This window comes from Suncus etruscus, chromosome 19 (assembly GCF_024139225.1).
Source record: "Suncus etruscus isolate mSunEtr1 chromosome 19, mSunEtr1.pri.cur, whole genome shotgun sequence".
NCBI lineage: Eukaryota > Metazoa > Chordata > Mammalia > Eulipotyphla > Soricidae > Suncus > Suncus etruscus.
Genome location: NC_064866.1, coordinates 27,376,489 through 27,491,816, shown reverse-complemented (window position 1 = coordinate 27,491,816; position 115,328 = coordinate 27,376,489). Strand labels below are relative to the sequence as shown.

The 115,328-nt window shown below is 41.1% G+C and overlaps 2 protein-coding genes and 1 pseudogene across 3 annotated transcripts; 1 reads left to right on the top strand and 2 right to left on the bottom strand.

Annotated features, from left to right (window-relative positions):
* Positions 1 to 6,485: 6,485 nt before the first annotated feature.
* On the top strand, positions 6,486 to 30,688 carry CLCC1 (chloride channel CLIC like 1). The gene is made up of 11 exons (XM_049765714.1): positions 6,486 to 6,579; positions 16,607 to 16,748; positions 17,233 to 17,334; positions 19,821 to 19,928; positions 21,022 to 21,243; positions 21,779 to 21,919; positions 23,254 to 23,347; positions 24,320 to 24,417; positions 24,752 to 24,898; positions 27,923 to 28,270; positions 29,702 to 30,688. Exons 2-11 carry the CDS (start codon positions 16,608 to 16,610, stop codon positions 29,954 to 29,956), a joined length of 1,656 nt encoding a protein of 551 aa, XP_049621671.1. The 5' UTR covers positions 6,486 to 6,579; position 16,607; the 3' UTR covers positions 29,957 to 30,688.
* A 2,124-nt stretch (positions 30,689 to 32,812) lies between these two features.
* Positions 32,813 to 84,416, bottom strand: GPSM2 (G protein signaling modulator 2). 2 transcript variants are annotated; one of them, XM_049765696.1, is made up of 14 exons: positions 84,376 to 84,416; positions 59,964 to 60,185; positions 58,303 to 58,438; positions 57,884 to 58,026; positions 56,488 to 56,611; positions 56,269 to 56,384; positions 54,174 to 54,329; positions 52,362 to 52,470; positions 50,684 to 50,813; positions 42,093 to 42,163; positions 37,787 to 37,963; positions 36,279 to 36,438; positions 35,646 to 35,857; positions 32,813 to 33,750 (listed from the first exon to the last, which is right to left on the bottom strand). In XM_049765696.1, the coding sequence occupies exons 2-14, from the start codon at positions 60,182 to 60,184 to the stop codon at positions 33,523 to 33,525; spliced, it is 1,983 nt and encodes a 660-aa protein (XP_049621653.1). In that variant the 5' UTR covers position 60,185; positions 84,376 to 84,416; the 3' UTR covers positions 32,813 to 33,522. The 2 variants fall into 2 exon arrangements, with proteins under 2 accessions (XP_049621653.1, XP_049621652.1); XM_049765695.1 differs by lacking the exon at positions 84,376 to 84,416 and adding an exon at positions 68,480 to 68,747.
* An 8,310-nt stretch (positions 84,417 to 92,726) lies between these two features.
* LOC125997341 (40S ribosomal protein SA-like) lies at positions 92,727 to 93,732 on the bottom strand (annotated as a pseudogene).
* Positions 93,733 to 115,328: the final 21,596 nt, after the last annotated feature.

Sequence of the window (115,328 nt, the reverse complement as noted above, 5' to 3'; positions counted from 1 at the left end):
AACATGTTTGCTTCAGAAACTTGTTGATTTCAAATTTTTGAATGCAACAAGGTACCTTCCTTTAAACTACTGTGGAGACAGCAACAACCTCATTAAGTGATGCACCACTCGATGGTAGAGTACCTTTACTGGCCCAGCATTGTTTCTTCGTGAAAACGAAAAGCTTTGCAAGACTATAGCATGGTTTGAGAATGCTATGTCTGCATGATCATTAAAAATGGGAAAACCTAAAGTTTGCACTCCAAAAGCTTACATGCGTTTTTTTCTTGCACTGTTTATGTAATACAGAATGATTTATTTCTACAGCACTGGTAGATCCTAACTTTATGTAGTCCTTATTTTCATATTGTATAGTAACTTTACTTTAAATTATAAATAGGGCTATTTAATTTATTTACAATGCAGTTGAGTTGGATCTAATATTGAACTGTCTGTGCACTGTATGTGGCAAGCATTTTAAATATATTGTATAGAATGGAAAGGGTAATTACAAGTGTAGCTGTGCAATTATTTCAATAAAGACCTCTTGACACCTAAAACTTCCTCTGTGACTTTCATTTAGTGGAGTTTTTTTAACCCCCCATTTTTTGTAGTCCAATGATAAAACACACCATGAGATTTGCTTCTTTCAAAGTCTTTCGCTAGTGCTAAATTGTCCAAATTTTTTTTTTTCAGAAAGAAAAAAAAAAGTGCACTACACTTCTTTAGATCTTTCACCCTTTATCCTACACACCTCTAGTAGCCTTCCAAGTAATTTTTGTTCTGTTGTCCATGTTATCACTTTTTTTTTTTTTTTGTTTTTGGGCCACACCGGTAACGCTCAGAGGTTACTCCTGGCTATGTGTCAGAAGTTGCTCCTGGCTTGGGGGACCATATGGGACACCGGGGGATCGAACCGCGGTCCGTCCAAGGCTAGCGCAGGCAAGGCAGGCACCTTACCTTTAGCGCCACCGCCCGGCCCCCCATGTTATCACTTTTGTTCATCAGTTTTATTTCCATTTATATCACATCCATGAGCTCATATAATACTCTCCTTCCTCAGTGAGATCATATAATGACTACCTTCTTCCCTCCTTCCCTTCTTCCCTCTCTCCCTCCCTCCTTCCTTTTCTCCTTCTTCCTTCCTCCCTCCTTCTTCCTCCCTCCCTCTCTTTCATCTCTCCCTCTCCCTCCTTTCTTCTCTCCTTCCTCCCCTCCCTCCCTCCCTCCCTCCCTCCCTCCCTCCCCCCGTCCCTTCCTTCCTTCCTTCCTTCCTTCCTTCCTTCCTTCCTTCCTTCCTTCCCTCCTTCCTTTCTTCCTTCCTCCCTCCCTCCTTCCTTCCCTCCCTCCCTCTCATCCCTCCCCCCCCTCTCTCTTTCCCTCATCCTAGGGTTACTTCTGGCTCTGCACTTAAGAATTACTCTTGCCAGTGCACAGGACAATATGTGATGCCAAGGATGGAACCCAGATTTGTCTTTTTCTTTGATTTGCAGGTTCTCTTTCCATCAACTTGATTTTTTGTTTTTTTTTTTTTTGGTAGTTTTTTGGGTGCACAACCCAGGCAGTGCTCAGGGGTTACTCCTGGCTTCATGGCTCAGAAATTGCTCCTGGCAGGCACGGGGGACCATATGGGACGCTGGGATTCGAACCGAAGACCTCCTGCATGAAAGGCAAACGCCTTACCTCCATGCTATCTCTCCAGCCCCCAGATTTTTTGGTTTTTTGATGCTTGCCTGGCCACATCCTGTGATCTCAGGGGCTATTCCTGACTCTGTATTCAGAAGTGCCCCCTGGTGGTTCTTAGGGTACCATGTGAGGCCTTCCTCCCTCTGCTCTTTTAGCTTTAATTTAGTTTTTACCTCTTTGCAACTGCATACTTTTGTCTGCCACCTCTTTTAAGATAACTTTCTATACTGAAAATACTGTCAAAATTGACTATAAAGCCCCACAAGTCTAACTTCTAATTTAGAGCGTTAAATTGAAAGCCTTAGTAAAATTGTGAGGGGGCTGAAGCGGAAGCACAAGCAAATAGGGTGTCTGCCTTGAACGTGGCTAACCTAGGATGGACCATGGGTCAATCCCCTAGCTTCCCATATGGTCCTCCCAAGCCAGGAGCGTTTCTGAGTGCATAGCCATGAGTAACCCCTGAACATCACTGGGTGTGGCCCAAAAATAAAAAAAAATAATAATGTGAATATTCAGGTAGTTTTCCTAATCTGATTCATGCATGTGGGAATTTTGCTAATGTAATTTATAGACTACTTAATTTGTTCTCATGTTTAATTAACTTCACACATCTCAGTCATTATAGGTGATTAGAATCAACTTTGAAACTAGGAAAAAGGACTACTTTGTGACATAGACTAGCTTAAACTTAGGGGTTGAAAAATGTTCCAGGCGGCTGGAATGATAGTACAACAGATAGAACGACTGCCTTGCACATGGCCTACCCTGGTTTGAAATTCGGTATCCCATATGGTCTTCTGAGCCTGCCAGGAGTGATTTCCTGAGTGGTGAGACTGGAATAACTCCTGAATACTGCTGGGTATGATACAAAAACAAAAGTTATGAGGTGCTGGAGAAAGAACGCTTGCCTTGTAGACCACTGACCCAGATTCTTTTACTGGAATTGTATATGAGCCCCCCTCACTACTAGTTGTGATGCCTGAAGAGCCATGAGTCTTGACATGTAGCTCCCAAACAAAACGTTACAAAACTTGTATTTTTTTTCACCGATACTTTTTGTGTTTTTTTGGGTCACACCCGGCAGTGCTCAGGGGTTACTCCTGGCTCCATGCTCAGAAACTGCTCCTGGCAGGCACGGGGGACCATATGGGACGCCGGGATTCGAACTGATGACCTCCTGCATGAAAGGCAAACACCTTACCTCCATGCTATCTCTCCGGCCCCATCACCGATACTTTTGAATATGGAGCATGAATTAATTTTGTAGTATATTAGATAAAAAGCTTATGAATTCTTATTATTTTGTTTTGTTTTGTTTTGGGCCACACCCGGTGGTGCTCAGGGGTTACTCCTGGCTGTCTGCTCAGAAATAGCTCCTGGCAGGCATGGGGGACCATATGGGACACTGGGATTCAAACCAACCACCTTTGGTCCTGGATCGGCTGCTTGCAAGGCAAACGCCACTGTGTTATCTCTCAGGGCCCTTATTTTAATATTTGTTTATATTTTGTTCGTCCCGTGTTTCCATACTATCCTTTAAAAACATTTTTTTGGGGGGCATATCTAAGTGGTGCTTAAGGTCTGTTCTCAGTAGTGATTTCTGGTGGTGCTTGGGGGACAATATATAGTGCCAGGTATACCCAGGTCTACATGCAAAGCACGTGCTCACAGAGATATCTCTCCTGCCCTGTCATCTATTTTATTATTATTATTATTATTATTACTACTACTTGTTTTTCGGGCCACACCCGTTTGCTCAGGGGTTATTCCTGGCTACGCGCTCAGAAATTGCCCCTGGCTTGGGGGGGACCATATGGGATGCTGGGGAATCGAACCGTGGTCCTTTCCTTGGCTAGCGATTGCAAGGCAGACACCTTACTCTAGCGCCACCTCGCCGGCCCCATGTCATCTATTTTAAATGTTGGGACCGATAGGGTAGTAGCAGGTAAGATGCTTCCCTTGTAGGTATTTGACCTAAACTGGTTACTCACCATTCCATATGGTTCACTGAGTGTAGAGCCCAGGAGTAAGCTCTGAGCACATAGGCTGGTGTGGACCAAAAGACAAAAGTTGTAATAATACCGGCCGGAGAGATAGTATGGAGGTAGGGCATTTGCCTTGCAGGCAGAAGAACGGTAGTTTGAATCCCAGCATCCCATATGGTTCCTCAAGTCTGCCAGGAGCTACTTCTGAGCATAGAGCCAGGAATAACCCCTGAGCACTGCCGGGTGTGACCCAAAAACCAAAAAATAAATAAAAAGTTGTAATAAGTTTTGTGAAATGTCAACACTTGAAACCTGGTCTTAGCATTTTGGAGTGGGATCTTAGCCCCATTTAGTTGTCCCCAGGTAGTTCCGGCTGGTTATCACAGTACTGAGCTCTCTTGGTTAGATTTTGGGCCACAAGACTGGTGCTCAGCTTACTTCTGGTTTGGTGCTGGTAAGACTTGAACTAAATGTGGTGCAAAACTTCAAAATGAACTAGCCACCTGCAATGCCACACACATTTGGGGTGCGAAGGTGGAGTGACAGGAATCAAATGTGGGGCTTGCAAAGCATTGGATTTAGTCCTTTATCTTCAGACCCAAAGAGGTTTTCTCGTTTTTTTTTTTTTTTTTTTGTGTCACAGGAATGCTAGGTAGGTATGGGAAAGCAAGGTTCCATCCTGTTGATGCTCCAGCCTCAAATTTTGAGTACTTCTTCACTAACTGCCAATAATTTTCTTTTATAACCTAGTGTATAAAACATGTCACTTTATTTTTTCTGGCCCCCTTGTCACTTCTTTGCATTTTTCTGAGTTTGTAAGACCAATAGCTAGTAATAAAAAAAAACAAAACTTCAAAAATTTCTGTGTACTCCAAAGGGAGAAAATTACATACTGCAATCTAGTACTATAGGTGTCACTCATGAATACTTATCTTGTTTTTTTTTGTGCCAATCCTGGTGGTGCTCAGGGGTTACACTGGCTCAGAAATCACTCCTGGCAGGCTTGGGACCATATGGGATGTTGGGGATTGAACCTGGGGTAAGCTGGGTACAAGGCAAATGCCTACCTGCAATGCTATTGCTCCAGATCCCAATACGCATTTATTTTTAAAAGTGCAGTTTTACTTATAATCATATGCAGAAACAAAGAACTTAAATCTTTTACACTGAAGTTTTGCAAGGCATTACTGAAAAAAAAAAAAAAAGACACTTTGTGAATAAGAACCACCAATGCTAGCATGGGTGTGGGGAGAAAGGAATTCTCATTCATTACTGGTGGGAATGCAGACTAGTCCAGCCCTTTTGGAAAACAATATGGATATTACTCAAAGAAGAAATTGAGTTACCGTATGATCCAGCAATACCACTCCAAGGGATATCCCCTAGGAACTCAACAACAGAATACAGAAAAGCCCTCTGCACTCCTATGTTCATCGCAGCATTATTTACAACCCCAGTGCCCAAGAACAGATGAGTAGCTAAAGAAACTGGCATCTCTCCACCATGGAATACTATGCAACTGTTAGGAAAAATGAAGTCATGAAATTTGCTTATACATAGTTGGATATGGAGAGTATTATACTGAGTGAGATGAGTCAGAGAGAAGATAGACATAGAATGAGCTCACTCTTTTGTGAGAGATTAGGGGGAAAAAGAGTATGGCAATAATATCGAGAGAGAGAGAGACAGAGAGAGAGACAGAGAGAGAGAGAGAGGACAGGATGGGAGGGAGAGAGGAGGAGGAAGTAGTAGTAAAAATAGTAGTAGTAGTAGTAGTTGGTAGTTACTTTTTTGTTGTTGTTGGGGCTTTTTTGTTTGTTTTTTGTTTTTGGGTCCCACCCCGCAGCGCTCAGGGGTTGCTCCTGACTCTGCTGAGAAATCGCTCCTGGCAGGCTCGGGAGACCATATGGGATGCTGGGATTCGAACGACCATCCTTCTGCATGCAAGGCCAACACCCTACCTCTATGCTATTTCTCTGGCCCCTGTTGTTGGTTATTCTTTTTACTGTTGTTTGTTGTTTTTTGTTGTTATGGTTTTTTTGGTCTTCTTCCAGCAGAACCACACAACTTTAATCATCTTGTTCTGCCTCATGAATTGAGGGGGGAAATAAAAATGAACGGTACTAGGACCAAATAGCCACATGAACATTGAGTGGAAATAAAAAATGATCAGACTTAAACACCAAACCCTAATCAAAGACAACAGAATCGACACCCAACCTACAACAAGCTATATATACCCAGAGGGGGACAGTGACAGTAGCACTCTGTGGGGGCAAAGGAGAGAGATATGGGACACGTGCTGGGAAAAGGGGGTGGAGAGAGGACAACCCTGGTGGTGGTGGGAATCCTACTGAATCAATGTCTCTATGGACCTAAAATATTACTGTGAAAGATTTGTTATTCACTTTTGGTCACAATAAAAATCATTAAAAATATAAAAATAAATATAAATGAATAAAAATATAAATAAAAACGAAAAATCAGTCAATCGATATAGTTTTAAAAAAGTTAAAGAAAAAGAAAACAAGAAATCGGACTCAGCTTCCTTCAGGTTTCCCATATTTGCTTTCCAGTTAAGACTCCAACCGCCCAGGTTCAAAGATGTTGATGACTATTGAAAAAAAAAACAGTTGACAGGTGCTCATCCCGCCCCCTTTGAACGGGCCACTCTGATTGGTCCAGTCGCGGACCAATCAGTGGCGCACCGGGCAGGACCGACCAATCAGCGCGCTTCCGGGGCGCGCCGGGCAGGACCGACCAATCAGCGCGCTTCCGGGGCGGAGGCCGCAGAGTCGCTGGCCGAGCGGGTCGATGAGAAGGCGGGAGGGGATCGGAGCTCGCAGCATCGGCTTCCATCTTCCTCGCCATCTCCTGGCGGCTCCGACTGGTGGTGGACACCGGCAGAGGCCGACTGGCGACCGCCAAGGTGAGTCGGCTCGGCCATGGCGTTTGCGTACGAGCGCGTGTGATGGCAGCGGGTTTGACCCTGAGGCGCCGCTGGCCGCGCTCGGGCCTCAGGGTTCCGGGATCCCGGTAACTTCCGGTCTGTTCGGTTGGTTAGCCCCGCCTCTTCCGGTGGCGAGCCCACCCCTCCTCCATCTGCCATCAAGTCTCTAGTAGCTGCGCAGGTACTGCAGGGGTTTTTGTTTGCTTGCTTTTTTTTTTTTTTTTTTTTTTTTTTAAGTTTTATTGTGGCCGAAGTGAATTGCAAATGTTCCACAGTAATATTTAAGGTACATAGTGACAATGAATCAGGGGCATTCCCACCACCAGTGATGTCTTCCCTCCACCCCTGTTCCCAGCATGCATCCCATATCTCCCTCCTTTACCCCCCAGAATATTAGTGGAACTGGTCCCCACTTGTACAGCTTGCTGTGGATTAGGTATAGATTCTGTTGTCGTTGACTTTGAGGCTTGATGTTCAGTTCTGATCATTTTTTATTTCCACTAAATGTTCATGTGAGTGTCTGGACCTGGTACCATTCATTTATGAGGCTGAACAAGATGATTCAATCTATGTGGTTTCGTTGGAGATATAGAAAAAGGAAATGGAAAAGAAGAAAGAAAGAAAAAAGAAAACTAGAAGAGGTTCTTCTAGGTGTTATAGATATCAGTTTAGGAGAGGGAAGGAACAAAAGAAGAAAAAGGTAACAAGACCCCCCCAAAAAATAACAAACAAAAAACAATGAAGCAATAATAAGAAAAATACAAAAAACACAAACAAAAAACAAACCAACCAAACAAAACCAGAGCCAGCAACAACGAAAAAGACCAATTTAAAAAAAAATTAACTTACGGGGCCGGAGAGATAGCATGGAGGTAAGGCATTTGCCTTTCACGCAGAAGAACGGTGGTTCAAATCCCGGCATCCCATATGGTCCCCCGTGCCTGCCAGGGGCGATTTCTGAGCATAGAGCCAGGAAGAACCCCTGAGCAGTACTAGGTGTGACCCAAAAACCAAAAAAAGAAAATTAATTAATTTTTTTTTAATTTTTTTAATTTTGAATTATGAGAACAAAGATGCAAAGAAAGAGGACAAGGTAAAGTTACAGTGGAAGGACAATCACCCATGACATAATTCTCAGAAGAAGTCTCCTTGCTGATATCTTTTTTTGGGGGGGGGGGCCCACACCCGGCGCTGCTCAGGCGTTACTCTGGCGTTACTCCTGGCTGTCTGCTCAGAAATAGCTCCTGGCAGGCACAGTGTCCCATACACCGGGATTCGAACCAACCACCTTTGGTCCTGGATCGGCTGCTTGCAAGGCAAATGCTGCTGTGCTATCTCTCCGGGCCCCTTGCTGATATCTTAACTTTGAACTTTCAGTCAAAGAACATTAAGATAAATAAAACAGAATCCATGTACAATTACTTTGTCCCTCAAGTCCCCAGATTGTAACACATTATAATATTTTTTAACAGCACACAAGGCAATCTAAAGCCATAAAACTTATGTAACTCCTTGGGCCCGGAGAGATAGCACAGTGGCGTTTGCCTTGCAAGCAGCCGATCCAGGACCTAAGGTGGTTGGTTCGAATCCCGGTGTCCCATATGGTCCCCCGTGCCTGCCAGGAGCTATTTCTGAGCAGACAGCCAGGAGTAACCCCTGAGCACCGCCGGGTGTGGCCCAAAAACCAAAAACAAATAAAAAAAAAAAAAAAAAAAAAAGAAAAAAAAAAACTTATGTAACTCCTTAAACATTAGAGGCATAGTATTTTTTACATTTCCATGTATATGCATATTAGCTTAAGTTAACCTCAAATTTTAAGTGGGTTTTTTAAAAAATTAATTTATTCTTTTAATGAAATCTTTAAGCACCATGATGACAAGTGTGATTGTTTTGTTGGGTTTCAGTCATACCTAGAACACCTCCCCCTTTCACCATCATGCCCCCCTGTCTTACTCCCCATCCCTGTGTGTATTTTTTTTTTACAGTTGCTCTATTAGAGGTGAGCATGCGTAAGTATATCCCATATTTTTATACATACAGATAGACATGAATTCATACAAGTTATGAGAATAATTAGAGCATGAACATGAGATCTATTTGGGATCAAATCTAGGTATTGATATATATATATATATATATATATATATATATATATATATAGTCGTCTACTCTACAAATTGAACCACATCCTTAGCTTTCTCCTCCTCCTCTTTTCATGTCTTCCAACTTTCTGTCTTAGCTGGGCAAGCACCTTTGGCTAGATAGCTCGATTTTGTCCAGAAGATAGGTTTAGAGCTGTCATAGCTCGATGTGTTGATAGTGGGGTGGGGACCAACAGCTTTTTCTTTTGGAAACGGGTCTCCAAACAGTCTCCAGACTGCCTGCATTCCTGTCCTTTGGGACATCATAGATTAGCACTGATCTCATCAGAGAAAATTAGTTTTCAAAAGCAGTAATTCTGCCTGATAAACTCCATGTCTAATGAACCGAAAGAAAAAATTATGGGACACTGTGATAGTTTACTCGATAGTGTGCTTTTCTTAGTTCAACACTGGCAATGTTGAATAACTAAGAGCAAATTAATACACTAACATTGAAAAATGTATATTTTAATAAGTATAAAGTATATAGACAGCTAGATAAGCTTGTGGAGAAGCTGACCAAGATACATAAATTAGGAGATACCGGCGTCCTTTGAATTTTATATATATATATTTTTTGTTGTTGTTGTTGTTGTTGTTGTTGTTGTTTTGTTTTGGTTTTTGGGCCACACTCGGTGATGCTCAGGGGTTACTCCTGGCTATGCACTCAGAAATCGCTCCTGGCCTGGGGGACTATATGGGACACCAGGTGATCAAACCAAGGTCCATCCTAGGCTAGTGCATGCAAGGCAGACGCCTTACCGCTTGCACCACTGCTCCTTCCCCTAAAGATTACTCTTTGTCTGATGACAAACAATAACATATTTTGATTATTCTGGGAAACAAGATTCCTTCTGTATTTCTGAGGAACTTCTAATGTTTTGATCATTTCAGCAGTATCTGGTGGGCCCTGATGCATCAACGAGTCAGGCGCTTTACTTCCCTTAAAATGCTGTGAAATTGAGGAAGAGTGAGAGGGTAGCTCTAATGATCCTAAAGCTTTCGACACATTGAGTTTAGGATGGTCTTTTCTGCCAGGAAATCTTATGAATGGAGTATGGAGTATATGACTTGACTACCTGAGCGACCGCTGGCAGATGCCATCCTGCTGCCCATCATAATCCCCGAGAAGGGTTAGCTTCCAGGGCACAGGTATACCACGCTTTATTTTATTTTATTTTTTATTTGTTTTGCCCCCCCCCTTATTATTTTTTTATTTTTATTTTTTATTTTTTTTATTTTTTTTTTGTTTTTGGGCTACACCTGGCAGTGCTTAGGGGTTACTCCTGGCTATCTGCTCAGAAATAGCTCCTGGCAGGCACAGGGGACCATATGGGATGCCGGGATTCGAACCAACCACCCTTGGTCCTGAATTGGCTGCTTGCAAGGCAAACGCCACTGTGCTATCTCTCCACCTCCCCCCCTTATTTTTTTAAAATTTTTCTTATTAAATATATTTTTATTTAAGTAACATGATCATAGGTGGGTTACAGTCATAACCAGAACACCCCCCTTCACCAGTGTAACATTACCCCCTCCCCCCTCCCCATCCCCTGCCTGTATTCCAGACAGGCATTCTACTACAGTAATTTGTTTTTAAGTTCAGTTAGTTGTATTTTTTTTTCCTTAAAAGATAAGAGTAAAAAAATATAGTAAAGGTGTGATAGTGGCAATTGCCAATGTTTGCATAGGTCCAGAAAAATGGAGAAAATGGAAAAAAAAATCCTTGACCTGATTACAAAAAGGCCTCACCCCAGAAGTTTATTGGCATAAGACAGACTCTGGGTTCCAGGCATACCAGTTTATCCAACTCCAGTCATTCTCAAGGTCCAGGTGAAACTTTTGCACACTTTAGCTATAGTTGGTATCAGACTTTTATATTTAAAGACTCTGGATTCTGTGCATTTCTTTCGTCGATGTCAGGCTGATGTGGAGCATCCTCTAGTTTCAGCATATCATTAAATGCAGAGCGATCTGCCCTGTATGCAGACTGTTGCTGAGTCGCCTGGGTGTTGGGAGTACTCTTTGGAGTAAGTCAATGCCAAAGCAGTGGTAGGTCTTCTCTGGTAGAGGCTTGGATCCTGGGAATGTTAAAGACAATTGTGGTTGTTTCCATAGTTCAGGTGTGTGTGGATGATGCCCATTCTTCTGAGGCCTGAGCCAAATCATTATGCCAATGTTCACCCCCCTTATTTTTTTAAATTTTTTATTTTATTGAAAAATTCTGATCTACAAAGTCCTTCATAGGACTACATAGTTAAATTTCAGATATACAATGAGTCAGGGCCCTTCCCACTACTAAAGTATTTTATAATTTTTGGGGAGTGGGTTTGGAGGGGGGGTGGGCCACACCTGGTGATGCTCAGGAGTTACTCCTGGCTATGCGCTCAGAAATCATTCCTGACTAGGGGGACCATATGGGACGCTGGGGGATCAAACCATGGTCCAGTCCCTCCTAGGTCAGCACATGCAAAGAAAATACCCTGCTGCTTGTGCCACTGCTCTGGCCCCTGTATTTTATAATTTTAATTAAATTTTTTTAACATACATTTATTTATTTTTAGGGTTTTGGTCCACAACCATCAGGGCTCAGGGATTCTCCTGACTCTGTGCTCAGAAATCGCTCCTGGCAGGCTCTGGGGACCATGTGGGTGGGATGCCAGGAATCAAATCCAGGTCAGTCCTGGATCTGCAACATGCAAGGCAAATGCCCCACCACTGTGCTATCACTCTGGCCCAAATTTAATATGATTTTAACATAAATATGAAAGCCTGGAGCCATTGAGAAAAAAGTATTTAATAATTAGAACTTTAAGGTAGAGACTGTTACTAACAGAATTACAGGTGCTGCCATTTGTGTTTGTTGTTGTTTTGTTCTTTGGGCCACACCCGATGATGCTCAGAAGTTACTCCTGGCTATGCACTCAGAAATCGCTCCTGGCTTAAAGGACCATATGGGATACTGGGGGATCGAGCCTCAGTCTGTCCTAGGCTAGCGTGGGCAAGGCAGACAGACGCCTTAGCCCTTATGCCTCCGCTGCAGCTCCCTTTTGTTGTTTTGTTTTTGGGGAGCCACACCCTGTGTTGCTCAGGGTTTATTCCTAGCTCTGTGCTCAGAAATGACTCCTGGCAGGCTCGGGGGACTATATCAGATGCCAGGGATCGAATCCTGGTCAACCGTGTGCAAAGCAAATGCCTATCCAAGGGTTCCGCCTTTTTGATGTTATTTTCGTTTTGCTTTTTGGGCAACACCCAAGAGGTGCTCAGGGGTTACTTTTATAAGGTGCGAGGAGGACCATAATGCAGTACCTTTTTTTTTTTTTTTTTTTTTTTTTTTAGTTTTGGGCCATACCTGGTGGCACTCAGAGCTTACTCTTGGCTCTGTGCTCAGAAATCACTCCTTGCAGTGCTCGGGGCACCTTATGGGATGCCTGGGATTGAACCCAGGTCGGCTGTGTGCAAGGCCAACGCTCTGCCCACTGTGCTTTCACTCCAGCTCCCATAATGCAGTGCTTGGGATTAAACATTGGTTGACAGAGTGAGTGTAAGGCAAGTTCCCTAACTCCCTTACCAACTCTCCTATCCCATGGTGCCTCATTTTTTAAATCTATGTTATCATTGCCAGTTTCCAGTAACACTGCTTGTCTGTGTGGTCTGTGGGCCAGCACTCTCTGCTTGCTGGGAATTGGAGATCTCAGGCTACTCCAGCCATAATTACCATGTTTTTGTGTTTGAGCCATGGCCAGGGGGTCCTGGGGGCTACTCCCACCTCCATACCCTGTAACATGTGATGCTGAGGATAGAACAAAAGCCTCCTGCATGTTCATGCTCTCAACCTACTGACTACTCTGATGCCCCATAATTATTAACTTACTAATCTTTCACCAGATTCTCAGCAGGTGTGGATGCATTTTTTCACCTATTTGTGATGATGCAAGTAGATAGTGGCTTCGAGATCATGAGTCCTCCATCTGTCAGCCTGCCACCTAGTTGCCAATAAATCCTTTCTGGTCTGGGCACTTGGCACAGGTGTGGTGTTTGCTGGGCATGAGAACGACCCATATTTGATCCAGGAGCAGTTTCCCCCATCAAAACAAAGGGCTAGAACTCCCAGCCAGTTTGACTTCCTTGAGGGGAGATGGCCAATACCAAAACCAGTATTGGTTCTTGGTAGAGCTTGTAAATTTGCATCCTGGTTTGATGTCTTTCTTTCCTTTGTGCATTTAGTTGAAAGCTCTATTGAATAAATCTTCAAAATGTGTGTTTTCTATTTCCCTTGTTACTGTACCTTCAGACCAACATTCTCTTTCTACATCAGCATTCTTCTCTGGTCTCTGAATGCAGTTTTTTTTTTTTCTTTTTATTATTTTGCTTTTTGGGCCACACCTGGTGACACTTAGGGGTTATTCCTGCTATGCGCTCAGAAGTCGCTCTTGGCTTGGGGGACCATATGGGAATCCGTGGATCTAACCGTGGTCTGTCCTAGGCTAGTGCACACAAGGTCATACCACTTTATGCCACCACTCCAGCCCCTGAAAGGCACGTTATTGTGCCTGGTTTTCTACTTTTACTCCTATTGGAACCACCTGAGGAACTTTAACTCAGGGTCTGGGTGATTCCGATGTCATTGGTCTGGGATGAGACCGGCTCTTGCTGTTTTTAGAAGTTTCCTAGATGATTCCCCAAGTTTCCAGCCACTGTGCTAATGGAAGAAACAGACCTGGAAATGGCTTATTTTGTTGTGTATGAGATACAGCTGGTGTGAGTGAGCAAGTGAAGTTTGGGTTGTAAATAGCCACAGTAGCTATTTAGCATGTTGGTAGAGGGATTAAAAGAGGAGAGATTAATTGTTGAAATGATTTGATGCATAAGTTACGGAGATTATTTTCTTAGATGGTTTGGAAAGTAAGTTATCTCGGTGAATCTTCTTTCCATTCGCTTAAAAAATGGGGAGGGGGAATGGGGCTGGAGCGGTGGCACAAGTGGTAAGGCATCTGCCTTGCCCGTGCTAACCTAGGACAGACCGCGGCTTGATCCCCCAGCGTCCCATATGGTCCCCGAAAACAGGAGTGATTTCTGAATGCATAGCCAGGAGTAACCCCTGAGTGTCACCGGGTGTGGCCCAAAAACCAAAAAATAAAAAAAGAAAGAAAAATGGGTGGGGGGCTTGGTTAAAACACTTTAAAACTGTTCTGGGGCTGGGAAGATTGCTCAAAGGTCTGGATGCCCCAAATTTAGTACATTCTCCAGCACCATTGGGTAGAGCACTGTCCCAGACCCCAAGCTGGGCAGAGGATTGCGAGTAGTGGTACTGTACCTGTGAGTCCCCCTCTCCCCAAATTGTAATTGTTTTACTTATAAATGATTCACTTATTACATGATTCACTCATTCAGAGTGGACAGTCTTTAATGTTTAGTGTTGATTATGTCAAAGAAACCCTGTACCCTTTAGTGCCTGAATTTCATCCCTTTCATCTCCAGTCCTCTGTGCCTTCTGCTCTTGTGACCGACTTCCACACAGCCTGATGTCTTTTTTTTTTTTTTTTTTTTGGTTTTTGGGCCACACCCGGTAACGCTCAGGGGTTACTCCTGGCTATGTGCTCAGAAGTTGCTCCTGGCTTGGGGGACCATATGGGACACCGGGGGATCGAACCTCGGTCCGTCCAAGGCTAGCGCAGGCAAGGCAGGCACCTTACCTTTAGCGCCACCGCCCGGCCCCCAGCCTGATGTCTTAAGTTTGCTCAAGTTGTTGCAGTTTTTCTTTCTTTCTTTCTTTCTTTCTTTCTTTCTTTCTTTCTTTCTTTCTTTCTTTCTTTCTTTCTTTCTTTCTTTCTTTCTTTCTTTCTTTCTTTCTTTCTTTCTTTCTTTCCTTCCTTCCTTCCTTCCTTCCTTCCTTCCTTCCTTCCTTCCTTCCTTCCTTCCTTCCTTCCTTCCTTATTTTATTTTATTTTATTTTATTTTATTTTATTTTATTTTATTTTATTTTATTTTATTTATTTCTCCTGAACTGTATTGGGTGCTGGGATTTAATTGGGTCAGCTGCATGTAAGGCACTGTGCTGTTTCTCCAGTCCTTTTATTTTTTTATTTACTTTATTTAAAGAACATGTATTACATAATTAACATAGTTGGCCATAATACATTTGTTTCCAGATAAGTGAGAGAAAAATAGAAAAGTAAAAGGAAGAGAAGAAAGAAAGAAAAACAAAGTAGAAGAGGGGCCAGAGTGATAACACAACTACTAGGGCTTTTGCCTTGCATACAGTGAATCCCTGGCATCCCATATGGTCCTCTGAGTCTGCAGAGTGATTCCTGAATGTAGAGCCAGGAGTAACCCCCAGAACTACTGGGTGTAACTCCAAAACCAAGAAAAAAGTGGTACAGTGTCAAGCAAATTTGTGAAAATTACTCTATCTCCAATGAGATCATTAAGTCATTGTCAGAAGGTTTAATAAGCTCTTGTTGCTAGCTGACCATTATGTTATTTCATTTATTTCTGAATATTAAGTGACTTCAGGTATACATTGACATCTAAATTGGTGTGTTCCTATGTGGGAGTCTGTATTTAAGAAATGGAATTGTTCTGATACTAGTTTTTTTGTGGGGTATGTTTTTTGGCTGCCAAGTCTCCCAGAAGTACAAGAAGGGGGCAGTTGCTAGGAGAGGGTGCCCACACTCACTCCAAAGAAGTCCTGGTGATATCAGCCCAAATAATTGGCATAGCTGAAGTTTGGTCAGATTGGTGTCTCTGCAGAGAATCGTAGAAGAGCGGTGAAGCAGGGCCATAGGCAAAGCTCAACTGGGTGATGGGTGTAGCAGCTATAGCTTTGGCTATAGCTCCTCCTGAGTAGTTCTTTTTTTTTTTTTATTGTCTTACTCATGTTTCATTTTAGAAATAAACTACATTTTATTTGTCTATTCTTGACTTGATAGATAGTGAGGTTGTTTCTCCTTTTGGTTTTTGTGAGTAAAGGTATTATACATTTCTTATAGGTTTTTTTTTTTTTTTTTGGTTTTTGGGTCACACCCGGCAGTGCTCAGGGGTTACTCCTGGCTCCATGCTCAGAAATTGCTCCTGGCAGGCACAGGGGACCATATGGGACACTGGGATTCAAACCGATGACCTTCTGCATGAAAGGCAAACACCTTACCTCCATGCTATCTCTCCGGCCCCATAGGTATGTTTTTATTTCTTGGTTATACTAAGGAATGGAATTGCCGAGGCACTTGGAAATACTTTTTTGTTTGTTTGTTTTAATCTCGGAATACTTCATCATGAATGCCATATTACTAATTTTTTTGAATGTTATTTATTTATTCATTGATTGGTTTTGGGCCCCACCCAGTGGTACTCAGAGGATACTCCTGGCTCTGCACTCAGAAATCGCTTCTGTCAGGCTGGGGCCTACATGGGATGCTAACCAGGTTTGGCTGCTTGCAAGGCAAACACCCTAAGGCCGTGCTATCTCCCTGGCCCCATTACTGAATATTTTTCTTTTTAGTATTAAGTGCTCTCTTAGTCCAAGAAGGAAGTACTTTTTTTTTTTTTTTTTTGGCTTTTGGGCCACACCCAGTGGTGCTTAGGACTTAACTAACCTGGCTCTGTGTTCAATCATTCCTGGTGGAGTCGGAGGACCATATGGGATTCTGGGATCGAATCCAGATCAGCTGTGTGCAAGCGAAAATTCTTACCCACTGTACTATCATTCTGGTCTCAGGAAGTACGTTTTTGTTGTTGTAGTTTTTGTTTCCGGCCATACCCAGTGACCCTCAGGGGAAATACTTTTTAATATCAGTTTCTCCTACAGTCTTTATATTTCTGTATAGCATAGTAGCTATTAAGATGTTTTCTCTACCTCCCTCCAGGATGCTGTATTCCCTGCTCCTTTGTGAATGCCTGTGGCTGGTGGCTGCTCGTGTTCCTGCTGCTGCTCATGACGATGACTGGATAGACCCCACAGATATGCTTAACTATGACGCCGCTTCAGGAACAATGAGAAAGTCTCAGGTACTGAGAACTGCTGGGGGCTGGAGCTTGCACTGCCCCAAGTGGAGCCCCCGGCCCATCCCCAGACCCAGCACTACTGGGGCTCCGTTCCCAGATCAAAAAGTCTAAAATCAAATGAACTAAACTTACGTACCTGTCTGTGTATGAGAATAAAGTGAGTGCTGTCTGCTTTGGTTTCTATCTCGCACAGAGCCATGAATTAGTGATCTGCAACTCTGCAGAACTACTTCCTGACTCTTAGTCTCCAGTGATGCATGTCTGTCTTGAGTGTATTTGTTGCAGGCATAAAGATTTGACTTTCACTTAACTGTTTTTAATTTCTCTTTATTTGAGTGTTTGTGTGTGTGTGTGTGTGTGTGTGTGTGTGTGTGTCTGTCTGTCTGTCTGTCTGTCTGTCTGTCTGTCTGTCTGTGTATAGTTGAAGCATCTATTTTAGGTTGTTTTTCTAACTGAATAATCAGAGGACTTTCTTTTGCTTTTATAGGTGAAATATGGGATGCCTGAGAAAAAGGATATTGATCCCAATTTACCTGATACTGATGAGTTGTCAAAATGTTACAAGAGCCTGGACTCTTTAGTGTATCAGGTTAGATGATTTTCATTGTTGGGTTTGTTTTCAGTAGTATTTAAATAGTTTTGTTTTTTTATTTTTGCTAATATTTGCTTCTGTGTGCTACATATTTAATATGTATAATTTTTCTTTGCCCTGGCATGTTTTTGTTTTTAGGGCACACCTGGCAGTGCTCAGGAGTTTCTCCTGGCTCTGCATTCAGATATCACTTCTGGCAGGCTGTAGGTATCATATGGGATGCTGGGGATTGAACCCAGGTCGACCGTGTGCAAGGCAAATGCCTTATCCGATGTGTTATCACTCCAGCCCCTGTCCTGGCCTTTTAAAACAGTATTACTTTCATTTTTCTGTAGTAATATTTCTCATTATGCTGTAATAATTTTTTATTACAAAATTGTAAATTTCTTGGAACAGGAAACCTTTTGTTTTGTTTTGTTTTTGGGCCACACCTGGTAGTGCTCTGGGGCTACTCCTGGCTCTGCTCAGAAATCCCTCTCTTTGCAGGTTTGGGGGACCATATGGGCAGCGGGGATCGAACCCTGGTCAGCTGCATGCAAGGCAAACCGCCCTACCCACTTTGCTATTGCTCTGGCCCTGTTTTATTTTCTTTTTATTCTCTCTCTCTCTCTCTCTCTCCCTCCCTCGCTTTACTTTACTTTTACAATAGAAGGGATTATTATATAGTGTTTGGTAGTCATTCTTTTAGCTAGTCCATGCACTTACATGTGCAGCCAAAACACAACATATGATCAGTGAGAATTGTTAGATTTACATGTTTGCCATAGTTTATATCAGCAGAGGAGCTGAGGGTCATGCGGAGGGGCTGGTCAGAGAGAAAGGGCTTGACTTTTCCATACCAGAAGAGGTAAGTTTGGTAGCTGATGGAGGGAGGGAAAGAGCTGGAATGAAGATCTGATTATTTCCCACCTGTGAACCTGGGAAGCTCTAGCTTCATAGGCATGCCATCTTGTGCAGAGTGCATGAATGAAGCTATGTGGGTTTTGTGATATAGTAAATTTACTTGAATAATAGGTATTTCTTTTTGGGGGGAGCAAAAAGTGTGCCACATATAGATAAGGGATTGGTGGGGGGCTGAAGCCTCATCTCCCCCATTCTTCCTAGGTAACTTGACCTTACCTGCAAGACCCCGCCCATAATCCAGAGGGGATTAGGCCCTTTTGGTCTTTTGCCAGCATGGAGGTCAAAGGGAAGATGGCTGAAAGGAGTTAAGATGCAGGGCTAGCTAAGAATGGCTGAATGCTTAAAAGGTTATGATATAGGCCACACATGTGGTGGATAGGGCATGAATAAAGTTGATGCTTCCTGATGCCTGTCTCTGGATGAGTCTGATTCTGCCGTTCACCTAAACCTGGGACCCGCCAGCTGAATGGGGATTGCGGAGCCACATGGCCTGGAATGGCAGAGAAAGATCCCTCCATTTATCCATCTCAATCCAGCACCATCGTTAATTATTTAATTCTACAGGGGTCAAGAAGTGTGCCACATACAGACCCGGCACACTTGGGTTACTCCTTGCTCTGTGCTCAGAAATTATTCTTGGCAGGCTCAGGGGACTATTTGAGATTCTGGAGATTGAATCTAGGTCTGCTGTATACAAGGCAAATACCCAGCTCACTGGGCTATTGCTCTGGTCCCGGAAATTACTTTTTTCTTTGCTTTGTTTTTTGTTTTTTTCCCCCCGCCCCCTAGAAATCACTTTTTATAGAAAATTATCTTGCTGTTTTTTTGAGACTGGTTCAGACATTGTAAAACACAGTTGAGAAACTGTCTTTTGAGTCCTTGTTTTGAAAAAGGACCTAAGGGAAAACAAACTTAGTTTCTCTCTGATTGAAAATTGCATAAAGTTTTGTAAACCTTATGTGAAAGTAGAGGAAACAAGCCCTGACTTCTTCTGTAGTCTTATCTGCTGCCATCTAACACATATTTCCATTCTCCATTTGTTGAACTCAGGAAACTAAAGGTTGTTACAGAAAGTTCTGTGTAAAAGGTCTGACCCTCAGGAGCTGGCTGCTGGGGTGCTGGCACCTGTGTGCAGATGGTCTTTCATACTGAGGCATGAACTGGTAAATGTGGGACATGCCACATAATTCCTGCCTTCTTCAAGCAGCCTTGGAGCTGGGAGGAGCTGTTGTGACCAGAAAATTTAGAAGGCAAAAGTAATGTGCACAATCAGGAAATTATTGCTGTTTCCTTCATTCTGTCTTCTGCTTTATGATCTTAGAATGTAAAAATTGCTTACTGTCAACAACAACACAAAGCAAAAAATACCCTACCCAGGCAGGACCAAATGCCAGATATTTGTTCTTTCTTTTTCTTTTGCACAGAAAGCAGACATGTAACTGACAAAAGCAGTCTTGATTATAAAAATAAAATTTCAGCCCTTTAACTTGATATTGATGGAGCTCCTTGGCTGGAAAACTTAAACCTTAAAGTTTACTTTGATGCTTACTAATAATGTTGACTGTCTCTTGTAATTACAGGTTGAGGAATGTGAAAAACAAAAGAGGAAGGACTATGATAGCCAAAGTAATCCTGTGTTTAAGAGATACCTAAATAAGATTTTAATCGAAGCCAGAAAGCTCGGACTTGTGAGTATTTGGTGGGTGTGATACTAATCATGTTCATGGTTTTTTTTGTTTGTTTGTTTGTTTTGTTTTTTTGGTCACACCCGGTGGCGCTCAGGGGTTACTTTTGGCTTTGTGCTCAGAAATTGCTCCTGGCAGGCTCGGGGGACCATATGGGATGTCGGGTCTATTCTGTGTTGGCCACGTGCAAGGCAAATGCCCAATCGCTAAGCTATTGCTTTGGTCCTATGTTCATTGTTTTCTTATTGCAAAATGACATAGACTAGTGATATAATATGATTATGCTTTAATAGGCAATACTGAATTCCCTCTCGACCCCAAGTCTAGCCTTGCATTAATAAAGTCCCAGCTTGCTTTTGTAGGATTTTATGAAAGGCAAATAGTGCCCACCAATCTCTTTTTTTTTTTTTTTTTTTTTTTTTTTTTTGGTTTTTGGGCCACACCCGGTAACGCTCAGGGGTTACTCCTGGCTATGCGCTCAGAAGTTGCTCCTGGCTTGGGGGACCATATGGGACACCGGGGGATCGAACTGCGGTCCGTCCAAGGCTACCGCAGGCAAGGCAGGCGCACCTTACCTTTAGCGCCACCGCCCGGCCCCTTTTTTTTTTTTTTTTTTTTTTTTTTTTTAAGTGCATTTTTGTACTGAACTATGAACTACTGAATCACTTAATTTGAATTTGCTGGTCAGCAAATTGTTTAAAATGTACTGAAACTTCACTTGTACTATTTGGCACTTTAATAAACAGTTGGAAACTTCATCAATATGCCTTAATAAGGAAATTCTGGGGCAGTTGATTAGTATTTGCCAATTCTGGGGTGACTATGGACCACAGCTACTGCAAATAACAAGAATGAGTTGTATTTTTATAAGATGTACACCACCTTGTGCAGAATTGTAGAAGTCTTGCAATGTTTTTCATGTTTTGATTTTTATGTTGACCTGTGAAATAACCTGTGGATATTATTATCTGTACGTATGAAGTATTGTAAGTGAGTTATATTGAGCTAGTTATATGTGCTTAGGTTCCAGTTGGTCTTAAAATGTTTCATGAATAATATAAAATTCTTTTCTATTTCTGGGGCAAATATAATCCAGTCTGATGATCAGAAAGACGATTTGCATTATGATGCGGAGATTATCCTGAAAAGGCAAACAGTATTAGAAATACAGAAGTTTCTCAATGGAGAAGAATGGAAATCAGGAGCTTTGGATGATGCACTAAGTGATATTTTGATTAATTTTAAGTTGCATGATTTTGAAAAATGGAAGTGGCAATTTGAAGATTTTTTTGGAGTGGATCCATATAATGTGTTGATGGTAAGATGGGAGAGGGAGGAAGCATGGTAATAGGGTTTATTTATTTTAGATACACTTTAATATTCTTTTAAGATTTTATTTTAGGCACCCTGATTTACGGTACTGATCATTTCATGCCCAAGACATTCCAGTACCAGTAGAGTAGTTTCCCTCTACCATGCCCCTGTCTCCAATTCTATCCCCACAGCTGCCCTGTGGTGATCTCTGGTGATCTTTCTACTAAAGACTAGTTCTAAGTTTTTTGTTACCTCCGAGTATTTGTTATTTCCTTTCTGTGTTTCACATATGAGAGAGATTATTTTGTGTCTAACCCTCTCCCACATTTACTCAACATGTTGTCTTCTGGATCTGTGCATGGAGCAACAAATGACATGATTTTATTTTACAACTGAGTAACATTTTTATGTACTCTTAAAGTCCCACTGTGTCATGTAAAGCCACTCTGTGTGGCAAAATTGGGCAAATTAGTTTGCATATTGAGTCCTGTTTTGAGAGGACTTGAGAGGTTTTGGGCGCTGACTGCTCTGTCTTTGAGGTGCTGCTGTGTCTGCTGTGCATCGTGGTGTTAGTAGCTACTGAGCTGTGGACATACATTCGTTGGTACACCCAGTTGAGGCGCATCTTATTCATCAGTTTCCTCTTCAGTTTGGGATGGAACTGGATGTATTTATATAAGGTATTCAGTAGGTGGGAGGTCTTTGGATTTATTTAATGTTTTATAATAAAGGACTGAGATCCAGTTAAAGCTGCGATAGTCTTAAGGGATGGATGCAGCGATTGGAGATTTAAGGGTGGGGGTTGGTGAGAGTGGTAGTGGGGGATTAACAGCTGCTAGTCTGTATCTGTTTTGTTTTGTGCCACACCTGGGTGACGCTCAGGGGTTACTCCTGGCTCTGCGCTCAGAAATCGCTCTTGGCAGGCTCCGGGGACCATATGGGATGCCGGGATTTGAACCACCGTCTGTCCTGGATCGACTACATGCAAGGCAAACGCCCTACCACTGTGCAATATCTCTCCAGCCCGAATTTTTTTTATCATTTTTGGAATTATTTTTAAATCTTTTAAATTTTTATTAAAAAGGTTTTTCTTGGGCCTAGGATGTAACTTACTGGTACAGCACATGCTTTGGATGTCCAAAGACCAGGCTTTGATCCCTAACACCAAAGGAAAATAAAAGCTCTTTTCATAATTCACAATTATAGCTCTTTGTTCCTATAGTAAGACTAATTAGAGGGACTGGAGTGATGTGATTGTACAGTGGGTAAGGTGCTTGCCTTGCATGTGGTTGGCTTAGGTTTAATCTCCAGCAACCCAGTTGGTCCCCTCTGCACTGCCAGGAGTAACCTTGAGCATCGCTGGGTATGGCTCATGATCTGCCACAAGTTTAAAAATAAAAAGTTTTGGGCAAGGGTGGTACAGAAGCTTATGTGCCTGCATCCGCCAACCTTGGTTTAAATCCCTGACTTCATATGTTTCCCGAGCACTGCCAGTCCTCACTCCTGAGCATTTCCAGGTGTGGCTTCAAACCAATTAGAAGAGGAAAAAAAGGGCCCGGAGATAGCACAGTGGTGTTTGCCTTGCAAGCAGCCGATCCAGGACCAAAGGTGGTTGGTTCAAATCCCGGTGTCTGCCAGGAGCTATTTCTGAGCAGACAGCCAGGAGTAACCCCTGAGCAATGCCGGGTGTGGCCCAAAAACAAACAAACAAAAAAAAAAATGAAGAGGAAAAAAAAGGGCCGGATAGATAGTATGAGGTAGGGCATTTGCCTTACATGCAGAAGGACAGTGGTTCAAATCCGGCATCCTATATGGTCCCCCCCAGCCTGCCAGGAGCAATATCTGAGTGTAGAGCCAGGAGTAACCCCTGAGCACTGCTGGGTGTGACCCAAAAATTAAAAAAAAAAAAAGGAAAAGTGCACATTCTTTGCTATTCAGTGATCGGCTTGGATGAATGGTGGGTTGTGTGTGTGGGCATGACATTCATTGCAGCTTTTCCCATTGGTGTTGGCAGCTCGCTTTTGCACAGCATCAGGCGGAAGTTGCCAAACTGGAGCCATTAAACAACGTATGTGCTGAGAAGATGAACTGGGCTGGCAGTCTCTTTGGTAAGGTGTTGGTCAAATTACTTTGCATTATTTTGGATAGATTTTTTTTTTTTATTTTTAAGAATGACATAGCACAGATTTGTGAGGAAATTTTTAGATTCATGAGGCTTTTGATACCTGAATCTTCAATATCGGTAGAATATGTAAGCATCTCAGGTTTAAGACCACAGATTTTTTTTTTTATTTCTTTCGTTTTTTGGGGTACACCTGGTGACACTCAGGGGTTACTCCTGGCTGTAAGCTCAGAAATTGCTCCTGACTAGAGAGACCATATGGGACGCCGGGATGGGGCTGGGGGTCAAAGTTCGGTCCATCCTGGGTCAGCCGCAAGCAAGGCAAATGCCCTACTGCTGCATCTCTGCTCAAGGACCACTGATTTTTGCATTCTCATTTATATCACTGCTCTCATAACAGTATTACCTGACAGATACTACCAGAAAAATTCTCTGCACACTGAAGTTCAGGGGCTTTAGCACAGTGCGCTCTAGGTCCTCCGGTGAATCAGTGGATATAATTGCTACTTACGGTTTGATTTCCTTATGTGACCTATGAAATCTCATATACATAGATGGGAAGGGCTGGCAGGATAGTGTCACACTGTCAGTAGGTGTGGTGCAGTCACACTGTATGCCTGTAGGATCAAAGTCCTAGTACTTCAATAAATAATACTGTGTAGCAGCAGGAATGAAGCAAAAGCAAAAACACTGTCTTATGGGCTCGGAGAGATAGCACAGCGGTGTTTGCCTTGCAAGCAGCCGATCCAGGACCAGAGGTGGTTGGTTCGAATCCTGGTGTCCCATATGGTCCCCCGTGCCTGCCAGGAGCTATTTCTGAGCAGTCAGCCAGGAGAAACCCCTGAGCATCGCCGGGTGTGGCCCAAAAACCAAAACAAAACAAAACAAAAAAAATACTGTCTTATTTTGGAATGAAGTGTGACTTAAAAAAAAATGACTGTTTTCTTTCTTCAAATAGAATGGTTTAGAATTTCGTGGACTTTTAAGGATGACCCATGCCAAAAATACTACGAGCTCCTCTTAGTCAACCCCATTTGGTTGGTCCCTCCAACAAAGGTATATATCTTATAATATTTACTTCTACAAAGGTTTTATAGAGAGAGTGATTTTGCTAGAATTCTGTGCTTCCACTACACAGTGATTACGCAATGATAATAAAGTGTCATGGAGGCCAGCGAGATGGCTCAGAGGGCTGGTGCACAAGCCCTGGGTTCCATCAGCAGTATTCATGGTACCCTGAACCTGATGGTGTGGCTTGAAAAAAATAATAAGTGACACATGGCAGCATTTTAGTTTCATAAATTTTCAGTTTCAGTGCAATGAAGGTAACTTTATTCTGTGCCTTAGTCCTTTGAGGAAGATTCAAAGTTGTTTCGATCTTTTGTTTTAGGCACTGGCAGTTACCTTCACCAACTTTGTCACGGAGCCTTTGAAGCACATTGGAAAAGGCATGGGGGAGTTTATTCGAGCACTCATGAAAGAGATACCAGTGTTGGTGCAGATTCCAGTGCTGGTAGTTTTGGCGTTGGCACTCCTGGTTAGTATTGAAGAATGCCCAGGGTTTTGCAGAGAAGGCAATGCTGCAGCCACTTGGCTACTCTGATGTTAATCAGACTCAGTCTTTATTGGTATTAAGGGTGGTCTTATTAGGTGAGAACAGATTTTACGTATATATTCTGCTAATGGTTCTCCAGTTTGATGATCAATGTCGGTGATTTGGTACGGTTATCTCTGGGCCTTTTTCCAATCATGTTTCTTCCTTCTGACCTTGTTTCTTTCCTGTAGCTTCTCCCTCCATCTTACTAGTTGGCCCTCCATTCTCCTGTAGGGTCCCCTAATTTATGAGATTTTCTTTTTTGGTTTTTGAGTCACATCCGGCAGCACTCAGGGGTTACTCCTGCTCTACGCTCAGAAATCACCCCTGGCAGGCTCTGGGGACCACATGGGATGCTGGGATTCAAACCACCGTCCTTCTGCATGCAAGTCAAATGCCCTACCTCCATGCTATCTCTCCGGCCCCGAGACTTTCCTTTTTTAAACCATTTCCCCTTGGAATATCCTGCCTGCCTGCACAAGATCATATGGCCCCTGGTTGAGAAACATCAACTTAAAATAATAGCTTTTAAAATAATGTTCTTAAGCTTGGTGAATACATGAAACCAGCTGTTTATACTCTCTTTGAGAAAGAATACTGTTTTATTTCTGCCTGAGTTTTTGAAGCACTGAAAGGAAGAACATTGGGTTTAACCCAGAATCAAAGTAATATGGATCTGGAAAGATGGTTCAGTGAACTAGAGCACATGCTGGGAATGTAGAAAGTCTGGGTTTGATCTCCAACATGGCACAGTCCCCTATGCAGTGCTGCCTGTGGCCCCAAATTGAAACAACAACAGAGGATGTGGAAGAAAGTATACGGAAAGATTTGGAAGGCTAGGAGGAGAGTGTATTGAAAAATACTTTCCTTCTCATTCTGAAACATGTAAGAACTTATCACTGGGGCCAGAGTGATAGTACAATGGTCGGGTACTTGCCTTGTATATGGTGGGCATGAGTTCAATTTCTGGTACCACATATAGCTCCCTAAGCACCAGAAGTGATCCCTGAGCACAGTCAAGAGTAAGCCCTGGGCACAGCCATGTGTGCCCTACCTTCCCCAAATTAGAACTGTTCAAGATACATATCAGATATACATATTGCACTGCATACGCAGTGGTCCCTGAGCTATGAGAAGGAAGGGAAGAAAGTCTGGCCCACTGTATTCAGAAGAGAACGCAGAAGGCTCATCACATTATTCTACAAAGCCTTTTTTTTTTTTTTTTTTTTAAGTTCTTGGGCTACACCCAAGAACATCACTCTTGCTCTGCCCTCAGAAATCATTCTTGGCTCATGGATCATATGGGATGCGGGGGATTGAACCTGGGACAGGCACATGTAAGGCAAATACCATACCCTGCTGTGCTATCACTCGGGCCCCTATTCTGCGAAGCTTTGCCCTCACTGATCTGAGTCTCTGGGCTGCACTTTGAGAAGTGCTGCTTGGTTTTTCCTGTGGGGTGCAACTCAAACTTGTAGTTAAAGCAGAGATTGCAAAGAGTAAATTTAAAACAAACTGGGTATGTAGACAATCTTAAATAATTTTCATATTTATCTCTTGGGTATAGCTATAGATAACATATGAGTGATTTTCAGATTACTAATCTTCCCATTTAAATTCGTGGTGGATTCTTACAAAATTATTCTATAATTCAGCCAGTGGTCAGCTGATTGGAATGTCTTTCTTTGGGTTTTGGGCTTTACCTACCTGAAACATCTATTTGTTTTTCTGTTTTTTTTTTGGGGGGGGGCACAGCTGGCTCTGCATTTATGAATTATGCCTGCTATTGCTCAGGCCATATGGGGTGCCAGGGGATGAACCCAGATTTGCCATGTGCAAGGCAAGTGCTCTACCTACTGTATTATTGGTCTTACCCGTGAATTGTCTAAGAACTTCTTGTTTTTGTTTTTTTTTTCTGGTCCATACCCGGTGGCACCCAGGGGTTACTCCTGGCTCTGCACTCAGAAATCACTCCTGTCAGGCTCGGGGGACCATAGCAGATGCCAAGAATCAAACCCAGGTCCGTTCTGGGTCAGCTGTATGCAAAGCAAATGCCCTATTGCTGTGCTATATCTCTGGCCCCCATAACTTCTTGTTTTACTGGCTACTATGGACTTGCATTTAAAGAAAAAATCTCTGGGCTGGAGTGATAGCACAGCATTACCTTGCGCATGGTTGACTTGAGTTCAATCCCTGCCACCCCTTACGGTCCTCTGAGACCGTCAGCAGTGATCCCTGACTGTAGAGCCAGGAGTTAACACTTTTTTGTTTTTAGCAAAAAATTTTAGCAAAAGAAAAATAAAGGAAACACATTATTTATTTATTTATTTATTTATTTATTTATTTATTTATTTATTTATTTATTTATTTATTTGGTCTTTGGGTCACACTCGGCAGCGCTCAGGGGTTACTCCTGGCTCTATGCTCAGAAATTGTGCCTGGCAGGCTCGGGGGACCATATGGGATGCCAGGATTCGAACCACTGTCCTTCAGCATCTAAGACAAACACCCTATCGCTGTGCTATCTCTCTGGCCCCTTTCTAATTTATTTTGAAGTGAAATTGGAGCCAGGGATGTACCTCAGGGAGAGGTAGATCTCTTTTTTTTTTGGTTTTTGGGCCACACCCGGTGACGCTCAGGGGTTACTCCTGGCTATGTGCTCAGAAGTTGCTCCTGGCTTGGGGGACCATATGGGACGCCGGGGGGATCGAACCGCGGTATGTCCAAGGATAGCGCAGGCAAGGCAGGCACCTTACCTCTAGTGCCACTGCCTGGCCCCAGAGGTAGATCTCTTACCTTGCAAATGTGAAGCCCTGAGTTTGATTCTTAGCATTACCCTAAAAAAAAAGTAAAGTAGAAGAGAACTTGTTTGTAAATGCCCTAAGTCAAATTACATAGGTATTTTAATCTGTACTTTGACTAAATCTCTCATTAATTCTCAGCCATGTGTATTTCTCTTCCTTCTAGAGTTTCTGCTATGGTGCTGGAAAGTCAGTCACTCTGCTAAGATACCTGGGAGGCCCAGAGCGAGAACGACCTCAGGCCCTTGAGTCCGGCCCTGGCCATGGAAGGCGACTGAAGGAGATTGAGTCCAGAGACCCCGGGGGAGCAGGTGATGCACCTTTCCATTACAGGGGCCACACCGACCCCCGGGAGCCAGGCCCTTATGCAAAGACCTATGAGGGTAGAAGAGAGGTTTTGAGAGACAGAGATGGTGACTTGAGATTTCGGCCTGGCACCAAGAGCCCTGAAGTGCTTCGTGCATTTGATATACCAGACGCAGAGGCGAGAGAGCATCCCCAGGTGGTGCCCAGTGTAAGTGGTCGCTGTTCATTGTGCTGTCCTCTCCTTGCAGGCCTGAGAACAAAACTTTCGGCTATGTTATTTCTCCCTCTTCCTTTCTGGCCAGAGCTTAGTGCAGGCACCTCTGAAGAAATTGAAATGCTGGGGCCAGGGTTGTGGTGCAACTGGTAAGGCATCTGCCTTGCCTGCGCTAGCCTAGGACAGACTGCAGTTCGATCCCCTGGCATCCCATATGGTCCCCAAGCTAGGAGCGATTTCTGAGCACATAGCCAGGAGTGACCCCTGAACGTCACCAGGTGTGGCCCCAAAAACAAACAAACAAAAAGAAATGGAAACACATTTTTATTTTTTAGTTCTATTTAATAGTAGTTGGTTAGACTAGATATGGAGCTTGATTGGCTGAGATCAGTGAAGGCTGAAAGCTTTCTGGAACTCACAAGGAAGATTTAAACTTAACTTACTTATAAAGATTTAGCTGGATAGGGGAGCGGAGTTGGAAGGGATTAAAAGCCTCATTTTCTGAAGTCTTTATATCATTGGCTGGCTAGACCATACTTTTTTTTGGCGGGGGGCACACCCAGTAGCACTCGGGTTATTCCTGGCTATGCGCTCAGAAATTGCACCTGGCTTGGGGGACCATATGGGATGCTGGGGGATCAAACACAGTCTATCCTGGGTCAGCTGTGCAAGGCAAATACCCTACCGCTGCACCATTGCTCTGGCCCCTAGACTATACTTTTTATTGCAGAATGGATGAAGCATCTTTTCCACCATTATTGACCATTCAAAAGAGCATTTTTAATCCCATTTGTAAGAGAAAATTTGAAAATTTTAAGTTGCCATTTTAAACCTTTGAGAAGTGATAAGTATGATAGACTCCAGGAAATCATAAAATTCCTTCCCCTGGAGTTCATTGAAGAGAAAAAAATAAACACTGCTCTATGCAGTGAAATACTTTTAAGATGTTCCTTTTGGCTTTATGGTAAAGGCATGTCATGGTAGCAGAAATCCAACAACCAGAGGGGGCTGGAGAGATAACACAGCGGTAGTGCATTTGTCTTACACGCCGACGACCCAGGACGGATCTGGGTTCGAATTCCCGGCATCCCATATGGTCCCTGAGCCTGCCAGGAGCAATTTCGAGTGCTGCCAGGTGTGGTCCAAAAGCCAAAAAAAGAAATAACTAGAGATACTGTGTATGGTTTATGAGCTTCCCTGAGTCGTCTTCCAGCTTACCCCAGCCTATTCCTCATCTCTTCTCTTCTCCCCAGTGTTTATCTTGATATAGTCACAAGGGCCTCCCCACTGTTCCTTGCTCTGGGACCAATACTTGAAAGTGGTTGGATTTGCCACAACTGCTTTGCATTTGAGCTGTAAAACATCTGATTCTGAAACCATCATATTGTATCATGCAATTAAAACAATTGTAACTCTGCCTTATAGCATAATTCACCTGTTCTGGATACAAAGGACAAAGAGAATGGAAAGCTGAGAGAAAGCAGTGCAGAGAGCAGCCAGCTGGCCAAGCCTGTCTCCAGTCCTCATCCCACGGAGTGTGAAAGTTCCCCCCTGGTGGAGAAGGCCCAGCTCAGGACTGACGCCAGCAGCAGCAGCCCAGAGGCAGGGACTATCCTCGGGCCGGCGAGTGTGGCCATAGAAACATGCGGAGAGCAGCTGGACGGAGGCCTTTGTGGCTAGATAGATGCTCAGACACAGAAGAGGCCCAAGATCGCCTTTGAGTTTTGTAAAGTATATATATATATATATGCTCTCTGCAAATGTTTTCTTATCTGCTTACCACCCAGGGGCTAGTTTACACATTCGTATTTTCACTGACAATCTGAGTGAGAAACACATGTATGTCACAAACTTGTCTTGGATACTCATTTTTTAAGGTGTTATTTTGGATCAGGATCTCAGATAAACAAGTGACATCACTGATTCTGAAAAACTAAGGATGTCCATTTGAACGGACACACTGATTGCTGCCGTTTGTTAATCAAGTCACACAGAAATGTGCGCCACTGTGGTTGGCATATGCCATGCTGGTGTCAATTTATTAAGGGATATTGAAAAAGTTTTATTTGTAGGCACATATATAGGAACTGATTCGCAGAAGTGTGTGTTTCCTAATGAGGTACTACAATACAGTATGTTAGTTAGTTCCATTGAGCTCCAAATGTTTGAAACTGTGTTCATTGTTTGAGCCACACCCAGCAGTGCTCAGGCTCTCTGCTTAGAACTGGGTATAGCAGGATAGTGCCTTAACCCCCGTACTATCTGTGTCCCTAAAAAGTTTGTCAGGAAAGTCCATTACAGCCACACTTAACGTTTTCATGCCTTTCTATATGGGAACATCACCACAGAAGCAGTATCATCTCTGTGAATGAGTCTCTAGAGGCTGCCATAGATCTGTGGGCTTTGCAGTTTTCATCTCCACTCCTTAGCGGGCCTGTTTCCTCCTCACACCTTTGCTTTATTCTTAGTAAGACAACTGAAGATTGCTAGGAGGGTAGCCTGGTAAATGATTAAACCCAGGACTTGTTTTATGTAGTCAATAAACTTAAAAGAACGTCTTTATTTTTTATTTTATTTTATTTTTTTTGTTTTTGTTTTTGGGCCACACCCGGCGGTGGTCAGGGGTTACTCCTGGCTATCTGCTCAGAAATAGCTCCTGGCAGGCACGGGGGACCATATGGGACACCGGGATTCGAACCAACCACCTTTGGTCCTGGATCGGCTGCTTGCAAGGCAAACGCCGCTGTGCTATCTCTCTGGGCCCAGAACGTCTTTATTTTAGTCTATCAAAGGTTTCTGAGATGTTTCCTCATTCAGAACCTCCTCAGTAGAGACTTGGTATTACTTGACTATCTTATTTGTAACAAACCATGTGTGCCATACAAACTTCTAATTTTTAGAGAACTACAGGCAGTTAATAACCATGATAGGAACCTTTGTTTTGTTTTGTTTGGGGCCATACAGAGAAGTACACAGGAATCACTCCTGGCAGGCTCTGGAGACCAAATGGGATATTGGGGATCAAACCAGGATTGGCCGTGTGCAAGGCAAATGCCCTACTGGTTGTGGTATTATTCTGCCCCTCAATTTTTAAAAAATTTTGTTCAGGTACCTGGCAAGGAGCCAAATTTCACATACATTTATTAAAGGTCTTATTTTAACCTTCAAAAGTTGTTTAGCTACTTAATAAAAATAACCAGGAATAATCTTAGTTTTCACGGAGGCATTTGAGAAAATATAAGCAGAGCATTTGCTTTTTGCTATAAATGCAGAATGGTCTTTGTCATCTCCCCCAAAGCATCAGAGGTCTGTTTTACGTTGCAAATCTCTTGAGTTTTATCAGAGTGAATATGCTTCCAAGGTACCAGTGTTCCTCTGAATTGTGATCTGATTCTGAGATACCTCAAAGGATAGGCCAACAGTGAGAGAAGAGTTCATGCCCTTTGCTACCTGTAAAACCAGGTCCTTTAAGAAGTTGTTAAGTGAATTTCTTTGTATTCTTTCATTACAGATAACCATTTGGGGATGAAGTATACTTGGCAGCTAGTGGGATAACATTCTGCTGCTGCTCAGTGACTACAGCAAGTCAGGGAGGTCTTGTTAATGCAAAATGTGTCTATAAAGGCCAGTCTAGAAGCAGAAGACACAGGTTTGTTTATTTTCTAGGCAAGATTCGTTAAGATTGTGGCCTTTAAGAAAATCAGAATGGCTAGAAAAAGAAAAATGGCTAGAGAAAGCATTTTAAAGCAATGTTTAAGTGGCCTAATGTTGAATGTTTACAGGGTCTTAAAATTGCTGTATGTACAGAATAAACTTTTTTATATTGTATCTTGGTGTGCTATCATGCTTTTTGAGTATTCTTATAAGTGCTGTAAAATTACTCGCATTAAAAAACCAACACAGTAGCTGGTCTGGTGTATTAAATTTACTGTGCTATGGGGCCAGAGAAATAGCATGGAGATAAGGCAATTTGCCTTGCATGCACAAGGATGGTGATTCGAATCCCGGCATCCCATATGGTCCCCCGAGCCTGCCAGGAGCGATTTCTGAGCATAGAGCTAGGAGGAACCCCTGAGCGCTGCCGGGTGGGACCAAAAGACCAATATTAATAAATAAATTTACTGTGCTGTATCAAACAATATAGTCTAGGTGTTAACTGACAAAAATTTCGTCTGAGCTCAGAACCAAAATGTCTTTCCAAACAGAGCTTTTAGTGCGATTCCAAAATTACCTGTATTCTCTCCCTGCCCCAGACTTTTGCCATTAGGGAATGTGGTTCTTATTGTTGTCCATCAATCACCTGAAAAAAGTCTTAAGAAAGAAAAGAAGCCAGATTCCATCCCAGCTGTGCAAAAGCAAGTTGAGGTGGTGAATGATTTTGTGAACTTGTTTCAGGTAGGGGCACTTGCATTTTGACCTTACAACCTATTCCATCCTACTGTATACCCTTGTAAACTACTTTTGATTTTTAGAAAGAGTAGTGGAAGTTTTCATCTCCATAAGCTAGGTTTTAAGAAAATTTTATTGTAGTATTTACAACAAAATACCATTTTAAACCATATTTTTATTAACACACTAAAAGAAATTTTAAGAGCTTTTTTTTTTATGGTGCCTTTGGCCTAAAGATAAAATTAGGTCTTACAAGCTACCCTTGTGTAACATTTACATATTGTCAAGTAATTGGTTTCTTACTACATGGAAAAGTATATAGACTTAAACATAACTCAGCAAGAGGATTCATTTAAAGTCTTCCTTTAGACACACTAAAGGAGCCTACCAAGTTGCCAGAGCACATGGTCTCAGCAGATATCACAAGTGGATGAAGCACCTTAGAAGATAGCTCCCCTCTGAATTGTTTCTGAATCCTAAACTGACCAGTATAGGAGTAGTACATGGCTAAATTTTGACAATATGCTGAAAGTATTCCAAGCTCCACTGACAGTGCTATAATTTTTTTTTTCTTAAGGAAAAAGACTGAATTTCCTTGAAGTGTTCAGGAAGGAAGGTGCTTTTTAAAAAATATACATACTACATAGCTAAATATCCAAAGTGGGGCTGGAAAGATAGCACAGCAGTAAGGCGTTTGCCTTGCATGTGACCTACCCGGGACAGACCCGGGATCGATTACCGGCATTCCATATGGTCCTCCAAGCCTGACAGGAGTGTTTTCTGAGCACAAAGCCAGGAGTAACCCCTGAGCACCACTGGGTGTGGCCCAAAAAACCCCCAAAACTATAATGGTCTGATTATTTTTTTTCAGACTTGTTAAGTTCCAACAAAGCATTTCGTTGCAGAAGGTCCTTCAGTCCAAATTCATTGTCTCTGTTTTGATCTCTTTGTAAAAGAACTCTCTGTTCATCCATTCTTTTTGCCTGAGACCGTAAAATAAGGCTAAAAAAGTCCTCATCCGGTACTGTTTGTCCTTTTGTGGTAGCAGGTGGTGGAGCACATCTTTGATCATCTAATCTGGAACCCTAAAAGTTTACAAGAAATAAAGTTAAAACATACAGACTTACAGGGGAGGAGAACAATAAAGCCCTCTGCTACCTCCTGCTTCTTCCTCAAACTTTTTAAACAGAGGGCCAGTTCACTGTCCCTCAGACCATTGGAGGGTCTGACTATAGTAAAAACAAAACTTATGAACGAATTCTTATGCACACTGCATATATCTTATTTTGCAATGAAGAAACAAAACAGATACAAATACAGTATGTGGCCCGCGGGTCATAGTTTGAGGACCACTGTGATTTCACAGTGATGCTTTCCTGAGAGAAGCATAGAGTTGAGCTGTAATTTGGTTCCCATTCTTTTCTCTGGCTCTTTCTAAAAAAGGTTTGCTGTCCCAGCTTAGGCATTTATCTGTTGATAGTCCAAACCAAAATTTTTTCCTGTAAAGTTGTACTAAGATTGATTTAAAAGGGGCTGGAGAGATAGCACACTGAGTAGGGTATTTGTTTTGTTGGTAGCCATTCCAGGACAGACGTGGGTTCCATCCCCGGCATCCCATATGGTCCCCTGAGCCTGTCAGGGGTGATTTCTTTTTTCTTTTTCTTTCTCTTTTTTTTTTGGTTTTTGGGCCACACTTGGTGATGCTAAGAGGTTACTCCTGGCTACACTCAGAAATTGCTCCTGGCTTGAGGGACCATATGGGATGCTGGGGGATCGAACCCTGATCCGTCCTAGGCTAGTGCACACAAAACAGATGCCTTACGCCCTGTGCTACCACTCTGTCCCCCAGAAGTGGTTAACCCCTGAGCACCCCTGGGTGTGGCCCAAAAACGAAACAAAAAATGAGGGCTTTAGAAGTATGTTTGAATTGACTGAAAGTTCAAGCACTTAAGGCACTCTAATACCTTGCATCAGAACTCCGGAATGTGAGGCCTACGAATGAGCACTCGCTATGTTCTAAAGTGCACGGCACACGTCATTATTCTTTGTCCTCTAGTTTCTCTTCTGGGATTCTTGCACCCATCTTTGAAAGTCTGGGACCATCCCCCTCCTGTTTTCCACATCAAGCATTTAAAGTTGTGGTAAAAACAGAAAGAAGCATATGATTCAGTCCATAGTCATCTAAGATGATTCTCTCCAGAATGTTTTTCATCTGGAAGACTGAAATCGTGTTTCCTAGTCTTGCCTATGAATCTGACGACTCATGAGTGGAAACACATCTACAGGATTATGGTTTATTTCTCAGCATATACCAGGGGATTGCTTTCACCTATTGTGAATATGGATTCTTCAGTTTCTAAATGGTTATGAGTATATACAGAGAATTATGGCTGATAGTCACTTGATAATTCCATTTGTGTTAAGACAAACTATACTGCAACCTACAGACCTGCCAGCACCTTTCTCCCCATCCTACCAACCCTAGGACTCTTACGTTTTAAATTTAAACAACAGTAGCTATTTTATCTTTTTTCTTTGTGGGGGTATAATCATGCTGGGGATCAAACCCATGTGGTATTATCTCAGGGAGAACAGATAATAGAACTAGTGTCAGGTAGAGGAAGTGCCCTTTAGTGAAAAACACAGTTTATACCGGAGGGCTTCGACAGGACCATGAGAAAGTTCTTAACCACTCTGGCTAATAAAGATATCTAAAATGTGTCACAAAAGTTGCTTTTTGGCTGGGGCAAGACACCCCAAATCTAGAATGTGAAAGTATCAATAGAATGTGAATGTATCAATAGATATATTTCTGTCCAGACAGGGCCCTAGCTAGACTTCCCTCAAATGCCTCATGTATCTATGAATAAAACTTTGCCTAATATAAAGCCTGTCTTTCTCCAATTACAGCTCCCAGACTACCAAGGCTCTTAGCAGCATGGGTTTTATATATAGAATGAACAAAAACATGCAGACATACTTGACATTTTACAAGGATGTCAAAGAAATCGTCATCAGGTTCTTTGTTGTCATTTGTGATCAGGTGACCAAGAACTGACCGACTGTTGGTTTGTGGCAAACGAAGGCCAGGCAGGTCATTGAAACTGGCCCTTTGGTCATCCAGACGGCGGCTCTGGGAACTTGCAAGAAGATCTAAAAACTCATCTGTGTTTGGGGATGCCACAGATGGTGCTGTGATGAGGGGAAAAATCTGAGTCATTAAAAAAAACTCATTCAGTTCCAACACCAGCTCTGTGGTGAGAATGGAAGAGGAACACCAGGATGCTTTCCCAACCTGGTTTCTTTCTACCAAAGGCTCTACCAAATTTCTCAAATGAGGATGATTTTGAGCCCAGTGCTGCCGGGAACTCATTTTTTGGCAGAGAAGTCTTTTGGTTGGTGAAATAGAAGTTTAAGGAAAAATACTTGTGTTCATGTATATTTTAGGGGCTAAAGCAATAGTATAGCAGGGTAGTGCATTGCCTTGTATGGGTTTGGGCCCCTGAGCCAAATGTGCTCCACCCCCCCAAAAAAATTTATGCTGGATAAAGAAAACACAGTCTTAGATGTAAACAAAGGTAACTTAAGAAGGTGGGTGACAAAGATATCTTACTTTTTCGCATTATTTTGTGAGGAGTGGAAGAAGCTGTGGTTGATGCTTTTACATGGTTCTTTTCCTGTAAGCAGCACCTCTGATCATCCATCCGATTGCTTTGAAATCGACTTAAAAGGTCAAAGAACCCTTCATCTCCAATGGTGTCTGCACTGATTTTCTAAAAAGTAGAAAATATATATAGAAAATAGAAAAAAATTCAGCATGAAATGAAAACTAAGAGTGAGAAATTGGCATGTACTTTATAAGGAATAAAATTTCAATACAACTAAGTGTTTCTATTTGTCTTTAATCCTGTGTTTCTAAGGCTAAAGAAACATAACCTTGGTGGGGGCAGAGTTAGGTAAATATTGTGCTACAGCTCAGAGTTCTTGTCTAAAATTCAACAGAGTAAGAGTGATTTCTGGGGGCTTTATTTTGGAATATTCTGAAAAATAAATACTTTGGAGTACAGAAGTTGTTGTTTTTTGTTTTGTTTTCTGGACATACCCAGAGACACTCAGGATTTACTCCTGGCTCTGAGCTCAGAAATTAGTACTGGCAGGCTCAGGGAACCATATGGGATGCGGGAAATAGAACTTGGGTCGGTGTGAGCAAGGACTGAAAAGACTAAAAGGCCTCATGAGTGGGAAACTTAAGAATTCCTAGTTTGCAGCTGACTTTGTAGTTTGTAAATGGTAAGTCTGTGTATAAGATAAAAATCAAACACAATCTAAAAAGACTTGCTGAATTAGGTTTTAATTAAAATTCTGAATATCAAAGTATAGCAGTGCTTCAAGATAGCCACACTTTCCTTTGTAGGCTTAAAAGACATGGGGGGAAATAGTTCACAGTCCCCAAGTTTGGTCTTTGGCATGCAGAGACTCTGGCATTGAGTCATATAACTGGGAATCAAACACAGGACCTCACATGCAAAGATAAATCTATACTTGAGCTCTATCTCTCTGGCCCAAATGTGTCTGTCTGGAATTCCAATTCTGCTTTGAGTCCTTTTTCAGGTCTGCATTATTTGAGAAATGGATGGTAAATTTTGAACTAGCTTCTTTATAATTGTTTGGTTCCTTATTAGCACTAAGATAGCAGTACTACAAATTGTCCCTTGTGTAATAAAATCTGGATTGAGGTAAATTTTCTGGAGGCCTCCTTTCCTAGTCACTAGTAAGGAGGGAAGAAGGCTGGTGACTGAAATAACCACCCCTGGTCTCACTGATTTACAGTCTAGCCTCTTGCTGAGTGAGGCTGTCTTTTAAGAAAATTTGAGTGAGGCAGGGCGTCCAAACAGTGATAAGTGAAATCCTAACAGTTATTTCTTGAACTTCCATTTCTTCGCATCCAGAATGGTTCCTAAATGCTCAAAGTTCAAGTGGAACAATTTAGCTAAATATGGAGTAAGACAGGCAAGTATGGAAGGCCTTGGAGTAAGTGGTTCATTTAATGTCTAATATCAGTCATGTAAGAAAATGAAACAGTTACTTGGATCAATGGTCAAAAAAATTTTTTAAACATACCCTGTGAGGATTTGGAATTCGGTGATCAATGGAATTACTGGCATCTTGGAGTACTTTAGCTGAGGAATTAGTCTTGTACTTTTTCCCCTTCAATCTGTTAACAAACAGTAGCTTTGCAGAAGGCTTGGCAATAAGTGGTTTTTGTTTAACAAGAATTTCACTATTCCAGTTCTGCACCTGAAAAATTATTAACGAAAAGTATATGAACAACAATTTCAGCCTTTTTTGGGGGAAATCATACCCAGTGGATCATATGGAGTGCTGGGTATTATTGAATGTGGATTGGCCATGTAGCAAGGCAAGTGTCCTACCTGCTGTACTTAGATAGGCCTGCCCCCTATCTCCCTGCAAAATTACAAAATGAAAGTAGGGCATGAACAACAAAAATTAGATACTGCCAGTTTTCTACAGGCAGATACTACAGAAATTCAAAGGGTAATCAGAGACTACTTTGAGAAACTATGCCACAAAACGTGAGAACCTGGAAGAAATGGATAGATCTTTGGACTCTTATAATGTCCCAAGGTTGAACCGTGATGATCTAGCATATCTCAACAGACCCATCACTATTGGGGAAATAAAAATGGTAATCAAAAGTATTCCCAAAATCAAAAGCCCAGGCCCTGAATTCTTTCAAACCTTTCAAGAGGACCTACTGCCTATACTTTTCAGGCTCTTCCAGGAAACTGAAGAAACAGAAATACTCCCAAATAGTTTTACATCACCCTGATACCAAAAATAGACAAAAATGCTACCAAAAAAAAAAAAAAAAAAAAAAAAACTACAGACCAATATCCCTGAAGAACATGGATTCAATGCCTCATCAAGAAAGTCATATACCATGACCAACTAGTATTCATTCTGGAGATGCAAGGATGGTTCAGCATATACAGTCAATCAATGCAATACATGACATCAACCAAAGAAAACTGAAAAACCATATGATCATATCAATAGAAGCGGAGAAAGCATTTGATATGGTCTAACACCCATTTGTGTTTATAAAAACTCAATAAGAATGGGAATGGAAGGAACTTTTCTCAAGTCAAGGCCATTTACCACAAGCCCATGGCAAATATACTCAATGGGGAAAAAACGGAAAGCCTTTATGGCACAAGGCAAGTCTACCCCCTCTCCCCACTACTATTCAATATAGTACTAGAAGTACTTGCAATAGCAATTAGGCAAGAAAAAGATATCAGGCATCCATATAGGAAAGGAGGAAATCAAGCTCTCATTGTTTGCAGATAACATGATACTAAATTGATTTATATGATACTACATGATTTATATAGCAAAGTGGCAAACTACAAAATTAATGCACAAAAATCAATGGCCTTTTTTTGTTTTTTTTTGGCCACACCTGGTGATGCTCTGGGGTTACTCCTGGCTATGCGCTCAGAATTGCTCCTGGCGTGGGGGACCATATGGGAAGCCGGGGGATTGAACCACGGTCCGTTCTAGGTTAGCGCACACAAGGCAGAGGCTTTACGGCTTGCACCACCGCTCCAGCCCTGATGGCCTTCTTATATACAAATAATGATAAAAATAAACATTAAAAAAAACAACAATCCCATTCACAAGAACACCATAAAAATTAAAATACCTTGGAGTCAACTTAAGAAGTAAAGGACCTATACAAAGAAAATGAAAACATTGCTTCGATGGCACCATAAAGAGAGACTGTGGGGTTTGACAATGAGCATAGTCGATCTCATGACAGTATGCTGCTTCAAGGGTGGAGATAATCTGTATCTCTTAGGCCAAGGGAATTTCCTTTCAATTTCCCTAATACTTACTATGCCTATGCATAGTAAAACTCAAAAAACTCAAACTTGCCACATCAGTCCTTTCTTTTCTTTTTCTTCTTTCAAATTTATATTTATAGCTTTTAGACAGGAGCTCCTGCCCCTTCCTCTCCCTCCCTCCCTTCCTTCTCTCTTTAACGGAACCATAGAACATGAATCGTACTGTTCTGCCTCATATTTTTTTTTCCTTTTTTTATTTAAAGAAAAATGCATTACATAGTTGATTTTTTCAGATTTGATTTTTGGGTGCTAACTGTGCTGGTAGATTCAGTATGAGGCCTTGAGGATGCAGTACTGCAGGAAATATGGGAGCTCTCCAGGACAGCTCCCTGTGATGCTTAGGTGATGGAGATCAAACTGGCATTGGTCACCTGCAAGACTTGTGCCTTAAACTCTTCGGACCCTATTCCTACTAATCTTAATTTGGTTACTGGAATGCTTAAAGTTGTTATTCTAAACATACATTCTGGAAAGGCGGTATATCTGGAGATGCTCAGGGACAATTCCTAGTCTGCTAATTGTGGGGTGCCTCCCAGCTGATTAGAAGACAACGTGATATCAGAGATAGGTTGTCTGCACATAAAGCATGTGCTCAACCCACTGGAGTATCTCTCCAATCTCTACACTAAATATTTCATAAATGGTATTAAAAAAATGAACCATATAATTTTATTTGGTTTTAGTTTTTTTTTTTTTTTGGTTTTTTGGGCCACACCTGTTTGATACTCAGGGGTTACTCCTGGCTAAGCGCTCAGAAATTGCCTCTGGCTTGGGGGGACCATATGGGACGCCGGGGGATCGAACTGCGGTCCTTCATTGACTAGCACTTGCAAGGCAGACACCTTACCTCTAGCACCACCTCACCAGCCACCCGGTTTTATTTTTTGAGCTACCCCTAAGGGTGCTTCAAACTTACTTCTGGCTTTGCACTCAGGAATCACTCCTGGTGGTGCTTGGGGGACCATGTGGAATGCTGGGATTCAACCTGGATTGGAGCTTTACTCATTGTAAATTATAAATTTGTAATTGTAAATTGCCATATTTTTAAAGGAACAAGAGCTACATTTAACAAGATAAAATTATTTGCCTTGCATGCAGAAGGATGGTGGTTCAAATCCTGGCATCCCATATGGTCCCCTGAGCCTGCCAGGAGCTATTTCTGAGTGTAGAGCCAGAAGTAGTAATCCCTGAGTGCTGCTGGGTGTGACCCCAAAACAAAAAACAAGATAAAATAAACAGAGATGGAAGAAAGCTGCCTAAAACAGGGGTGTAGCTCAGTGGCTGAGATCTTGTCTTACATGGTGGAGGTCCTGGTTTTGAGTCCAGCACTGCCAAAAAAAAGAAAAAGACTATATTCATTCTCCAACAACCCCTTTAGTTATAAAGTTTCTCCTGTTTTGGTTTTTAATAGCATAAAGAAGATGCATCCTAATACAATTTAAAAAAAACTTTTCAAAAAGAATAAAACTTCTCTCCTTAATTATACATGTTATTAATCTTATCAGTGTTGCTGTGTTATTTACTTGGGGAGAAGAAAAGATTCCTTGCCCTGTTCTGAGTTTTTTTTTTTTTTTTTTTTGGTTTTTGGGCCACACCCGGCGGTGCTCAGGGGATACTCCTGGCTGTCTGCTCAGAAATAGCTCCTGGCAGGCACGGGGGACCATATGGGACACCGGGATTCGAACCAACCACCTTTGGTCTTGCATCGGCTGCTTACAAGGCAAACACCGCTGTGCTATCTCTCCGGGCCCTTTTTTTTGGTTTTTGGTTTTTTGGCCACACCCGGTGTTGCTCAGGGGTTACTACTGGCTGTCTCTCAGAAATAGCTCCTGGCAGGCACGGGGGACCATATGGGACACTGGGATTCGAACCAACCACCTTTGGTTCTGGACCGGCTGCTTGCAAGGCAAACACCGATGTTCTATCTCTCCTTGCCCTGTTCTGAGTTTTTCTAACCTTAAAACATACATATATGTAGAAAATATTCCATTGTTTCAAGCTATAAAAGTTATTGATTCCAGGAACCCACACAGTCGTCTTCCCAGAGGCAACTGGTATTGGCAAATTGCTTAGAGACACTTCCACATATGTTTTATGCATCTACAGAGGTCTTAAAATAGTAGCAAATTAACACACTCCTTTGACGCTATTTTTTTTTCTGATTCTTTTCAGTGGAAAACTTTTGAAATGCAGAGTCAAAGCTTACTGAAATGATTTAATTTATATTACAAGTTACAAAAGTATTTTATTCCCAAATGAAGAAATTTTAAGATAAAAATATTGCAAACCGGCCCGGAGAGATAGCACAGCGGTGTTTGCCTTGCAAGCAGCCGATCCAGGACCAAAGGTGGTTGGTTCGAATCCCGGTGTCCCATATGGTCCCCCGTGCCTGCCAGGAGCTATTTCTGAGCAGACAGCCAGGAGTAACCCCTGAGCAATGCCGGGTGTGGCCCAAAAACCAAAAAAAAAAAAAAAAAAAAAAAAAAAATATTGCAAACCTTTTCTGGTGTTAACTTCATTAGTTCCATGTTTTCCATGCTGTGTCGGCGTCCAAACTTGGGACGGGCACCTTCGTTAAAAAAAAAAAAAAAAAAAAGGGAATTAAATCAGGAAGCCTGAGACTATAAATTCGGCTGCTCAATTTTCAAATCACTTATACAAACTCAGGGGAGAGACGGAAAGATATACAAACACATATTAAGAATAATAATTTTACTTACCAACTACATAAAAATAGAAGATACGCTCCCTTAAGGATGCTTTCATGCGAGGGGATTGTATTTTGGTTGGAAACTAACTTTGGTTACTAAACACTGCCCCTTAATTTAAACAAGGCATTTTATAATAACTGGTTCTATTCTATACACATGTCTCTTCAAAAGCCTAAACTCTAGAGTGGTTTAACTAAAAACATATGAATAAGGCTTTTGGTCTTTAATTTTGAAATAAGAATAAAAATAACATCCCTTGTACTATATTGTTACTCCTTTATAGTTACCTTTTCCATGTTCAGATCTTATGGTTAATGCCAAACAAAAAGCAAAAAGATACTAAATTTTTTTTGTCAACACACAGAGACAATTTTTTCATTTCGACTTAAAGGGAATTTTTTTTAGTTTGTTTTGGTTTTTGGGCCAAAGTCAATAGTGCTCAGGGGTCACTTCTGGTGGGGCTCAGGGAACCATCTAGGAACCAAACTTGTGCAAGGCCAGTGTTATACAATTGTTCTGGCCCCTTTAAAGAGCATACTCGATGGAATTACATGATACCTAATACCCACTATATGAACTAAGCCATGGGGGAGCCTGAGAGATAGTAGAGGAGCTAAATCTGTTGCTGTGGGGCTGGAGCAATCCCACAATGGTAGGGCATTTGCCTTGCACATGGCTGACCCAGGACAGACCTGGGTTCGATCCCTGGTGTCCCATATGATGTCGTTCCCTCCTCCCCCACCAGCCAGGAGTGATTTCTGAACGCAGTAACCCTTGAGCATCACTGGGTGTGGCCCAAAACACCAAAATAAACCAAAAAAACAACAAAAAAAAACCTGTTGCTGTGCATGCAATGAGCTGTTTGCTCCCTGGTACTACATAGTTTCCCTGCCCCCCTCCCCCAGCACTGCTTCGGACAACCCCCATGAAAGAAAGAAGTCATGATGTCGAAGAGAGCTCAGATGGGCAGGAATATATGTGGAGCCCTCAGATTCAGTCACCCACATCATCTGGTTCCCCCAATACTACAGAGGTGACCTGAAAACTCAGTGGTCTTGAATTGCTGGTCCCCAAGCACCTGTGGCCTGCTGAACTATTGGGTTTAACAGAGCAGCTCCAAGAGCACTTAGGAGCCCCCCACTCCCGAATAAACAGCACAGTTACGTACATTTTCAATCCTCTTTGTAGAATCTGAATTTTTTTCCTCCTGCAGGTTTTTTTTTTTACTTTCTTAGGCCACTTCTGGCCATGTTCAGAGATAATGTAGCTCTGGAGTCAGTCCTGTGGCTTCAGGTTTCTGAGTCAGCTCTCTGGACACTTTCTTTTTGTTTTTTGGGCAACACCCTACAGCACAGGTGTTTACTCCTGACTGCACTCTTGGCAGACTTGGGGGGATAATTTGTATGCTAGGGATCAAACCTAGGTTGGCTGTATGCAAGGCAAACACAATGCCTGTTTTGTCATCGCTCTAGGCCCTCAACAGCTTAAAAAATATTTTTGAAAAAAAATTTTTCAAGCCAGAGTGATAATACAGGGGGAGTGGGGCGTTTATCTTGCATGCAGCCAAGCTAGGTTCTATCTCCGGCATCCCATATGGTCCCCTAAACTGGCTAGGAGTAGATTCCTGTATGCAGAGTCAGGAGTAACCCCTGAGAATCACAGGGTGTGACCTAAAAACTAAAAAAAATTTTTTCTGGGCCCGGAGAGATAGCACAGCGGTGTTTGCCTTGCAAGCAGCCGATCTAGGACCAAAGGTGGTTGGTTCGAATCCCGGTGTCCCATATGGTCCCCCGTGCCTGCCAGGAGCTATTTCTGAGCAGACAGCCAGGAGTAAACTCTGAGCAAAGCCGGGTGTGGCCCAAAAACCAAAAAAAAAAAAAAAAAAATTTTTTCTCCTGCCCACGTATATATCTAAGCAATTATATAAAGATTATCTAGCAGTATATAAAGTCTCATGCTATATTATACTCTAAATTCATTTGATAAACTTTTTATCTGTGAGATTCATTGCTAGTTTAGATCTGGAAAGAAATTCATTTCAGTGGTTTGCAATTTCTTGTTATTATGTAGTAAAAAAAAATTGCTGGAAATGTCTCTTTGTGTACATAAACAAACATTTATTCTGGTTTGGCTATGAAGACCAAAACTTGGGGAAGACCTGCAAGGTCCTACATTTAGTGCCTGTCAACAGTCCCAGGAGGCTGCCAGGTATTCTTTACAAGTTTCCTTTTCGGAAACTTCAGCATTCCATTTCCACTACTCTATATCATTTTTTTTTTTTTTTTTTTTGGTTTTTGGGTCACACCCGGCGGTGCTCAGGGGTTATTCCTGGCTGTCTGCTCAGAAATAGCTCCTGGCAGGCACGGGGGACCATATAGGACACCGGGATTCGAACCAACCACCTTTGGTCCTGGATCGGCTACTTGCAAGGCAAATGCCGCTGTGCTATCTCTCCGGGCCCTACTCTATATCATTTTAGTACTGCCACTAACAGGTTTAAATTTCTGTCAGCCTCACGGGTTTCAGTATTATCTCCTTGAGTTTTCCCTGAGAGAATGACTGGAGAGATAGTACAGCCTGTAGGGCACTTGCCTTGCACATGGTCAACCTAGGCTCATTCCCCAATACCAAGTTCTAGTTTCCCTCTAGCCTACCAGAAGTAAGTCCTGATCAACATCAGGTATGGTCCCAAAACAACAAAAATTAAAATGAAGTTAAATTTATTTTCATATATTTATAACCCTTGGGTTCCTTCTGTTGTTTTGGTCTATTAAATTATTCATATTCTGTTAACTTTCCTATTTTGTATGGCCATATCTGGCAGTGCTCAGGGGTTACTCCTGGCTCTGCACTCAGGAATCACTCCTGGTTCAAGGGACCATATGGCATGCTGGGGATTCAACCCGGGCTGGCCATGTGTCAGCAAATGCCCTACCCACTGTGCTATTGCTCCGGCTCCCAAGGCTGGTATTCTTGTCTACTTTATTATTTTTTATAGTTTCATTGCCTCGCACATGGTAGATACTCAGTAAATTTTTCTATTGATTCCTATTTTGTAGACTATGTAACTGAGGCAAGCCACGATTAGCCCAATAAACTATCTTGGCTGCCTTGCTATTTGCCTTCTGGCTACACTAAAAATCCAAACAGTACAAAGATAATGGAAAATTAAAATGTCTCTATACCACAAAACTCATCTAAATATTCTTTTTGAGGGGCCGGAGAGATAGTATGGAGGCAGGGTGTTTGCCTCACATGCAGAAGGATGGTAGTTCGAATCCCAGCGTCCCATATGGCCTCCGAGCCTGCCAGGAGCGATTTCTGAGCATAGAGCCAGGAGTAACCCCTTGGTGTGACCCAAAAAACAAAACAAAAAAACAAAAAAATAAATATTCTTTTTGAGCTATGTTGTGCCTTTCTAAGCACATCTGTCCATTCTTCTTTACTTACTGAACACATTAGATTTGTTCAGTTCTGTATTTTAGTTCTCAGCAATATTGTTCTCTCTCTCCTCTCTCTCTTTCTCTCCCCTACCTTCTTTCTTTCTGGGCCCATAGATTCTGTTAATTTTCTATCGGAGATATCTTGTTTTTAGTTCAGTTTTCAGACAGTCTGGATCTCTTTTTTTGTTTGTTTGTGGCAATTATGTTCTTCCAACTTGTGTTTTTCTCTATATAGTTCCTCTCAGCAAAAAGAACTGACTTCCAAGGCCCATCTTTCTTAATGGTTTGTTTTTGTCTTGAGAAATTCTTCCATTCTACTATCATGAACATAGTCTGTGTTTCCTAACAGCCTGAGCGTGGACTTAAGGCCAAAACAGTCACTTCCTTGTGATAAAACTCAGGTTAAGTAACTGCCTATGATTTTGGTTTTTGATCAGACCCACAGCCAGCTACATGCAAAATAAAGCAACTTAACCCCTGTACTCTCTCTCCATCCTCACATTTAATTAATCCATCAAGAATAAATTCTTGTGTAAGACATTAGTTTCCCTCTATGTAACACAGTAGAGACTATAGACTCTCTACTCACTCAGTTCCATTAAGTTCTGGTCTGTTTGTCTTTCTGCTACTAGCACACTACTTCAATTAATGCAAATTAATGATCTTTCTATCTATAGCAGAAGGACTTCTCATATACATATCAAGAATGTTTTTTTCAGATCTTTTTTCATATATAGTGATAAATAACTCCAAGATGTTTCACAAATGAACTATTATGATTTATTTGACAGTTTTTGTATCAGTTTTCGGAAAACTGATATATTTGACAACATCTGGTCTGCCAATAATAGCAATTAGAGATGTGTTAAACTGTCCCATTATCATTCTGGATTTTCCCTTTATTGGGTGATTTAAATACACCAATGGTGTATCATTAGGCTTCCTGTGAACATACAAACTTCAGCAAAGACTCTTCCTGGTGAATTAAATTTTTGGCTCTTGCGGGTGGAGGTGGATGGTTGGGGCACACTCAAATGCTCAGGAGCAACCTCTGGTGGTACTTTGGGGGATCATATCCAGTGCTAGGAATCAAACCAGGGTTGGCCACATTGTAAAGGAAGCGCCATACCCCCTGTACTGTCTCTCTAGTCCCGGATTCTAAGTTGTAATCATTGTGAAAAGCCACTGTATTGCTTTCATTTCTAACAAGATCTTTTGCTTTTAAGGATATCTGATAATAATATAGATACTAGCTTTCTTTTGCTCAGATGCTTTTTAAATATTTTTTTTAAGTTTTTAGGGTTATACCCAGTAATACCCAGGGTATACTCAGTAATGCTCATGGCTCTGCACTTAGGAATTACTCGGAGCAGTGTTGGGGAACCATATGGGATGCTATGGCTTGAACCCATGTTGGACACTTATGTGTCAGGCAAGCACATTACTCACTATGCTTTCGCTTCAGCCCCAGCTCAGATGCTTTTAATTTCAAGCTTACTATATCAGACATTTTTAATTTGGGAGATATTAGGTTAACCAGCTTTCACCCTAAACAATATGGCAGTATCAGCTGTCACCATGAACAATCATGGCTTTCTTTTTTACATGTCAAGGACCCATCTGGAAAGGAAGAACTTCTAAATAGGGTCTTTACCTTAATAATCTAACCCTTTCCCTGCCCATGGGGTTGTGGTCCTATCTTCTCAAAAAATACTGCAGACTCAGCTGGCCTCTATCTCTTGCTCCACATGGTGGAAAGGTCCCCGGACCCGAGTTTGGATTTATTTCCTGAGGTCACCCTGCTACAGACCTGCTCCCTACCTTCCCTGTGGGATTACTGCATGCGGATTTTTCCACAGGGAGGGGGAATTTGGGTCACACTAGCAGTTCTTAGGGATTACTCTTGACACTGCACTCAGAAGCCACTCCTGATGGTATTCAGGGCACCAAATGGAGTGCTAGAGCTCAACCCTGGAAGGCTATGTGCAAGGCAGGCACTCTGCCTGCTGTACTATCTCTTTGGCCCCATCAGACATTTCTCATACATACACATACATACACAGACATCAGGGGTTACTCCTGGCTACACGCTCAGAAATCACTTCTGGCAAGCTCAGGGGACCGATGTCGGATTCGAACCAATGACCTTCTGCATGAAAGGCAAACGCCTTACCTCCATGCTATCTCTCTGGCCCCCCCATCAGACATTTCTCATACATACACATACAATGTTTGGTTAGAGTTTATTACTCCCAGATAATTCTTTATCTGAATATTTGAATTTGAATAGAAAATTCCTAATATTCAATTCTCTGTATTCCTGTCTTTTTAAAATACACTGCGAGGTTTGGTTTTGCATTTTATTCATGAATAAACTCATGTGTTTCTTGTTTGTATGTGCTTTATATATACTTTGTTTTTGGGCCAACCTGGTGATGCTCAGGGGTTACTCCTGGCTATGTGCTCAGAAATCGCTCCTAGCTTGGGGGACCATATGGGATGCTGGGGGTCTGTCCTAGGTTAGCATGTAGCAAGGCAAACCCTACTGCTTGCGCCACCACTCCAGAACTTACATTATACTATTTTTTAACAAGATTATATTTTCATTATTGGAGTTTGTTGTAATATACCTGTAAAGTCACTTTATCCTTCCACCTTTTTTATTTTTAAAGCCAGTCAAATTGAGCAGTGGGGCTTATATACCAACTTTTTTTTTTTTTTTTTTTTGGTTTTTGGGTCACACCCGGCGGTGCTTAGGGGTTACTCCTGGCTGTCTGCTCAGAAATAGCTCCTGGCAGGCACGGGGGGACCATATGGGACACCGGGATTCGAACCAACCACCTTTGGTCCTGGATCGGCTGCTTGCAGGGCAAACACCGCTGTGCTATCTCTCCGGGCCCAAACCTAGTCATTATATACCAACTTTTGTGATACTAACGTTAATAAGTTCTGATAAGCCACTGCCATCAGACCAGCCCTTTCATCTTTTCTAATTAGCACAAGTACCCTTAATTAGTCAACCCTGACCCTCAGGTGATTTTTTAATATTATATATTTATTTTATATATTTTACATAATTATATGTAATGCATAAAATTATATATTTTATTTTATATAACTATGGCTAATAAAAGTGGCAGAGAAGGTAGCAGAGAGCTAGAAGCTGCTCAGTAAGATCCAAGCAGCTGTTCAACAACCCCTGGCCAAAATACCTTTTTCCTGTGACTGTCTAATTTCTTGTGCAAAAATGCAAGTGAAACCCCACAGAATGACATCCCTCAGTGGGCCTGAAAACAAAAACTTCAAAACAGGGAGTGGGGTAAAAAGTTTTCCGGGATAAAATATGGCATCCCTCTTTTACTGCACTGAATGTGCTATACTCTACCAGAGTATGTTGTACATAATACTCCTTATGAGTTTCCTCATACTATTCTGGTGTATTTACCAACATTTTTCAAGATGAATTGAATGTGGCATATCCGTGAAAAATTCTCCCATGCATGTGCCCCAAAAAGAAAAGAGTGCTTTTATGGTAGTGAAGAATCCTTTACTGCCGGTACTTGACCTGGTAAGATATGAGAAATTGCATTAAAGATGTCTGACAAATGTGTACAGAATACAAGAGAGCTCTCACTCAAAAGATTCCCGGGTTCGGTACAGGACTTGGCAGGATGAGCAATGCAGAGATGGATAAGCCAATGTTGACAATCCAAGTCTTTGATACTTTAAATGGTTCAATGTTCAAAATGGCTACAGATTCATTAACAGAAATGACACTAAAGAGGATGTCTTTGTTCACCAAACAGCTATTAAGAGAAACAACATCAGGAATCTTTGTGCAGCGCTGGCGATGGGGGAGATTGTGGAGTCTGATATTGTGAAAGGAAAGAAAGATGCAGAAGCCACTAATGTAACTGGGTGAAAGGGAATACCAGTGCAAGGCAGCCGCTTTTCTCCCAATAAACCCAATCAATGTAGATTCTGCTGATTCAACATTTAGCCTCGCCCAGCTGAGGCCCTCTCAAGCTGGACAGAACCAGGGAGTGAAGGGGAGCAATCTGAAAACGCAGAACAGATTAGTTTTTGGGTTTGTTTTGTTTTTTTTTTTGGTTTTGGGGTCACACCCAGCAGTGCTCAGGAGGACCTGGCTCTACGCCTAGGAATCGCTCCTGGCAGGCTTGGGGGACCACATGGGATGCCGGCATTTCAGCATGCAAGGCAAACACCCTTACCTCCATGCTATCTCTCCAGTCCCAGAACAGAATAGTTTTCATTTGTAAAATTTTGGTTTATTATTTCCTTAGTGGGAAGATTTTTAGTTATTCATCAAAATTCTTCACGGAATTAGGTATTAGAATGACACATTGCATTCTGCCATTAGAAATTAACAAAAGATTAAACATTCACTCTTTCTAAGTTCATGGTAAAACGTATGATATAGTATTATGTAAGATATATTGTATTTTTCCTTCTTTATCATTTAAAGAAACTTAGAGAAATCAGAGTCGAGGAAAAGATACATATATATGTAACTATTTTAAGAGAAAACATGGGCTTCTCCAGATGAGAAAAATGCCTATATTTTATTGTACATAAATAAATTTTTAGGGCTGTGATAAAGCAAAAGGCATAAAAAAATTGAGCTTTGTTTGTTTTTGGGCCATATCCGGCAGTGCTCAGGGGTTCCTCCTGGCTCTGCACTCAAAAATTGCTCCTGATAGGCTCAGGGGAACATATGGGATACCAAGAATTGAATCCAGATCCGTCCTGGGCCGGCCGCATGCAAGGCAAACATCCTACCACTGTGCTATCTCTCTGGTCCCAAAAGCTGAGCTTCTTATATTTCATATTCGCTTTGATGTGGATGAACATGTGATAAAATAAAAATGTAAACTTTGAACACAAAGTTGGTTATGAAAATCTTCTACTACTTACCATGCAAACTGTTATCGATTTCAATATTTTCAGACATCATTGAATTATTTGTGCTGTAGCTCAGACCAAGAACCATCTGAAGGTCTGAGAGGTTCAGGCGTGCTGTTAGCTCACCACTTCTATCCCCCACCTGCAATCACAAGCATTTGCATTTTTGTTATATTTAATATTTAAAGTAATATTTAAAGGCAAGAATTGGCAAGGATTAGTTGAAATTATCTGGAAGCTAAAGCTGGGAGAAAATATAGAGACAGTAATAGAGTTCTATTAGTATTAGGAGACTATGATTAAATTGTCTTTTTTGGGGTTATTCCTGGCTATGCACTCAGAAATCGCTCCTTGCTTAGGGGACATATGGGATGCTGGGAATCAAATCGAGGTCTGTCCTGGGTCAGCTGCGTTCAAGGCAAATACCCTACCATAGTGCTATTGCTCTGGCCCTAAACTGTCTTTTTTTTGGTTCTTGGGCCGTACCCGGTGACACTCAGGGGTTACTCCTGGCTATGTGCTCAGAAATTGCTCCTGGCATGGAGGACCATATGTGATGCTGGGGGATTGAACCGCAGTCTGTCCTAGGCTAGCGTGGGCAAGGCAGATGTCTTACGTCTTGCGCCACTGCTCCGTCCCCCGTAAATTGTCTTTTTATGAATTGTTTTTTAAATTAAAAAATGAAGAAAGGACCAGAGAGAGAGCACACACTCAGCAGGTGAAAGTATATGTTTTGCATGCAGGAGGCTCAGGTTCATCTCTGGCACTGCATGGTCCTCTGAGCACTGCCAGGGGCATTCCCCGGGCACTGTCAGTGTGCCCCAAAAGAAAGCAAAATGAAACAAAATAACAAAAAAAAGGGAAAGGTTCTGAAAGAGGGCAATGTGCAACTATATTGATTCTTTAATCTCCAAATTTGTTGCTCTTATTCTTTAGAATCATATTAAATTGAGTAGGTTATTCTGTAGTACATTAATTTCACATCAAATGATAAAACATTTCTGAACATAATTTGTTTCCAGACCACAGTAATAATTAACATTTATTAAGCCAACACTCAGTATTATGTTAGATACTTTTACATATGCTATCTCTTATTCTTACAACAATTAGCAAGATTGATACTATTATTCCTGTTCTACAGATAAGAGAAATGAGGCATAATGAAGATTTTTCATACTAAAAAGCCAGCAAACTAATAAAAAAAACAACCTCTTTTTTTTTTCTTTTTTCCATGCTACCACCTTTCCATGGACAAATTTGGTTAAATGGGAACATACATTGGTAATTTTTCCATTCCCCTAAGTCACACCTCACCTACCTGCCTTCTGATATCAAAGACAAATGTGACCTTTGCCCTAGATATCAAAAGCCTTTTGGGGGAACCAGAGAGATAATATAGCACATAAGAAGTTGGCCTTGCACATGGCTGACTCTAGTTTAATACCTGACATTACATATGGTCCCCAGCTCCACCAGGAGTGATCCCTGAGCAGTCAGATATAATCCCTGAGCATCTCCAGATGTGGCCCACTCCCCCACCCTATAAAGAAATGTCTTGTGTTTTTCCTATGTCACTGAAAACCATACTTTTATTACCATAATGTAGAACAATCTACAGAACCAGGCTTTCCCCTCTCCCACCGGATTTGTAAATTACAATAGCATAAATAACATTTTAGTAACATACCTCTCTTGAAATTTCCAAGTGCTTTTCTGCAAAATGCATTGCTCGATCATGATTTCCTAGAGCTGTGTACGCATTTCCTAAGCTCCAACATGCTCGACCTTCACCAATTCTATAATAAATAAATAAATAAATAAATAAATAAATAAATAAAGCCAACATGCAGATAACTGAAAGGATGTCTGTGTGTAGAAAAAACTACATAGCACTAATTACATGTATTAACAATGCACTTTATATTCGCATAAAGAACATACTATCATGATAATATTTGAATGTCTAGATAATACTGAAATTAAAATAAAATATTAAAATAAAAATATCTTATCTATTTCTTGGGTTGGAGGAGTTTCAAGAATCAAACCCTCATGCATGAAAGGGATGCCACTCTCCAACCCCCAGCTTTGGAAAATATATTTAAGAAGACACAAAACATATTACAAAAATAAAATCTCAACTATATATTTTCTAGTAAAAATATTTTTTGCTGCTCAGCTATGCTCAGGGATCACTCCTGGCAAGCTTGGGGGACCATATAGGATGCCATGGATTGAACCCAGGCCAGCTGTGTATAAGTCAAACATCCTACCTGCTGTACCATTGCTCCAGCCCCTGTTTTTTCTAATTCTAATTCTATTCTATTCTATTCTATTCTATTCTATTCTATTCTATTCTATTCTATTCTATTCTATTCTATTCTATTCTATTCTATTCTATTCTATTTTATTTCTTCCTATGACTGCCCAGCCAAATAATTGTCCAGTCTGTGTTGGAGGACAGTCCATCAAGGAGGACTAACTGCTGCTTGAGGGAACATTTTTCTGCTTGAGGGATTATACTGAAAAACATACTTTTCAACACTTACACAAAAAAGTTCTTCTTCATACTTGTGCTAAAAAAAAAAAAAAAAAAAGCAAGAGCCAGTGTGATAGCACAGCAGGGAGGGCACCTGCCTTACATGCGGTTATCCTGTGTTTGGCCCTGGCATCCCATATGGCCCCCCAATCCTGCCAGGAGTAATTTCTGAACATAGAGATAGGAGTAACCCCTGAGTGCCACTGGCAATCGCCCAAAAAAAGCAAACAGCACAGACAGATGGATGGAGAGATGGATGAACAGATGGGAGAAAAGAGGGGAAGAGAGGGGGATGAAAGATGGGAAGGAAGAAGAAAATAGAAGGAGAGAAGAATGGGCAGAGGGAAATAGTCATTAATACTTAAAAAGCTTACGGTTTCTTATAAACTCAGTACTTCCAGCTATCTTGAATGGAAATGAAGATTTATACAGATTGCACCCTATTCCTACCTGGCAGCCAGTAGCTGATTAGCAGCTGTCTTCTTTAAGAGTCTTTTTTTTGTTTTTTGGTTTTTGGGCCACACTCGGTGATGCTCAGGGGTTACTCCTGGCTATGCGCTCAGAAGTCGCTCCTGGCTTGGGGGACCATATGGGACGTCGGGGGATCGAACCGCGGTCCGTCCTAGGCTAGCGCAGGCAAGGCAGGCACCTTACCCCTAGCGCCACCGCCCGGCCCAGTCTTTAAGAGTCTTATCTCTAAATTCACTATGATTCCTACACCGATCTAGTTAAGGAGAATCTTTGTAGGCAACTGAGTTTGTGAGCTGGTTACTGACCTTGGTTCAGTCCCTATAAGGGACTAGCTTATCCTTTATAACATGCAAGCCCTTCAAACAATACATAAAGTATTAATGAAACAATTCCCTACAGACTTTTAAAAAATAAGTAACTTCAGTTAAGGAATAGTCTGGTGACTCAAAAATCTGTGTTCGCCATAAGTTAAAAAAGCGCATAACTTACCTATCGTTTAACTCCTGAGCAATTGCTAAGTGCTTCAGATGATAGTCAATGGCCTTGTCATAATCTTGAAGTAAGGTGTGTGTGTTTCCGAGACTGTAACAAGACTGAGCTTCCACTGCCCTGTCTTTGAGCTGTCGAGCCAACAGCAGTGTCTTCCTAAAGGAGATGTAAGTAAGGATTTACAAAGCAATCACTGTATTCTGGGCTCTAATAATCTTCAACTTATTTTTCCTCTCTGCTAGTCACCTTGACTTTGTCAATCTACTTAAAGCCTAATAGCTTAGCTGGTTCCAATACTTTGAGGAAAAGGAAAGAATTTTCAAAGCCAAAAACACAAACTCAAACTTTAAGAATAAATATGAGAATCCTGTCAATTCCCCAGTAAAAAGGAGTATGGACTGACATATGAAAACAAGTGTCTCTAAAGGTTAACACAGGGTTTCAACATTAAAGAAAATGTTTTCTGGGGCTGGGACAATAGCACGGCAGGGAGGCCATTTGCCTTACATTCGGCCAATTTGGGTTCGATCCCTGGCATCCCTAATGATCCCCTGAGCCTGCCAGCAGTAATTTCTGAGCACAGAGACAGGAGTGATCCAAGTGCTGCCAGGTGTGGCCCAAAAAACAAAAACAAACAAACAAACAAAAATGTTTCCTGTTGAAGTGGCAAAAACTTACTTTTCCCACAATAGCATCTCTTTTCACCTACTGTTGCTTTTGTTTTATTAACATTTAAAGTATTCTTGCTAAAATTGCTAAGTGCAAGTAATTATTGATTCACAGCAAATGTTAAATACTACATTAAATAGTAACCAAATGACTTAAATTTTATCTACTACATTTAAATACTAACTAAATCCTATCTAATATTTAGCTAAATATTCACCAAACTCAACCTAACCATGGGATAATCAATGAGAAGTTAATGTATAGGTAAGAGCCTGCACACCAGAGCCAGAGTGACAAAGTCCCAGTTCAGCCGATGGGGCTCGCCACTCAACCTCTCAGTCCCTACTGTCCTTCTATGTACATGGGGAAATACCTCACAGGGGTTTGAGGGTATTGAATGGCTTTGCATGTAAAAGTGCTAGAATAACATTTTACAGAAGCTGCTAATATTAAAGTTAGTTGACTACCATATACTACTTGGTAGACATATCTAGTATATACTTTCTATAATTTATAAATATATGAAAAATAACTATGTAATTCTGTGATAGATTTTTTAATAATATTTTCTTGTTTTAGGAGCCACACCTAGTGGTGCTCAGAAATTACTCCTAGCCATGCTTGGGGGACCATACCGGGTGCCAGGGATTAAACCCAGGTTGGTTGTGTGTAAGCCAAGTACCCTACACTCTGTACTATCACTCCAGACTAATGCTTTTTTCTTTCTTTTTTTTTTTTTGGTTTTTCGGGCCACACCCGTTTGATGCTCAGGGGTTATTCCTGGCTAAGGGCTCAGAAATTGCCCCTGGCTTGGGGGGAACCATACGGGACGCTGGGGGATCGAACCGAGGTCCTTCCGAGGTCCTTCCTTGGCTAGCGCTAGCAAGGCAGACACCTTACCTCTAGCGACACCTCGCCGACCCCTGCTTTTTTCTTTTTAATCAAACCAAAATCAACATCCAGTGATATTTTCAAAGCTGTTGCTACATGTTTTTCTTTGTTGTTGTTTTTGGTTGCTCAGGGGTTACTCCTGGCTCTGCACTCAGGATTCACTCCTGGTGGTACTCAAAGACAAATGGGATGCCTGGGATCAAACTCAGGTCAGTCGCATGGGGAGGGCAAGCACTTTAACTTCTATGCTATTGTTCTGACCTTACATGCTTTATACTGCTGATCCTACCTAACATTTTTGAAAGACTTCTGGAGTACACTGTCACCAAATTCTGTCTCACAATCTATTGTGGAAAATATTGTTCATTGAAATCAACTAGTTTGTAAGGTAAGACACCAAACTATTACATTCTATCCTGCAGAATAGAATATGGATCTGTAATGCCGAGACAGTCTGTGTGTGGCTGAGAACAATTCCAAAGGGGGACTGCATAATTATTCATTTAACATTTACCCACAGAAATATTACACTAACTTGTAGTATTCGGAGGCAGTTTCAAATTCACCAAGAAATATATATGCATTTCCAAGGTTGCTATATGCTCTTCGCTCAGCGGCTTTATCTCCGAATTCTTTTGCAATAAGGAGACGCTGAAACAAAATTTAAATTATTATTACAATAAAAATCAAAAAACTTAATCACTAGTCAACACTAACAGAGAAAACAAGTGGACTCCAAAGCCTCAAACTGTACCTGCTCATGAGCTATGACAGCATCCCTGAAGTTACCCAGGAGGTAATGTGTGTTCCCAAGATTTCCAAAGGCACGTCCTTGGGCCGCTCGGTCCCCCAGTGCAGTCACTAATGACAAGTTTTCCCTGAGAGGACAATAAGTTGTCAAATATTTGGGGGGAAAGTTCAAAATACGATCTTATTTATAAATATAATTCTTTTAATCAGATAATTATGTTTAAGTTTAAATCTGAGGCAGAAAGGTAGTTCAAAAGGCTGGGAGGGACTCACATGGTCCTCCCAGGCATCAACACAGCTCCAGGCCTGAGAAATGATCACCTCACAACTCTGACCCCCAAAATTATTTAGATTTTTGGGCCACATGCGGCAGCACTCAGGGGTAACTCCGAGCTCTGTGCTCATAAATCACTCCTGGCAGGCCTGGGGACCATAAGGGACACTGGGGATTGAACCTGAGTCCATCCCGGTCAACAAACACCCTACCATTGTGCTATCACTCCAGCCCCAGAATGTGCTACATTTTAAAGATAAAACATGATGATCATTACAAAAAATACAGGAAGCATTTCCATAAATTGTTCAGGCAAGTATCCTTCCAGAATCAAAGACAGGTTCATTTCCTCTAGAATCAAAGACAGGTTCATTTCCTCTAGATAGGAAGTTATATAAAATTCTATCGAAAAAATAATTAAATTTATTTCAAACATTTTTTTTTTTTTTTTTTTTGGTTTTTGGGCCACACCCGGTAACGCTCAGGGGTTACTCCTGGCTATGCACTCAGAAGTCGCTCCTGGCTTGGGGGACCATATGGGACGCCGGGGGATCGAACCGCGGTCCATCCTAGGCTAGCGCAGGCAAGGCAGGCACCTTACCTCTAGTGCCACCGCCCGGCCCCTATTTCAAACATTTTTAAAGAGCCACTGATATTCTTGTTTTAGCCACTAAGTGGCACTGGTCTTCAGCTTAAATGAAAGCTCTTCTGTATAGTGTGGGGTGGGGATGGGGAGTTAATACAACACAAGTCTGTCAGATTTTAGCAATAATTTTTGATGATTTGAGTCACTAGTCCTTTATTCAGTAGTTTTAGTCAGACTCAGAAAGTTACTGGAAGGGGCTGGAGAGATAGCACAGCAGTAAAGAGTTTGCCTTGCATGAAGCCGACCCTAGACAGAATCCCAGCATCCCATATGATCTCCCATGCCTGCCAGGAGCAATTTCTGAACACAGAGCCAGGAGTAACCCCTGAGTGCCACCGGGTGTGACCCAAAACCAAAAAAAAAAAAAGTTACTGGAATAGCTCAACAGAAGAGTTCGTGCCCGCATATTTTATCTTGATACCTGGACCACTACCACCAAATCTCCAAATTTTGGTGAATCTTTCCTTCCATGATACTCACTCATAATAGTCCACAGCTGCTTGCAGGGCGCTCCTCACTTCTTCAGGAAATTCTCCGACATCTTGAGGATCAGGGCAGCCAAAACTTTTCCCTTTGGCATGATACACATTCCCAAGATTGTATAGAGCTCTTGCTTCTCCCACCTAGATGAAGGTATCAGCAGAGTTTACATTGTGAGGTGAAAGGTCAGATATTAAATATAGCTTACCATATTGACCATCCACATAGAGCCAAATAAATTATTACATAAAGAACACCCATGTCTTCCTCCATTAAAAAATTAGCTTGCCCTTTTTTCCCTTCTCCTTTTCTTTTTGGTAATAACTTTTAAATAATCTACAGAATAATTAAGTGGAATTGAAACACAAAACAGATCTCAGTGAAGACATGTGGCCTATCCTCTGGTGTTTCCTTATTACCTTGTCATTAAGCTCTCTGGAAATATCTAGGTGTCGCTGGCAACAGACAACTGCTTCATCAAAATTCCCAAGAACTTTTAGGGTGTTTCCTAGATTACCACTAGCTTTGGCTTCCCCCAACTGGTCACCTATAGTCCTGGAAAAAAAAATACAAATCTTGTCAAAATAGAAAACACAGGAGAGCTTTCTCTAGATGGCAGCAGACATGCTTTAGGCAAGAAAGACACATTAGCCTCAAAGCTACTTTAAATTTTTTTTTGTTTTGTTTTTTGGGTCACAACCAGCAGCACTCGGGGGTTACTCCTAGCTCTAAGCTCATAAATCGCTCCTGGCAGGCTCAGGGTACCATATGGGATGCCGGGATTCAAACGACTGTCCTTCTGCATGCAAGGCAAACACCTTACCTCCATGCTATCTCTCAGGCCCCATCAAAACTACTTTAAATAAAAAATATAAAACTGGGGGCCAGAGTGATAGCACAATGGTAGGGCATTTGCCTTGCATGTGGCCGACCCAGAGCAGACCTGGGTTCGATCCCCGACATCCCATAAGGTCCCCTAAGCCAGGAACAATTTCTGAGCGTATAGTCAGGAGTAAGCCCTGAGCGTCATGGGGTGTGGCCCCAAACAAACAAACAAACAAAAAAAGGAAAGAAAGAAACCGGGGCTGTAGTGATAGCACAGCAGGTAGGAGTTTGCCTTGCATGTAGCTGACCAGGGTTCGATCCCCGGAATACCATATGGTCTCCTGAGCCTGCCAGGAGTGATTTCTGAGTGTAAAGCCAGGAGTAACCTGAATGCCTCTGGGTGTGGCCCAAAAATAAAGGAAAAAAGAGAAAAAAAGAAACTTAATTTCTGTACTTAATTATTTTTCATTTAATTAAACTATATTTAATTAAACTGAAATGACCCTATAGTCATTCATTTAATTAAAATGTGTTTAGTGGTTAGAGTAATAGCACAGTGGTAGGGGTGGTAGGGCATTTTCCTTGCTTGCAGCTGACCCAGGACGATCCAAGTTTGATCCTCAGCGTTCCATATGATTCCCCCAAGCCTTCCAGGAGTGATTTCTGAGCACAGAGCTAGGAGTAACCAGAGCGCTGCCGGGTGTGGCCCCAAAACAAAACAAATCAAAAAATGTGTTCATCTTGAAGATTAGTTTTAAAATATAATGCTGATGTAAGGATATTTTTTATTGACTAAAAAAATAACTGGGAGGGTCATACTCAGTGGTGCTCAGGGTTTACTCCTGATTCTATTCAGGGATCATTCCTGATGGTGCTGGAGGACCACATGTGGTACTTTCTTTTTTTTTTTTTTTTTTTTTTTTTTTTTTTTGGTTTTTGGGCCACACCCGGTAACGCTCAGGGGTTACTCCTGGCTATGCGCTCAGAAGTTGCTCCTGGCTTGGGGGACCATATGGGACACCGGGGGATCGAACTGCGGTCCGTCCAAGGCTAGCGCTGGCAAGGCAGGCACCTTACCTTTAGCGCCACCGCCCGGCCCCACATGTGGTACTTTCGATTGGAAATTGCATTGCATGCAAGGCAAGCGCCCAACCAACTGTACATAGTGATTCTGTTGTACACTGGCCCCTGAAAATATCTGTAAAGTAATAGCTAATTTCTGGAAAAAGTGGAGTAAAAAGCTTAAATTAATTACCTTGCAAGAGTTAAATCATGATGATGGTATTCTAAGGCTTTGGCATAATCATGCAAATAGAAATAAGCATTGCCCAATTGGCTGTAAATAGCACTAAGTGTTTTTAGGTCTTCGGTTCCAACTTGAACTGCGGCTTCAAAGAAGGAAACACCAGCTCGACAGTCTCCTGATTTACACAGACGTTCCCCTTCCAAGGCCAGCTCTAGGCAAGAAGCTTCCATTCTGTGAAATCACACAGGAAAGCCATTTATATTCCAACCACACCCATGTTATCAACTTTCAACATTAGAATTTAAATATGAACTTGGGTCCTCTTGCTCAGGACAGTATGAAGTTTACATGCATGGTGATAACCATTACTGTAAGAATGAGTTCGCCTATCTCAGGATATCAGCATCAGAGATCAAATTTTATAGATGCTTGCAAAATAGCTCACTATGGAGCAAATACAAATTGATGCACAAAAGCATCCCACATTACCAACCAGAGAGCCTAGAGCAGTATTTCTACATCGTTCAGATTATGGCAGGTTGAGATAATACCAAGAAGTCTGGAAGATAATAAGGCTGCCCAGGGACAGATAAAATTAATGCTCTCTAGGTATCCAGGCAATCTAAACTCATCTAACGTCCAACAACCCAAACTACCAACTTTTGTTTGTTAGGAGGTCACATGCAACACTACTCAGGACTTATTCTGTGTCCAGGGATCACTACTAATGAGTTCAGAGAATGATATGTGGAGCTGGGGATCAAACCTGGGTTGCTGCATGCAAAGCAAAACCCCGACCCATTGTACTTTATCACTCCTTCTCCTACCATCCTTTCTCTTATTCACACCTGCCATGTGTGTGCAAGTGCTAACCTGCAATTTTGCATACATGCACACACACACAGAGAGAATACATCTGCCCCATCCTACCACCATACTCTCACCCCTTAGCATAGAAAGAAACTCTTCCCAGGGCACACTTTCAATAAACTACAATGTATCAAGAAACTACATTTATTTTGTTTTTTGTTTGTTTGTTTTTGATCACACCCGATGATGGTGATGCTCAGAGGTTACTCCTGGCTCTGTGCTCAGAAATCACTCCTGGCAGGCACGGGGGACCATATGGGATGGGGGAGTTCTGTTATGTCAACATACTACTCAATCACATACTATATTTCGATAATTTGGCACGCTTCCTTTAAATTGGCACATATAATTTGTGTTGCTGCCTCTTCCCTTCCCCCAACCCCAACACTTTTGGAAGAAAATGAAAAACTAGCTTCCCACAAACCTCAAAGCCTTAAATGAGTTTGTTTTGGTTTGTGGACCACACCTCACGGGGCTTCATAACTCTGAGCTCTGGGATCATTCTTGGTGGTCCTTGGGGGACAATATAGGATACTGGGATTGAACCCAAGCAGGACACATACAAAGCAAATGCTTTAACCCCTGTGCCACTTCTATGACCCAGTAACACCTTCAGTTTGATGTGCTATGTTTATTTTCTAACATGAGAACAACTACGTAATTGTTAGAGGCTGGAGTGATAGCACAGAGCAATAGAACACTTGCTGACCCAGATTCAATCCCCTGGCACCACAGATGCCCCCCCCCCCCAAATGCATAGCCAGGAGTAAGCCCTGAGCACCACCGGATTAAAAAAAAAAACACAACAGAACAAAAATAGAAAAGCAATCATTAAAAATGCAGGTAAAACAACCTGCATTAGGGGCCGGAGAGATAGCATGGAGGTAAGGCGTTTGCCTTTCATGCAGAAGGTCATCGGTTGGAATTCCTGTGTCCCATATGGTCCCCTGTGCCTGCCAGGAGCAATATCTGAGCATGGAGCCAGGAGTAACTCCTGCACACTGCTGGATATGACCCAAAAACCACACACACACACACACACACACACACACACACACACACACAAATACCTTTAAAGAAAAACAACCTGCATTAACTACACCAGTCATATGTTTACAATGTTAGAAAATGCTGATTTAAATACATCAAGCATTTTAATTTGGGGTAGCACCAAATTTGAATGACTCTTAACAAAATAGTTCTTAATCTTGCCTGCACTGAGAAAGGGGAGTATATGTGCTGGAGTTGGACCCCCAGCACTACATGTCCCTCTAAGCAGTGCTGGGTATAGCCCTGGTGGCCTCCAAGCATATCTAGAGCATCTGGGTCCGGGCCTGCATCACCACAGCACAGTTTTACAGGAGTCACCTGGTGAGAGAGACACCTCATCTAAAGAGGTACTAAAAATAAAACCCCAAAACTCTCAAAGCTGAGATCTGTTTTCCAGCATGAAGAATAGATAGCATGGGGCCAGAATAATAGCTCAGTAGGCAGGGCCCTTGCCTTACACGTGGCTGACCTAGGTTTGATCCCTGACATCCCATATGGTTCTCTGAGCTTGCCAGGAGCGATACCTGGGCGTAGAGCCAGGGGTAACCCCTGAACACCGCCAGGTATGTCTCTCCCCGCAAATAAGAATACTTAGCACTGTGTATTTTCGAAGAGTTACAGGTAATTCTGATGTGTAAGCCAAGACAGAATCAGTGGCTTTTAAGGAAAATGTAAAGTAAACCACTATAAACCCCAATTGCAAGTATGATAACATACGTCTATATTTCTTCTCTTTTCTTCTTCTTTTTTTTTTTTTTTTTTTTTTTGGTTTTTGGGTTACACCCAGCAGTGCTCAGAGCTCCTGGCAGGCTCAGGGGACCATATGGGATGCTGGGATTCGAACCACTGACCTTCTGCATACAAGGCAAATGCCTTACCTCCATGCTATCTCTCCGGCCCATATGTCTGTATTTCTAATAGCAGGTTTAATTAACATCTTCCTTGCAGAGCTGTCTTTTATTGTATACAACCTCAAGGTGGTTTTTTTTTTTTTAATACAACTTCAAGGTTTACTAGAGACATTACATAAAATAAAATTGAATGAATGAGTAGAAATAAAATACGGTGAAACTGAAAGCCCAGTATGGGGAGATGGCTCCAAGGGCCAGTGCACAGGCTCTGAACAAGGAGACACGGGCCCCATCCCTGACACCATGTGGCCTTCCACACACCATGAATGTGGCCATCCTCTCTTACCCAGATTAAAGATTGACACTGAGATTGTACAAAGCTTCAATGCAGACTTCTGGCTCAGTGTGAGATTTATCTGATAGGTCAAATCTGATAGGTCATATCTGATAGGTCAAATGTTTTTTTTTGGTTTTTCAGGCCACACCCGTTTGATGCTCAGGGGTTACTCCTGGCTAAGTGCTCAGAAATTGCCCCTTGTTTGGGGGGACTATATGGGACACTGGGGGATTGAACTGCGGTCCTTCCTTGGCTAGCGCTTGCAAGGCAGACACCTTACCTCTAGCGCCACCTTGCCAGCCCCTGATAGGTCAATTTTTATGTCATTTTTTTAAATTCATTTAACTGATTTAAACAATGGCTACTGCTTATCTCTCATAAGGCTGGAGATTTCACCCTCATTTTCTGGATCTGTATAAAATAATGCAAGTAAGTAAACTTTCCAGCATTTTGCTTTAACATTATGTCCTTTTGGGGGGAAGTAACGCTGGGGATTGAATTAAGGGCCTCATGCATGCAAGGCAAGAGCTTTACTAAGCCCCTCCCCAACCCCTGCTTAAACACCAAGACAATTACACATAAATAGGACAATCTAAGGCACATGTAAAAATTAATCATAAAACCTTAATATGCATATTAATTTTTCTTTGTCTTTTCACAATTAACCATGCCTATTTTTGTCTTTCATAATCCACAACATTTAGGTAAAAACTAATAGGATCACTGTTTCTCTAAGTGGTCATATTGCCCCTGGGGGGGGGGCACTGGAAGGATTGCAGAGTAGGTAGTCCCGACTGTCACTGGGGGACGTTTTCTGTTTCCTTAAAGGATGTACACTTCCAGTGAGAGAGCATTTGCCTTGCAGGCGGCTGACTTGGGACGAATCCAGGTTCGATCCCCAGTACATAGTATCTCGAGCCTGCCAGGAGTGATTTCTGAGCACAGAGCCAGGAGTAACCCCTGACAGAGCCAGGAATAAACCCTGAGTTACTCCTGAGTTACCCCAGGAGTGGCCCTTGCTGCCGGATATGTCCCCGGCCTCAAAAAAAGGATGTACACTTCCAGAGAAGTACAGAATACAATATTTTGTAGGCTCTAGGAATACATCTGAGAAGCTCTGTCCTAGTGTTGTAAGAACTACAAAAAATTTTTTTAATCCTTTATTGGGACTGGAAAGAGTATAGTGAGCAAGGTACTTGCTTTAAACAAGGCTTACTAGACCATCCCTGGGATCACACAAGTTTCCCCAAGTCCTGACAAGAATGACTCCTGAGCACAGAGCCAGGAATAAGCCTTAAGCACCAGGTGGGAGGGACAAGCAATAGGAAAAAAACCCAAATCCCTCATGTAATTTTCACTAGAAACACTGACAGTAAAGGAGGCAAAGAGGGAGAGAAACAGGGAGGGATAAAGAGAAGTAGTGGAGAGGGATAATGGGAAAGGAAGAGAGAAAGAGGGTGAGATGGAGAGAGAGAGAGAGAGAGAGAGAGAGAGAGAGAGAGAGAGAGAGAGAGAGAGAGAGACTAAGAGGAGAGAGAAGGGGAAACCACCTTAGAAAAGTAACTTTAGTAACTGATATATGAGACAATGTCTACACACTCTTTTTTGGTAGATTATGAGGTAGATTATAGCCACTATTATTAAAGAAGTCAGGCAAAAAATCTCCAACACTTCAATCAAATACATCTAAATACAAAATAGGCAAAGAAGGTTGGTTTATAAATTTTTCAGAAGATCATTAAATAGTAACAGAGAAAGTAATTTCATATCCTCTCAGTCCCTATGAGAGAATAGAATTACTCCGTCTGTTTACCACTTGGATTGAGAACAAAGAACATACCCAGAGTAGAAGACAAACCAGAAAACTCAAAAACCATTACATCCACTAAAACATGCTGCAGAAATAAGCTGGGATGTCACTAAGTGGCAGAATGGTGTCATGCCGGTAAGAGGCCTGTGTTTAATCCCCAGTACCATGATAAAGTAAATGAATATAAATATTATTTTTATCTATTATCTAATAGGTTTTTTCAAATTCTAATACTATGCAAAATATTAAGGATATTTTTAACATTAAGATTTTTTTTTAAGTTTAGAAATTCTACCTTACTACCATTTCTTTGTACTTTCACAGATCAATATATTTGACCAAGTATTGATATCTCTCATGAGGGTCTTTAGTGACATAATATTCCAAATTATACTCTGGCACAAGACACTCTTCTTGGGATATTTGAGGGCCTCCTTAATAAAAGAACTAGATGGATCAAACACTACATGCCAAGTGTTTGCCAAATTAGCAGAGTAATTTGTATAGGCCATGACTCCTAACATTAAGAAGTATAAAGAAAAAAAAAAAGATTCCAAACGAACAAAAAAGAAGTATAAAGAATTACTCACAATCCTAACGATATGTAGAATATTGATCTTGGAGCAGAGATGAAACCAGAGGTTTGCATGGCATGCTTTTACTAGTTTTAGTAAAACTTGTAAAAGAAATTTTTGGGGCAAAACAACAATATACAACGAGTTTTTTGGTTTTGTTTTTTGGATCACACCCAGTGATTTGCAAGGGGGATTTCTTAGAGACAGTGAGACTCTGTACTCCTTATCTATTGCTCTTAAAGTATTAATAAGTTTACCACCCTTTAAGTTTTCAGTTTTGGGCCATTTCTGATGGTGTTCAGGGTTCTGCGCTCAGAGATCACTCTGGTAGTGCTTGAGGGCCATATGAGGTGCTGGGGGGTTGAACCTAGGTTGGCTGTAGGTAGGGCAAGCACCCTATCTGCTGTATTCTCTCTCTCACCCAAGAAGTATACAGCTCTGGAGGCTCAAAGGGTGGGAGCCAGGCATGCACCTAGGCCCTGTATTCGATTCTAGACACTGCATGGCTTTCTGAACACTGTAAGGTGTGTCCCTGGTGGTTCCCAGCACCACCATAAGCTTGATCCAAGCACTGAATCTTTAGACCCTCACAGCCTAAAGCACCCAGGCCTCCAGAGCACAGCTTATGAAGTTTAAAAAAAAAGTATGAAGTATGGGGCCGGGCGGTGGCGCTAAAGGTAAGGTGCCTGCCTTGGACGGACCGCGGTTCGATCCCCCGGCGTCCCATATGGTCCCCCAAGCCAGGAGCGACTTCTGAGCTCATAGCCAGGAGTAACCCCTGAGTGTCACCGGGTGTGGCCCAAAAACAAACAAACAAAAAAAAGTATGAAGTAAAAAAAGAAAAGCCTATCATTCTGGAAAGTATTTAACAAGGCAGATAACATCTTCAAGTCCATATAATGGTTAGGTCCAATGAAGCTCAATGGACTTCCCAGCAAAAATGGACTATATAATAAAAAATGAAAATAAAAAAGGACTATAAGCTGGGCTGAAGATATTGCACAGCAGGTAGGTGTTAGCCCTGCACTTGGCCAACTCAGGTTTGATTCTTGGTACCCTATAACAGCCCCCGGAGCATCACCAGAAGTAGATCCTGAGTGCAGAGACAAGAGTAACCCCTGAGCACCAATGGGTGTGGCCCCTCAAGAAACAAAAAGCTCAGCCCAAATGGATTATATGCCATAAAGTTAGTGTCTAAATGATAAAAGAAGGTCATAGAAGACTGAAGCGACAGCAAGGGGTTAAAACACTTGCCCTAAATGTGGCTGACCCTGGTTTGATCCACCATACTGCTATGAGTGACCCCTGAGCACAGAGCCAGGAGTAAGTCCCTGAGCATTTCCAACTGTGGCCCCATTCCCCTCCCTCACAAAAAATGCAACATATATATCAATTAACAGACACATTGAATTTAATAGAACTGGTCCCAGGAAGGAAATATGCACAGTATTATAGAATATGGAAATACTTTCTAGAAGAAGAATTCTAGAGTAGAATTAGCCAAAGAAAGTGAGTCCATTCAAGTCAGAGGGTGTAGCATGAGCAAAGGTGTTGAAAAATGAGAATATGACATGCACAGAGAACTGGTACTCAAAATTTAGGGAAGAATGGAAGCTTTCTTCAAAGCTTGAGGCATTAAACAAAGGATGAGGCAGTAAACAGATGATGACAGGAAAATTTGGTATCTATCTTAAACTTGGGTCAGTCCTGCAGGTAAGAAAGAGTCACCACAGAATTCAGTGATTGTACAGATTAGCTGTAAATTTAGACAGAATCCTCCACTGGGAAATTGAAAAGGTGGATTCTAAGAGGATAGTCAAGACTAGTGGGAATGTGGAGGAATACTCAATTGAAGTGGTGGGGAGGATCTCCACTGGGAAAGGAAGTTGAACAATATTTAGAAAAGCAGAACTGGCTACTGAGACTTCACACTGGCTATTGAGAAGAGAAGTAAGATAAAGCTTAAGTGTCTCAACATATGCTCTAAGAGTAGAGGCAAATTTCATATAGTAAAAGTTCATTTTTTTAAAATTTTGGCCATTCCTGGAGGTGCTTAAGGCTTACTCATGGTTCTGGGTTTAGGGATCACTGGTAGAGGACTCAAGGACCATATGGGATGCTGGGTATCAAACCCAGGTCAGCTTTATGCAAGTCAAATACCTTCCCTGCTGTTTTACTGCTCCAGTTTTCCTGCATTTTTATTTTTGGGGGGCAGTTGTGGATCACACTAGTGGTACTCAAGGGCTATTCCGGTGATGTTCTGGGACTAAGCTTTAGCACGCATAATGCATATGTCCAGCCCATCACCTTACTTTGGATAGAAATGCTCTCACCTTATCTCTGCAAACTTCTCTGGTACCATGACATAACACAAACCATCTCTTTCCTAAATATGCATTAAATATCTTAAGTTTAGGCAGCAAAATACCAAACTCATCAGAGATTTGAGTACTACTCATTGTGACAAGTTCTGATGTTTATTTAATATTATAATTGTGTAGTAGTTCTGACAATCTATTAGCACCAATAATTTTATAACTTCTATTCTAATAGTCATGTTTATGTTTGCAGGATTATGGCAATAAACCAGAACTCCCAAGATACATGTTAAAAAAAACAATGTATTGAAAAAGCATATTCTCGTTTCAAATGTTAGATCTATTTTTCTAAAGGCTCATAATAAAAATCACTATTTTAAAACTGTAATAAAATTGGGTTATTTAGCTCACCATGTTAAACTCATTTTTTACTCACAAAGATTTACAAATGTATTCCTTTATAGATTTGTAACATAATTATAAAATAGCTATAAATTCTTCCATAGAACAGTAATTAATTAGTATCTAATTGGTCTCCATGCACTGTTTTCCTATAGAAAAGACGGAAAAAAAACTAACAACCAAAACAGAAAACATTGTTTATGAGAAGCTAACTATAGCTGATATATTTTTAACTCTTACAAGTTTAAATTTGAAGTGATCAGAACTACATACATGCTTAATCAGGGCTAAGAAAGGGCTAAAAAATCTTACCTGTAACGAACATGAAAAGAATGGTCTTCCCTCACGTTTATCAAATTTTCCTCCATTGAGACATATTATAAGCTGAATACAAATTAAAATGATTTTATTTTGTGCCAATCCAGTTCTTTACAAAGCAGAATTGTTTGCAGAACATTGTCCAGTTAGTACATTAATGAGCTGTTGTTAATACATCCTAAGCTCCTGCTTCTTCTTGTTAATAATGAAAGAAGGTCAATGTCAGAGAGCTTAAAGGTTCAAAGTGTGTCCCAAATCCTTGCATCTCAGCAGCACTTCGCCAACATTTCTGCAAAAGGAATACAAGATGCTTTGCTCGACGATGTCCTATTTTCAAAGAATAACCTAAATTAATTCCAAACTGCACATAATCACACAGCTGATGCCATCAACTCTGCCATATCAGTCAAAGGGAAAAACAGAGATGCACGCTTAACTATCACTGAGGCTTTGCTATAAAGAAATACAATCTGAAATTTACCTGAGAACTGCACTTTAGCTCAATGTGTATGTGTGCATGTGTGTGTTTGCATGTACTATAAAAAGAAAAAACAGTCCTGATATTTCAGTGTTACAAAATAGTCCTAGAGGTCAGCAAGTCCAACATTTGCATCCTTCCCAGAAAACTCATAAGACATCTATAATCCTAATTTTGAATAGCTCTATGAGGAAGTTGTTTTCTCTTTTGAGCAATCTTTCTACCTATCTGTTCTGGTTCTTCCTTTTACGCCAGTTAAGAAGACAAATTTCCCTTTCACAGAATAGCCTCAGTATTTCAGCTTTAACATAAACAAGATTCTAAATAATACATGCCTACACGTACAGATAAAGATATGTTAGTAGAGAACAGAGCAGTAAAGAGAAAGGAGGTGGAAGGTGGTTAGGATAAGTCTTGGTAAAAAATAATACAATTTTCTAGAGAAAATGAGGTTTTCATATTAACCATTTTGAGATGGCTGGAGCACATTCTTTGCAGCAGGAGCCCAGATTCAACCCCCAGTAAATGGCTGGGTGTGCTTTCTGCTCTCTAAGAAAAACAAAACTCTGGCCTTCTTGGTCAAAACATTGGCCCCTTGGTTAATGAGGGAGTATCAGTTTAAGGAATGAGAAGAGGCTATTGGCTGGATGTCTGGAGTGGCTCGCTCCATGCACTCCCATGCAGAACCAGCTGTGTGTGAGCAGTCGAGTGAGTGAGTGACTCCTAGGATGCACAGGTTTGAGCACTGAGGTCTGCTTCTGCCCTGACCCATTCAAACACTGCAGCTTGAGTGCTTGAAAAAGGAGAGGATAAAACAAAATATGAGAGGACAGAGAGCAGTTATTAATCCAGCAAATCTGCCTTTTTTGTTCAAAGTGGAATTAACGTGTCTCTTTTTCACTGATGAAACATTTGTGAGTGTAAATAGTTAATGCAATAGCTCTAAAAACACATGAACTACATGACAGATAAATGGTTAACAGATTAATTATCAATGAAAATAACTTCCCTACTCCCTAACTCTGCACTGCACATCACCCTGTAAAATAAAAGGAAAAATGTCTTTTGCTATCCACTTTAAAGTTTGGGCTGTTATATAAACAATGGATCAAAAGGTGAGGTACTGATATTAATTTAATTTAGAGTTGTTGTAAATTAAAACAAAGGACCTTGAGTTAAATTATAATTTAAATAACATAAAAATCCAGATCACACCAAAATTCCAATTTTTACCAATTATTTTAGAAATGTAAACTTTAGGGGCTGGAGAGATAGCATGGAAGTAGAGTGTTTGCCTTGCATGCAGAAGGACGGTGGTTCGAATCTCGGCATCCCATATGGTCCCCCGAGTCTGCAGGAGCAATTTCTGAGCATAGAGCCAGGAGTAACCCCTGAGCGCTGCCAGGTGTAGCCCAAAATCAAAAAAAAAAAAAAAAAAAGTAAACTTCAGTTACTAAGATGCATGTGCATAGTCAAATGAACAAATATTACAAAATATATTAAAACTACACAGAAATCCTTTCTTAAATAATAAAAACAAGAGTATACTATTTGTCATTTTCCCATGGACAATCTGTGATATGGTTTTACTAGTCTCAAAAGCTAACTGTCTTCCTCAAAGTCACTCTTACAAATTCTCCATAACAACAATGCAGAACTTTATATTCAAGCAATGACAGATACGATGAAGCAATTTATAGACTCTACTCAGTACAGCAGTAGTGCCTTCATTCACGTTTTGCATTATAGAGTTAACAAATCTCTTCATATTTAAGTTGATATACTACTAAATAATATTTGCGATAATGTGTCCTACACTATGGAACAAGATAAGGGCAGGAAGTGGAAAAGGAAACTATAGGTTTGAAAGAATATTTGGAAGTTACATGTTTAACCTCCATCAGCATAACAATTTGCAAGACATTTATGAAACTTCAGAACATCTCCCAGGTTTTAACAATGTTGTCCAAACCCCACTGCTACAACTATTAGCTTACAGCATTTTTTTTGGCCACCACTCTGGCCCTAGCTAACAGTATCTTTAAGCTGACAGAAGCACAAAAAAGGACCAAGTATTACATAGCACTGATTGTTTCATGTTTAATTCCTGATTAAGCAGGAGCTTGTTGTACAGAAGCTTGAAGGCACTGCAAAATATGCAACTCAGAGTAAACAGGAACTCCTAGCCCATATCTGCTGTAAAATGATTCTGAAATAGGTGACAGAGGAAGCATTATATCTGTATCTTTTGTCCCACTTACCATTTATCTAAATACTTAGTTTTTTCGTATTTTTGGGGTGGGGGCATTAAATATAACTTTTATTGAGAGCAATTTGAATTACAAGTCTTTCACAGTTGTATTTCAGGTACATAGTGACAGTGAATTGGGGCCATTCGCACCACCAGTGTTGACCTTCCTCCACCATAAAAACTACTTACTGCAATTTATTTATTTTTGGGTCTGGGGCCTTCCTGAGGGTGCTCAGAGTTTACTCGTGTCCATGCACTTAGAAATAACTCATGGTGGGCTCGGGGACTATCTAGGAGCCCAGGATCAAACCCAGTAGGTCAAGTGCAAGGCAAATACCTTCCCTGCTGTGCTAAGACTCTGGCCCCTAACTGCAATTTTAATGTCTTTACAATTAGCTGTTTCTTTCATTAAAAGATTTGTTAAACTGGTAATATCCTACAGACAATAAATAGAATCCATTTTTTGCTCCTTTAGATGAGGTAATCTAAACTTCTCATAGCCTAAAAATATCTTCCAAAATAAAAAAACTTTTTTTCCCCCAAACTTTAGGGTCACGTGAGTTGTCTTGAGTGAGCACTCTACTCTTGAGTATCAATATCACTTCCCCACCCTGGTTCCCAACATGTAAAATATTGTTTAGTTTGAGATACATTAATAACAGTTAGTAAACAGATCAAAATAAAATGAGTACATAAGAGCTAATACAGGGATATTTTTCATATTAATCAGTAGGCCTATACACCTAAAATTGAGTAAAATCATGAAAATTACCTATTCTATTTCTGCCTATGATGTCTTCTAGACTTAAAAGGATACTTACTATTTTATTCTAGTTTTTCTGTGAGCATTTTTGCTGCCTGCAGGCACATTTTTTCACATTATATATATATGTGTGTATATGTAAGATTTATATAAGATTTATATATATAAGTATGAGAAAGGCCAAAAATGCTTTGCCCAGAGGACTATCGCAGTCTTGGAATTTTTGTTAGGAGGATTATCCCTCACATTTATACAGATATTTTTCAAGATAAAATAAGAATGAATTATATGGGCCGGAGAGATAGCATGGAGGTAAGGCGTTTGCCTCTCATGCAAAAGGTCATCGGTTCGAATCCCGGCGTCCCATATGGTCCCCCGTGCTCGCCAGGAGCGACTTCTGAGCATGGAGCCAGGAGTAACTCCTGAGCACTGCCGGGTGAGACCCAAAAACCAAAAAAAAAAAAAAAAAGAATGAATTATATAAGAAATACAATGTGAGCTTCTTGGCCAAAACCATATAATGGTCTCAGATTCAGAGAATTTCTGAGTTCCAAAGACCGCTGACATAAGATTAATTCCACTACTGCTAAGGGTACTGAGAAATCCCAATAGCCACTAGGAACTAATATCTCAGTTATAGATGTTCCTGATCAAAGTAATGGCAAAAAAAATTTTTTTAGAAGGGGAAAAATATTATCTTGGCTAGAAAGATAAAAAACTTAAAAGAAATAGCATTTCAAAGATAATATGATGAGATAGAACATGGTAGGAAGGAATCATTAAAAGAAGAGTAATGTTAAAAAAAAAAAAAGAAGAGTAATGTGAAAAGCAGAATAGGACATTGGTGGTAGGAATGTTGCACCAGTAAAAGGGTTGTTCTTTACATGACTGAAACCCAACTACAATCATATATGTAGTCAAGATGTTTAAATAAAGATATTAATAAACAAAAGAATAGTTGGGTGAATAAAATTAATTGAGGAGTAGGTGCTAGACCATTCATAATCTAGAAAATATATTAAGGTACTTTATGTTGATTTTAAGGTCATTATCATGAGTTATCCAGCACTAGCATAATTAAATTTCAAAAGATCACATTATTTTACAATTACTATGTGTCATTCTCATTGAAAAAAAATTTTTACCACTCAGCAGTTGGTATTGACTAGTAGATTACTAAATAGACTGAAGAAAATGACAATAGAATGACAGAGATGGATTATGGGTAGAAATGTATAGACACTGTTAATTCTTTTTTTTTAATTTTATTTTACTGAAACCATTGTGATCTACAAAGTCCTTCATAATTGAATTTCAGATATACAGTGAGTCAGGGTCATTCCCACCACCAGTGTTGACCTCCCTTCACAAATAATTCCAGAGTGCATCCTCTACCCCAACCCTTTTTTTTTTATTCCAAACACAGAAATTATTTATTAGTATTAGTCAAATTCTTGAATAAATATGATTTTACACTTAGAAGGAAACGACGTTTCAAAATAAATTCAAATTTAAATGACAAATTATATAAGGGCATGAAATATACTGAAATTCTGCAAAAAGCCATCATCTATTTTTTCTGGTATTCTCTAACAAGCATGCACAATGATTATCTCACTTACCATCACTTTTTTTTTTTTTTTTGGTTTTTGGGCCACACCCGTTTGACACTCATTTCTAGCTATGCGCTCAGAAATCAGCCCTGGCTTGGGGGGACCATATGGGACGCTGGGGGATCAAACCGTGGTCCGTCCTACAGATAGCGCTTGCAAGGTAGACACCTTACCTCTAGCGCCACCTTCCCGGCCCCATCACTTTTTTTTTTTAATTTTTATTTTGATCATAGTGGCTTACATATCTTTCACATTAGTATTTTAGGTACATAGTAACATTGAATCAGGGGAATACCCACCACCAAATTTGTCCTCCCCCCTTCCCCGTTCCCTTTCTGCAACCCATATCCCCCACCATCATCCCCGGGCTGCTAAAGTAGGTGGTCCCCTCTTTTTCTAGCTTACTATCAGTGATCATACATCTGTTTAATAAATAAAAATAGGGCCCGGAGAGATAGCACAGCGGCGTTTGCCTTGCAATCAGCCGATCCAGGACCTAAGGTGGTTGGTTCGAATCCCAGTATCCCATATGGTCCCCTGTGCCTGCCAGGAGCTATTTCTGAGCAGACAGTCAGGAGTAACCCCTGAGCACCGCTGGGTGTGGCCCAAAAAAATAAATAAAAATAAAAATAAAAAACTTAAATGACTCAAATCCCTTCCAATTATTTTAAATAGGATACAGGAGCCCTTTGCCATTGTGAGCTGGAACAAAGACAGGAAGAATCAGGAAAACATTAAAGAAGCTAGAGAGAGATAGTACAGAGGGCAGAGCACTTGCCTTGCGCATGGCCAACCTAAGTGCAATTTTTGGCATCCTATTTGGTCCCTGGGGCACTGCCAGAAGTGATTCCTGAGTGCACCCTCAGAAGTAAGCACTGAGCATTGGTCCAAAAACCAATCAAACAAAAAAGCACCCACATTTAAAACAAAGCTGATTTATGCTGATATTCAGGTAATGGATTTTAGTAACTTCATAGTAACAGGATAAACATACACTTAAAAAACTACTTCATGTTACTGTTTGTTTGGGGGAGAGGAGGTTGGGCTACACCAAAATGCGCTCAGGGACTATATCTGACTGTTCAGTGGTCACTCCTAGTGGTGCTCAGGGGACTGATCATATGAAGTACCAGAAATCAAACAGAGATTGGCTGCATATAAGGCAATCTTTTTTTTTTATATATATATATAAGGCAATCTTACCTCCTGTACTATATATTTGACCAAAGAAGACATTTTATTTATTGTGGCAAGAGGATGAAATCCAGATGAAATTCCAATCAATACATAGGCTCTAAGCACCAAACTTAGATACCCAATAAACTGGATATTTTTGTTTTTGGACCACACCCAGCAGCTCTCAGGGGTTACTCTTGGCTATGCATTCAGAAATTATTCCTGAAAGTCTCTTGAGACCATACAGAATACTGGGGATTGAACTTTTGTGGATCGCATGCAAGGCTCTCCTGCAGTCTTATAACTGTCTCCTAAACTATATATTTTTTGCCAACTTTAACTGTGAGTATACACTTATTTATTTTGTTTTGGGGGCCACACCCAATGACGCTCAGCAGTTAATCCTGGCTATGCGCTCAGAAATCACTCCTGTCACCACCAAAAAAAAAAAAAAAAGGAAAAAGAAATTGCTCCTGGCTTGGGGGACCATATGAGATGCGGTGATTCAAACCACCATCCATCCTGGATCGGCTGTACACAAGGCAAACGCCCTACCACTGTGTACTGTGCTATCGCTCCGGGCCCTACTTATTTATTTTTATATGAACCAAAAGTGGCTTGTCATCAACCCAAATCTCTTATTTCTAATTACACTTTATCTAAAAGATGTAGGGGAAACAAGATACTAAGAATAAGGAACAGTACATGCAAAATCTAGAGCAGGTAGGTAAAAGCAAGAAGTTTATGTAGGATATAAGAATATATTTCAATAGACACTGACTTCAGTAACATCATGGAGAGATAAAAAATCATTTCATATCGACCTTTGTTGGTCTGTTTTGATAATTCCACTTGCCTGTTTGCCATAATAAATATTGAAGCACATTTATTGTGCCTTCCTGAGGGAGGCTATGGTGGTAGGTAGTAATGGTAAAGGGAAGGTAAAACTTGTGGTGGGATTGGTGTGTGAACATCTAATGCCTGAAACAGCTGTATTATGAACACTGTGGCAAATCAGTATTGTAATAAAAATTGGGGGAAAAAGAATGTATTTTAAGAGGGCCTGCAGAGATCATACAGTGGGTAATGAATGCAATACTTTTTTACATGAAATTGACCATGGTTTGAGCTTCCGCACTGCATATAGTTCCTCAAGCCCTGTCAGTAGTGATGGTGAAGAGATGGGAGGAAGCCCTGAGTTCAGCTAGGTATAGTTTCCTACTCCCAAGATCCCACCATCACCTGAAAAGGATCTACTTAAAAAAATAAAGTATGCAAGGCTGAATTGATAGCACAACAGGTAGAGTGTTTGCTTTGCATGTGGTTGATCTCGGTTCAATCCCCGGCATCTCATATGGTCCCCCAAGCATGACAGGAGTAATTTCTGAGTACAGTCAGGAGTAACCACTGAGTGCTCTGGGTGTGGCACCAAAACAAATAAAAAGGTATGCTTTAAGGGTCAGAGAGATAATACAGAGATTAAAGCTCTTGCATACTGTCAACTCCCAATTAATTCCCAGTAGTGCATATGGTCCTTCTAGGTAGCCAGAAGAGATCCACTGGCAGAGAATCCTGAAGCACCTCCCAATGTAGCTTTCCCCCACCCCCAATTATATATTTTAAAAATCAATAGATATAGGAACAAAAGCTAAAAAACTTTAGACTCAAGAGCTTGATATTAGTGTGACTGGTGTTGAAGAGCAAGGAAAGTTACTCTAATTTTAGAGTATTTGACAGATATGGTAAACCAGTATCTAAGTTTAGTATCTGTGCTGCCAAAGCAAGCATGTAAATTAGTAAAGGGAGAGAAGGCAAACTCAAAAAGGATAGGTACTTGGTTGAGTGATGACTGATCATATCCAGACAGAGGAAACATCACCTATTGATGGATGAGATGGAGAGGCAAAGACAAAGCATAGAGAAAACTCCCTAGAATTTAAGTTTGAAGACAATCAACACTGGAAATCGCCAGGGTGATTGACACGTTTAATTTCAAGTCTGACCTTTAGGAGATTAAAAAATAATACTCATGAAACTTGTAGGTGGTAAAGTGCTAAACTTACAACTATACTATATGAAAGGAAAATAAAGATATCAAGTTTGGGGACTGGAGATAGCACAGCGGTAAGGCGTTTTCCTTGCAGGCAGCTGACCCAGGACGAACAGTGGTTCGAATCCCAGCAACCCATAAGGTCTCCAAGCCTGCCAGAGGCTATTTCTGAGTGCACAGTCAAGAATAACCCGAGTGCTGCTGGGTGTGACCCAAAAACCAAAACCAAAATAAACAACAAAAAAAAGGTATCAAGTTTGAAGCCATCAGATGAAATTTGGTATATGGGGAGGGGTCTCGGATAATGGGGAAAGTATAACTGAATGATAATTTGAAAATTTTGCACATTAAAAAATTGAATGAGGGGCCAGAGAGATAGCACAGAGGTAGGGCATTTGTCTTACATGCTGCCAACCAAACGGACTTGGGTTTGATTCCCAGCATCCCATATAGTCCCCCAAGCCTGCCAGGAGCCTACCCCTGAGCACTGCATGGTGTGACCCAAAAACAAACAAACAAAAAAAATTAAATCATTAAGATCCAAAAGTAAATACTGCAAGACAACTGCAAAATTAAAGGGAGATTCCAAGCAATAAAAATAAATTAAAAAGGGGTGGAGCAACAGTACAGCTAGTACAGTGCTTGCCTTGCACTCAGGTTCAATCTCTGGTATCCCATATGGTCTCCTGAGTACTGCCAGAAGTGATTCCTGAGTGCAGTCAGGCATCAGACCTGAGCATCACCAGGCATGTCCCTCAACCCACGCAAATGACAATAAAAATAAATGCAATGCTTAGATGTCCAGGCTGCGACATGTTCTGAGTTTGTTTTTCAGTGCCAGGGATTGAACCCAAGGCTCATATATACAGCCCACATACTGTACTATGGAGCCATATTCCGGTCCCAAAAGTTATAATTCTCTATTTAATCTACCAAATCAAATAATTAAAACCAAATCAATAATCAAATCATTAAATAATGCTGTGCAGGAAAGATAACTCAAGACTATATATATGATTTAACTGCATCTATAGTGTTGAATATGGTTTCAGTGTTAACTGCTGTTATCTACATCGAATGTAGACTACACATCCCAAGTTAATGAACAAACATAGTGCTGGCTGTGCCTTTCCACTTGCTACATGAGATGCTTTTCAATTCATTAATTTAATGCTAATACTAATACTACATACTACTAATAATAAAGGAAATGAAACCATTAAAACAAAAGCCAAATGAGACCTTTAAAACAAAAGCCAAAGCCCAAAGCATATCATTCTATTCTTTGCAATTCTGGGGAAGTGGAAAGTTGCAACATATTATTATAAAATTAGAACAAGAGGTCAGAGCTTGCCTTGCAAGCAATCAACTCAGGTGTGATCACAGGCACATTTGGTCTTCTAACCCCACCAAGAATGATCCCTGAGCACAGAGCTAGGTCAGGTGTGCCCCCCAAAACAAAACACAAAAAGAAAATTGGATAAATAACTTTTCCTTAAGAAAATATATCTCTCAAAGAATATACTCCAATTAGGATTAGCCTTGATTTCTAGTCAATCTTTAAATTTCCAGCAATCATGCTAACCTGTGAGAGAGCAGTAAATTTAAAAACAAGTACTGACAGGGTAACTGCTAACTGAACACAACCTTCTTTTCCTTTTAAATACTGAGGTAACATTGGTTTACATCATTGTACTTCTCTGGATTGCTTCTCTATCTCTTAGAACATCGTCACAGCTCTGTCCACCACCACAGTGCAGACCTTCTTCCTCCCTACTCACTGTCCCCCAAGTCCTCTGTTTTTGGCCATCTTAGTCCTATACTCCTGTCATGGACTGGTTCTATCTGTTCCTTTGGTTTTTTTTTTTTTTTAATCCCATCATGAGATTATATATTTGTCTTTCTTCTGGCTTATTTAACATAGTATAACATCCACCCACTCCATCTATTCTTTCACAAATAACCAGGATTTCATCTTTTCTTACAGCTGAACCATATTCCATTCTGTGTACTACACCTTTACCCACTCATCCTTCATTGGCAATTGGATTGTTTCCAAATATTAGTTATTGTCAATATTGCAATGAACACAAAGGAGTGATATACTATACTTTTGGGTGGGGTGTGTATGTATGTGTGTGAAGGAACACACTCAGGGGTTACTCTTGGCTGTATAATCAGGGTTCACTCTTGGTGATGCTCAGGGAACCAAATGGAGTGCCAGGGCTTGAACCAGGGTCAGTAGCATGCTACCTGCTGTATATAATGGTGATATAGTTTTTAACATCTTCAAATCTCCACACTGAACTTTCAAGGAGTCTGACATTGACACACAATGTCCACTGGTGCCCTTTTCTCTGCAACCTTGCCAAGACTTGCTCCTGATCTTTGTGCTACAGGACATTACCACAAGTAGACATATATTTTGTTATAAATATTTCTAACAAGCTATTTGTAACTACTGAGCTAATTAAAGTTCAAAGGATAAATGAGAACTAAATAGGTATAAACAATCCAGCTCAGGGCCAGAGAGATAGCACAGCAGTATGCCTTGAATGTGGCCATCCTGGGAGGGACCTGGTTCGATTCCTGATGCCCATATGGTCCTCCAGCCTGCCAGGGGCGATTTCTAAGTGCAGAGACAGGAGCAATTCCTGAGCACCTCTGGGTGTGGCCCAACAACCAATAAATCAATAAAGTTAAAAAAAAAAAGCAGCCCAGCTCATCAAGCAACCAAGCCACCTAATGTTCCAGCTCCACAGTTCCTGAAGCAGCGACCCTGACAACCTCCAAATTTCATCCTACTGGCAGCGCAATAGGACAACAGCAAATCTGACAGAAAAGTTCTGCAGAAGCCCACCAAACTCACAAGCAAAAACAGTAATAAGAAGCACCAGCCAGTCCAATGAATCCTCAATGACTTTAGTAACACCATTGTTAACAATGATCATAAAATGACTTTTATTGATCTATTTTTTGTAATTGCATTTTCCATTTGTTGCAACAAACAATATGATGGGGGGAGGTGTTTGGGTTATACCCAGTGGTGCTCAGGGGTTACTCCTGACTGTGCTTCTGACTGCAATACTTGGGGGACCAGATAAGATGCTGATGATCAAATCTGGGTTGGCTATGTGTAAGGCAAACACCCTACAAACTGCTGTCGCTCTCACCCCAACATATGAGGTAAATTTGAGTCAGCTAAGGAGGGTAGGCCTGGTTCATTGGTGGAAAACTGGGGACATTGGTGGAAAGAAGGTCACTGGGGACATTGGTGGCAGGATTGGTGTTGGAATATTAAATGCCTAAAACTGTACTATGAATGAACAATCTTGTAAATCAAAGTATTTAAGTAAATTTAAAAACAAAACTTAGATGGCTATAGCTTCCAAAAATAATTTGTAACTTAAATGTGTAGTGCCAGTTGAAAAGTTCCCCAGTACACTGGGAATTAAATCTTAGGATCCATTATGAAAGCTTTCCTATACATTAAAACTAAAATTATCATTAATTAATTTTAAACTTTCATCTTAATTCTAGGCAGATTAAAGAAATTCAGATCCAAAGATATGGGCAATTCAAATTTTTGTTTGTTTGTTTGTTTGGTTTTTTTTTTTTTTTCGGGTCACACCCGGTGGTGCTCAGGGGTTACTCCTGGCTGTCTGCTCAGAAATAGCTCCTGGCAGGCAAGGGGGACCATATGGGACACCAGGATTCAAACCAACCACCTTTGGTCCTGGATCAGCTGCTTGCAAGGCAAACACCGCTGTGCTATCCCTCCGGGCCTGCAATTCAAATTTTTAAGTGAGAAAATGAGTGAGTGGGGTCAAAGGTTCAAAATTCCAATTATAACACCAAAGTTAGTAATACTGCATCACAAATTTGTGAGTTGCTGACAGATTTTAAAGTTCTCAATATAAGAAAAACAATTTTAAAATTATGAATGTAGCAAATGTTCACCACTTATTGTGATCATTAAGTAACATAATTACGAATCATTATATAATGCCCTTAAAATGAATATAATGTATGTATTAATTATTCCTCAAAGACAAAGTAAAACATGAATATTTAACTATCTAATATTTAACTATTATCCACAAATACTATAGTGCAAGAACTCCTTTTCACGTTTTCAGATACTTAAACTTCAAAGCTTAACATTCTACACAATATATTTACATATTAGTTTATTTATATATAAATAATAAAAAACTTATATTTTAGTACATAAATAAAACCTAGTATATTTAGCCTTATGTGATCAAATGGACCATAATGAATTATACTTCCAGAAAACCAAAATTCTAATAAAATCCATACATGAAATTTCAGATTAGAGCAACACTAAAACAAAACACAAAATAGAAAAAAAGAGATTTAAAAATAATTAAAAAAAAAGATTTGAATACTTCTTTTAGTATGTGATTAAACAATTTGATTTTTCTGGAGGGTAATAAACTAGATCATATATGGAGTTCATCTGAAGTTTGCCAGTAACTACATGAATCATTAAAATTTCTATGTTGTAAGCTGAGAACTCTCAGAAGGTACTACATTGTGAAGAACTTGAATATGTACATGGCTGAAGTCATATCCAGCATTATATTTACCTAATGGGGAAACTTGTAATTTCTCAACATAAAGAATAGCAAAATTGGATCTATTTGGAGATTATTTAAATGTGCAGTAAAATATAAGGCAGGATAGGAGACACAAGATATTGCAGAAAGTCCAAAGGCAAATAATAAAGCTGCCTCTGTCGGCTACTGTACCCAGTACAAGATCAATGTCAAACAAACATCTATTATTACTTTGAGAAGAACTATGAAACTGCAAAGAATCCTTTTATAGCAACTATACTCCACAGTCAACAGTCTATTATGTTAGAAGTAATGTAAGTTGCTCCTAACTTGAAACTGCTTTAATAAAGGTAACTATCGAAAATGTTGTGATTAATAAATTAGTATGGATGATAAAAGTAGTCCTAAAAGACATAAATATTTCTGCACACTTCACAACAAAAGACAGTAACTATATTCATCTTAAAAATAGTATTGTATCCCTACAAATGGAATCCAGAAACATGGAGGTTAACTAAATACTATAACACTGAAGCAATCAATACAACACGTGCTTTGGGATCAGACCATAGTATCCAAACACAGTTAACAGGTTACAATCTTGGGTTAGTTCAGTTCTTAGGTTTAGGCAAAACATGTGCTATAATTACAGAGAGATGATTTATAAGGCGCCAAATCCAGCACCAGCTCCAGTATTTAAAAGCCCTCCAACTACAGTAGTAATAAAGGTTACAGCTGTTGTTATTATAATAATGAATCCTATAGTAGAATAGATTTAGGACAGCCTAAATCTATGGCCGGCTTGCAATTCAAAATTCCAGAAAATCAAACATTTTATCTTCTAAGTAAATCTTACAAATGTTTAAGAATTCATTCTTTTTTTTTTTTTTTGGTTTTTGGGCCACACCCGGTGACGCTCAGGGGTTACTCCTGGCTATGCGCTCAGAAGTTGCTCCTGGCTTGGGGGACCATATGGGACGCCGGGGGATCGAACCAAGGTCCGTCCTAGGCTAGCGCAGGTAAGGCAGGCACCTTACCTTTAGCGCCACCGCCTGGCCCCCAAGAATTCATTCTTAAGAAATGCTTAATAACGAGAAAGTGGCTATTAAAAAATAAAACCAACAACTACTAGATCTTATCTGTGTGGCAACTCGCCTAGAAGCAAGTCTCACATTTATATTAGAACACTGCATGTCTTGGAATCTATTATGCTGAGGAAAATAAGTCAGAGGGAGAGAGATAGACACAGAATAGCCTCGCTCATCTATGGGTTTTGAGACAAATAAAAGACATTATTTGTAATCATGTCCAGAGACAATAAGAGATGAGGGCTGGAAGGCCCGGCCCATGATATGGGGCTTACCTCAAAGAGTAGTGAGTACACGTAGAGAAATAACAACACTGACAACTAGCATGACAATGTTAATGAGTGAGAGAAGTAGAAAGCCTGTCTTGAATAGTCAGGGGGTGGGACAGGAGGGAGATGGGGGCATTGATGGTGGGAAGGTTGCATTGGTGAAGGGGGTGTTCTTTAGATGACTGAAACCCAACTACAAGTATGTCTGTAATCAAGGTATTAAAAAATAATAATACTGCATGTCTGAGAACACTGCATTTCAGAGAATAAAAACCCTAGGACTAAGTGGCTTGCTTACTCCCAGCCAAAGCAGACAAGAGGCGACTCCGCGCTCTGCAGCTGCAACTTCAAGCAGCAAAGCAAACCATGCAAGCAGTCACCCAGAAGGTAGGTGACCCGCCCACCACCTCGAGTGCACCCTGCTAGGGAAGGAGGCTGCCTGCTGCCACGGGCCAAAAAGCTGCACCCCAACTCCTCGCTCAGCCAGGTCTAGGTAGGTGCAGGGCTGCAGGACGCGTTGGGGCCAACAAGACGCCTTTCAGGTGATGCCTGTTAAAAGGGCCAATGACATGTGGCCATGTCATCAAGACGAGAAAACGAATAGATTTCTCGGATTTCATTTCTTTTTCTTTGCAACGATTCCAAGGTTTTGTTTTTGTTTTTTCTTTTTTGCAGCCAAGATTTTTTTGGTTTTGTTTTTTGGTTTTGCACCAAAGGGCTTGCTTTCTGCACGGTCTACACTCACCCAAAACTTTTTTTGCAGCACCTCAAGGAGCTGGAGCAAGAAGGGACAGAAGACAGAGCTGCAAGTTAGGGATCTGAACCACCCAGGGGCAATCAAGCCTCAGGTGCAGGATCCAGCAGCCCTGGAGGAGCATGCAACAGTGCAACTCCTCAGGCAGGAGACCTTCCATCTATCTCCCGCTTTTCCCCCTCACTCTCCCAGTGGCCCCCCAAAGGGACCCCAAAAGGAGGTGGGGAGTTCGGGGCTGAGACCACTGCATCCCTTATTATTTTTTTCTCACAGGAAAAGAAAAAAAGAAAAAGAAGCTTTTCAGAGTTTACTCACCTGAGGGGGGTAAAAAATAAAGAAATCTAATAGTCAGATGGTATTTTTCTCACCGAAAATAAAAGAAAAAGAAAAAAGAAAAAAGAAAGTTTTCAGAGTTTACTCACCTGAAGGGAAAAAAATAAAAAGAAATCTAGTCAGACTTATTTTTCTCACAGGAAATTAAAGGGAAAAAAAAATGAAGCTTTTCAGAGTTTACTTACCTGAGGGGGGAAAAAGAAGAAGAAATCTTACAGTCAGACCGTATTTTTCTCACAGAAAACAAAAGGAAAAAAAGAAAGAAACCTTAGAGTTTACTCACCTGAAAGAAAGGAAAAAAAATAAAAAGAAATCGAGTCAGACTGAATTTTTCTCACAGGAAACAAAAAAAGAAAAAGGACAAAAGAAGCTTTTTTACAGTTGACTTACAGAAAACAAAATTAAATGAAATAAAAGAAATCAAAAGAAATCTAGTCAGACCAAACTCTCTTCTCACAAAAGAAGACGTGGAACTCGAACCCGGGGCCACACAGGCTTCCTCAGTCCATCTTACCTCCAGCTGGGGACCTACCTGAGTGCGGAGCTCCCCTATGCGCGTCTGCGCGCCTCAAGCGCTGCCTCAGGTCTGACTGGAAGCAGCGCGAGGCGGGTGAGCGCTCAAGCCACGCCCCCGAGCGGGTCACGTGGTCCCGGTTTACTCAGCGCCGGCCCCGCCCATTGCCTTATAGGGCGTCGCGCAGCACCGCCCGCTCTTCCCGCCGCGGCTCTGCGCCTGCGCAGTCTCCGCTCCCGTTCAAACCGGCCACGCCCCGCGTCTTTCGGACCCACCAATGGAAGGTGTGGGGGCGGAGCTTTCCCCTCTCGCGCTTTGTGATTGGTGAGAGGCGGTAAGTGAGGCGGGGTTTTGAGGGGGCGGGGCTTCGCGTCTAGATCTGTTGGCGCTCGACGTGGTCCAGCTCAGTTTTGGGAGTTTGTTCTCTGAGGGAGTTTTTTTCTGCCTAAGGCGCTGAGGGGATGAGGCGCTGAGTGGCGAACTCTGTTCAGAAAGAGTTTCAGAAATGGACAGACACGTCCCTGCTTTGAAATAGAAGGTTGTGGAAGCCTTCTGCAGCCCCTGCCTGCTGCCCTCTCTTGTCCCTGACTGGGAAAGGGGTTCCCTTTGCGGCCTACTGGGGGATGTTTTGAGAAGAAAGAGGGTTTTGTGCACAGAAAGGAACTGAGAGGCGACGTGTGGACAAGGCGGCCTCAGTTCTGGAGGCTTCAGCTCAGGGCTGGAGTTTCCAGCTTTTTAATTAATTTATTTATTTTAAAAAAGCAAACTTGTGTGTACCAGTTTTTCTTTATTTATTTTTATTATTATTTATTTTGGGGTCACACCCAGCAGTGCTTAAGGGTTACTCCTGGCTCTGTGCTCAGAAATCTCTCCTGGCAGGCTCAGGGGACCGTATGGGATGCCAGGATTCGAAACACCCTACCTCCATGCAAACGCCCTACCTCCATGCTATCTCTCTGGCCCCTTATTTTTTAATTTTTAAACAATTTTCTGTACACCCCAGAACCGCCTTTTTCCAGGGAAATTGGGAAGGGAAGACCTCATTCAGTGCATTTAGGGGTATGAAAGAGCTGGCCTTCACATGCATGGAGCATTTGAAGATATCTTATTTCCACCCCAGTTCTTTTTTTTGGGGGGGTGGGGGGGGCACAACCGGCGGTATTCAGGGATTACTCCTGGCTCTGCACTCAGAAATCGCTCCTGGCAGGCTCAGGGGACCATATAGGATGCTGGGATTCGAACCACCGTCGGTCCTGGATCGGCTGTGTGCAAGGCAAAGGCCCTACCGCTGTGCTATCTATCTCTCAAGCCCCTAAGACGTCTTATTTCTATTCACTCCCTCTCCGGTTTATCAGTCTGTTCTTCCCCCAAAACTACGTAGACCTGCTGGTCTACACCAAGTGACTAAGACTCAGATGAGTTGGATTGTTTAGCAAACAGCCATTGCTCCACTGAAGGGGAACTGAAATGTTTCTAAGTAAGGCTCAAGGCTGGGTAAAAGGGCCAGGCTTTCTCCTAATGGGAGACAGAGCTCTGCAAATTGGTTAAAATAACGACTGTAGCATCTATCCAGACTTGAGTTCCCAGGCCACTTCTTGGCGACTGATCTTGGACCAGTGTTTTGTCTGCGTTAAACTTAGTTTCCTCAGTGTTAAGCCCTAATAAATCCTCTTCTATCTTCTAATTAGGGTGACTGGGGTGCTTGAAGGGGGGGGGGGTAAATTTTGTTAAGTGATTTGAATTGTGCCTGCTGTTCAATAAATACTTCCTACCCTCCTCCTCCTCATCATCATCATCAACTTTAAATCAGTCTTCTAAGCCAAGAACTGAATGAGCCAGTTGAACTATCTCAGAGGCAAGTCTTTTAGTAGTTTCTTCTTACTCATTAACAGTTTTGGATGTTGACTGAAAAACCACGAAGGAAATGCAGGATGACACATTGAAATGTGTTCAAAATGAATCCAATGAATCTCTCTCTCTCTCTCTCTCTCTCTCTCTCTCTCTCTCTCTCTCTCTCTCTCTCTCTCTCTCTCTCTCTCTCGCTCTCTCTCGCTCTCTCTCTCTCTCTCTCTCTCTCTCTCTCTCTCTCTCTCTCTCTCTCTCTCTCTCTCTCTCTCTTTCTTTCACACACACACACACACATCTCCCCCGCCCAACAAATCTCTTCACTCTATCTCCAAGATCTGTCTTCTCATTTACTCAAAGCTTTTTGAAAGGGTCTCAGCTTTTATCACTCATCTCAAAAATCTTTGGGAACTTCCTTTATAAAACTGCTAAAAAAAATATTCGACTTAAAATTCCCTACCAAGACCCTCTCTATCCTGCATTTTCCCTCTCCTCCTCTTAAGAAGGAGATGTTCAGGCCTTTGAGCAGACCCAGCCTTCAGGATTTTCTCAGAGCATTTTGCTTGGTAATTTTTTTGGGCTCCTCCTCCACCCCATGGGCCTCCCAGGCTCTTTAAATAGTTGGCTTCTTTCCATCCTTCTGCTTCCAGTTTATTCATTACAGTATTCTGCAAGGATAAAGTTTCTGCTTTGTGTCAGGAAGTGTTCCAGGTGATGGGAATGCAGTGAAGGGCAAGACAGCACACAGCCCCAGTTCCTATGGTTGTCAGGCACCATACAAATCAGGAAAATATCAGCCCTGAAAAGTCTAGCAGAAAATTCAAAGTCTAGTGACATGAGGAGGGACTAGAACTGAGGATCAAAGTAAGCAGATCTCTAAGAAATTGGTTGTCAGATGATCTGAATTATGAGGCTAACCTTTAAGCAAAGCTCTGAGCACACATTAAGCAAAGGGAACAACTAAAGCTAAGTCCTGTGAGGACATGCTTTGTGGGTTAGGGAACTTGGAAGAAGGCCACTGTGGCCTGAGAGAAGTGAGGGAGATGAGAACAGACAAGATGAGATCACTTTAGATTACTTAAGCCTTTGTCAGTCTGGGTAATAAATTTGCTCTTACTTTTTTTTTCTTATTTGGTGGGGTCACACCTGGTGATGCTCAGGAGTTACTCCTGACTTTGCACTCAGTAATTATTCCTGGTGATGCTCAGGAGAATACCTGGAGTGCTGGGGATCGAATCCAGGTCGACCTTGTTTAAGGCAAGCACTTTACTCTCTATTCTATTTCTCCCTTTATTTTCTTTTAGTTATCAGTGGATTTTTGGGGCGAGGTTGGGTCACACCCAGTGGTGCTCAGGGTTTTTCCTGGCTCTGCACTAAAAAATCACTCCTGGCAGGCACGGGGACCATATAGGATGCTGGGATTCGAACCACCTCTGTCCTGGGTCAGCTGCATGCAAGGCAAACACCCTATCGCGGTGCTATCTCTCTGGTCTCAATAGTGGATTTTTTTTTTTTTTAATGATCACAGTCAGTGGTGCTTAGTCTTACTCTAGCTCTTACTCTTTACTCAAAGATCACTTCTGGAAGTGCTCAAAGGACAATGTGCTGTACAGGCATTGAACTCGGGTTGGCCATGCTAAGCAATTGCCTTAGTCTTTATACTCTCTCTGGCCCCTGGGAAATTTTAAACATGGGAATAACAATAATTTATATTTCTTTTTGGCGGGGAGTTCACACTCAGCGGTGTTCAGGGGTTACTCCTGGCTCTCCACTCAGAAATTGCCCCTGGCAGGCTCAGGGGACCATATGGGAGTCGAACCAGGGTCTGTCCGGTGTTGGCTCCTTGCAAGGCAAATGCCCTACTGCTATGCTCTTGCTCCGGCCCAAGGTTTATATTTCTTAAGGAACATTCAAAATTACCATTTGACATCCTACAAGATTGCAAGCTCAGACTCTTTATAAAAATCATTGTCAGTGCTTTGTGGTGAAAATAAACATGAAGCAAGATTCATTCTTGCTACAGCCCCTTGTCCCATCTTTGTGCTATCCTGCAGCTGTGCTGTTTGGGATTCTGGCACTGCACATAGTGTGTGGTCTCTGACCCACTGTAGACAGATGTGTGCTAACATTGAAATGGAACACTGGGACTTATTCATAGTTGAGTTTTAGACATACAATGCCTTAGCACCAATCCTACCACTAGTGTCAACCTTCTTCCACCAATGTTCCCAGAGTCTATCCCATACATCCCCCAAATCTACTTCTTTTTTTATTTATTTTTTTGTTTTTTTGGGCCACACCCGTTTGATGCTCAGGGGTTACTCCTGGCTAAGTGCTCAGAAATCGCCCCTGGCTTGGGGGGACCATATGGGACTCCGGGGGATTGAACCGCGGTCCTTCCTTGGCTAGCGCTTGCAAGTTAGATAGACACCTTACCTCTAGCGCCACCTCATCGGCCCCCAAATCTACTTCTTTACCTTAAAATTTTCATCTTTTATCTCCTGAAAAGTTTTTATGTAATCAAAAAGTTAATGTCATACAAAAGAAAACTAACAAGTTCATAATACTGAATATAGTAAGTATTCAAATGTCTGTGTTCTGACTGCTATATTCAGTATTATGCACATGTTAATTTGGGGATATATGGGATAGACTCTGTGAACATTGGTGAAAGGGGATTGACACTAGAGGTAGGATTGGTGCTAAAACATTGTATGTCTAAAACCCAACTATGAATAAATATAAATCACAATGCTTTGAATAAAAATAGAATAGGAGGTTTGTGGGCCCGGAAAGATAGCACAGCGGCGTTTGCCTTGCAAACAGCCGATCCAGGACCAAAGGTGGTTGGTTCCAATCCCGGTGTCCCATAGGGTCCCCCATGCCTGCCAGGAGCTATTTCTGAGCAGACAGCCAGGAGTAATCACTGAGCACTGCTGGGTGTGGCCCAAAAACCAAAAAAAAAAAAAAAAAAAAAAAGAATAGGAGGTTTGCAATATATTCAACAGTTCAGCAAAAGAAACATAAAAACTATTAACAAAGCAGAGATAAAGATAGTACAGCGGTTAAGGTTTTTGTCTTATAACTCGGGCCAATCCAGATTCCTCTCCTGGTACTTTCTTTATATGACTCCCCAAGCATCATTAGAAGTAAACCTTAGGGCCCGGAGAGATAGCACAGCGGCGTTTGCCTTGCAAGCAGCCGATCCAGGACCAAAGGTGGTTGGTTCAAATCCTGGTGTCCCATGTGGTCCCCCGTGCCTGCCAGGAGCTATTTCTGAGCAGACAACCAGGAGTAGGAGTAACCCCTGAGCACCGCCGGGTGTGGCCCAAAAAACAAACAAACAAAAAAAAGAAGTAAACCTTGAACACCATTGAGTTTGACCCCCAAACTCCCTTAAAACAAAAAATTAACAATTGGATGTAGGTGAGGATATGTGGGAATATACATACATTCCTATATACATATAATGTAGTATGTCTGTATATACACTGTTATTCTTTTCTGATTATTATTATTATTATTATTATTATTATTATTATTATTACTATTTTGGCTATATACTGTGTTGCTCAGGAATCACTCCTGGCTGTGTAATGGAATCGGGAATCAAAACTTTGAACTACTGCTCAGACTTATACCGTGTTATTCTTTTACCATTTCTAGAAACTTGACTTTCTTTCAGAGTAAAAAGAAAGCAAAATAACTCTACACACTTCCACTTCTGAAAGTAATGAAGGAAATCTCCAGTTCACTCATTGAAACTTAAAAGTGCTTTATATCTACATATGTGGGCATGTGTATATTTAATAAAAACTGTATCAATGGGTTGGCATGATTTTAAGGATTACTCTGAACTAGTAAGAGAGAGAAGAGACACACACAGAGCGAGATAGAGACACAGAGAGAGACAGAGACAGAGACAGACAGAAAGACAGGGACAGAGAGACAGAGAGAAGTAGTGCACTGTCTCTAGACTAAACCAGATAAACTTGAACTTTCATTGCTATGGTCTCATGATGCTTGGGAAGAGGCAAAAAACAGGTCCTACCAACATGTGTTCAATAAAGACATCTACACTTGAAATCAAGATCCCAAGGACTGCTACAACTTTTCCCAGCAGAAGACAATTGAAGACTGTCTTAATTATCATTAATGTAATTAGACAGAAACTTATCTCTTATGAGGTTTTTTTTAACTTAATCTTTCTCAATCTGGGTTTTCTTTCCTTTTTTTTTTTTGTTTTTTTTTTTTTTTTGTTTTTGGGCCACACCCAGCGTGCTCAGGGATTACTCCTGGCTGTCTGCTCAGAAATAGCTCCTGGCAGGCATGGGGGACCATATGGGACACCGGGATTCGAACCAACCACCTTAGGTCCTGGATCGGCTGCTTGCAAGGCAAACGCCGCTGTGCTATCTCTCCGGGCCCCAATCTGGATTTTCTAAATCAATCTGAGTATGTGATTTACTTTAGAGGTTTCAGGTTAGTTGTGTTTCAAGCACTGAGGGAAGTAAACAAACTCACCCCTAGAGAAACCCAACTGCTATAGACTGAATGGTTGTGTTCCTCCATTTGAGAGGTGCTTGGGATATGAGGGTAGAACCCTCATAAATAAAATTGGTACTCCTAATAAAGATTCCAGGAGTCCCAGGCCTTGCACACAGCTGCCCTTCTATATGATCCCCAAACCTGCCAGGATGATCCCGGAGTGCAGAGCCAGGAGTAAACCCTGAGCCCTCATGAATGTGGCCCCCAAACAAAGAAAAAAGATCCAAGAAGGGCAGGCAGAGATGCAAAGGTCTAGAGCTCATACAGTAGCCTCATGCTTAGTCCCTGTTATTCCCCAAGCGTTGTGAGAACAACTCCAGTAACTGTGCTTTGTGTGACCCAAAGCAAAATGAAACAAAGAAACCAGAAACCGGATCTCACCAGATCCCTTGGAATCTTTATCTTGAACTTCTCAACTTCCAGAACTGAAAAAACACATGGTTTGTTCTTGGTTTGTTTTACACATTATTACTGAAGTTGCATTTATGCTTATTAAATTCATTCAAATGGAAACCATAGGTAGTATGTAGCTGCCATCAATGTGTTAAGCAATCCAGTTTATGTTATTTTGTTAGTCCAAGTTAACTATAATTCCAATTTAACACAGATTTCAAATTTATATTTTACAGAAAAATTTCAAGAAGTTGGGGTGAGAGATAATAGAGAGGTTAAGGCTTTGCATGTTGCTGACTGTGGTTTGATCCTTTGTGTTGCATATGTTTCCCTGAGTACTGCTGGGTGTGACCCTGGTGGTCATAGGAACTACGGACCCAGAGTTCTGTGTTCTCTGGCCCAAGCATTGAGCAGCCCAGGCAGAGTTGCCTGAGTATTGCTCAGAAATGAACCTGGCCCTACCCTCACACCCCAAACAAGAATATGAACTTGGTAGCGCTACCTTTTGTTAATGAAAGGAGGGAAAGTAAAGGGAAAGGTTTCTGATGGAATGCCTGAGAAAAGGAGCTCAAGAGATAGTTCAATGGGCTGTGTCCCACAAGGAACTTTAAGTCCTGGCACTGCATGGTCCCCTGAACACCAATAGTAGCAACATCTGACACTGAACTGGGAGCAATCCCAGGGCACCACTGGATGTGGCCCCAAACCAAAAACCAAAAAACCTCAAGCTCCCAAAAGTTGAATAGCACTTATGAGAAACCACCAAATAAAAGTTGCAAGACAAGGACTGGAACTTTACAATGGAACTTCAAGGGGTTACAATGAGCTCTGATATAAACTTTTGCTTTACAAGTACTTAAACAAGTAAAAATTAAAACAATAGTCCCTATGGGATAGCATATTCAAAGAATGATAATGTGGGATCCTATGTGCTCAAGAATAGCAGCTTCATGACAGTGTCTGTTGCCTATAACTTGTATGATGATTAGTCCTGGAGAACATGGAGATAGTCCTTGCTGTGAACATTCATATCCGCCTTCATGCTGCTCCCAATCTTAAACTCCAATGGGATAGTCTTTGGAAAATTCCAGGGCATGGTGGCTAGTGTTCACATTGGTAAAGTGATCCTGTCCATCCTCACCAAGCTTCAGAATAAGGAGGGCATAGTTGAAGCTTTATGCAGGACCCATTTCATGTTCCTGACATGTAGTAGTTCAAGGTTCTGTATAAAGATTCCCAGGAGATTCACATCTACAAGAAGTGGGGTCTTACCAAGTTGAATTTGGAAGAGTTTGAGGATATAGCTGAAAGTCAAATTTATCCATATTTGAGAACCCCTGGACTAAAAAGCTGGGCCCTACCTTCGCCTTCCCTAAACCTTGCAGCTGCCCCTCTTGAGTCCTTCTTGTTCCCCAAATAAATGCTTCTTTCTATGATAAAATAATACTGATTATGATCATATGAAATTAGTCCTTTTATATGGGACTAGAACTTTGCATAACCATTTCAGAATTTGTTTTTTAGAAACTCACTTATTTTTCCATCAACCTGATTTTCATTCCTATTTGTCTAGAAAGAACAGCTTAAGACCATTCAGTGGTGGTTCCTACCCACTGAGTGGCCTGAGCAGTGGGAGCTGCAGACCAGTCTTCTGTAGCATACTGAGCGCTCCAATCTTCGGTAGGGAACTGCCAAATTAGCACGAAGGGCACCTGCACCCCTTAAAACCAGTCAACAACCTTAGGCTGAGAGGAGCAGTGAATTCAGGAGCTGGCACAGTCTATTTGCCCTGATATTCTTCCTTGGTCACAGCCTTCTCTTCCTGAGCAGCCTGCTCTTCCTTTTCAATCTCCTCAGGATCTCTATAGAAGTCTCTATATCAGGCATAATATATCTCTATCTATATAGCTATGTATATATATATATATAGCTATGTATATATATATATATATATATATATATATATATATATATATATATATATATATATATATATCAGGCATGATCTCCCATGGGACTTCACGGGAGATGGTGCTTTGCATTCGCAAAACTTCCCAGGCCAGCACCCACCACATGAGACCCACGGAGTGAGCTTGTTGTTACAAGGGCTAACAATGTCCACCTAGTGCAGAGGAGAGTCTGTTATATGGAGCAATTGTAGACAAATTAATGTAAGATGCCTCAGTGAGGGTCTGGTGGTCGGCCTTGGGATCAGTAACCACCAAAAGTCTCGGCTCCCGCAAAGCTGCCTGGATTTGGTTAGTGAAAGTTCCAAGCATGAAGTGGCCAGCAATGGGAGTGGTTCCAGTGGCAGCAGCAAACTTCAGCACAGCTTTCTGGCTAGTATTCCTGGATGAGATCACACTGACATCAGCTGGGTTTTCAATGACAATGATGATACAAACTGCCAGCAGAAGCTTCTGCCAGGTCTTCAAATTTATGATGTAGATAGATGCCTTTACTTTTCCTTTAGTAGATGTACTGTTTCATTTGAAAGTTCAGGTTAGTGCCACCTAAGTAGGTGCCTGTGGCAAGGAATTTGAGGACGTTCTCCTTCATCATTTGCATGACATTCAGGGCCCTGTACATTGTGAAATTTTTCCTTAAGTTACACTGGGAAACTAGAACAACGCTGTATGGATCCCTCACTGGGTAGTGTGGAAAGGGCCCATTATAGAATTTCTAAAAGGGAATTTTGGGCCACACCTAGAAACATTCAGGGGCTGTTCCTTGACTGTTCAGGAGTGTTCTCTAGTTCTAATAGACGTAGTACCAGGATTAGAACTATGATGCAAGTAAAACCTTAATCCCTAACACCAGCCCCAGTGCAACAAATTTTTTAAGGATAGACAGTTTTTAGAAACTGCAGTACTTTCTGAACACACACACACACACACACACAACACACACCAGGTTACAAACTAAAAAAAATGACTGTGGACTTTCATATTACCCATGAGGCCGTTTTGTCTTTTTGTCATTTTTTCTGATATCATGTTCTTCAACAATATCTGTATAAATACTTGGCTCTGAAACAGATTTGTCTCTAGAGGGAAGGGGAAGGTCAGGCTTTGGCAGATTAAATGAAATCAGATTAAAAAAAAAACTTGATCCTCACAAAAAAATAAGAAAAGTGGCAAATAGAAATGTAACATTATCACATTCATTTTGGAGAGCAGGAAGCCTCCCAAATGGTCATCAGAAGGTCAAGTTGTCCCACTGTCAGTTCTCAGCCAACTGGGCCAACTTTGCATTGAAGGACTTGAGGCTGAGGTACAGGCTGGGATTCCTCAGATCATGCTGGCACTGCTCAGGGTCTCCAGGACTGCATCAGGCAATACTCAGGGGATCATATGGTACTAGGATGGAACTCCTGCTCCAGCACATGCTAGACATATGTGCTAATTGCTATACTATCTCTTGACCCCCATATAGTCATTTTAAAAATGAAAACATTAGGGAACTAGATAGTACAAGGGTAGGTTGGTTGTCTTGCATGAGCCAACCTGGGTTCAATCTCCATGTACCAATTGGTTCCCTGAGCATCACCAAGAGTAATTCCTGAGTGCAGAGCCAGGAGTAATTCTTTAACATTACTGGGTGTGGCCCCAAAACAAAAAATTTAGATGGGAAAATTAGATATAGCATGTCCAATATATTGGTGAAATAAGTTCTTTATCTATACAATGGAATATTATAAAACCACTAAAGTACTAGTGTACTTAAAAATATACTCTGGGAGTTTAGAGAGATTAAAAACTTGCCTTGCATTTCCATCATCCAAGTTCAAATCCATCACTCCACATATAGATACCTGAGCAGCACCAAGAACTGCTTCTGAGCCCAACCCTCTCACATTAAAATAAAATAAAGCACCTGTATTTTGTTCAATACTTTCCCATATAAATACAGTGGTTAGGATGCTTACTTCACATGAGGCCAACCTCATGAACCTGGGGTTCAATCCCCACAGCACATATGGTCCTCTGAGCTTTGTCAGGAGAGATCCCTGAGCATAGAACCAGGAGTAAGCCCTAGCACTGCTGGGTGTGGCCCCAAACCAGGAAAAAAGAGAAATAATTTAAAATATAGGTAAGAATGTTAATTGTTACTTTAGAATATTAAAACTAGGTGTAATCTAAATATTATTAGTTACATCATAGACATAACCAATAAAAAAGATTATTTCAAACCTTCTCTAATAAAACAGAAAATGTTTAATGTTAAATGCAAAAAAGAATATTGCAAATTGCTTATATAATATGGCCCCAACTATGTAAAATGTCTAATGAAAATTAGAATGAATTATGCTAAAGCATTTTGACTTTACACTTTGCTTTTCACGAGTTCTATGATAAAAGAAAAATGAAGCTATAAAACAAATTACAAACTAAAAAGAATGACTGTGGACTTTCATATCACCCATGAGGTCATTTTGTCTTTTTGTCATTTTTTCTGATGTCATGTTATTCTCCTTCAACAATATCTGTATAAATACTTGGCTCTGAAACAGATTTGGCTCTAGGGGGAAGTGTAAGGTCACATTTTGGCAGGTGTAAACGGAATCAGATCTATACCAGACTGGTTCGCCATCCCCACAAGTGGTCCCTGGGTGCAGAATGTTTGATTTTTCAAGTGCAGGAGAGAGGTTGGTAAAGGCAGGCAAGCATGGTAACCTCAGGGCTCATTAAACAAAGAAGGCAGAGACATGAAACTTGAGAAAGAGGCCTATCAGGGCTTTTTTAAAATTAATTTATTGATAAAGGAGGGGTGTTGCACACATCTGCCATTGCTCTGGGCTATTCCTGGCTCTGTTCAGGGGTCACTCCTGGTAGGGCCTGAGGAACCATATGGGGTGATGGAGATCGAGCCTGGGTTGGCTACATGCAAGACAAGTGCCCCTCTCCTTTGCTGTCTCTTGAGGTCCCTGTCAGTACTTTTTTAACTGGCAAACAAACCTGTGATTTTGTTTTTTGTTTTTTTGCAGAGTTCATTTTGGGGGTTCTTTGAACTTGAGGTGGATAGTTTTCTTTGCTCAATAGAAAATGTGGAGGCTTCTAGGTTGGTCACACAGTCATTAAACAGTCTTCAATCACACAAAGTCATGTGTGAGAAAAGCTGCACACTGGATCTAATTTATTGCTCTAAGGTGCCCCAGGTCACCTAAAGTGTGGTGGTCAGCATAATAGGAGGAAGATCAATTACATCTATTTTAATTGTTGAGGCTTTTTGTCTGTCTAGCTCCTGAAATCTATTTGCCTCCAGGATAGAATGTGCACTCAGGTGTCCTCTAAGGGCAGTATCCGTTGCTTTATGGCACTATTATCAGCCTTAATTGTGGGATTGCAAACACACCCAGAGGTTCCATAGTCAGGCCAATATATGAATCTAAATTGTTGCCATTTGCAACTCTTTTGGCCTTGATGGCTCAGGTGGACTTCAAACTGGTGTCACTTCTCAAGCTACCATTTCACTTTTAATTTTGTCAGTAGGACCATGGTTTCAGACACACAAAAATTTAATTTTTTTTCTTTCTCTTTCCAGGGTATAAAGTTACTTTGTTAATCCCAGGTGAATTTAAGGAAGTGGTGTGGCAAATGCATGGCAGGACTACCTAAGCATAGGGTAGTGAAACGTTGATGTCTATCAACCCAAAACTCTCAGTGAGAATTTGAATAGTTCACAAAGCCTGCCATAAATGGGTGAGTTTCTTTTTTTCCTAACAATATATTTATTTAAGCACCATGGTTACAAACATGTTTGTAGTTGATTTTCAGTCATAAAAATACAACCCCCTTTAGCTTAAATTTTTTAGGGTGCCATTTTGTTTCCTTAAAAAAAATCTGTAAAGTCTCCTACAGAGATTTGCTAGAATGCTTGGAGGATTGTGTATAAAGAGACAATCATTTAGAATATTTAGCATTACAAAAAAATTGAGCATTAGGTGAGCTGGCCTTAGGCAGAAGGAGAGAACCCATGAAAAGCCTTGGCCTCCTGCCAGCACAAGATAAGTTAGTGCTTACCAGAGGGACCAAGACAGAAGAGCATAGCCACTCTGTTTTGCTCACACTTCTCCTAGTCAATAAACCTCAGTATAGCACATAGAAAACACCACACTGAAAAGAAAAAAAAAAGAAAATATCACACTAAAAGTGTGACAATGGGGAAGTAATGCATACCTCCACCATGCTTAAAAAATAAATACAGTAGCTCTGATGACCCAACAAGTACCAACCACCTATATAGCCTCTCATATAAGAACTTTAGAGAGGAAATATGGAGGGTGTTCAAGGAACTCAAAGCAAGCATGGAACAAACTGAATGAACCATAACCAAGACTCTAGAAGATATGAAAGCAGAAGTGAAAAAATGCAAACTGAAATAACAAGGCAGAAAAACCTGGAAGGCAAAATGAAAAACTCACTGCTGAGAACAGAATCAGTGAGCTGGAAGATGAGTTGCATAACACTATACAACAGGAGAGGTTGGAAAAGAGCCTTACAATAAATGACTAGAAGTGGGGGGAAATCCTCAAAGAATGTGAACAGACAAAAATAGAAGTCTGGGATAAATTTAACAGAAACAACAAAAAATCATTGGAATCCCAGATATCCAGAAAGAAAAATCTCAATTAAAAGTCAAGTCAAGGTCATCATGCAGAGAAATTTCCAGAGCTAAAGAGTGCATGCAACCACATCCTGTATGCCCAAAGAGTATTGCTAAAAGATATTCAAAGAAAAATACCCCAAGGCACATCATGGTCACAATGATGAATAATACAAATAGAGAAAGAATACTGAAGGCAGCAACATCTAAAAGGGAAATTGCATACACTGAAGTATCCTTAAGATTAATAGAAATTTATCACAAACAACTCTCAAGGTCTGAAACGGTGGTGACAAAACTCAATGAAATTAATGCATCACCAAGAGTACTTCACCCAGTCATATTTATATTCAGGTTTGAAGAAAAGATACACAGCTTCATGGATAAACAACAGCTCACAAACTTTATAGACTCAAAACCAACCTTAAAAGAACTGAAGGGTCTACTTTAAGGCAAGACTGACCCAACAAAAACACCAAATTTCTACAAAAAACGATGACCTGGGGGCCGGGCGGTGGCGCTAAAGGGAAGGTGCCTGCCTTGCCTGCGCTAACCTTGGACGGACCGCGGTTCGATCCCCCGGTGTCCCATATGGTCCCCCAAGCCAGGAGCAACTTCTGAGCACATAGCCAGGAGTAACCCCTGAGCGTTACTGGGTGTGGCCCAAAAACCAAAAAAAAAAAAAAAAACGATGACCTAATTCCATGACAATTATCTCTCTCAATATCAATGTAATAAATGCACCAATTAAGAGACACAGAGTGGCCTTTTTATCATCTGGAGTCAATGTGAGACAGATCCATGGGATTAAAGGACCCTGAATACTGTCTGGAGAAGCCTCAGCAACAGGCTAGAAAAACCATTTTGACTCTTAGAGAAAGGGGAAGCCGCTGGACTCTGCTACTTCGCTTCCCGGCCGTGCACATCATTTAGCCAATGAATACAACCACAACACGTAGAAAAACCCACAATACAAGTGTGACAATGGGGAAACAATGCAGGCCAGCGCCAGACATAGAGAATGACGATGGCAACTCTGATGACTTGAACATGACCAACCAACTAGTCAGTCTCTCAGATAAGGAGTTTAGAGTCGCAATATGGAAGATGTTCAAAGAACTCAAAGAAAGTATAGAAGAGGGGCCGGAGAGATAGCATGGAGTTAAGGTGTTTGCCTTTCATGCAGAAGGTCATCGGTTCGAATCCCAGTGTCCCATATGGTCCCCTGTGCCTGCCAGGAGCAATTTCTGAGCATGGAGCCAGGAGTAACCCCTGAGCACTGCCGGGTGTGACCCAAAAACCACAAAAAAAAAAAAAAAAAAAGAAAGTATAGAAGAGAACACTAATAAGAATCAAGAGAATATGAAGATAGAAATCAGAAAACTCCAAACTGAAATTTCAGATCAAATAACAGGTCTGAAAAACTCAGTAGATGAATTGAAGAAAAACATGGTTGAGCTTTCCCACGGGTTAACAGCAGCTGAGGATAGAATTAGTACACTGGAAGATGAGATGAATAACAATTCCATGCAGCAGAAGAAATTGAAAAAAAACCTTAAAGCAAATAATCAAACAGTGGAAAAATTACTCAAAGAATGGGAACAGACAAAAATAGAAGTTTATGATAAGCTTAACAGAAACAACTTAAGAATCACTGGAGTCCCAGAGACCCAGGAAGAAAATCTCCAGGAAGAATCAACTGTCAAGAACATCATTAAAGAGAAACTACCAGAGCTAATGAATACATGCAATCAAATCCTGCATGCCCGAAGAGTACCAACTAAAAGAGATCCCAGAAAAAACACCCCAAGACACATCCTAGTCACAATGATGAATCCCACAGATAGAGACAGAATTTTGAAAGCATCAAGATCAAAAAGAGAAATTCCATTCAAGGGAACATCCTTGAGATTTACTGCAGACCTGTCACCGGAAACACTCAAGGCCAGAAGGCAGTGGTGGGACATAGTGACAAAACTCAATAAAATAAATACTTCACCTAGAATACTGCACCCAGCAAAACTCACTTTCAGGTTTGAAGGAAGAATACATGGTTTCAGAAACAAACAACAGCTCAGAAACTTTACAGACTCAAAACCATTCTTAAAAGAAAAACTGGGGCCGGGCGGTGGCGCTAAAGGTAAGGTGCCTGCCTTGCTGCGCTAGCCTTGGACGGACCGTGGTTCGATCCCCCGGTGTCCCATATGGTCCCCCAAGCCAGGAGCGACTTCTGAGCGCATAGCCAGGAGTAACCCCTGAGCGTTACCGGGTGTGGCCCAAAAACAAAAACAAAAACAAGAAAAACTGAATGGCCTACTTTAAGAAAAGACTGACCAACAGACACACCAAACTTCAATATAAAGATGCCACTAATTCCCAGGACAATTCTTTCTCTTAATGTCAATGGACTAAATGCACCAGTTAAGAGACACAGAGTGGCTAAATGGATCAAAAACTCAATCCAATCTTCTGCTGCCTACAAGAAACGCACCTGAATAGTCAATACAAACATAGACTCAAAATAAAAGGCTGGAGGAAAATCATCCAAGCAAACAACACCCATAAAAAAGCTGGAGTGGCCATACTAATATCAGATGATGCAAACTTTATACTTAGGAAAGTTGTAAGGGACAAAGACAGACATTTTGTATTAATCAAGGGATACGGACAGCAGGAAGAAATCACTCTCCTAAACATATATGCACCAAATGAGGGGCTAGCAAAATATTTAATAAAATTGTTGACAAATCTGAAAAATAATATCAATAACAACACAATAATTGTGGGAGACCTCAACACGGCATTTTCAACACTTGACAGGTCAACCAGACAGAAACCCAACAAGACCCAACTAGACCTGAAAAGAGAAATGGAAGAAAGAGGCCTAGTAGATATATACAGAACACTCCACCCCCAGAAGCCTGGATATACATTCTTCTCTAATATACATGGGACATTCTCCAGGATAGACTACATGCTAGCACATAAAACATACCTCCATAATATCAAGAAGATAGAAATTTTGCAGGCTACCTTCGCTGACCACAAGGCCCTGAAATTATATGTGAACTACAAAGGGACACAGAAGAAAAACTTTAATACCTGGAAGTTAAACAGCCTAATACTGAATAACCAGTGGGTCCGAGATGAAATCAAAGAGGAAATCAAAACCTTCCTAGAAACAAATGACAATGGAGACACAAACTATCAGAACCTATGGGACACAGCAAAAGTGGTACTGAGAGGAAAATTTATAGCTTTGCAAGCACACATCAGGAAAGAAGAAGGGGCATACCTGAATAGCTTAATGATGCAGCTCATAGAATTAGAAAGTACTCAACAAAAGGACCCAAAAATAGGGAGACAGAAGGAAATAACAAAACTGAGAGCAGAAATCAATGAAGTGAAAACCCGAAAAACAATCCAAAAGATCAACGAAAGCAGAAGTTGGTTCTTTGAAAAAATAAACAAGATTGATAGACCACTGGCAAAACTAACAAAGAAAGAGAGAGAAACTTGATAACTCATATTAGGAATGAAAAAGGAGAGATCACTACTGATATGGTAGAGATCCAAAGGGTAATCAGAAACTACTTTGAGAAACCCTATGCCACTAAAAATGAAAACCTGGAAGAAATGGATACATTTTTGGACTCATAATCTTCCATGGTTGAATGAAGAGGATGTAGCATATCTAAATGCACCCATCACTATTGAGGAAATTAAGACAGCAATCAAATGTCTGCCCAAAAACAAAAGTCCAGGCCCAGATGGATTTACTATTGAATTCTTTCAAACCTTTCAAGAGGAACTTCTACCAATCCTGGTAAGACTCTTTCATGAAATCGAAAAAACAGGAACACTTCCAAATAGCTTTTATGAAGCCAACAGCACCTTGATACCTAAACCAGACAGAGATGCTACCAAAAAAGAAAATTACAGACCAATACCGCTGATGAATAGAGATGCAAAGATCCTCAACAAAATCCTGGCAAATAGGATTCAATGCCTCATTAAGAAGATCATCCACTACGATCACATAGGTTTCATCCCAGGAATGCAAGGCTGGTTTAACATCTGTAAATCTATCAACATAATACACAACATCAACAACAAGAAAAATAGAAATCACATGATCATATCAATAGACGCAGAGAAAGCATTTGATAAGGTCCAACACCCATTTTTGATCAAAACTCTCAGCAAGATGGGAATGGAAGGAACCTTTTTCAATATAGTTAAGGCCATCTACCACAAGCCAGAGGCAAATATTGTCCTAAATGGAGAAAAACTGAAAGCCTTTTCTCTAAATTCTGGCTCAGGACTAGGCTGTTCTCTCTCACCACTCCTAGTCAACATAGCACTGGAAGTACTTGCTATAGCGATTCGGCAAGAAAAAGATATCAAGGGAATCCAGATAGGAAAGGAAGAAGTCAAGCTCTCGCTGTTTGCAGATGACATGATACTCTACCTAGAAAACCCTAAAGTCTCTACGAAAAAGATTCTAGAAACAATAGACTCATATAGCAAGGTGGCAGGCTACAAAATTAACACACAAAAATCAATGGCCTTTCTATACACCAATAGTAGTAAGGAAGAAATGGACATTAAGAAAACAACCCCATTCACAATAGTGCCACACAAACTCAAATATCTTGGAATCAACTTGACTAAAAATGCGAAGGACCTATACAAAGAAAACTATAAAACTCTGTTCCAAGAAATAAGAGAGGACATGCGGAAATGGAAGCCCATACCCTGCTCATGGATTGGCAGGATTTTTGGTTTTTGGGTCACACTCGGCAGTGCTCAAGGGTTATTCCTGGCTCTATGCTCAGAAATCGCTCCTGGAAGGCTCAGGGGACCATATGGGATGCCGGGATTTGAACCACCGACCTTCTGCATGCAAGGCAAACATCTCCATGCTATCTCTCCGGCCCCACACTAATAAATTTTTATTTTGATACCAACTGTTCTGTTTTCGTTTTATTTTAACACAATATCTAGCTGTGCTCAGGAATTATTCCTGCCTTTGTGCATGGGGATCCTGGAGAGGCTCGTGGGGGACCATATGGAGTACCAAAGATTGAACCTGGACTGGCCATATTCAAAGCAGTTTTCTGCACACTATACTATTCTCTGAAACAGCCTCCCACACACATATGCACACATTGACACTTTGGATGTTATCATTATTATTTGGATAGGACTACTATGCTCTAACTTCCATCCTAGCCTTCAGATACTAAATGCCAGCAGCCTCTTGCCTCCCCACAGTCCCAGAATAGACCATCAACACATTTCTGACCTCCACGTTAGTGGTCCCTTCCTACACACCCCCCCCAGTTGGGGTTACAGGAGCATTACTGGTGACCAGGTTTTATCCCATTATCCAAACTCCTTTTTGGTTAGATGCCCTTCCCTACTGACACCTTAACGATTCAGATGCCTATCATGGAGAATTTCTAGTTTCATGTGATTGCATGGAGACTTTGCTGTATGACAAAGCAGGGAGAAGAGATAGCCTAGTGAGAGGCAAATATGAGACAATGACAATAATGTAGGGAGTGCTCAGATTTACTGCAGCTGTTGTGCAGGAAATGGAGGTTATACAGGGAATAGAGGTTGTATAGGCAGTAGAAATAGTGTGGGGGAATTGAGGTTGTGCAGAAAATGGAGATTGTGCAGGGGAAAGGGGGAGATTCAGTCAAGGAGGCCAACAACAGGTGTTGGGAGCGATAGCACTTTCAAAGGCACTGAGTCATAAAACATCAGGTGAGCTTGGGAAGCTATAAATACCTGATATTAGTGAAGCATGAATTTTAAGTCAAGAGGTGGTAGGAGATAGCCTGAAGAGGACAGCAGACAGTGAGCCTCAGATGCCAAGTCTGGAAGCCTGTGAAATAAGCCTCTCAATGTGTTGTAAATCTCAAATGGCTTGGAAATCTATCACCCAGAGAAGAACACATGTCTTTGGTATTTTTCTGAAGAATGACACAGTAAAGGTCACTGCAACATGACAGAGTTTCTCTTTGGCTCTGTGACCTTATTTATGAAGATCCTGTGTGCCATTGAGGAACTTAACATCTCCTTTCATTATTGTTATTTTCAGATGTATTTGCATGTGCCAACTAGCTATCATTTATCATTTTTTCCCTCTTTGGTTTTGAGGTCATTAGTGGTGCTCTTGAAGGCTATTCTCAGGTCAGTGCTCAGTGTTTAGTCTTGGAGGTGCTTTGAAGACCATGTGGCATAGGGTATCAAACCTATTTCTCCTACATGCAAAACATTTTTTAATTTCTTGAATCTCTCTCTCTCTCTCTCTCTCTCTCTCTCTCTCTCTCATTGGTTTTTGGGTCACACCCGGCAGTGCTCAGGGGTTACTCCTGGCTCTGGGCTCAGGAATCGCCCCTGGCAGGTATTGGGGACCATATGGGATGCCGGGATTTGGACCTCCGTCCTGCTGCATTCAAGGCAAAACCCTACCTCCATGGTATCTCTCGGGCCCCGAAACTTTCTATCTCTTAGGTATATCCTCCCAATGGGAGGAACAAATTTGTTCCACAGATGCCAACATTTCCCATTAAGAGGAGCTTTGGTAGTACTAATCTCTCCTTGGGGGTGCAAGAAAGAGGTTCTGCTATGGAAGAAACACTAAAGCATATCTCCTGATTTTTCTAAGTTATCTCCATGTCAACCAAGTCCCTGTTGATGGTTAAGTTAGATCTTGAAATGGAAAGACACTTTTGGACCCAATTTTGTAATCATAGGCGTCCTTATATGTTAAAGGAGTCTTTAGGGTCTATCAAAAGCAGATTTGAAAGCTAGGGACATAACTCAAAGGGCTAACGTATATACCTGGCATGCAGTGAACTCAAGTTCAACTCAAAGGGCTCAAATATACCTCTGGCACTTCATGGTCCCTCCAAACTCACTTAGGTGTAGGGGCACCCAGCATTATGTACTACCTACATGGATGGTATTCAAGTTTTACTCAGAGCAGCTCCTGAGCACATTTTGGAAGTCCCAACTTCCCTGCAAAAAGATAGCATTAAATTTAAAAATCCTTTTAAAGTTGATCTTGAAGAAGAAAGAAGGGCCAAGGATGCAGGAATCATGTGCCAAGATGAAGGTACTTTAGAATAGATGCTGCCCTGGAGATTCCAAAAGAAAGTGGCATTAGATACTTTGTGTTTTCAGACTTCTGCCCTTTGAGATAATATATGAAGATAATACATGTTTTTACTTTTATTTTTACCCCCCATTCCATGTTTTTACTTTTAAGGCACTAAGTTTGACATAATTCGTTACAACTACACTGGGAAATAAACATAATTACCAACCCTGGGAGTGGGAGAAAATGGAATTTGGCCAATTCTATTTCTTCTTCAACTCTGTGATCTCTAGAATCGAAAGTAAGTTGCTGTTGGAATCAGAAAGAGCTATACTAGCTGTTTCTCTGTGCTATTTTCCTCCTCTGAAAGGATGGATGATACTGTATTAGCTTTCAAGTCCTAGGCGAGCTGTGAGGAAGACTGATGATAGGCACAAATGCTTCACAGTGAATCCTCAGTCCCACATGAATCCAAAGGACCAAATCCTCACTGTTCTTCATCTTATCAGCAAAATACTCTTCTCCATCAATCTGTTCCATGAAGGTAAAAGGAGAGACTTACGAAGTTGCTGGGTATTTAATTAGAGTTTGTAACATGGCTTCTAACTCTTGGTTAAAAAGTGTTATTTAGATGCAAAATGCTATTGTCTTTTGAATAGATAATTGCTTCTGGTACCAAATTGTTCAGGCTTCTATCTAGGTGCTTGAGAGAGGGAAGAAATGCCTCACCTACATGTTTGAGTCTCAATTAATTAGTATTTATTAAGCCTACCTAAGCTTGTCATAAAAGGCTGGATGTGTTGAGTATTATTTACCTTCTGTATGATTGTAACTTCCGGTGTTTTAATATAGTAGCTAAAACACTCCAATAAAAGTTGCTATTTAAGCACTGTATTGGATAGTAAATACTTGGTGTGTGTGGGGAGGGATAGTTGATTAATATTTAAAGAACCATGCTTTCTTACTGGAATGAAGTTAGGGCCATAACGAGATACTATTTTTCTTCAAGGGTATAATTTAAGACCTATTCACATTTCAAATTCTTATATAAAACCATGCAGATTAAAAGCAGCAGAAAACTGTAAGTGCTGAAAGAGATACTTTTTTAATAATTTATTTTTGGGGGCCACAACTGGTGCATGGAAGCTACTCCTGGCTTTGTGCTTGGGAGTTATCCTCATTTGTGGTGGTGCTCAAGGAAACCATGTGGTGCTGGGGATTAAACCTGAGTTTCCTCATGCAAAGCCTGCACTCTAGCTCTTTGAACTATCTCCCTGGCTCCTCAAATGATCTTTTTTAAAAAATACTTGGAAGAATACTAAGAAATCCTGACAAATTCCTCCCTCATCCATCTTCACAAGTCCAGGTTCTGATGATTTGTCCTTCAAAATACGATTTATGTCTGAAAGACATGCATTTCTCCAATCTTCATGGTTGCCACCCATGCTCTTACTGTTCAGTTCAGATTCCCCAGTGAAGCTCTTCATTCCCAGGCTTACCTCCTGCCCTGACTCTCTGCCTGACCCACTTTTCCATCTTCAGGCTCCAGTTTAAAAGGCACAACCAAAGAGTGCCTTTTCTTGACCATCCTAGCTCAAGAATTGCCTTTAAATTTTTTTAATTTGGGTAAGATTGGAGCTATCGTGCAGTAGGTAGAGCACTTACATTACACATACAGGAACTGATTTGATTCTTTTTTTTTTTTTTTTTTTTTTTTTTTTTTTTGGTTTTTGGGCCACACCCTGTGAGGCTCAGGGGTTACTCCTGGCTATGCGCTCAGAAGTTGCTCCTGGCTTCTTGGGAGACCATATGGGACGCCGGGGGATCGAACCGCGGTCCGTCCTAGGCTAGCGCAGGCAAGGCAGGCACCTTACCTCCAGCGCCACCGCCCGGCCCCTTGATTCTTGGCATCCCAAATGACCTCCCAAGCACTGCCAGGAGTAATTCCTGAGTAGTAGAACCAAAATTAACCTCTGAGCATCACTGGGTATGGCCCCAGAACAAATAAAAAATTGTATCTATTATTAATTAATATTAATATATTATTTATTATTAATTAGTTATATTACTCAATCTATATCTATCTACCATGCTGGGAGAGTAGACCCAGGACTTCATACATGCAAGGTATAGATGATTCCAAGCAACCAATCCCAAAGGTGTCCCCCATCTTCTTCTTTCCCATAAATCTCTCTTTTGGTATGTAAAAGCCCACCTGGATTATTCCAACTTCCCCTCCTGGTTTTGAGAACTTGTTTGAATGAAGAAGGGGCAGTTCTGGCTTGGGGCTTGGGCAGAGAGCATGAAACACATGCCAGGCCACACATGCCAGGCCACACATGCCAAGCCCATCCTTTCTTGTCTGGCTTGGTATTATTTCTTAGCTGCTATTCTGCTTCTTCAGACCTGACTGTGTGGAGTTTAGAAATATGGTACCTGGCCAGGATACTTCATGAGTAAGGTCTCCCTGTTTTTTAGGCCTTTCTATTTTCTCCATATTTTTCTGTGCCTATGCAAACAACAATAACAACAACAACAACAACTGCCACACACACAACTTTATTTTATTCTTTAATCTCTTATCTTTAAAAAAAAGCTTAGTAAACCTTCTGCTATTGTATTACTGACTTATTGGAGATATAATAATATTCAAAAATATTCTTGCTACTGAACTTTTTTCCTTTCTTTTTTCTACTCTTCCATTTTTTTAGTTTTTCCTTTCTATTTTCTTTCTATTTTTCAATAACTTTGCTTTCCCTTAATTGAAATTAATGTATTATGATCAGTTATGTCAACTATGTGATGTATTTTCTTTAAATAAAAAAAAAAAAAAAGAAATATGGTGCCTAGGGCATTCTCACAACTTGTGGATTTTTATTTTACAGCAAGGCATGTGCTTTATCACTAAGTCCCATTTCTACCCCCAAGAATAGATTTTTTGTTGGTGGTTTTCTTTTGGGGGGGGTCACACCTGGCAGCGCTCAGGGGTCACTCCTAGCTGTATGCTCGGAAATCACCCCCGGCAGGCTTTGGGGACCATGGGATGCCAGGATTCGAACCACCTTCCTTGTGCATGCAAGGCAAACACCCTACCACTGTGCTATCTCTCCAGCCCCAATAATAGATTTTTATATTCTTTCTCCAGAACGTTTCTGACCTGTTATACTTCTTTTTTTTTTTTTTTTTTTTTTTTTGGTTTTTGGGCCACACCCGGTAACGCTCAGGGGTTACTCCTGGCTATGTGCTCAGAAGTTGCTCCTGGCTTGGGGGACCATATGGGACACCGGGGGATCGAACCGCGGTCCGTCCAAGGTTAGCGCAGGCAAGGCAGGCACTTTACCTTTAGCGCCACCGCCCGGCCCCCTGTTATACTTCTTATCACTATTATTAATATACAACATTCTCTGGAGCCGGAGTGATGGTGCAAGCAGTAAGGCGTCTGCCTTGCCCACACTACCTAGGATGGACTGTGGTTCGACCCCCCAGCGACCCATATAGTCCCCCAAGCCAGGAGCAATTTCTGAGCGCATAGCCAGGAGTAACCCCTGAGCGTTACTGGATGTGCCCCCCCCCAAACAAAACAAACAAAAATATACAACATTCTAAATATTTTGTAAAAATATCATGATTTTATATATTTCAAGTGCTTAGACCACTTAAGGCACCTGAGTGCTATAAAAATATTGATTTTTATTTTATTGTTTACTAATTTATTTTTGGTGTTTTGAACCATACCCTCTGGTGCTCTGGATTTTACTCCTGACTCTGTGCTCAGAAATCACTCCTGGTGGTTCTTGGGAAATCATATGCAGTGCTCAGGATTAAACTGGGGTAGCTGGGTCACAAGACTCTTAACTGGTGTACTGTCTCCAGCCCAAAGAAATGATTTTTAAAAGTCACCCATTACTCCCACCACAAAATATCAACTCTTTATATCTGTGGCAGTGCCATTAATATCCCAGTTTTACAGATTGTCAAACTAAAGAAAAGAGAAATTAGGCAACTTACCCAAATTCGCTATGCATACAGTCTGATGGCCAAGTTTCAGCACCTAACCATGTTCTCTATTTCCTGTTCATTTTAGGGTTTGTGGTATAATGCCTTGCATGTAATAAGCATGTTCAATAAATCTTTGTTTTTAGTTTTGGGGCCACACCTAGTGGCACTCAGGGATTATTCCTGGCTCTGTACCCAGAAATCACTCCTGATAGGCTCAGGGGACCTTATGAGATGCCGGGTATAGAACCTGGGTCAGTCATGTGCAAGGCAAGTGCCCTACCAACTGTGCTATTGCGTCAGCCCAACAATCGTTATTTAACAAATGAAAGATAAGTTCTAATAAGAACATAAAATACCCTGTACAAGAAAGTACCTTGTACCTTATGCATTGGGATTTGAGGATTCATCTTGTCGGGTTTCTTTTTCTCATGAAAATTTTAACTTTTTAACAGAAATTTAGGTGCCAGATTATCTCGATTTTTTTTTATTATCTTGATTGTTATGGGGTTTGTAAAGAAATAGAGAGGAAAAAAATAGAGGAAATGCACAGTCCAATGAAAACAAATCCTTGGATCGTGACAACAAAATTGAAATTACCATGGTGGGGGAAGGGGCCAGATGGGGTTGTCCTAGGGGTGAGTGAAGGACAGTGATGGAGGTTTTTGATCCTTTGTGGTGATAGTTCTGTGACTTTGTATATCTAAAACATCTATGTTGTTTTAAAGTATGTAACTTCAATGACCTTTCATTAAAAAAAGAGGCATTTTGAGAGCATGGATCCAGTGTCAATAGGTGATAGATTTGAAATGTTATTAACATTAAAAAATTATAATTTTGGGGCCGGAGAGATAGCACGGAAGTAGGGCGTTTGCCTTTCATGCAGAAGGACGGTGGTTCAAATCCTGGCATCCCATATGGTCCCCCAAGCCTGCCAGGAGCGATTTCTGAGCATAGAGCCAGAAATAACCCCTGAGTGCTGCTGGGTATGACCCAAAAATTTTTATAATTTCAAGTTAAAATCTTTCATTGAAGTGGGGAGTAGAAGGTGGGAGAAAATGCTTTCTTTGTATACAAGGTAAAACCTTTTTATAAAAAATATATGGTATGGGGCTGGAGCTGTGGCGCAAGTGGTAGGGCATTTGCCTTGTGCACATTGACCTATGACGGATCGTGGTTCGATCCCTCAGTGTCCCATATGGTCCCCCAAGCCAGGAGCAATTTCTGAGCACATACCCAGGAGTAACCCCAGAGCGTCACCAGGTGTGGCCCCAAAACCAAAAACCAACATATATATATGTGTGTGTGTATATATATTATCTAATATATATTATGGATGTATATATTATATAATGTCCTTATTTTCTCTGGATTGGGATTGTCAAATTTAACCTACAAAAACTGGGGGAGGGACAGGTTGTGTTATATATTTTCTTTTTAAAATAAAATCTTTAAATCAGCATCTTAAAAATGTGTCCATTAAAATTCTTTCTAGAAAATCTATTTGTTTTTTCCAAGCGCTCCTAAAGCCAGCAAAAGTCCACATTTCACAGTACAAATTAAATGATATATGATAATTCCATGGCTATGTCAAGGGGAAAATTGAATAAAAGAACAGGGCTGACCTCTAAACAGTGAGAAAACAAGTAAAAGTTGCTGGCAACACATCAGAAGAAACCATCTTTAAGTACTGGTTGGCTCACAGTTTGAAAAGATTTTGTTCTGACTGCTAAAATCATTTTTAGGACAAATGATTTGTAACAGCTGGACAACGACTTCATACACATCCATGAGATTCTTTGTCTCTAAGGCAAACGATGAATAATGCATCTCCCTATCTTTGGAGGGCGTGTTGAATAGGCCCGTGGCTCCTATGCAGCATCTCCCTTCTGCCAGCCAACAGTAAGAGGCTGAAGTCAGCCAGCCGTGCTGAGTGGTGTAAGGTTACGGTTATAGATACTGCACTTGTGGGCACCCTGTGTTTCTGCAATGAAGTTGGGTGATAGGATTACCCGAGTGTAGTCAAAAACAGCCAGTGTAGAGGGGGCTTGTATATACATTACTTAAACTATTTGAGAGGGCAGAAGCAGGCAGGGGAGATTGTCTTGCACATGGCTGACCTGGGCTTGATTCTTGGCACCTCATATGGTCCCTTAGGCCCTTTCAGTGATCCCTAAGCCACAGAATCGGAGTAAGCCCTGTGCACAGCGGAGTGTGGGCACCATCCCCATTTTATCTAGACACATCAGACACTGATTACATCATCAATGACTCCCTGGCCCAGGAATGGCCTAGGACACAGTCTTATGAGCCATCTCTTATTTGCTTTCTTTTTTTTTTTTTTTTAGTAAGCAAAGAATTTACTTTGAAAGTAGCAATTAAAAAGCATAACTTGACATTTAGAATATGAATGAAACTAGAAAAAGTTAAATCACAAGAAAAGAAGGCAGAGGGTACTGTAGCTGGCTTATTTGCCTTACAGTACAAACTGGCAAAAGCCAAAAGTTTGTTTCATGAAAATAAGCATTAATGAAAAGAATACAGGCAGGGAGATGTTTACAGAATAGGTCACAACAGATATTTTAAAATATTTTAATAAATTAGACAATTTACAAAAAATATTTCTGAAGGTTATAAACTATAACTTAAGATTATTAGGAATAAAATTTGTAGCATATCATATAATACACTATATTTTATACTGTATACTCAATGTCAGAAGAATTTCAACATGACAAAAGCTTAGTCTTGATCAAGAACAACGCAAGAGAAATAGGATAAGGCAACTGAAACTGAAATGGCCTGTTTGCTTTCTTGAGTAAATAGAAATCTTGAGCCAACAACAGAGAAAGATAATTCAATAATTAAAATCAAACCGTACTGGGGCCAGAGAAATAACACATGGTCCATTGACCTGGGTTCAATCTCCAGCAACCCATATTGTCCCCTGAGTACCAGGAGTGGTTCCTGAGCACTGAGCCAGAAGTATTTTTTATATTTTTTGTTCTATAAGATAAACATGACTTTAAGACACACATAGTTTTTAGACAAGGAAAACAAGAAAATAATATTCTAAAGCAAATGGTGCAATGAAAGACACCGTCAGGAGACTGTGGCTGGGAACAACCAGCCAGCAATGCCGAAGTATATTTACAATATGCCAGTCCGCAGCTGGTTAAACACATTTACCTAACTATTTTTTACATAAAAAAATTTTTTTAAATACCTCTTAGTTAATATTGAAAAAAAAGTCACAGCTGCAGCAATCAAATAGTCTTAAACGAGAGCTCTATATATGATGGTGAAAGTGCGTTAACCTGATTTCTCATACTATGTTGTATGTCTGTACAATAAAGGGAGCATAACACTTCGGATGTCAAATGTTTAGTATATGTTCTCTTTTTCTGCACTCAGGATTCAGCTCCAGGCATCATTTGCTCCATAAGAGGCACAGATATTTCCCCCCATCTTTTAGGGATGATATTAAGAGAGTCATTGGGTGCCACAATTCTTTGATGAGAAAAACACTCTTCCAAGATCTGTGGCATTTGTGTTGAGAAGACAAGAGGGAAGTCACTTGCAAGTGAGATGCATTGACTCTCTGCCCTCTCACCACTGAGAAGTTTTGATGTTTCTATCTACATACATTCCTAATGGAGTTTAACAAATTCAGGATAGTCATCCCTACTACAGTTACCTTCTCTTCAACTAGGCAAATAGGGGTCAGTGTGCACTGTAGCACCAGACTCAAACATGGCAAAACCATAGATTTTTGGTGAGCACCTTGGGCTTCATCTCTACTCAGGGCCCAGCCTGAAGCGGTGTCAGACACCTGTGACACTGAACTCCGATGTTCTCTGCGGCTTCATGGCCCCACACTGCGGGGGATTTGTGAGCTAGTGCTGAGCACATAATGGTTCACATAACTGCAGTGCAGTCGAAGAGCCACCTAGGTTCAGGGTGAACTCAGTCATTTAAACTAGCTTCTGTAGAAAGGTTGTGACGGGAATCTCTTTGGCTACTTCTTTGGATTCCAAGATTCAGCTGTACATTGACCTGGAAAGAGGTTTCAGTTCTTCTAGCTACCTGTAAGGGCCATTACGATGCTAATGTCATAGATTACCATTTAACAGGAAAAATAATTGTTTTGCTACTTTTCATGCATCCTTGTCAACCTCCTCCTCCCTCTACAAATAATAACATCAATAACAGGAGCTGTTTTGTGGTGTGCAGAGAGTTACTCCAGCTTCTTCCCGCCCCGCTCTCTCTCTCCTCTCTCTCTCTCTCTCTCTCTCTCTCTCTCTCTCTCTCTCTCTCTCTCTCTCTCTCTCTCTCTCTCTCTCTCACACACACACACACACACACACACTCACACTCACACACACATTCTCCTTCTGCATGCAAGGCAAACACTTTACCTCCATGCTATCTCTCCGGCCCCCTCTCTCACATTTTCTTAAGAGTCATATCAATTTTTTTTTATCCATTTCAGTGAAATGATATTTTATAAATTAGAAACTGACTCACAAAGGGTCTCTTTTTCCTTGGCAAGACATAAGTTTAGTAGTGAACTCCTCGAGATGCAAACAAGGCAGAGGAAGAAGTTGGGGGCTCTAGCTTTGTTCTTTTTTTGAAGGGGTCTCAAGAATGCTTAGGGACTAAGGGAGAGTACTTCTTGTGAACCTGAGGAGGTAGTACTTTCCTGGTGACCCAGATAGTGCTCAGACCACACCTCATGGTGCCTAGGTTGCTCTAAGATGGTGAGGATAGAACTGGGGTTGTCTGTACCATCTTCCTGGCTTTGGTTGGATCTTTAAGACTCTTGCAAACTAGAATTCATCTTTCATTTCTCTTTTGCCTGGAGTTCATTATACTCTTGTTTTATCCCCTAAAGTCAAATGCTTTATTTCAAATTATTTAGTGATACTATCTACCATTGAATAATATTCCCTTAAAGGTAGAATTTTTAAAAAAATAGAGATCATGTATCATATATACTATTTTTTCTTTCCTCCTTTAAATATCCTCACAACTTCATCTTCTTTGCCTGGGGGTACTTCGGGATTCTAACGAGATCACTTTGGCTTTTTTTTTGGTTTTCTTTTCCTCATCATTATGATTATTATTGCCAAAGATCAAACCAGGGCCTCATCTCTGTGTTTTCTTTTTTCTTTTGTTTTGTTTTGGCCATGCCTAGTGGTGCTCAGGGGTTACTCCTGGTTCTGTTTTTACTCAGGGACCACTCTTTTTTTTTTTTTTTTTTTTTAGTATATTTATTTGATTTTTGTATTTTTTTCTCATGGGAACTCTGGATTAATTTAGCTGGTTTAACTTTTAAATTAAAAAAAGTTTAATATCTTTATTTAAACGTCTTGATTACAAACATGATTGTGGTTAGGTTTCAGTTATTCTTGGTAGGACTCGGGATCATATGTGCTGACAGGGATTGAACCAGGTTTAAAGCATGCAAGCTAAGCAACCTTACCTTTTTTTTTTTTTTTTCATTTTAAAATTAGTATATTTTGATGATTCACTTGGTATCAAGCTATAGTAAAACTTTGACTGCATTATCTTTTGTTCTTCTAACAATCCTACTATAGCCTACCAATGGTCCTCAAACTACGGCCCGCGGGCCACATATTGTATTTATTTCCATCTTGTTTCTTCACTTCTAAATAAGATATATGCAGTGTGCATAGAAATTTGTTCATGATTTTTGTTTTTACTATAATCTGGCCCTCCAACGGTCTAAAGAACAGTGAACTTGCCCCCTGTTTAAAAAGTTTGAGGACCCCTGGGCCCTAGGCACTACTAACCTCATTTTTCAGAAGAGGAAGCTAATACTCAGAAAAGTTAAATATGGACCAATCTTTAATGAATAAAGATGGTAGAACTCAAGTTCTAGGCTATCAACTAGTGCTTCCTATTGCGATCTTACCTTTACTAGGAAGCATTTTCCCCATACTGAGTGCTCAGTATGGATTGGAGCAGCCTGTAGTCCTGTTCTCAAAATAGTGGAATGTGTTAATTTTGGACACATAAAGTGATTTAAAGTCCTATAAATACAGTCATTCCATCTCTCTCTCCTTTTTCTCTTTCTCGTGTACCCCTTATAATATATATTATATATGTATATATTTCTCTATATATCAATATTTTTATATAATTTTGAAGGTGTCTTTGGGTTTTGATTTTTGAGCCTCCCAGCTGTGTTGAGGGCCACTCACAAGGTTGCACAGTGCTAGGAACTGGACCTAGAACCCTGTGCATGTCAGGCATATGCTAGTCTAGCACTTTGAGCTAGCTCCCTGGCCCCTACATATGTGCTTATGAATAGCATGTATCTTACTTTTTTTCAGAGAAACGTTAGGGAGGATCACATGTATTACTGTAGTTTTTTTAGACCAGTGGTCCTCAAACTATGGCCTGCAGGCCACATATTGTATTTGTATCTGTTTTGTTTCTTCAT

Bases quoted from the DNA above. Each gene is read 5' to 3' on its own strand.
- CLCC1 (XM_049765714.1), top strand. From the start codon at position 16,608: ATGCTGTATTCCCTGCTCCTTTGTGAATGCCTGTGGCTGGTGGCTGCT. The intron at 16,749-17,232 runs GTACTGAGAACT...TTGCTTTTATAG, and splicing joins GAACAATGAGAAAGTCTCAG to GTGAAATATGGGATGCCTGA. The intron at 23,348-24,319 runs GTAAGGTGTTGG...TTCTTCAAATAG, and splicing joins CTGGGCTGGCAGTCTCTTTG to AATGGTTTAGAATTTCGTGG.
- GPSM2 (XM_049765695.1), bottom strand. From the start codon at position 68,535: ATGGAGGAAAATTTGATAAACGTGAGGGAAGACCATTCTTTTCATGTT. The intron at 56,385-56,487 runs GTACAGTTTGAG...ATTTTGTTTCAG, and splicing joins CTGTCATAGCTCATGAGCAG to CGTCTCCTTATTGCAAAAGA. The intron at 35,858-36,278 runs GTAAGATATCTT...CCCTCATCACAG, and splicing joins TCACAAAATAATGCGAAAAA to CACCATCTGTGGCATCCCCA.